The sequence below is a fragment of the Centropristis striata genome, chromosome 16 (genome assembly GCF_030273125.1).
Source record: "Centropristis striata isolate RG_2023a ecotype Rhode Island chromosome 16, C.striata_1.0, whole genome shotgun sequence".
Classification (NCBI taxonomy): Eukaryota; Metazoa; Chordata; class Actinopteri; order Perciformes; family Serranidae; genus Centropristis; species Centropristis striata.
Genome location: NC_081532.1, coordinates 9,833,963 through 9,955,717, shown reverse-complemented (window position 1 = coordinate 9,955,717; position 121,755 = coordinate 9,833,963). Strand labels below are relative to the sequence as shown.

The following is a 121,755-nucleotide window of genomic DNA, read 5'->3' as shown; positions in this document are numbered from 1 at the left end:
TGCCATACGTTATATAAATAAATTAAAAAATAAAGCCCTAAGGCTTATTTCCATTGTGGTCCCCATAGGACAGGAGACAGGGGCAAGTAACAGCATATCATACGTACATCAAACATGTATCATTCATACATACATACATACATACATACATAAGACACATAACATAAATTACAGTTTCAAATATACATGACAAATACAAATTGCCAACAGTCTAAGATTGGTGTCTAAACCAATCATCAAAATCATGATGTATCTTGAAATACTGATTAAGGTTCCTTCAAATAATGACTAATAAACTAAATAATAACTTTTCTGAAAGCAACAATAAAACTTTTCCTAAAAAAACTTTTCCATGGCTGATATTATTTAAATCGACATCTAAAGTGTTTCTTACTAGGGATTACCCTTTTCTGTTGGTTGATAATAATCTGCTTTGTTTGTAGGGTCTTTTTTTTTTTTTTTTTTACCAATTTGTTGAAAAAGAAAAACATCCTGGAAGTCGGTATAATGAGAAGAGATCAAAACAATGAGAGACTTTCTCAGGGATAATGACTATATAAAGAATTTAAAAAAGAGTTGGTAGTCTATCTCTTAATCAATTAGCATCTTAACTTTCTTAAAATATACTAACTTTTGAGATACTCATTTTATTTTTTAGAACATGTCATGCTTCCATTATTTTTTATGGTAGCATGGGGCATTCTCTTGAAAAAAAAATATCTGTTGTATCTCTAAAAATAATAAGTACCTCAAAATGAAATTGAGAAACTTTCATAAGATACATTTTTTTTAGAAAGTTTCTCATTATTTTGTAAGGAAGCGTAATGCGTTCACTTAAGCAAGCATTTTTAATGATATAATTATCTCATTAGATAATTAGAAATGTTTAGATGAAAAAAATCTGGTAGTTTTCTGAATTGATATAATTTATTTATATTTTAATTAATGAGATAATTGTAGAAACTTTCCTCAGTATTCTGAGATATTACTGGCAATTAAGAAAAATATAAAATATTTTTGTTTCAAGTGAATACATTATATTTCCATAATTTTGAGATAATATATTCTCAAAAACGTTTAAAGTATTTTGATATAATAAATCATTATTATGATATACAAACTCAATTTTTTGCAACATGAAGGCATTATTCCGAGAAAGTTTCTCATTACTTTGACTTATAGTATCTTTTTATTTTCATCAGAAGGTTAAGTTTTCATCATGTCTTTTTTTTTTACTTGTAGAAAAGGGCCTCCACAGATTTTTTTAAAAAAATGTTTAAGGGATAAATTATCACAGCTCCTCAGCTTTGTCAAACCTTGATTTATAGTGCTTTTCCTCGCCACTATGAAACAATAACATCTGAACGACAATGATAACAACACCAAATAAACATTTAAAACCAGGATCTTTATTAATATTTCTGTGTTAACATAAAAAAATATTTCATTCAAATTTAAAAAGCAGCAGGCGCTCGTTCAACATGAACTAAAAACAATCACAAAAGCAGCCTTGCATTCATGAAATAAACATGCAATCACTAGTAGTGGCGGTCAAAGGCAGTGTGTGAAAGTGCTGTACTAAAATTAAGACATTTTATTTTCTTCTTTTGAGTCTAAAAAACAAAACAAAAAAAATTACATTTTTCAGTCCAAGTGTTTCTTGACAAACTATGGCTCATCTTGTGGAAACTTACATTTAAAAACTGGGATGTTTTAATGAGTTAAGGTCTTCAGGGGGGTACATGTTACTCAGTCTTAGTCCTCAGCAGTTTGATGCTGACCCTTCTTCTGTGTTTGCCAAGTCTGTGCCATGGTCTTAAATCTTTCATCTACTGCACTAGTATTTCCCTTTGGACACAATCATCTACCAGTGTTGCTTGCAGGAAAGTTCAACAGATCTAAAGGTGTGAGATGTTGTGCTCCCATAGCTACTTCTGACTGGCAGGGCTCTCACCAGCACCTTAGCAAAAGAGCAGAGGGAATCATGAAAGGCCGCTGTCCCTTCACAGGCGGAGAACAAAAGTCTGAAGCTTGCCGAGTCTGTGCAGAGGCCGACTGAGGAACAGCTTTGATGGGTTGTGCAGTGGCAAATTCGAAAAATGGTCGAGAGCAAGAAGTCGTCCAGATCTGCCTTTCCTCCTGAGTAACACACTGACAGATGTGACAAAAACACTGAGGTGATAACAGGAAAGATGCTGTGGTGTTACTGTTGTCATGTAGCTCCCTCTACTGTCTGCTGTGACACCTGCAGCATATCCAAGTGGCTCTGCAACTCAGCCACAGGCAAGGGGGGTTTAAGACTCTCTGACTGCAGCTGGAAATTCTCTATCAGCTCCTGAAATGACATGGAAATTGAGAGAACAAAGTGAGCAAGAGGAAAGCGTCAAAGGGGTCAAATTGCTAGTTAAAAAAAAGGAAATTTTCAAAGAATACAAGATGACAAGAATGCAGTGAACCCTCACCGCTGGCAAGGCCAAGTTTGTTAACTTCTTCCAATGAGATGTGACCTCTTCCTCGCTCAAGACTCCTCTGTCAACCAGCTTTCTTACCAGGAACAGGTAGTTTTTCCACTAAAAAGACAAAGACAGGCATTACAAAAGCGATAGAAAAAAAATGTCAGAACATGTTTTGGAGAACTTTGGAGGTGAAATATTGGAGCGTGCTCAGGTCAGGGACCTTTGTTACATGTCCTCTCTTTCATCCCTCCTTTCCTGTCTGTCTCTATACTATCAGCTGTCCAACTGATGCAGAAAATTCTAACAAATCAAACAAACAGGGTTTATGTTTTAAAGAATATAAAATATATGTAATAGGAAATTAAAAATAATAATAAAAATCAAAGTGAGCAAAAGGCAAATTTGGAGTGCCATCTAGTGCTCAGTAGAAAAACATGAAAAAGACTCAGTAGAAAAAACCTTTAAAATAAAAATTAAAATAAATCCAGGAGATCATCCCATAACTATGTCAGATCACTTTGTAAAGAGTCCCAAATATCTGAGTAAAAGCATTCAAGATTCAAATATTATGCTTTGTAGTCAGATTAGATGATGGAGCCATTTTGGGTGTTTTGCTTTATTGTAAATCAAAACAGGATCGTAATGTATTTGAATGACGAAGACAATATATTTTATGTTAAAACGAATTGTTTTTGTAAAGACATGCTCCAAATTTGAAGCATTCTGTTTTATTAAATTAAAACTTTAAATCAGTTTCAGAGGCAGCTGAGTTGTTTAGCTAAATATTGTTTGTCGAGCAGCAACAGTGAAGTTTACAACAGCAGTGCCACAATATAAACTCATACATCTCTCTGCAAAAAACATCTAAACTGTCTATAAAATAAGCAGTGTTTCTGACATCACAATCCTGAGTGTAGTGTTTAAAGAATGAAGAGCACAGACATCAGTGGTGTCCTCTGTCCTCCTCCCTCTGCTGCTGCTGTGATTCACTGCCTGCAGGTACAGCAGGCAGAGGGAGGAGGGGCTGCTTTGTCTCAGCCAGCAGATAAGTTGACAAGAAATTTCCATATTTTAAGATATGTGGCAAACTAAGAAAAAATGTATATAGAAAAATTATGTAGACTACATACAGATAGCTTTCATTTTAGCTTGTTTATAGCAATGCTATATTATCTGAGTGTAACACGGAGCAGCAGTGGATGAGAGACGACAGACAGAGAAGATTCAAATATAATTTTACTACATGTTTCAATTTGAATGCTTGTTGAACAGGTGCAAAAGCATTGTTGAAGGACCTCAACATGCATGTAAATATACATATGTAAATATACAAGTGGTAATAAATAAATCACACCAGACTAGGGATGGTCGTTTGGAAGAAGCCTGCCAACTCGAGCATCTATAACGTTGATGATCAATTAATTGATTAATCGCTATGTTTTTTTACATACCTAAGTATGTATAAAAAAATGTAAAGGGGGAAAAGAGACTTCCTGTCAAACGTAAAAGCTAATTCAAGTGAGATTAAACTGTAAAGATAACGTCAAGGAGTTCAGTGTTTTATGTTTTAGCCCCTGAAGAGGCATGAGGTTAGTTTTCACAGTAATCTCACATATTTAAGTGTGTTTTGTGTTTCATTAAGTTTTGGATAAAATTAAACCTAGTAATTCATGCTAGCAAGGTTTGATAAAGTAAGCTAGTTTTGCTGAAATTTATTCTCCTGTATTTCTGTGTGTTTTATAATTGTTATTGCAACTTTCATTTTGCAAACTGTAGCTGTATCCAACTTAATTCTCAGCTCATTGGCTTATTCACGTACGGCTGTAGAACTGAACGCTCAGCCTTTTTTCGGTTCAGTGAGTAATGATACACAGTCATAGATGAAATAAGAATTATAAAATACACAGATCGATTGAAAATTCCACGTGATCGACCAAATTCTTAACGACCATTAATTGATCATCCAATAATTATTCCCATCCCATACGTCAGACAGTTTAAAAGCACAGATAAAAGAACAGGTAATGCCGGAGTCTATTAATCTTGCAGTATTTAATAGTATAGCTGTGAGGCCTTTTTAACACTGGGTTGCGGTAATCATTCCTACTACTACAACTGTTGCTTTAAGTCCCATAAAGGACCCTGCACATGCAGCAGGTAGAGAGGTATTTGAGGTGAATGTCCTCTAAAGACATAAAGCTAGATGTAGTTGCAGTGGCATTAAAAAACTTCTGTATCAGTCATAGCAGCAGTGGTAGGTGTACCTCTGTGTCGCTGGCCTTCAGCACAGCGGTGACAGTGAGCGGGGTGAAGAGCAGGTGGAGCGGGGCGGAGGAACAGCAGTCCTCTTCCCACAGCTCAGCAAGCTGCTCCAGCAGCGATCTGACAGGAGGCTCTGATCCTGAACCAGGACCCACAACCACCCCGTCACCTCTGCTGCACCCTGACAGAGGCAGTACCGGCAGCTCTGCAGACACTGAGGACACACACACACACACACACACACACACACACACACACACACACACACACTCAGGTATCTTATACATCAGCTAGACTTTGTTGCCATCAACAGGCTTACAGTAAAACAGTTCTGCATGTCATAAAGACATCCCAGTAAATAACTCTATTATTCACAGACTTTTCTTACCCAGTTTGCAGGCCAGCAGGACAGTAGAGTTCAGAATCATCTGCTCTGACACCACAGTTATGAACTAAGTGAAGAGAAAAGAAGAACAGAGAGTGATGAATACTGGTGAAACAACAGTAAATCCAGCACCAGAGTGGTTTTTGTTTTGTTGCACTCGTGTGTCTGACGTACCTTCCTGCAGGCCAGCGTGTCTCTGACTCTCTGCAGCAGCGTTTTGACCTGAGAGCCAGTCAGCAGCTCCTCGTCAGTCCTGGGGCCGACTGCAATGCTCAGCAGCTCCTTTATAAAAAACAAAGACAGACGCTTCACTTTTACTTCGATGAAAACCCCAAGCTCTAAACAGAACAAACAAAAGGGCTATTTTGGCAGAATTGCAACTTCCCCTGCATGTATTTGTGTTTGCTCTCATGCAGGCTTACCTTGAGCTCAATGAGGATGTCAGAGGGCAGTGAAGCAGTGTGGTTGCAGTGTGGAGGGCAGGATGTCACTCTCTCACTTCCTTGTTTCCTCTTGGGAGTGGTCGACTGCTCCGGGGTGACCAGCTCAAGCACAGCCCCCTCCACGTCCTTCGAGTTGGGAGCCACTGGGCTTCCCACAGCCTTCCTCACACGATCATACCGGCTCTTCCACTCTCGTCTTATCAGGGCTGATGGTGAGAAAACAGAAAGGAAATAGATGGTAATCTTAAATCAGAGCACTGATTTTTTTATTCTTTTCATCTACAATGGCAATAATGGGCTTAAATGTAGTATCATTGAGTATCATGTATCATATGCATAGTTTTAGTAAGCAGAAACACCAAAGTCCTTGTACATTTAATCAGTCCAGTACGATAAGAATAATGAATAAAAATAAATGCTATACTCAACATCATCAATGGCATTAATCAATTTTTTACTTTAGATAACAGAACACTTTGTAATGCCTTCATGGAGGCCAGTCGCTATCTTTCAATGTGGAATGAAAGTAAATTTGCCTTGATATCAACATAGGGATCCACTGATCTGATATGCCAGACCATATGCCCAAATATCAACTTTATTAATGCTGCATTCATCTAGTGTCACAAAAACCTGAAAAATTAGGTCCCAACTGGGAAAATTAACGTGAATAGCCCCTTGAGCAAAATAAGCTACATTCAGCCAGAGTTAATAATGAAAATTAGAACTTTAAAAAGTTATGGGACATTTTTTTTGCCTATTGTAATGTGAATGTATTGTGGAAAGGCAAATGTGCTGCTGTGGTTCCTGAAATATTATTCTACTCTGGGTTTGTATTTCCTTGTTTTCTTTTCCTTTTTTAGCAATTTTTTTTGGTTGGAAACTCACTTGTGACCAATCTAAGGGACATATTACTGTACTGTATAATACCAATGCTGTCTACTCTATTGTTGTTGGGTTTTTTTTTTTTTTACATGAAAACTAAGTAAAAGGTTGAATTACAAAAAAAGCTCCATTCATTCAGTTACTATGGGCCACCAACTCTGTTTTTAGTGTCGTAGCTTTCCCTGCCCTGAAAAGAATCAGTTTCATAGTATGTTTTGTATTGAAGCATTGAGTATTTACAAGCATGGTGCATTAAGAAGCTACCTGTGATGTTGGCAGAGAGCCAGCTGCAGGCTTTTTCTGTTGCAAGACGTTTGGTGATGTTTTCAGATGTGGTCAGGACCTGCAGAGGGAGTGAGATATAACATGAGGGAGCAACACACACGCACGCACGCATGCACGCACGCACGAACGCACGCGCGCACACACACACTTTTGCATGGTGATTTTAGCAGGACTTACAGCAGGAGAGGTCTCATCGGGGAGCAGAATTCGTATGGCTTCAGGACTCTTCTCAGAGCAAAATCTGCAAAAAAACACAATAAGTTTACCACACAGAAGGAAAACGCTAATGGTTTGTCACCAGAGGCCACACAATACAATACCTTTAGCATATAGTCTGTTAAAAAATGAACCTGGTACTAATACCATCTTAAATTTATGGACTTAAAGGAAGACAATTTCACTGGCTGCCTGTAAGAGAAGCTGTCGTACCTGGTGGCTCTTGCCAGCGCCTCCAATCCTGCGACACACAGCTGAGCACAGATGGAGTCATTCAGTTTTGAAGGATTTGCGTTGGACGACTTCAGCCCTTCCTGCAGCATCTTCTCACCTCGGTCCACCAGCTCACTCACTAATGTGGCCCTAAAAGATCCCGAAATAGACATGAAGACACGAACATGTACAAAGCCAAAAATCCCTTACATACTATAAAAACAGTTTTCTGATACACAGGGTGGTGAATTAACACCAGTGTTCGCCTAAGTGCTGGTAAATTTGGACTGCTGAGCTCTTTAGGAAGGCAACCAACCAAAGTTGCAGGTTGATCAACTCTTATTCTGAGAGCTGGTGAAAGTGAAATAAAGAAATGTGAAAGATGCAGTTAATTTACTGCTCCTGTGCAGAGCCAACCACCCCCCTGCTCTGTGATACTCACTTCATATGCTTGACGGCGTTGGAACCAACTCTCTCAGCTACAAACTCCACGGTGCGACGCAGCGACGGGGGCTGGTTATGAAAGAAGGCTTGCTCCAGGTCCACCTGCCACATTTAAGGGATTTGTTAAAATACTTACACAGAGGCAGTACAGTGATGTCATCCCACATTTCACTCCACCGCCTCTCTCGTCCACTCACCTGCAGTTTCTGCTGTGATCTGTTGGCAGCTGGCGTATCCCTGAGCTCAGCAGAAGTGGGGGTTATCTTGCGGATAATTCCTCCACTCTTGGCTGCGCTTCCAGACACAAAGGCAGCTAGGAGCTTACGGAACTCAGCTGGATCGATCAAAAAAAAAAAAAAAAAAGGCAGAATATTGACACTGCTTAAACAAGGGAATATTGGTTTGGGATCCATCTGTAGTGAAGTTATATAGTCCAGTTAGGCCTGTCATGGTAACATTTTTTAGGCCGATATATTTTCCTAGAAACTATCACGATAAAATCATTGTATCGATGTTGTTTTAGTTTATTTAACAATATTAGAGCACAATAAGTACATCCTTTCCCACAGCAATGAATTTAAATCTCAAGAATATTAAACATTAGAAATGAAATGTTGAAAATAAATATTAAAATATCCTAGATAAATAAAACATTAAAAAGTAAACTACAACCAAAACAAATAAAATAGACTTTCAGGCTCTGTTAACAAAACATTTCAAAGAGATAATCATTGTGTATTATATTATTTCATTATTAAAATAGCATATAAACAGCTGGAACAGCTGCTTGGGATATTATTTTTTTTGTCAATTCGTACTGCCTGTCAAACATTTGCAGCATTACTTTAAATGCAACACAAACAAGCACAAAAAGTATAGTAATTAGACAGGCCTAAGTCCAGTTGTGATTTAAGCTATCCATTTCCTGATTAATAGCCTTTTACCTCTTCTATAGAAAAAACTGCACTACACTCCTATAGAAAATACATTTAAAAATTCAAAAATGTGCTCTTACCCCTTGTAAATAACTTTTAAAAAGTTGCTCTGATGTTTTTATGAGAAAAATACATATTTTCTGTATATTTAATGCTAGGGATCATGTTTTTCACAATCTGGGATAAGTCAATGATAAGCAGCAACACTGATTTTGATAATACAGCAGCAATAACCAGGAAAATTGCATGTATAGGGCCAAAATGAAGAAAGCCAGAGCTCTAGACTAAAAGCCTGATATATTATAATGCATGATTTTATGCTGAAATGGCTATGGGATCAAAAATTGTGGTTTTAATTTAAATGGGGAGATTTTTGTCCTGGAGGGTCTGAGTGTTTGCATTTTGGATGAATTTCATTTTTACCGCTTTATTATTATTATAATTTATAATTAAGAAGTCAACAATCTTTCTAGTGCAGCATAAGGGTTATAAGATGTGTTTTTACTCACCAAGAAATGGACAACATGTATAAAGAAGCTGTTGATCCACCAGAGGAATGCAGTCCTATGAAATAACAAGACAAACTTCAGTATAAATGAAAAACCAGCAGTGGTCATTTTATGGACAAATGGCTACTTTTATTAATTAATATTTCACTTACAAGTCCTGCAGCAGTCGTGATGTCGTCCTCCAGCTTGGCCACCTCGGTGAATTCATTGGTGAAGAAAATGTCTTCAGGAATAACTGGGATCTAAGTTAAATACATCAAAAATGAATTGCATGTAACTGTGGTATAAAAAATCATTTGACTATCAGACAGAAAAACATGAGCTCTGTGGGGTTTTTGAGCTGCAAACAGTTGTGATTTACTACTCACTACTTACAAAAATAACAAATTTTAACAAGTGGTGTCTCACCTGGAAAAGCCACCCGAGCACAGAGACCATTAGCAGTTTATTCAGGTAACACATTTCTCCACATCTGCCCAGCAGCATTCTCCTACAAGCAAACAAAATCAAGATTTAACCTCATTTTTCAAAGAAGAGAAAAACTCATGTTAATTACATTTTTAAAAAAACATGGAAAATGGCTAGATATAAGCTCTTAAATGTAATAATTATTTTTGTTGTTATCATCTACCGGTTATATTATATTTTTTTCCATGACTGTATATTTGTATGTATTTATCAGATTTTTATATTTATTTTTAAATGATGTATAAATTGTTATTATCTTTATTCTATAATATTCATATTTGGTATTTCATTAAAATAATTTTGTTATATTGTATTCATATATTTTTATTTTTTATGTATGTATATTTCACAAATCTTGAATCTTATAAAATAATGGCATTAATGCTAATTAATAAAAAAAACGAATAAAAATTTAACACTTTTAAAAGAGAAGCTTACGCATAGAAAAGTACAAGTATAATTGGAGTTCAATTGTGAGTATATGAATTCTTAAACCACTAGAAGTGTTTTTATACGACATTTTTAAACAGTCTGTCCTTTATATAACAAATGTTTATGGAATAAATGTAAAGAAATGAAGACGGACCTGTACAGGAGAAGCAGCGTGCCTAAAGCAGTTCTGTAGCAGAGCAGCAGAGGGCCGATGAAGTCCAGCATGGAGAGGAACTCCACCAGCCAGGGCACGGTCAGGATGGTGCGCCTCCTTTTCATACTGTTGCTCAGCACGGCACACACATCCAGCACTGGAACACTCTAAGGGAGCAAGAGATTGCTTTATTAAATTATTTTTCCGTATATTTATCTGGACTAAAAAAGGAAGCATCTTTAAGTTTCCTTAGATCGACACAACACACCTGCTTAGAGGAAAATAGTTTGGCTTTTACTTGCTATGATTTAACAGCACAAGAACAAATTTATAAACATTGTTTTTCTATCCTCACCTTGCTGCGCATGGCGATAGCAGTCTCCTGTATCTCCCTGGAAGGCTTCTCAGATGTTTGATATGGCAGAAAGGAAATGAATCCCAGAAACTTAGCCAGGAGACGAGCGAGGAGCAGCACTGAGGTGAACCGCTGCTTCTCATCCTGATGAGGTGGAAGAAACAGAAGGACAGAGGTAATATTGAACTATTCATTAGAGGTGTGAATCACCAGAGGTCCAAGGATATGATTTTATCCCGATACTTGAGTCACAATACAATATTATTGCGATTTTAAGCATTTTTGCAATATGGTGAGTAACGCTATACAATATATTGCGATTTAACTGTTTAACTGCATTTTGTGTCCACAAAATGATATCAATCAAGAATTGTTTTGTCAAATAAGAGAAAATCCTCAGTCTATTCATCTCACTTTTTATCTTTATTCTTTTTATTTCACCACAATGAGTCAAACCCACAGACTGACCAACAACGTATTCAGTCAAACTGAACTAACTGATATCAAACATGTAAGAACGACAACAACTATTGCATCATTTTTTCAAACTTTCCTCAACTTTAAGCTTCACTGCTCTGAATTTTTTTGAATGAAACATATAAAAAGACTAACTTTGCAGCGTTATTTCGACAACTCCCTGACGCGCTAAATATCGATACTTGGTGGCCATGAATCGATATAAGTACTACACTATGCTGTACCTAACAGTACTATACCTCTACTGTTCATGCTAAAATATTTAGCCTACTGTAAAATTAGCTTGATACAAAATAAACAGGGCACTTAAAACATCCCTTTGACTCAGGTAGTTTACCTGCTGCTCCATGTCGCCATCTCCCTCCTCCTCCACCTCCCCGATGGGAGCAGGAGGACTCAGGATGGACACCTCGTCCAGCTGGAGGAGCTGCTGACACAGGCTGTCCTGCAGGTGCTGGTTCAGCTGGCAGCTGGGACACAGTATGTTAGAAATGTTAGATCACAGAGAGACACTAAACCTTATGCTTTAAAAATGCTTAATTAGGCTCAAAAAGGGCATGAAAAAAAAGTTCAGAAAGAAAGATTATCACTGTTATGAAAAATGAAATTGCTTTGATTATCATAATGAGGTGTTATCAAAATAATTTGGGTTCATTGTTAATTAGGGGATTAAAACATTTTAAAAACCAGCTACACCCTTCATGAAATGTGACCTTGGACATTGTCTTTTACTATATTTTTTTTATGATAAAGCACAGTGTGTGATATTTGCTTACCAGCTAGCTGTCTGCAGGAAATCCCTGAAGAACTCCTGGTGGCCAGGGAAGGATGGAGGAGGGCAGGGGCCGACGACTCCATCAGACTGAATGAGACGCTCCTCAAGACGCTTTAGACGCCCCAGACTGTCAGCTCCCAGCATGCCTAGCAGGTCGGCATCTGGAGTGTCCCCAGGAGAGCTGTTCACACGGGGTCCTTTACACATCTAGATATAAACACAGGTGGAGTTATTGTGCCAACTGTGTCAAATATGCCACACCCTGCCAGTGGGTTTCAAAGGCATGTTTTCTTTTAAAAATAGATTAGTAAAATCACCAAAATTACTCTATTACTCTACTTTCTATCATAGTTTAAAACTGTAAAAATAGAAACTATCACTAGATTTTCAAAAGTTTGATGGTTCAATCATGTGTGACGAACGCTTCAATAAAAAAAAAATCTTAGCTAGATAGATGTATTTTCTTCCATTTTTTATGACTTATCATTTATTATATTTTTATAGAATAAAAATAAAATGTTTGTTATATTATGAATTATGAATATATTTATAATTTTTTTATATTTTTTATTTTTAATATTTTATTTTTATCTCTTTTTATTCTAATATTTATTATAAAAGGTGCAGGACTTATATACTGTGCTAAAAAACGAGGCCACAGTGAATAAAATGTGACAGGAGCAAAAAGACATCCTGAAACAGTTTGGGATTTACAGGGTTAAAGGAGAAATATTACCAGTGTAGATAAAAGTAAGTTTGACATTTTAATGTAACATCTGTAGTGTGAGTGAGGAACGAGGTGCCACAGTCTACCTGAACAAGCTGCTTCAGGAAGAGGCGAGCAAAATGGGAATGGTTTCCTGCAGAGGTCAGCTGACTCATCATTCCTCTGAAAAAGAAGATGCAACAATGAAACGTAAATAGCAAAACTACATCAGGTATTTTTAATGTTTAAATTATACCTGACCCATAAACTAAATGCCAGACTTGCCTTATCCTGCTGCCGAGAGCAGTGTCAAAGTTCCACCCCGGTTCTTTGTGAAAGTCCTCCCATTCTCGTAACACCTCGTAAAAAATATCCCTGAGAAAAGAGCAAAAACATCAAATGCTAAAGTGATGAAGATGTCTAATTCAGGAGTTTCTTGAAGTTCAGAGGCTATACTTTATAATCACTATTGAACTCTCCGAGTCTAAAAGTTTCACACAATCTTCTGCAAATTTAAAATTTCACACAGGTTTTTACTGGGCATGTAGTGAGAGGACGGCTGTTCAGAAGAATAGAGAAGCTGTGATATACCTTTGTTTTTTAAAGGTGTGGAAGGCATGGTTACTGTTGAAGTTGGACCGGTTGTCTGTCGCCGGCTGGAATGGGACGGAGTGGATAAAAGTGGAAGCTGAAGGAGAGAGCTGGAGCAGGTGGAGGAAAATAACACATCAATTAAAATAATTGTAGGAAAGTATTGACAGATTCTGAACATTTTAGTGAGGACTTAAAACAAAAATTCTAATAAGTAAAAGTAGGTGGCATCTACGAAATGTTTATTAAACATTAAAAGGGCTGCAACTAACAATTATTTTTATTACTGATTAATCTACCAGTTATTTTCTCAATAAATCGACCAATCGTTTAGTTTACAAAGGGTCAGAAAAATAAACAAAATGCTTGTGAATGCCGGTGAAAGAGTTTTGTTGATATTCCGGACTGAGGGAACTTTACTACTGAATGATGTTGCATGTGTGTGGTTTTTACTCAATTTATTTTCTTAATTTTTATACTTATTTCTTTTTTTTTGTATGTTTGTTTTTTTGTTGTTGTTTTTTTAAGTATATATTGCTCTTAATTACCTTTCAATGTATGCACATATTGTCTCGCAAAATTGTTTCACTTTAACTATTTTTCAGTTTTGTTATCTGTATGATCTTACGTGTTGTGTCTGTTTTTGTTAAGTTGGGAAAAAAATAAAAATAAAAACTGCATGGTGTATTTGTATGAATATTTCATTATATTGACTTACCAATAAGGATAAATAAAGGGATAACAAAGCATTTATAGCAGTAGGATGCGTTACAAGTGTGTTACCTTGGCTGTGCTTCCGTCCTGGGCCTGAGTCAGACGGTCCCTGAGATCCAGAGAGAAAGACGCCACCCTCTCGTTCTCTGCCAGCAGACGCAAGGTACACTTGTCCAAATGAGCGAGCAGCCTGACAAGAATACTTAGTTAGAAATCAACTCTGGAAGAGCAACATCACTAAATTATGTAGCAGTGTGCTGATATATTCCTGTAAGTTAACGTAAGACAATTTAGGAAAGATGTAATTAAAAAAAAACTCACTGAAATTGATTCTCCAGAACCTTCACTGCAAAATACACACAGTTGTGTACTGGTCTCAGGTAGCAACGCTCCAGGACTTCTGAAAATGAGCGGAGGGAGAAAAAAAATCTCATATTCAATTTCAACTCAGACCAAAGTATGAAAAGTCCTAATATTCACTGAGTGTAAAAAGGAATTACACACCTGATTTGACTGAACACAAACTTTCTTCTTCATCATCTTCATGAGTGTGAGGAGACCGTGACGTTAGCAACTGCACCACAAAGAAAAGCTCCAGGAAAATGTTTGGAACAAGGTTTTCTGTAAGACATGATAACAGAAAAGTAATTTTCTTCAACTGTAGATATATATTTTTTTACTTCCTACATCATTTTGTCTACTTACTCGAAAAGCATGTTAACTGCAAACTTGAGGTCTGACATCGTTATTATTTACTTATACTTATTTTCACTTTGCCTTTTTTCGCTTAATTTAATTTATTTTTACATTTTTTATTGTCCTTTATTTATGGATTTCCTCCCTTTTTATATATAAACAAATAGACCAGGCGGGGTACAACAAAATAAAACACAGAAAAAGTGCACATATGCATGTTGATCTGTAAAAGGACTGAAATGTCCACAAGTGGGTTGAGGGTCAAAAATAGAGTCCATAGAACGAAGTCCAAGTGAGGTTGAGAAAGCGCCAAAACAAACGCGAGAAAAACTGAAATCCTGGCAGATCAAAGATCAGTTCAGTACAACTCTGATATAATTAGTTCCCTGGTTGACACCTCTCCCTCTAAATATGTTCAATACAGGGTGTGCAGATCTTTAAAAAATTGGGTTGGCACTGGACATAGTATAAGAAATATTTTCAAGGTATAAAAAAGAAACAATTTAATTTTGCCATTTTTAAAGCAAGGATTGCACTCTCTCTGGATAACCCTTTTTGCTGTGACCATACCAAACATTAAGGATTGTTGTAATGCTCAGTTGGAGCAACCCATACCAGAGAGACTGTCAGATTAGTTGTCTTTAAAAAAAAAAAAAAAAGACAAAAGACAAGACTTTCCTCCACCGTTTTGGCACATTAACACCACCTTGTGGTCACTTACCAGAAATGCAGGTACAGTACAGCTCTGCCAGGAGATCCAGTTCCAGGGAGAAGGTGACTTTGGATGGTTCAGGACAGGGAGTCTGCAGATCTGGTGTAACTTTAGATCCCGTCCTAAGCCCTGACTTGGTCGGGGTGCAAGGGTCCAAAGAGGACGGCAGAGGAGAACTGACCTGCTGAGCTCGCTTTGACCTAATAACAAAACATTTCTGATTATGAAACAGCGGAGATGAACAGCAAAAAACAGCAGAGGCTGGTATCAGATTTTGTGACTGGGGTTGTGCTTGATCAGTCAACAAAACTTCAGCACCAAAAATAATAGTCACTTAAAGGCATTGTTAAAATTATTGTTTTGTAACACATTTAAAACTACCTATTGACATAATGTAAACTAAAATTTAATGTCCCCCTTGTCAAATCAAAATGCTTTAGAAAAGCGAGCAACCTACTACTGTTAATAAACAAGGATGCTTCTTAACAATGTGATAGTTTAAATTGTGCTCAATGTTGACCGTTTTCTGAGTGTTTTCTTTCAGCAATTTGTCTAACTTCCGTTTCTAACTTCTGCTTAAGCATCTGGGAAATACGTGTAGAAATCTGTAAAATAATACCATCATCATTACAAGTCTGTAAAATATTAATTACAAAGTCTTGTTTACATTTCTACAAATCCCTATGGAATACAGCAAGACATAATCCATCTATAATGTAGAATAGCAACAACAGAAGGCATAAAGCAATGGCCAGGACAAAAGTATAAACAAATACATTTGTGTCACCTTTTCTTTCACTCCTCAAACTGTTACAGTAAAGAGTCAACTTTGTGTTAGAGTACGTATAATGATAATGCATGTGCACTTACTTTTCCATCTTTAGAAGCTCCCTCTCCTCCTGAAGGCTCAGAGGACTCGGCACTGTCGATAACCCCTCAGGCGCCTCAACAGCTAATGAAGGACTAGAGGATTCGCTGAATGGGGTGGAGGTGAAGCAAGTTTTTGGTTTGGAGTGCGGCAGCTCTGCACTGACTGGTGTTGGGTTTATTCTTCTAGATGGTTTGGATGCCCTGAAGGATAATGGAAGCGGTTAGAAAGAGCTATAAAAAACATACCAAAAAACCACACAAGGTTGACTTTAATTTAACTTGAAGGACTCACGCAGGTGAGATGGGCGATGACCCAACAGGAGGAAAGTCCTCCAAGTTGTTGAAGTTGAGCTGCCCAACAGATGGAGGCGAAACCTGCTCACTAATCCTACTGCTCCCTCCTCCTCTACCTGATCTCCTCCCTCCGCTTTCCCACCGTCCAATCTCATCACTGTGATGTCCTCCACGCCATCCTCCATGCTTCCCTTGCCCCCCCACTGCCACGCTGCCTCCACTTCTCCTGCGGCCCTTCTGTGACTGGAAGTTGGGGCTATTCTGGAGGTCAGGAGGAGAAAGAATGTAGTCCCCCAGATTCATCCTCTGGCTGGATCGTCGCTCAGAGCCTGAAGGCCTGGAGGCTGGGCTCCATCCTGTACTGAAGGATGGACTGCTGAAGGCACTCAGAGAGTGAGACCCTGCCTGACCAGCAGCATCCCAATCAGATGCAGGTGACACCGAGGGCGCAGGAGAAAACAGCTGGACCCGGCTGGCACTCCGAGGACCAGCTCCACCACCAGCAGACCTGCAGCCCCTCCTGTCTGTGAGGCCCTGCGTCTGTGTAGCAGGTATGTGGCGGCTGGGGGTCTTGGCCGGCGTGGCAGGGCCATGAGTTAGTGCTTGGCTGCTCTGCTCTCTCAGGAAATTTAAAAGAAATGGGACAAATTCTTGTTTGTGAACTGTGGCCGCAGGTTCACTGAATGCCAGCCTCTCACCCTCCTGTTGGACAAAAAAATACACAACCAATGGGAAAAAATACAGTGATAATACAAAATATATAAAGCTGAAATTATTCAGATGATTACCGCTATGATGAACCCAAGACAGAGAGTAAATAGGTAAATAAATGTTGGTCAGCTTCAGGACATTTATGCAGAAAATAGCTTGTTGACCGAGCTAACAATGCGCGGACTCACATCCGCTAAACTGCACAGCCCTCTTCAAATAAATACAATAATAATCATAGTTGCAGACAGCTGTAAAAAACTATGTTTTAACGCCATTTCATCTGAAAGACAAGTTGTCAACGTAGCGTCTCGCATGGAGTCCATCCCATCCTGGCTAAAGCTAACCTAGCCCGCTAACTTAGCTCTCCAGCTAAAAGTTTTGTTTACAATCAGTTGTGAGCTATGTCATCTCATAAAACACACTATACAAGGGCGAGTGTGTGTCAGATGTCACACTTAGTGGCTCGGAGTCACTTCGGACCTTACCTCATCCTTCTTTAACCAGTCCGATACCGTTTTAACGTCCACTTTCTTGAACAGAACAGATTCCAAAAGAGCCGCCATTCTGCTAAGGCTGGAGGACTGAGTGGAGGGGGCGGGGCTAGCGAGTGCGCATGCGCGAGATGCGTAGCCCCACCACGTGTGCAACTGATAGAAGTAGACTATATAAATAATATAATAATAATAATCGTCACACTGTTAAAATAATCGCCTAAATCATTTTTTGTCAAAAATTTTTTTTTTGCCTAAATCATCTCCTCATGACGCCGGCCACCTATGGTAAAATCGCCTACATCCTCAGTTGATTTTACCCCTTTAAGATCATCACTTCTTTGACAATTTGCCACATTCATAGGAAGATATCAGATAAGAACCCAGCAAAGAAGAGCTAGAGGTAGATTGTTTTGTTATCAGTTTAGTTTTTCAGTGTTTTATTGTTGACACTTATATTGGTAACACTTTACTCTAAGGTGTCTACATAAGAGTGACATGAGCGTGTCATAAACATGACATGGGATGTGTCATGAACATTAATGACATTTTGAAGCAACATTAATGCTCATGATACTTGTCATGTCATGTTTCTAACAGGCTTGTGTGACTCTTGTGTAGACACATTCAACATAAAGTGTTACCATATCTTGCTTAAGTCACAAAGGCATGTATATATATATATATATATATATATATATATATATATATATATATATATATATATATATATATATATATATATAACCTTTGTGTCCTCTCTCAATTGTCAAAATTCCAGGTTAAAGAAATGGAAACCTTTCACAAGATTCTGTCTGCATGCGGAATGAGTATTTTATTTATAACCAGTTTATAAAAATAAAATACAAAATAATTTTAAAACAAAAAAGAAAAAGAAACACTGTACAAGGCATTGATATGATACAAATGATAGAATAAACATAAATAATTACAGTTATATACAATGCAAAACTCCCACTTGTTACATTCTTTCCTTGAGACTGTACAGTAACATTTCAAAACCATGACGTACATTACAACACAAAAATATCAACCATTAAAAAATCCTGACAATTGAAGTCAAAATGATGGATGGGCAAATTAGCAAAAGTCACAATAAATAATTTCTGTCAAGTATTTATAAGTTACTAACAAGTAATCTGATGTTATGACATGAGAAGTGTACCAGTGCACACCAAAGCTTTCATTAGTTTCACCTTTCAAAATAAAATAAAAACAGCTGGGTTTGTTCTGTTGGCCTTTGGATATCTGTAACCACAAATACCCGGCAAGCTACTATAAATATGACACTTTCTATTAGCAGACCACTTTAAAAAGTGACAAAGGAAATCTCTTCTGGAAGGTAACACTAGTACTACAACTTCACACCACTCATGTGCAATAATACTTTAAAATAAACATGAGAAGAAATCTGATTATCTTTTAAAACCAGCAGCACTGTTTAGTGTCTATTCCTCCGTTTCACAGAAGCCTGTTAGCGTATAAGTTATGGTTTTACAATAATTATTTTATTTAAATAATTACTTTATATTTTACAGGTATATATTAAAAGTCTGCACAACAGCGTTCTGAACTCTGAAAGCTTGAAATCTGTGAGAGTCGAAAGAGGGAGGATTCAAAGATTGATTGCTGGCGACAGGTAGAAATTACACGTCGTTGTTTGAGAGCATACAGTCATCACACTAACAAACACACCTTTAATGCTGCAACCCTGATTTTTTTTTTCCATTTCCAGCAGTCGATCGATAAATGGGCCCACGCATTCTCACAGAAAAACAGGGACCTCTCTCTGGAAAAAGCACAGCTTTGTAAGCACAAGAGTCTGAGATTTCAGTGGTGATATATATTGACCACGCTGACAGGCATGGTAGCACATGCCGTTTACACACAAGAGATAAGTGACAGGAAGGCTTGGCTTGGCCCAAATAGTGGAATGATCTCCAGCACAGACAAGGCTCAGTCATCCCTCGCTATGCACAGAGGGGCAGAGAGGAGACATTAAGGCGACTGACTGACTGAACGCTGTCTGCCTTCAGGATGAGTCATCATAGCTGCTCTGTGAGGCTCGCGTAGGTATCTGCAAGATCTGCATGAAACAGCACACTTTATATATCTACAAAGCAATGTGCCCATTCAGTCTCTGCGCGCTCCCATGTTTGTTATCGCATCACAAATCAAACCACATCTGCAAAATCTATCAAAATATTTGGCAAAGTGATTTTTTTTCTTCGTTCATGTGTGCAGCTTTTTCGACTGAAGCCCTGAGAGGCAAGTAGGGGGAAAAAATGGAAAAGCGAAGCCAATGTTGAAGTGCCTTTAACCTGCATTCTTTGTTATGGCCAGCAGGGGGCGACTCCACTGGTTGCAAAAAGAAGTCTGTTTGTATGTATTGATTTATTATCTCAGTAAACATTTTCTTAATGAGTTTATGGTCACTAGTGTCAAGTGTTCTTCAATGATTTTCATTTGCATGATTTGCATTTTGTAAATTATAGACATATTTATAGTAAAATGGACATAAGCAGGGTATGCTTTAGGGTGCGGCTACCTTGTGATTAACAGGTCACTAACAGTGTACTGTGTGTTTTGGTCTTTTGGTCACTTAAAATGTCTTTTTCAATGTTCGTCTGGACTAAACGATACTAAAGAGTCAGTTTGTCGGATTGGATTGTCCCTTGCTAATCAAGCTAGCTAGCTAGCAGTAGTTTACCAATATGGCAACAGCTATAAACCAAGATGGCAAGTGACTATGTCCACTTTTTCCTTCAGTCTATGGGCGATCCATGTTTTTATGTCTGATCTAAATTATTTTCTCTCCAATGTGCCTGACTAGAACTGGTGAAAAGGAAACAGAATTATTTTTCATAAATCTTGCTAAATCATAATGTTTTAGTGTTTAAGATTTTTTTTTGAATGATTGATTTAAGACATTTTATACCAATTTAGGCCTTATTTTTCAATAAGTGAATTTAATACATTTTCAGACTTAAAGATCAACAAGAAACCTGAACTGTAAAACAAATTTCTTTGCTGCTAATCTTCTAACGACATGACACTTAACTAACTCAAAATAACTCAATACAAGCACCTTGATTTAGGAGTGCAAGGAGAAAAAAAATAAGCATAAGAATAAATGGTTTAAGTCCTATTCAGAAAATGTAGTAGAGGTGCACTTTCGACCTCATGTGGCCAAAATGAGTATTACAACAACAAACATTCACCTGACAAAACTTGATTTGCACCAAAACTGACAACCAAAAGTAAAAAGTAAAAATAAATTCAAACAGATGAAAAAAATGAGTTATTTCTATAATAATTATCATTCACTACTTTATGCATTTTACCTATTCTTAAGTCACAAACAGAGGAGAGAAAATATTTTAGATTAGTCTTAGAAAATGGATCACCAGAATTATTTTTCTCACTTGCATCTCAGGGCTTCTGTATATGTCTTATTAGAGGCCTGATGGCCATTTCTTTCAACTGATGTTTCCTATAATACAAGTGCTTAAAATGCAGCAAAGTCTATTCTCCTTTTTCGCTTTTGTGCATCATGTCAGCTAGTTGCACTAGTAAAAAATACAGTCTCTCATATTTCAGCAACACAATCATCCCAAGTCAGTGCATAAGCGCAGAAAAAACTCGCCATACATCAGGTGGGAAGAGGAATAGTGAAAGAATATCAAGATGGGTCGGAGAAAATATATAGATCAGAAAGGTAATGAAGTCACTGCTAGGTTAAAATCTTCACAAGATAGATGCCGTGTGATGGGAAGTGCTATGCAGCTTTTTACTCAGTAGTCGTGTTTTCTCTGTTGAGCATGCAAAGAGTAGCATTGGAAGGAAGCTGGAGTTATCTTACAGTATCTTACAAGCAGAGGAGTGGGAGGAGGAGGTTGTGGAGGAGATTTCAGTGAGGAATCCTAACTAAATCAAACACAAACAATACTCTGATTCCTTTCCCTTGTGCACAAACATACTGTATGTCGTTGTATAAAAGACATTCTCCGGAGCAGGAGGAGCAAAAAAAACCTAAACATTCTTGCACATGGAAGCATGGAACATCATTTTGGTGTGAGAAATATATTTACATATGGCCTCCATTTTTAATAACATTTGACAAAATGTTTTTTGAGGTCTGAAATTCACATTTTTTTCAATGTTTTATCTCCAACACTGACCTGGTTTACAGGGCAGTTAAGAAGGGTTTTACCTAGAAATAGGATGGGAATTGAGAACTTGCTCCAAATGATCTGATCCATCGGAATGGTATGGCTTTAATCTTAACATTTGTTTTTGTCAATGCAGGCATGTTTTTTTGGCAGTTGCACATTACAAAACAGTGACTTCACACTTGTGCATCTACACTGCATTTTTTTTCTTTGAATAAGAAAACCTAAATGATTTGGGGAATTAAATTCTTTAGAAGTTGTGTTTGGGGGTACTGGATGGAAATCATCCCTCATTAATAAATATTTAATTTTTATTAATTATTTTGTTGTGTAAAAAATTCACACAATAACTCCTCTCAATTTAAGTTTCCTTCGAAAATACATTGCAAAGCCAATACCTTTTGGAAAAAAAATAATTGCTACAAACCATAATGAGCACAAAATAAGATGAAATGGGGAAAAAAATGTACTCCAGTGAATTACATAGGGATTCCATATCATATGTATATTTCTGTTTCTTAATTTATCAGTAGTACTATTCTGATTATATGAATTACTGAAGGGATCCTAGTACTTTTATTTTGTCTCATTATTTATATATTTATATATTTTTTTGTCAAATTATCTCTCCTTTTCTTCTTTATTTTGAGCATTTACTGTCGTGTCTTCATATCGTTGTGTTATGTGTACTGTTTTTAATGGATAAAAACAAATGCTATCCAAATATTCATATTAATTTCATCCATTCATAGGTGAAGACAGGCAGATGTTGCTACACTGTGTTCAGACTTAGCTGCATTGACACTGAAAACCTGCGTAAGCCTTTTTTCCCTGCACAAAAAAGTGATCAGGGATCAATAAGGGATACGATAAAGAACCAAACCAATAAGCTGAATCAGTAACTACATTGGCATCAATAACATCTTCTCAATTCCCATCCCTAAATACTTCCATTTTGTTATTATAAATAAAAGCTACTCAAGTCAGCTGTTGCTCAAATTGTGTTTGATTTACAAACATCTGTGTTGCTACCTTTTCTAAAAGAATACTGGCGAAAAGGGTCGTCTTATAACCGCTGGCACAAGTCTGTTTTTGGCTCCTTGTTTTTTTTTGTCTAATTACAAACAAAGTGAATCCTCAAGCTGCCCAAAGTGCCAAGGCACACGCTGAGACAAACATCTGTGTCTGAACATTACTCGTCAGTAATGCACCTTGTGTTGCTTCCTATTACTGCTACTACTGAACAGCTACCACAACCTGTAATCCCTCCAGTCAGAGGGACGTTTTGATTCCCTCTTAACGGCAACACAGTAGGCACAAAAAGGTGTGTGTCCTCACGCACTTGACATGATTGATTGTATAAAAGGGTCACTTTGGAGCAATCCCTTCGATTTAAACATTTAAATATGAGAGACACAAAACCATACATCCACTATCACACAGAAGAAGAAGAGGAGTCGTAAGCGTCGCTAAGCATCAAAATAAATATCTCAATAAATACAACTGTACACAAATTCTGGCTTTATGCATTCACATATAGCATAAAGTAAATATCATACCCTGCCTGCAATCTCCGAATGCAGAGGAGATTAACTGAGGTCAACCCCAGGCCAATATTTAATAAAGTTGTGATCAGCTATACTGATATTCCATCAGTATAATCCAAGTGCATTATTACCAGGGATAAATAAGTTATATTATACTGTGGTGCAGGATGCATGAAGATGAGTAAACAGGATTTATTTATGTGCCCACTGGCCCAACTAACTATTGATTTAAATGTTTTAGGTCTGCCTGCAATGGGAAATCACTGTTTAATTTTGCAGCCAGGCTATTTTGCTCTACAACATGATACTATAAATAAAACGAGGACCCCGACATGTCAGTGTCGGTTGTCTAATACGTCTTAAAGGGGAACTCCAGAGATTTTACACACAAGGTTTGTATCTGCTGCATCAGACTGTGACCAGTGAGGACATTCCAATAGAAAACAATGCAACCAAACTGATATTGTTGCATCACATTCAGTTAGGACATGGTGTTATGCTATTGAGTTGCATTATGGGAATGAAGGAACCAGCTTTTTGGAGCCTAACCGACTAAAAGTCAGGATTCTGCTCACAGATTTTGATCATTCTTTCCTCAAATCTGTTGCTTACAAGTCTCCCAACTTTATGGAAAAAGCGTAACTCAATCGCTGGAGTACCTCTTTAAGGCTGGGCACATAAATAAACAAACCCTGTGTGCAAATATAGGGAGAGAAGAGAACATTGGGAAACAGCAAGACAAGTTCAAGGTTCAGACTTACAGCGAAAAAGGGGGAAACTTAAACAGGAAGACTCAGGCTTTTATCCTGACTGCGGTCTACCCTATCAGAATAAGAGTCTTCCCATCCTCTGCTGTGGCAGCCCAACCCGGTGGGCGACTATCTGCCCAGCTTGCTGGAGCACTTGCCCTCTCGGCTGCAGACTTTTCCCCTGGACAGGTGGAAAGGGCCCGTGCGAGCCTGGCGGCTGCAGCACGAATCCTGGTGGTGTGGGTAGAAGCGGCGTGGAGGTGGCGAGCCGGAGAAGCTGGGGGGCGAGCGGCTGCGGCCCAGGCAGCCCCCTCCCCCGCCGCCACGGTGCTCGTGGCGGGAGGGCGAGGAGCTGACGGAGCGCTGCAGGGAGGAGGAGCTGCGTGGGGAGGCGCTGGAGCTGCGGTGGTGGTGCGGAGAGCTCGTCAGGCTGCAGATGCCCATCCTGGAGCCCCCGTGCTGGGCGGAGGAGCGGTGGTGAAGGGGCGAGCCGCGGGAACCGTGCATCAGCTGAGCAAGGCAGGTCAGCAGGTCTGAGTCACTGTTGCTGCCAGCTCGGATGCGGTAACGCCGAAGCCTGAGTGGGTACAAAAAGCAGAGCGGGTTATGAATAATAACCAAATCATATATTTAAAACAAGACATTTTCTGTGCAGGGAGCAGAAACAGAAATTGAAATTAAAACTTGTTTTTGAGGTTCAGCTACAGTCAAAATGCATTGGTCATATGTATTCACCCAACCTGACTGCTTTAGTGTATTATTCCATGGTGTTAATAATTATTAAGGCAAAAGAACAACATTTGTGTCAATCAACATGTCAGCAAACATAACATAAACTTCACATACATCTCAAATTTCACTATAGTTGCAAGGAATATGATATTGCCTGTGATCTGTCTGCTGAGAACAGCCTCATGGAAGGGATATTTGACCATTTTTAATTATATAAATAAACAAAATTTGTAAAAGCAAGTAATTTGTTGTTTTCAAAGTCATCCTTTGGTTCCATATTATAGAGCACACACTTTATATCTTCATTGTTCAATCCTTTTAAGTATTTCCACACAAAGCTGGTTGCAGACATTGTGTTGTGTGATCCTAATTTACAATAGATGAATATAGCTGGCGAAAAGGCTAAATCATATTTAGCATACAGACATGAGGTATTAATCACAAAATCAATCAACAAAATCAGTTCAGGTGTATTTTACTTATTCCTGCTATCTTTTCATGCTGTTTATCATACGTTTGAGCACAATAATGGTTCGGTCAAATATAAACGTTTCCATTCATGAAAGCAACGATTCAGATCAACACATTACCTGCCCTCCGCTGTGGGGCGACAAGGTGGCTTTCCAGGAGGCGGGCGCGGCAGAAATTGGGCAGCCAGCTGCTCAGCAGAGGAAGCTGAATGAACGGGACGAGGGATCCGGCTCTTGCGCGACAGAGGGCTGGAGGAGGAGGAGAGAGAGGGAGCATCATCTCCCTGGCGGTCAGAACGGGAGCCCATTAGAGAGTCCTCTTCCTGAGAGCGATCAGAGGTGGAGGACAGAGGGTCCCTGGCGAGGGAGGCCACCATGGGGCCGCGGCGGTCAGAGAGGGACGGTGAGGCGGTGGGAGAGGGGACGGGGCCCTGGTGGTTAGCTTTCTTCTGCAGGAGTTTCTCCTTAGCAGACCCTGCAGGAGGGAGCTCCAGCAGGCTGGAGGGCTCTAGGACTGGGATGCGACTTTGCCTCCGGCTCGGGTCCTTACGGGAGGCAGCCGGAGAGGAGGCGGGTCTTTTAGTCTGATCTGGGTTCACTTCTCTGCTCCCCTCATCCCTTAGCTGAAGCTCTGTGGCACAGGGGGTCGAGCCAGAATCATTCTCAGGGTCTTTCAGCTTCGGGAAAGCTCCGTTATTGAAATCCCTTTGGCTGTTCACAGGAGGGGAGAGGTGGCCGTTGGTAAACAAAGGGCTGCGAGGGGAGTGGGGAGAGCGAGGAGAGCGTGGAGAGGAAGGCGAGCGCAGGGGAGGCGTGTGTGGAGAGCGGGGGGAGCGTGGGGAAGATGTACGGTGTGGCGTAGGGCTTTGAGCTCTGGTGTCTCCATTAAGCAGCATCTCAGCCAGAGGGTCTGTGGGTGTCCCTGCATGGGGGGGCTCATGGTCCTGGGGGGAGCTGATGTCCGCTGTGCGCTCCTGAGCCTGCTGAGCATCAGCTTCAGCTTCACCACGCCTCTCCAGCAGGAGGCACTGTGGAGCACTGTCTGATCCTGACTGGGAGGACAGCCCAGAGGGACGCTGAGCTGTCAACTGGAGGGGAGGGGGAGGTGGAGACACGGGAGGGAAGAGAAAAACACACAGGTGTTATTTAAGAAAATCAGCCGTACTAAAAATGGGAAAAATATTCTAATTGTCAAAGGCATGTTGCTGATAGACTACAACATGTCGAGTTGTGCTGTAGTTCTGTAGCAAGAGCCTGATGCAGATGTGTGAAAAGAGAAGAATTTATAATATGGGGTAATAAATGGTGATTAGTTTGGCAACAGCATGCAATACCATAGCTACCATTATCAGACCGAAACACACAAAGTGCTATGGCAGTGTCAGTCAAGCTGTGAGTACTAAACCAGCAAGTAGGACAGGAAACGTTCACGCAACTTCGCAGGGGGCTTCAGCGAAGAGAGGGTGAGGAACAAATACAGGGAGAGAGAGAGAAAGAGAAAGATAGAGAGGACAAAGACGATCTGAAACAAAAGAGACCATGCAACCTGTAGTCATGACTCGACATTCCAAACACACATGCCACAATCAGACAAACACACACCCCCTATTCAGATCACAAGGACACATGTCCAGACACAAGGACACATCTGACCCATGCTCTGTCTGGCCTGCACAATGCCCCTCATGGTTTCTGGAGAGAGCTGCCTGACAACAACACAATAAGCAAGCCAACTGAACAAAGAAGCCAAAAAAAGCAACTTAAACAAAAAAACGAAAAAAAAACAAGAACAAAAAGGCGGGGTTTGGTTTTTTAGAGGAAGCTGAATGGAGGGTTTTTTTTACGAGATTGTGATGGGATCATCACCTGCTGAAGCTGTGCACGAGTGATGCGTATGACAGAGGGAAACTTGGCGTTGGCAGCACCCGGCGGGATGGCCGGCAGTTTCCTGCGACTGGGTGAGCGGGTGCCGGGGGCGGGGTTTGTTGGTAGTGGAAGGGAGGCGTGGCAGGAGGAGGAAGAGGAGGGGCGCTCCTGCTGCTGCGGGTCGACGGACAGGCTGCGCCTCATGCCCGGCGGCTGGCGCAGGTGCAACGGGTCCGACAAGGTGGTCAGGAGTGTGTGAGGGCTGGGAGAGCGCAGAGGGATGGGGCTGGATGTCCGGATCACGACCTCCTCAGGCAGGGATGGAGGAGAGGTGGGGAGCTAAGAGAGGGGAAGGAGAGAAGCGGGAGGTGGAGAGAGGAGGGGTTGTGAGACGGTGAGGGAGTGAGAAGATGGAGGAGGTGTGGTGGAAGTGCTGTGAGGTCGGGATGTGTGCGCGATTTGTCAGGTGACCAAATCCCAACAAACCAAACGGGGGACAGAGAGGATGTTGCAACCGGGAAAAAGTGAAGCCAATGTGGAAGTGCCATAAACCTGCATTACTCCTGATGATCAGCAGGGGGCGACTCCACTGGTTGCAAAAAGAAGTCCAATTGCATAGAAGAATGGGAAACTTGAATTCTCACATGATTTATTACTTTAATATTTTCCTGATTAGTTTATGATCTCAATCTCTAGTTTCAAGTCATCTTCAATGCAGCATCATGTTCAATTTGCAAATTATGATCCCATTTAGAGGGAAATGGACAATAAAGCAGCGTTATGAGTGACAGGTTGCTACTACATCACACTGTGTTTTGGTTTTAGAGCTTTTATCCTTTCACAGTGTGCTTTCAGTTCATCAAAGTGAAATAGAACATTTCAGTGGCTTAAAATGTCTTCTAAGGACACTGTAAGGAGTCGGCTGTTCATTTTTAAGAACTATAGTCGCCAAGTTAGCTAAGTAGCGCTAGCATTTACTGATCAAGTAGCGTAATTTCAGCTCCCAACCCATTCTGCACATGCACTGGTTCCAAAAAAAATATGAATTTACATTTATATTTAGTCATTTAGCAGACGCTTTTAACCAAAGCGACTTACAGAAAAGCTAAACAATCAAATGCCGAACTTGAAGCTCCAAACCAGAGCCAAAAAAACAATGGGAGACTCCATCCACTATTTTTAGTCTATGGAGTGTTTGTGCGGGACAATGTGGGACATGCTATGAATGTGGAAAGGACATTTAAAATTTTGTATTTGTGTTTGAACTGGTAAAGGGACAGAAGGAATATAAAGATAAGGGGTTGAGCTAAGGTTAAGGAAGGAGGACAGAGGCGAGGTGGGTAGATTTTTGGGAAGGACGTGTACATTATCAACTTTTGGAGGCCACTGTTCTGGTCGTAGGAGAGAATGAGGCGACAGTTATTTCCTCTTGTAGTGAAAAGAAGCTGCTCAAAAATCATGTTAAATGTTGAACTTGTAGACTGAGCAGGATTTCTGTGGGTTGGTTGAAGAGTAAAAAAAAGTAAAGGAGCAAAATAGGAATTTAAACTGAAACCAAAGCATATTTTGCGAATAAATTACTAAATTTGTAAATGAAACCAAAACACATGGCAAATGTCTGCAAATAAGATAAAATTATGCATGATATCTACTGCAAATCAAAGAGCATCTCAAGGCCATCAGCTCTCTTCCCCCACCCCATGCTGTGATCTGATAAAAAGCTGTGACACAGATATCTTATTTTCTAACACATAAACACAAGCGAATAAGCAGGAAAACGTAAAGCAGTAACATTTAGCTTCAAACTACAGCAAGATGCAGCTGGTGGAAATCTGACTGTTGTATGATTTTAAAGCTAAAACTCTGACTCTGTACAGCTTTTTAACTTCGTAAAATGCTGACTACAGTCAGTATCATGTATGCCATGTTGTGAAATGGCCTTCAAATGAAAAGGGCTTACCTGAGTGAGAACTCCCTCAGCCAGGGCTTCAGCCGGGCTGGTAGGAGTGACGGGGGGCAGGGCCCCGGCAGGGCCCACGCTAAGCTCCAACTTGTTCACTTTTGCACTTCCCTTGGAGGAAGTCATGCTTTCTTGCTTAGCTTTGCCAGAGTTTGGGCTTGGGCAGCCCTTTCCCCATCCAGGAGACTGATCCTCCCCTGGCTGGAGCACCTCTGGCTCCTCCTCCTCCTCCGAGGGGCTGGTGGTAACCTTAGCTTCTGGAGAGCCACTGGGCCGCTCCACCATTACCCACTCCCTCGAGTCAACGTCCTGCCTCCCAGAGCTCAGATTGAGGGCCACAAAGCCCCCGCTGCTGGCTGCCCCCTCTCCATGCTCCAGAGATCCACAGGATGCCGGCTTAGGAGAACCACCACCAGACAAGAACTCCTCGTCGTAGTGCCAGACCCGATCAGGACGCTCCCCGGCAGGCTCAGCTTGACCCTGAGTGACTGGGATGATTGCAGCTCCGTCAGCCTCCTTCTCTTGCTGCTGGGAGCCGAGCTGCTGCTTCCCTGAGCTGAACAGACACAAGACAGATGCAAACAATCTACTCTTGGCTCTATTCTCACGGGAAAAAAGATGTTAAAGCACCTAAAAGGAGTTTTTAACTTGTTATTAAACTTTTTCTGGCATGCAAACCAGAAGAGACTATATATACACTATATTTACATTTTTTTCAAGCACGTTAGCTAGTTAAAAGGAAGCAGGAGGAGATTATTCTTAAGAGAATTATATTTTAAAAGTTATATTTTGTGGATATGGCTGAGCAAAGAGATAAAGACAATAGTTGACAGAACCCCTAACCCTAGCCCAACCAACTGTGGTCTCTGCATTTGTTTTTTTTAATGTGTTAATATTTTAAAATAATTGCTAAAAATGTTTTGACGGCACTGATATTGGATGTGGTAAATACATCCTGGGACGTGGTTCCACATCAATATATAGCTACATTGGTGACTTAAACAAAGTTTACTCTGTTTCTGTTTCATATCACAGTTATTAATCTCACATATTCATAAATAAATACATTTCATTATAGCTATGCATCCTGCAAACAGCTTTAAAAAAGTATAAAAAATAAGTTGCGTCTTTCCTTCATTCACTTCGCAACAAATGCACATGCTCGCCAGCTGGGGGTGAGCAAAATCAGCACAAAATGAAAGTTCCTTGCTTTAACATAGATGAATCTGTAACCTGACAGACATACCCGGTCTCCAGGAAGCGCTCTGGACTGGGCTTGGACTCCAGGCCGAGCCTCCTCTCCAGTTCAAAGCTATGAATGTTGCGGAGCTTCCTCAGCAGGGGGCCGTCACGGTCTGAAGCCGCCACCTCAGACTGCAGTTTAACTGGAGAACCCAGGCTCGGCCCAGCGTACGGGCTCTGGTGTCCGTGGTTGCCGTGGTTATTGCTGTGTTCCTCCTCTGTCGCTGCCTACAGAAACCAATTCATTTTTTGTTAGTGACTAAAATACAGGTGGATATCAACCCTACAGGTGAATAGCGTGAAAAATTAACGAAAAAATATTGCTGGGGTTTTCATATGCCTCGGCCCTGTACAACGATTGCATTCAAAAGGGTGTTTAGAAGGCTATCAGAATTATTAATAATTGTCATAAATAATCATTAATTATAATAAAGGATATGAATTGATTTACTCAAAGTAACCTCACACGAGGTACCATGAGTCCAACGTGCACAATACCTGTTAGTCCCGACAATATCACCATGAAACTTCCCCAGTTACATTAACACAATTATTTTTTGTTTTACAAGTTTCCAGAAATGTTATGTTAAAGTATGCATATTAGGCCCTTTCTTATTAAATATGTGATCAATTGCGCACATTTCTAGAACATAAATATGAACGCCAGATTCAAAATTCTGTTCTTTTGTTGACATATTGGAGTCAAAGGTTTTTACAAAGGAAATTTTGGATATCTGATTTTATGAAAAAAACAATAAAAAATAAACATTTTTTTCAATAAAATGCTCTATAAATCAGGCTACGAATGATGAACAAAAATGAACAAAATCTAAAAAAGCCCAGTGCATTACAAACAAAGTGTTTTGCCTGTAGAGGTATCAATTCTCTGAGGGTGCTTGAGGTGATAAAGCTGTGGTCTACCTTCCAGACTGCCGTCCTGATGCGGTTACGGTTGCGGTCCAGCTCCTCCCAGACGTCAGCCTCCTGGTTGCGGTGCGGGTGGAGGGGAGAGCCCGGCAGGCGGTCCGGAGCGGGGTTGTTCTCCACGTCGCTGAGCTGCTCGTCCTGCAGAACCTCATCTGTGTTTTCCCTCATCAGGTCGCCGGGGATCAGGGAGGCGTTCGCCATACTAGAACAACAGAAAGCACAAATACCAATGAGTGTCTGAGGCTATAAAAGAGTCATGTGTGGAATTCAAACCACTGCTATTTAATACAAGTAACTCCAGATTACCTCAACTAAAAGTGTTTTTCATTTCAATCAAACATACCCCATGTGTGCCGGAGTGAGGCGGGTGTGATGCTGCGGTGTCGTGGCACTGGCACTAATCGTTAAAGTGCCATCAGTGCCGGTCCGCTCCCAGTCATAAGGGTCATTCTCCACAACATTGTAGGTTTTCATGCTGTTGTCAAACACTGACATCAGCAGCTGTAACAACAAAAAAATACAAAATGTGACCTTTTTTGAAAGTTTTTATTCAGTAAGATTGCACAGAAATCCACAGAAAATAGATTTTTTTAACGCTTGCTTAAAGAAATGCAACTATTTTTATTTAGATTTATTCTATTTTTTTTCCCTAATATTTATGAATTATTATTATTGTTTTTCTATTTGTATTTAATTTTATAATTGTAATAATAATAATAATAATAATAACAATAATAATAATAATAATAATAATTATTATTATTATTATTGTTGTTGTTATTGTTATTGTTATTATTATTATTATTAGTATTATTATTATTATTATCTTCTAATATTTATATATTCATTTTATTTCTATGGCCCCATATTACTGGCAACTGAAACACATGAAACCAACTTTTACTATTGAAGATGTACATGCACTGAAAACAAAAAGCAGAAGAAAAAATATATGATCATTTGCTGAAAACAGTACTCCTATGTTTGCAGAAAAAACTTCACTCTGTATTAAAACTACATGGTGTCACCTGGTAGTCCGGCTTGGTGAAGTAGTCGAGGTTGGATATGTGTTCCAAGAAGACACCAAACTCTGCCGGCAGGTGTTTGAGCATCAGACGATGGTCGTAAGTATCCTTCAGCTTCCCCACATGTTCCTGGGAACAAACACACACACACTCCTGTCACATCTCATCACTCACAGCTGCCTGGATGCGGCTGTTTACTTTCCGTGAAGGACGACGATTACTGGTTATCCTTACCTTGTCCTTGATCTTCCTCCATGGCAACTGACCGACTAGAAACTCCACCAGCATGTAGAAGAGAGACCATAGATCATCGTGACGACCCATCTCCTGCAGGATTACACCACAGTTCAGTTAATATTACTCTGATAAATAATATCTGATAAATCATGAGTTATAGAACAGGGAAGACAGACGCTGACCTTATTCTTGTGTGCATTGACAGACGCATAGCGGACTGTTCCTCTGAACCCTGCTACTGGACGGGGCTGACAAAGAAAGACAGAAACAGACATGAAGTGTATATATAGTCACCAATTTTTCATCTAACCTCTATTAATCACTTACAATTGCAGGCAAGCAACACAATTTTGGCATAATATCACATCACATTACACTACTAAGGCCTGGACCATGTGTACACAGGTGTTTTTTGTGGTGAAAATAGTATTCAGATCCTTTACTTAAGTAAAAAATACTAACACCCCACTGCAGAATTACTCTACTACAAGTAAACGTCCCGCATTCAAAACTTACTGAAGTAAAAGTACAAAAGTATCAGCATCAAAATGTACTTAAAGTATCTAAATTATAAGTACTCGTTATGCAGAATGGACTCACTCAGATTGATTTATATATTCCAAATATATTATTAGATGTTTTGCATTGATGCATTTATGTAAGCAGCGTTTTTAATTTTGTTAAGATAGGGCTCATTTTAACTACTATATACTGTCATGAGGTTTAATTTAAAACCATGTGTAATCACTTTAAATGTATCATGTTTTTCATGTTAAATCTCCACCTGTAAAATAACTAGAGCTGTCAGCTAAATGTAGTGGAGTAAAGTGTAGTGGAGTAGAAGTAAAAAGTTACATAAAATGGAAATACTCATGTAATGTACACATACTTAAAAACTGTACAGGCCAGTGGGAAAGAGGAAAGCTACAGTGGAACAAGACACATTGGCTATCTGCCGTCTCATAATTATTCAAATATAACAGTCAGTAACAGAGGAGGGCACTTACAGGTCGGACTTCCTGGCAAGAGTTGGTGAACTGACGAGCTAAACCAAAGTCCAGCATGTAGCAGGTTCGACAGGTGCTCGGGAATCGGCCCATTGCGAAATTGGACTGAAGCAGAAAAACACGAGTCAATGGTTAAAAAAAACAATGAAATCAATCAAATGTGAATGCAATCATGAAGATATGAAATGTCTATTTTTATTCTTTTTGCCCTGCGGAGATACATGTGTTCCTATGGTGGAATAGGATTTAATACAGCAGCTCAGAGGACAGAAGATAATTTACATTCAGCTATATTTTGGGCGTTTAGCCAGCACTCATGGTGAGCCAGCTTACTGTAAGTGCAACAAAATACTGAATCAGCAACAACACATGCGGCCAAATATATACAAACATATTCTCATGTTTTCGGTAAAATATGGAGGCTATGTAATGAAATAAGCAGAAAATCTCCTCCGCTGCAGCCGGCTCACTGTGACTCACCGGTTTGATGTCACGATGCAGGAAGCCCACAGAGTGGATGCTCTCTATGGCCTCCAGGATCTGGCGCCCCAGACGCAGCGTGGTGCTGATGCTGAAGGTTCCCCGCGTCATACTCCTCCTCAGGTCGGCCAGGTTACGACCCTGAGAGAGCACATGTTGTCAAGATAATTCAGTCTGATAAAGATTACAGCAGACCTGTGTGTCTTAACCCTTTGATGCACAACATGGGTCTAAAGTGACCCGACAGTTTTTATGTTCTATATCTTTGCAATAATTCATCGTTCAGTATTCCAGGTTTTCCTCAATTAGTTTGTTTTTGATCATCATACATCCTAATTTTTATGTTTTCCTTTATTCATTTTTGAATAAAATCCCTTTTTCTGTCACTACTCTTCTAATACACAACATGGTTGAAAAATGAGCCATATCCATTTTTTAGCTAAGTAGCTTGTTAAGCTAACTTCTTTGCTAAGTATTTAGCTAAGTAGCTTGCTAAGCTAACTACTTAGCCAACTTCTTGGCTAAGTAGTTAGCTTAGCAAGCTACTTAGCCAAGTAGTTAGCTATGTTAGTTATAATACAAAAACTTTTTTTCTTCATAAATGATGAGAAGCAAAATGAAAATAATGATCTGTTGTTATCAAAAACAAGATATTTAAAGAATATTTAGAATGTTCAATCATAAAATAAGTTGATATGAAAAGAAAGCAAGCAATAAATAACATGGGAAATGAATGCGGGTCATTTTTGACCCATGTTGTGCATCAAAGGGTTAATAAAGCGTAACTTATTTATCTAGTTCTCTTTTGGAAGCAACACACAGAAACTGGAATAAATCAAAAAAAATATAGTCACTATTAAAAGTTTTACTAGCTGAAATGGTTGGCTGGTGACAACCAAATATTTTGAGTTGACAGAAAACAAGCCAACAGTGAAAAAACCGAGTCCATGATTAAACACATGGGAGTCGGTGCAGAACATGAAAATCGACCATTCCTGTGGGTGAATAAATCAAAACCAGACCGCTTTATAAAACCCTCACTGCTGAGATAAAATATATTTCTGTATTTGTGATCATGACTTTGGTATTACAGCCTCGTGTTCTGGATGCAGTGATGGAAACTAATTTGATGCCTCTGTAGATCACAGCAGGTGATACAATTTATGAACACTGCAGATTCTCTCTACATGGAGAGAATCATGTCAGCAGGACGTCAGTCTGTCCATCACTTCACTCCACACTGACATTTCTGAAACGTGGCTCACCATTTTTAAATTGCTTGTTTTGTAAGACCAACAGTCTAATATTGTAACAATAGCTGATTTTCTTTTCATATGATGCACAAATTCATGTAAAACTGCACGCTATGTGCTTGTTAACAAAGTAACGTAGGGAAAAAAAATACATTTGAAATGTTACATCTAAATGTTTAATGTTAAATCTAAAATATCTAAATTTAAATGATAAATCTAAATATTAAATCTAAATTTTAAATTTAATATTGATTTAAATGTAAATGTTAAAAATAAATGTTAAACATAAAAATAATGCATCTAAATGTAAAATTTAAAAAATCAATGTTACATCAAAATGTAAACGCTAAATCTTAATCAAAATCTTGAATCTAAATAAAAATAATACATCTAAATGTTGAAACAAAATAAAAAATATTCATAAATATAGATTTAAATTCAAAATGTAAATGTATAATCTAAATCTAAATGTATATCTGTTAAAAAAAAATTGTAACAGACCCCAAGTCTAAACCCCAGCACATGTTTAGCACTTTTTTAATTAATCGACCATCATAATGTTGTTGATCATTAATTTACTGATCCAGTTACTGCTTGTTTCACACCGGGTTAATAGAACCAGTTAAAAGTAAGTTCATATGAGTCTCATAAGTCTTCTGCATGTAGACCAACCTGAAGCTCCATCACCACGTAGTTAAAGCGGTCGTTGCGGCCACATCCCACAAAGCGACACACGTGGTCTTTACCTGAGAGATAAATAAGAAGAGAGTTTCAGAAGACGAGGTCACCTGACGTCAGCTGCATCCTTCCATGGTAAGATGCTGCGTGAATCATGATGATGTGTTCATATTCCCCTGCCCTCTACAGCTCACTGCCCTCCCAGAGTCCCTGTATGACGAGTCTGCTGATTTATAGGCCGCAGCGCATAACGCAGGGTCGACACATGTGCATGAAGTGCTTCGTGTGTTTGTGCATATGTGTGTGAATTTGCTCCGGCCTCAAAGGACATTGCTGCGCCAGCAGCTCGACTGCGGCCACACCTCAAACATCTCAGCACACAGTGGAAATAAACACTTACTGACCAAAGCTCCACGTTAAAAACACGACTTTTAGATTCAACAAATTCAAATAAAGGGTCAAAAAACAAAAAAAGCTGTTATTAGCTCCATATGACCCTTGATATGACTCAGTAGTAGGTTGATGTTTACTCTCCACAGCTGGGCGGGTCAGAAATGTTTGGGGGGGGGGGGCCGGCAGTTCAGCCCGTCTCAAGTTACATGCTGGCTCCCTCAGGAAGCAACAAACCCATGATGCCCGAGGCTGCAGCCATTAGACAGCAAACATGATCCCAGCCCATTGATTTTCCCCTCACAGAAAAAAAAGAGCATACTGGTCAAAAGGCAGGAAGGGAGAGGGGAGGAGAAGAGACATGGTTAAGAACAGAGAGAATAAGGAGGAAAACTATACAACCCCCTGAAGCTGCTCTCTGGTGTTGATCATGTGTCTCTGCTGTGAGACATCGGGAATGTCAGGACACACACACACACACACACACACATTCTTACTTCCTTCTTTGATCATTTTAGCTGTGTTATTGAATATGGCGTACATTCCGGCAGGGGTGTGAGTTTTTTTTTGTTTTGTTTTTTAAATTTAGTTCAACCTCAGCTCCCATGATGAGTCGATAATAAACCGTGTATCCAGAATACACACACTCAAAAATATCCCCATTGAAACCCATTAAATCCACAATTTTTGATCTAGCAATTACAGCAAAAAAACTATATTTTGTATCATGTCAGGGTTCTCTGGTTTCCACTAGAGGTTTTTGTGAGGTTTTTTTTATTTCTTAATTTAGAGGCAAGATAAGATGTGACTTTATTTATCCCGCAGTGGTAATTTTTTTTTTTTTTTTTTTAAAGCAGTGTTATTTTGTAAAAAAACTGGTCATTTAAAGTTTAAATTCTGAAAATTAATGAATATTTGGTAGTTATAATGTTGGTTAAAAAATTAAAAGTAGAAAAATAATGCTATAATTTAGTATTTTTATAGCAATTTTAGGAAGCGAATAAGTGGGACTTTGTTTTGTTTTTTTAATCTAACATAAATACACTTTTAAAAATGCATACTTCATATATTTATTTGGTTAAAAGATTTAACTAAGTAGAAAATAATTTGTATTATGTAGGTTAAACCAGGATTAAAACACAAGACATCAAATGAAGAATGATTTATCTGCTGGGTGACGATGTGTTTTGCACTGCAGAGACTGAACCGCGGGTCAGATTGTGTTTTCAGATGAGTCAGATGATCTATATCTCGCCTCAGAGGGAGAGTCTGTTAAACCCTGCTATCGATGCACAGAGGAGATCCCTGCACTTAGAAGCATGACATTTCCTGGATTGGTTTGCTTATTTGTTTTATCAAACCAGAAAAAAAACTGAAAATGTCTCTTGAGCTTCTGTTTTTCTCCCGATACACTCTGCGTCCTGTTTTCAATAGGTCACCGTGTGAGAGAATATCAATCGATTCCAGAAATGTAACCAAATCCACTGAATCCATTTCGACTCACCCTGGAGCTTCTTGAGCACGGCGACCTCCATCTTGAGCACCTGTTTGGGCTGCTGGGCTGACTCCACCTTCAGCGCCACGCTGACCCGGGTCAGCAGGTCCACCGCCTCGTAGATCTCCCCGAACCCGCCGCCCCCAATCTTTTTCGCCTGGAGGAAGATGATGACACATTATGAAAACATAAAAAAAAACCCACATACATCTCAATACATTAGAATATCACGGAAAAGTTAATTTCCATTAGTAAGTCAAATAGTCCCAACCAAGTATTGAGTCATATAGATTTATAACATTTCCATCTTAAACATATTTCTTAAAATTGGTCTTTAGTAATATTCAATTTTTTTTGAGACACTGAATTTTAGGGTCTTCATTAAAGATAAGCCATATTCATTATAATTAGAAGAACTTAAATAAATTAAGACATGAAATGTTTCATTCTGTGTGTTATTGATCTATATAATGTGTTGTTTCCACCTTTTTAATTGATTTACTGACATAAATAAACTTTTCTATGATATTCTAATTTATTGAGATGCACCTGTATATTGTCTGTTTCCACAGCAAATCAAACATAGTCCTTTTATCTGAATGTGGATAACTTTACTACCGTTTCATCCAGATTAAATTAAAAATGTCCAGATTGCTTTTTTTTAAACAATAACACAGTGAAATAGAAGAATATGGACAGATGTGATAGAATAGGTATAGGTTATAGGGTAAATGATTCAATGATCGATGAACCAAAGTTCTCTGCAAAGTGAAAATATCAATACAAAAGATCATCTTTAAGATATGCTTTTATTTTGAAAATCCTACTTTATATTTATTAAGTTTAGAACATCCTAGAAGGGAGCAGTGTTAAATATTTCTTACTACAGTACTGTAATTGTTTTGACTTTATCCAATGACACAACTTATTTTGAACTTTGGTGGTTATGACGTTCAATCGACTAATCGGTAATTAGCTCAGCTGTAAACCCTTAATGTTCGTAATGCTTATAGGATTATATTATTATAGGATTTGCACTGATGAAGGCCTATACAAGACCTCTTAAAACCACCTACCCACGAGTGGGTAAGGGCAGGGGTAGGGTTAGATAAAAAATATTCATATATATATTTTTCTTAACTGATTTAGTTTCGCTTGTGTTTGAGCCAAATGCTAAACAAGCACAATAGCAGGTCTGATCCTGCTAGTAAGTAAATAATAAATAAATATATAAATACATGTATGATATTAATATGCAAAGGAAATAAATAAACGAATGAATTTAAAAAATGTAAAAATCCTGAAAAACTTAAATAGAATAATAAATAAATAAAAATATATCAATGAGTCAACAAAGTTAAGTAAATAAATAAATAAAAATAGGTAAGTAGGTGAATAAATTGTTTTTACTTAACAAATGACCTTTTTTTATAAAGGAATGATTTTATTTTTTTCAGGGGACTTTGTAAATTAAATATCTATATTTACATGTATTTATAAATTGATTCCCATTCCTTATTATTCCTTATTTATATCTGTATTATTGACTTAAATTACATTCCATTTCATTTTTTCTACTCTTTCACTTGAAGTCACATCTTCAAGTTCTAGTGGAGCTTTAACTTCTACAACATGTCCTTCACTGTCCTTCATGCATACACACACACACACACATACATACACACACACACACACACACACACACACACACACACACACACACACACACACACACACACACACACACACACACACACACACAAACACACACACACACACACACACACGCACTCACAGAGTCTTGTGTCGCACTAGAAGCTAAAGTCGTGGGATTAGCTGCAGCGTTCTTATGTAACTCTGCTCCGTAGAAGACAGGAAGTGGTGCCTGGCTGCCAGTGAGGAATAACAGCCTCACATGGCACCCAGGCTGGCACAGCAGTGAGAGACATGGGGCCCTCGGGAAGCACTGCTGCTGCTGCCTATAGCACACTGCACTGCCAAAAATAGCTATACAGGCTATTTTTGGACCTCCTGTACTGCAGCAGCCCTACCTGGACAGAGAGACACGACCCCAAACTGTCCGAGCCACAGGTGAGATACTTCAGAGGAAAGCAGGAGAAAGCATTGTCTGATGAACAAAGAGTTGTTGTTTGTGGGACAGAGGGCGAGCCAGCCAGCGATGGGGCTGCACAAACACAGCGCCTATTGTCGCCCAATGACACGTCACTTACCACTTTCCATCGTTCCTTGACCAGGGAGAGCACGCTTAGGATGTCAGCTTGCTCCGCTCCCCCGCTCATCCCGTCTGTGGACCAGGGACGATGTCCTCGCTGCTTCCCCCTCGACCAGCTGCCTCAGACTGGGACGGGCATTTGGGCCTGATGGAGAACCCTATGGAAGCCCAAGAGACACAAAACTGTCAGAAACAGAGGAAGAAATCAACAGGAAATCAGTTGAATGCTGGTTATTTAGGCTTATCTACACTAAACTACTAATTTGAGCACTTAAAAAAAAAGGTTATTTGGTGTTTAACATTATGGACAGACAAAATTACACCATTAATCAGAGCAAGAAACTGTAAACACTGACGAACACTTCTGTCAGGACAAATAACAAAATTTAAGTTTTAAATAGCAATAATTAATCACAATCAGTTTATTCTACATGTCTAATTGAAATTTTTACCCAAAATAAAGCATTTGCACTAACCTACAACGGAGTATTAGGGCCACATTTAGAAAAAAAAAAATTTATTTACGGGATTGAAGTCGTAAATATTGAATTAATTACGAGAATAAAGTCGAAAATATTGAATTAATTACGAGAATAAAGTCGAAAATATTGAATTAATTACGAGAATAAAGTCATAAATATTTAATTAATTCGTACTAACCAGATCCTGATTAAAAAATAAAAATAATAATTTTGCGCTCCGTAGTGTGACTGGGAAGCCTTGAGTGACTCTGCTGAGACCAACAATCACCAAATATAAAGTGGGTGAAACTTCAGCTGAACTGCAGACTGTTTACACAGAGCTGAGAGGAGCGGTCAAGAGAAGCTGTTAGTAGAGGATGTAGAAATGTAATTAATTCAATAGCTATAGCATGTGAGGGGCCCAATTGTTTTTCTAACATTGATAACACTGGAAAATGTTATATAAATAGATTATTATCAAATATCAAATAAATTTAACTTCCATTTTTTCTTTTTTTTTTGTTTCCATAGAGGTGCAGGACTTGAAAAAATAGGCCACAGTGAAACGTGAAACGTGAAACTGCTTTGGGGTTCAGAGGGTTAACAAGAACGTTTCACAGGCCTGACTGACATTAGGCCTGTTAGAAAGTCTCCCCAGTTGTGAGACAAAGTTAAACCCCCGGCTTAATGACTCGAGCTTTTTGATACTCGACCGTCCCTGCAGCTGCCACACCTGCTGCCAGCAGCTGTCTTTCTAGAAAAACTTGCCCCACCAACTCACAGACAAAAGTCCTGCGTCTTACATTACAAAAAGGACTCACGTTTGTATCATTCGTCGCAGCAATTTATCTTCCGTGTATGACAGCCAAGTAGCAGGTCATCTTATAAATAAAGTCTGGTCAGATATAACAAGAGTCCTTAATCTGCCTCATTTTGAATGAACTCTGGTGTGTAATCTGGCAAAGTTTGCATCATGATAATAATGGGTTTTGTAAAAATTAATTTGCTTTAGACAGCATTCTGTAAGCAAGTTTTACTTTTATTCTTAATTCAAGCTACAGAAATGTTCAAATTCATCTGAATGCGATTATTTTGTGTCTTTTTGCACAAACATCTGATGAAGATGTAAATTGTTCTTGCTCAGGTATGCTCAACCCCCCTTATAAATGATTTATAAGCTGTTTTACTGACCTTATTCATTCATAAATATATTGCTATTACATTAAAAAATACTTGTGGGTCTCTAAGAAGCCATCAAATCGGCAGTTCTCTCCGTTTAGAAAATTGTAAATCAAACAATTTTATCCCAGATTTTCTGCAGGTTTTCCAAAGGATAAGAGCTTAAAAGACAACTGTCCTGTGGGAGGTTTTCTTTGTTACCTGGCAACCCAAAGTTATTGGTATTAATGGATTATAAAACATTGGAAAAGTGTTCATTATAGTGATTACTGCAAAAAAAGTTTGTTTTTTTAAAAACAAGATAACAACACTAAATCTGAGGGAAATTATCTTGCTGCATGGACAGATAATTTCAGATTTCTTGAATCAAGATTGTTAAATCTAGAAAAAAGCAATTTGAACACTTAAAATAAGAAATTAACTCTTATAAAAAAGATAAATTGTCTAACACTTCTAAATCTACGTTTGATTTGTTTTTATCTTGGTAAGAACCAAATAATTTGCAGTATTTGCAAAACCTCTGCAAAGGGTGACTTATCAATATATTTACTGCCATAAAGCAGGCTGTCTGAACAACAAGGATCAAAAGGAGTTTCCTGTAGAGGAGCTGTTAATCGACTCCTGTATTATACAACATGTATGTCACAGAGAAGCATTCCTCAGGAGAGCACACGCTGGAAACTTCCTTCAGTGTGGCTTCAAACAACCCGACTTTTCGATTCATCATTCTGCACACGGCGCGCAGGCGTCTACCGTTATGCAACCAGCCTTCAAAACACTCGTTGGCTACGGGGCATGATCCCGACATCAAGGAGGCAATCAATCCCATCATGCATCAGGATGAGGTTGAGAGATGGAAGAGGGCAAATCGTGGTTAGACTAGATAACAGTGAAATGACACGCATGAAATGTGACCCAGGGTTGAGAGTCAGGAGTAAGGTGGAGTGGAACACGCAGAGGACACGACTAAACAACATGTCTCGGGGTTATAAATCTCCTCTTGAGACAAACTATTACTCCAACAGCTTCTGAACTGGGTTCTTTTAGAATGAAGTCAATTTTTATTATCCTAAAGTCTGGATTCTGTGCATAACTATGAACACTGACAGTCCAAGAACACCATTTTTTAAATATAATTCAAATATATCCAGAGGTTATAGGTTAGAAGTGGATCAACTCATAAAGATCTTTTGTGCAGAATAACAGTTATAACTGCAGAAATCATTAAAAAAATTATAGATATTTTTTAATTGGAATACAATTGAATTTATATATACATTTTTCAAAGTCCCCACAAGAGTCATGAATGTAGTAAAAAAAAGATCTCCACATGCTATACATATTGAACTATTTGCATTTTTACAACCACTCCTGTCCTGTCCTGTCCTGTCCTCTCCTCTCGGCTCTGTGTAAGCAGCCTGCATCTCTGTCTGATTTTCAGTTCGCCTCAGCAGAATCAATCAATGAGGAGCACAGAATTTAATGTTGTTAGTATCTAGTTATTCCACGGATTATTTTTGGTGACGCTTTAAATTAGACATATAATAAGTAAAGTGATTTTGACAGAAATATAACAATTTTAAGCTTCATTTTGGTTTCTCTCATCTTGGTTTTTGGTCTCTTTCGTAAGCTATGATCATGATGAAGGACCATCAGAAAGTTTAAATATCCATGATAATGACTGTTTTTTTTTTAACATTTAGATTGACAAGTTTTAATGCATGGGAACAAACATCTGTTTCAGAGAAAGAGGCAAAACAAATGAAGTTGTTTAAGTTGTATGGTGAAGTTCGACTAACCCATCAACATCACAATCAAATGTGCAAATTGATAAAACAAAAGAACCAAAATAGGAATTTGTTAAGTCTTTAGAGGCAAAATATCCCAGCATCTTTGATTTGAATGGAAATTTGTGCTGCAAAGCATGTACACTTGAATAAGTGATACATCAGGTCAACTAGATGTCGTTTTCACAAGCACATTCTTGTTCTTTTATGTCACATTTTCATTGTTAAGCTGAAATATAACTGCATAGTATCTGAATTGTGACTAAAAATGGCAACCATATTTTCAGTTTTGGCAACCGAAAGCTGACACCTTTTAGTGTTGAGCCCTGCTTGTGGGACCCATGGAGGTTTGTACCATATTTCATAGCCATCCATACAATATTTGTGCAGATATTTCACTCAAAATCACATGGTGGTGCGAGAGGAAATGCCAGGGGATCTCTCTTTAAAGCCACACTGAACAAAGCTGAATAGAACTTCAATAAAAGTCTCTTTCTGGAAACAATTTAAGTCAACATCAAGCACTAAAAAACCTGTATTTCTTCATTCTAAAATCTAAAAACCAAGTGAGAGCCGACTTGTAAAAACACCTTGATATTATGCTAATCGGTGATGACAAAAAACCCAAAGCGTTCAGCATCAAAACCACAAAAGAAACACGTTTTATAAAACCCTTTTAAACCTCAGCGGGGTGAAAGAAGAGACTCGCTGATTAAATAACCTCTGCTGTGTGTCAGAACTTCAAGGTCACCTCACGTCCTCGTGTTTTCCTTCTTTTACGGGGAGAAACACTTCTGTCACATCCAAGCTGATTGTACATGAGACATTACGAGCATGGTAAGATGAGTGAGTGATTTGGGATAGAGGGCTGACATTCAACCCTTAGAAAAACATCACTTTTGACAGAAAAGTGGAAGATAGAGAAGAGAGAATGGATGTTTTAGTAGCTCTCTGCTACCTAAGTTAACCTTTACAACGTAACCTGTCCTTTTACATCAAGTCCAAGTCATCCTGTGCCTTTTATTTATCCCTCAAAACATGCCCGAGTGTGCAGAATAGCAGCAAAGATAGTACTTGCCAGTCAGCCCCATAGACTGCCACTTCTCCAGCACACATGCACACAAGCTCATACACACATTGCATAAGTGCACACACACCTATGCACAAGCCATCCTTGCCTCATGCTGTGACTAATCTAACACCTCACAGAGAGACACGGCTCTGCTCCTCCTCCCCCTCCTCCTCCACAGGAACCACCATCAATGAATAAAAAATGTTTGAAAAAAAAAAAAACAGCCCAGGAGGAGCTGACTTCGGGCCAGAAATTAAACCAATCTACGACATGAATCGCGCTTCCAGACCCCCTGCTTCTCCACACCGACGATGGTGCAGTGCCATTTTCATCTGCTGACTGCAGCTCGTCGTCGCCTCTGCCCTTTCGGTCTGCAAGTTTTTAACAGCTTCATAAAGCATCGTGAAATAATGTCAATGAGCGATCCGAGCCACAGAGGACTCCAGCTGCGCCTCCACTTAAATCCCACGGAGATGTTTTGACAGTAAATATTGACAAAAAGCAAATAAACTCTGACCCCTAAAAGCAGTCTGTGCATGCATGTGCATTAATAACTCATGGCCTCTGGTGAATGGGAATCTGCTAAATTTTCTGTCTAATCCCAGTGTGGCCTGGCTCAGTAGCAAGACACACAGACAGTGAGACTTGTCCTGCTGCTGCTGGATGAAATAAGTGTCTCGTCTGACAACTCTGAGTCCAGGACGAGCCCTGGAGAGGAGCCAGCGTGGGGAGGCCCTCCACATTCAAGTCACACAGGATGCAACTGATCAATGACTCCACAATTATGATATAATACTCTTTCTGTGTTTATTAATGTTTTTATCTTATTGTGTTTTGTTTTTAATGAATACTGTAAAGCACTTTGAGCTGCATTTTGTGTATGAAATGTGCTAAAATAATAGAAAAGTTATGATAATTATTATCATGGGCATATATGTTCAAGTAAAAGGTGTCTATACTGTATATATAGCTATTGAATTCAATTGAATTTCTTAGCATTTCTGTTGTGTTTATTTTTTATCATCACTCAAACTTTTTTCCATCATAACACTCTTTCTATCTTGTTATATTATTTTTTTTAGTTGTGTTTATAATGACACTGTAAAGCAGTTTCAGCTACATTTTATGTATGAATGGTGCCATGAACGTATATGTTTAAATTAAATGTGTTTATATTCTATATATAGCTATTTAATTTGATTCAAACATTTTTTTTACTTATTTATTTTGTATTTTTGTCTTGTTTCTTTTGACACCACATCTGCTTTTTATTTATTTATTTGTTTTACTCTTAAACTGCTACAAGTGATTCTCCCTGATGTGGGCTCAATAAAGTTTATCTTATCTTGACCCAGTCTGAATAAATGGTGAAGGATAAGTGTGTGTTCATTTGGCATAACGGCTCAATAAAGGCCTTCAAAGACAAGTATACCCTCACATAAAGAGCAGTATAGGTTGAAATGTTTACTTTAAATCAACTGTGCCATAAAAATCCTTCATTTTTATGCAAAATAAATGTAAAAAGACAAACCTCTGGTGAGTTGGTTTCTAATGGGATGTGATGGTAGCAAGCTGCAGCAATGTCCCCATGCATTTGTCAGGCCAGCTGTCATGCTGGTCTCCAAAAAAATTAACCTCCCTGCAGTGGACTGGCTGGCTGGCTTTGCTGTGGAGAGCTGTTGCATAGCGAGTAGGTTGCCACAGCAGATTTACTCAGGCGCGTCCACGCACATTGGCCGTCCACGCACACACATATATATACACAGGCCACGCAACCTCATCCTGCCTGGCGTGTAGGAGGTTATACTGTAAGCTCTGACAACATGCAGGACAACAACGCATGCAGCTGCACGAGAAAACGGGGTAGCGAAAAGCGAAAAGGAGAGGGAAAAGGAGAAGGAGAAGGAGAAGGAGGGGGAGCGTAGCACAGATCGGCCTCCGGGCTTCTGAATCCTTACCTCGGGTCTTTGCTGCCAATCCTTGATCCAGGGAAGAGCCGGGTGTGGTTACAAAAAATCCTCTACGTAAGGAGGCGGCGGGGACATCGAGCGGAATCCCATCGCGAGAGAAGCGTCCATGAAGAAGAGATGGCGGCGGTCGCGACGGTGGTTAGAAAATAAATAAAACGAGCTGATGCGTGGCTGAAATATGTCTGAATGAGATCGTCCCTTTTCTCCTTCTGCCTGTCACCTCAGCATCTCTATCGGTCGCTGCGGATCCGTGACGTGACGACTCTGTGATGATCATCAGCCTTCCTGCGCGCGCGGCCCCGATTCGATCGCCCCTCGCAACAAGCTCGGGAGCGCGCACCAGGGTCTTTAAAAAAAAAAAAAAAGCTCGTTCCTTACAGTCGAGGCGCGTGCACGCTTGTGCACAATCACCACAACCAAGTCACTTGATCTCTTGTCCACCTGTAAATACATATACAAATAATGTTATACATGTTTTGATTAAAATTATTAAGTTTGGTGTTTTTATGCAAAACGAAGGTGTCGAATATATATTATAATATTAACAAATATATTCCAATATAGTATTACATTAGAAGAGATAAGATAAGATAAGATAAGATAAGATATAACTTTATTTATCCCGCAATAGGGGTGTCACAGCAGCTCAAGATACAGACTCATAGATAAGAACCGAATAAGAATAAGAATATAAAAAGTAAGACATATACATACATTCTATACACATTATATACATTCATACATTTCTGATATTTGGCATTATTATTAATATATATTATTGTTTTCCTGAGAGTACAGATATTGCACATTGGAAAAAATATATTTTAGCATGTTAAATAGGTTGAATAAGTTGTTGCATGTAGTGGTATGAACATCAATGAATAAATATATTTAAATATATGCAGAGATATACACAGTATAGTATAAGTGGTATAAGTATATTATATTGTATATTATTATATTATATATATTATTGTATTTACAATTATTTTGCTCATGGCTCATTTTTATATGTACACAAGTTTTATATGTGTTTTAAGTTTCTGCCTATATATATGTATATATATGTATATATATATATATATATATATATATATATATAAACATCATTAAAGACCATTTATTTTAAATAAAATACTATTATTATTATTATTATTATTATTATTATTATTATTAATAATAATAATAATAATAATAATAATAATAATAATAATAATAATAATAATAATGTTGAGAATTTAGTTTTTTAAATTTATTTTTATTATTATCATTTTTCGTCTGCTCTTTGCTGTTTTAGCCAGGCATATATGTTTTAAGCCTGCTTAGAATAATTACTGTGTGTGTGTTTAACAATGTTTGCTATGTGTAGTTGTTTAATAAAGGTAATAAAAAACACCATCCATGTTTGTTCTTTTACAGCTTTTACATTTTACTGAATATAGCCTACTACATAAACGTCGTTTAATAAAAAAACACAAATGTTTAAGATATCAAATGAGACTTTAAAATTTAAAGAAGAATAGTCTTTGTGTTGTTTAAGGATACGGTCTAATATGTTTGGAACGCGGCCACAGAGGGAAAAATACAATTTTCTTAAAGACCACTAGGTGGCGACATTGAGTCAAAGATGGCGCATGTGTCTGATGGATCCACAGGGAAAAAACAACAATCCTACACTTGTGTACATTTTCTATTCCTCCGTCACTTTTAAATACTTTGTTACCTGCTTCTGTTTTGCACTAACCAACAAATAACTTATAACATCTGTTAAAAAATATTATGGCAAATATGTATTTTATTGTTGTTCAGCAATGGAATAAGTGCATTTACTCAGAAAGGGCCTATTGTACTAAAGTACAGTTTTAGGGTAGCCTACTTGTATTTTGAGTATTTCCATTATATGCAGTTTTATACTCCTAGTCCACTTTAATATACTTGTAACATAATTTTTTCACATTGTAGTTTTTCTACTTTCACTTTAGCAAAGAATATCTGAGTACTTCTTCCATCACTGGTGTTTAAAGTGTTTTCACTTGGTATGAACAAACAAACCACTTTCCATTTAGCACCAATACACTGACACTGAGATTTACAGTAATAGCTGAAATGTGTTCAAAACTACAATGTTTAGAAGATTTTTCTCTTAACCATTTAATAAAAAGACTGAATTTCAAACAACTGAGAGTTGGAGCAGACCTCAAGAACCCCCCAAAAAACAGTCTCCAATATTAGTAAAAGTCCTGCATTCAAAATGTTACTTAAGTTAAACTACAAAAGTATTATGAGCAAAGTGTACTTAAACTATGAAATATGACTCATAATGCAGAATGTTTATTTTAATAGTGTTAGCCTTTATTAATATACATAGTTTAAATAATTATATTCTGGTTTATCAATTATGTATGTAAGAGATTTCAATATTGTAGTTCCTCAAAGTGAAGCCAATTGGTTGCTTTGGAGTGGTGGATAAATAAGTAGTACAGTACAGCATCATATCATATTCCAAATAGGCTTGTATCAGATGTTTTGTGTGCGTGTGTGTGTGTGTGTGTGTGTGTGTGTGTTTTACTCAAGTAAAACACAAGTACCTAAACCAGGGATGGGCAATTTAAATGCTGGAGGGGGCCACAATTTTTCATGGACACTACCACAGGGCCACATATAGGACAGTGCACTTAACCAGATATGATTAAACTGCAATTTTAAATATGTTTATAGTGCAATAACTTAACATATTTCACGCTCAAATGCATGTATAACAGTATAAATAGGAATACAAAAGGTTTGAAGCAAATAAAAAATAACTCACTGTGATTTCTTTTTTTTTTCAGTGCAAGAACAGCAGACCAACATTAATTGCAAGAAGTAATTTTGTGCATTTTTACACAGCGCTTTTAAGATTTCATGCTCAAATGCATGTAGTGGTACTGAGGGCCACTTCAAGTGAGGGTGCGGGCCGTATTCGGCCCCTGGGCCTCCAGTTGCCCATCAGTACTTTTTTTTTTCAATGCTTTATTGAAAATTATAAAAATAAACATTTCTGGCACGTTTTTCACACTACATACCTTGCATAAGTGTAGAAAGAATGCTAGGTGAACATCAATCAACAGTAAAACTTATAATAACATCAATATTAGAGCAGTTGAAATAAAATAAAAATAAATAGAAAAATAAATAGACAAAAATAAAATACATATAAAACAGTCTAAATGTAGTTTTCAATAAGGGGTTTTCGAATTAGTTTTAACTGTTCATTGCAGTGGGGAAAAAAATTAAAGATATCATATAATTTTTGTGCCTTTCTTATTGTTAGAATTTCTTTTAGAGATTTTAAGTATAATTTGAATTCATCCATGAAGACAATACATTTGGGGATGATTTCATAACTCTATTCTTGGTGGATGAATATTTTTTTAAGTACAGTACTTAGTAGCCTACTTTTTCCACCGGTGGTTATTCCCGAAACTTCTCGCGATGACAGGTGCAGTCGTCTTGCGGTAATGTACCCGGAAAACTGTGTCAGAGTGAGCGCTCTTCCGCTACACACTGTCCCGGTGACGTCTACACATCCAACCGGTCAGCACTGTGCTGTGTTGATAGCTGGTAGGCAGCTAGCTGCGAGCTAACCTGCCGAGCTACCTCCTCCTCCTCCGCCTCTGAAGCCAGCTGAGCGGAGCCGTGAATGAACCCCGCGTCTCAATGCATCTCCCGTGGCCGCGATGGCAGCGACAGAAACGGTCTGAGCGTGAGATTTTAGCGATGTAGCTAAATGCTTGACAATATCTGTAGTTTAATGTTAGTGTGATTCGTGCCCTTAGCTAGCCTATTTCCACCAGTAGCTAGCTGTTTTTCTGTCCGGGACAGACGGCGGCAGCTAGCCCCCTCTCTCGCCACTACAGGAGGATGCTGAGGCTGTTCGGAGCGCTGGTTGTCCTCGGGCTGGCCCTGGCGTGCATCACCTCCTGGGTGCTGGACAGCTATGACACGGCTTGGCACCCGAAACGGAGCGTCCAGCACCAGGCTGCCGGGGATGGAGATGAATCCAAACCGGGGAGCTCTCCACCATTTCCCGGCGGCGAGTTGAGCAATATATTCTGGTTTATACAGGTGGGATTTATTCTGTCCTGCTAGCTAGCTTTGTTCGGTGTATTACCAGAAATAATGCTGTCAATCATTACCTCCATTTTTCATAATTTACATTTATAACATGAGGCTTTGCAGTGTTATCAAAGGAAGGCAGCTGTGGTGGTTCACCCACTGAACTCTCTCTGAAATGACTGACAGAAAGAGGTCACTGACCACAGAAGTGTGTCATTGTCAGGTAAAGAGATGGTTCAGCAACACAGTAAGTCATCACCCTGTTAGAATAATCGCCTAACTCATTTTTTCAAGTTTTGCAGGAAACACAAAAAAACTCACCAAAAGTGTAACATATGACATTTATTGATCATTTCACTCAAAAAGGATGTAACAAAGGATGGCTATTGGCATAGTAATAACACTGTGTGTAAATTATGTAACTTGAAATAAATGACCTAGGCATTTTTTGAGCATGCCTTTGTGACTTTAGCAAGATATGGTAACACTTTTGTTACCAATATTAGTGTCAACAATAAAACACTGATAAACTAAACTGATAACTAAACAATCTCCCTCTAGCTCTTCTTTGCTGGGTTCTTATCTGAAAAGAAAAAAATGACTTAGGCGATTATTTTAACAGTGTGATGATTTATAACATGAGGCTTTGCAGTTTTATCACAGGAAGGCAGCTGTGGTGGTTCACCACTGAACTCTCTCTGAAATGATTGACAGAAAGAGGTCATTGGCCACAGAAGTGTGTCATTGTCAGGTAAAGAGATGGTTCAGCAACACAGTAAGTTTTAGTCGGACTTTGTACCTTTTGTGTTTTACAACTCTGACCCTAATATGTTAAAAAAAGAAACTGTGCTGATGTGTAAATATGTGCTGAACTCTCACCTGACCCACACTGCCCCCTCTTAGTCGATTAGTCGACTGTCCTTTTAGTCTTAGTAGGCGAAGATTTCTTTCATCATTTCATCATGTAATTCTTTTATGCTTTTTTTCATGCTATGACATAAAGTGGGATTTAAGGGGTGTTCTTGCATGATTCTTTATGTAGAAACTTCTTAATTAACTCAACTAAAGGATTAATCTATATAATCATATGTGTTGTGTTAGTTAGCGAGGAATATCTTTAGCCAAGGAGAGCCTTGCAGTTGATATTAAGTGATTTTATTGGCAATTTACTTTACAACTGTTGACACCTCAACATAAAAATAATAATAATTATATACATATGTGTAGTAGGCTACATGCACGAGATTCTTGTTAGCATCTCTGTTTTTTTTTTTTACATCATTATGCATATACATTTGCTGCATTCCTTTTAGGGCCGCACCAGCTGATTTTTTAAATTATTATTATTTTGTACAATTATTTAGATTTTCTTGATTCATTGACTAATTGTTTGGGTCTTCAAAATGTCAGAAAATAGTGAAAAATGTCCGTCACAGTTTCTCAAAGTCCAAGAAGAGGAGAATTTTCTTATTATTATCTAATTTATATTGTGTGTTATATTGTAGTCCTTATTTGAACTATGAACTATTTTAGACTAGCTTGAACCAGTTTAGACAAAAGCCAGATTAAATACCCTTTTTAATCTTTCATTTTTTTATCCCTGTTTCTGGTTTTCTATGTCCGATTCAAGGTGTCCGACATACACATAAGCCGATTTCACGACCCAAGACGCATTCCAGATTTTGAAAAATTCTGCACTGACACAATTGAAGTGATCAAGCCTGCTCTGGTGCTTGCAACAGGTACAGTAATCCCACCAATGTGCAGTTTGTTGAGTCATGACAGTGTTTATGTATGCACTATGTTATCTTGTATTTTCTAGACAGCACAAGCAGATACTGTACGTAACCCAGACAGATTTCCTTCAGGACAATATAGTCTATCTTATCTTTAAGTTACCTGGGAAGTCTTGTAATGAGGCTGACTGGGTGTGGCAGTGTTTGTTTCTCACATGCATTCTGTCCGTCCCTCCACAGGGGATCTGACGGATGCTAAAACGGAGAGTAAAGTTGGTTCCCTGCAGCACGAGGTGGAGTGGCAGGCCTACCACAACATCCTGAAGAGGTCACGTGTGATGGAGCGCACGAGGTGGATAGACATCCGTGGAAATCATGGTAACCAACCGCAGCACTCTGTTATCGTAATGTTCTCTCCAGACTCGCTGCTTCAATGGAAACATCCCAGAGAACAATTAAGATTTTTTTTTTTTTTTGAAGAAGCCATTAACTGTGGTGCTTGTCCGACCTCCTCCTCTTCAATGCCACTCTCCCTTCTGTTATTGGATTGGGAGCTATTAGATGTGAAAGAAGATATCTTAACTGTCAAAAGAAAGAAAGCTAGTTATTGCATCTGGAGTTTCTCTGACAGCCATTCTGCTCTTATTGATTGCAGTTTTTTGATGTGTGTCCTGGCAGTTTATCTGTTAGTGGGTTCTATGGTAACAACAGATTTTGTTCAATATCTTCCTGTAACATGTGGAAATCTGACTCCGGCATTAAATGTGTTTTGTCCCATTGGGAATCTCTCCATTAGACATTTTGGTCCTTTGCTGTTGTCATATCCTTTTTTATAGTTTATATTCTGATAAATCTCACCATTATTTCATTTCTTCTGACAGATGCCTTCAATATTATGTCACTGGACAGCGCCAACAATTATTACCGGTCAGTATAAAATGCTTCACACTGGTTTACACCCAGTCTCAGTGTTCTCCTGCTTGTCTTACAGCAGCTGAGTATGAGTCGATCAGAGCGCATAGTAACTTCAATGAAACATGAGTAGTCGCAGACCTATTTATTGACAATAATCCAAGCTGTCTGAGCTTCCTGAGGACTAAAATAGAAGCTGAATCTGCACGAACAGAAACCGACTCGCTTCTCTTCTGACACAAATTATGTTTTATGTGGCATTGCTGCTTTCTGTTAATGCTGATTGATCTTTTATCTCCTTAATATTCTTAATGCTGTGGTCATTCTCTGCCAGACAAAGACTGTCTCCTCTGCACGCCTAATTTATATTTATTTAAAATGCATCAAATTATCTCAGGACACTCTGCTGCAGCTGCTGGCTCCAGCCCAGTCCACAGTATCTTGTTACTCACTTTGCTGATTTTTTTTTTCAACTTTCTCTAGGAAATACTCGGCTAATCAGAAAGTGGGCTCTTTTCACTATGTTCACAAAACTCCCTTTGGCAACTACTCCTTCGTCTGTGCAGATGCCACTCTGACTCCAGGACCCAAAAGGCCGTACAATTTCTTTGGTATTCTCAACCAGGTACAGCTGTCTGACTCCTTCTCTTAACTGAATGTGTGAGGGGAAATTTGAATTCTGCAAACACTCGTTCAGTTATTACAGTTTGAAATCAGAGGAGACTAAATTATTTAAAGGGATAGTTGGGATTTTATGACATACTTACTGATGATCAGTGTACAGGTGCATCTACATACATTAGAATATCATGGACATGTCAATTTCCAGTAGTTCAAGTCAAATAGCCCCAATCAAGTATAGAGTGCATATAGATGAACATACTTTTCAGAGGCCAACATTTCCATATTAAACATACTTTTTAAAATTGGTCTTGTAATATTAGCAGGAACTGAATTTAAGGTCTTCATTAAATGTAAGCCAGAATCATTATAATTAGAAGAAATTAAATAAATTAAGACATGAAATGTTTCAGTCTGTGTGTAATGGATCTATATAATGTGTTATTTCAACTTTTTGAATCAAATTACTGACTTTTCTATGATATTCTTATTCATAGAGATGCACCTGTATTACTTGCAGTAGATGGCAGTGGGCACACCTCCAGTTTGCAGCAGCAGGCAGAGTACTGCACTGTCATGGAAGCTAACCAATGTACTGCTGTGGTTGGGGTATTTTAACCAGTGTTGCAGGAATGATGTATTTTTGTAGGCCAAACAGGAAGTTAACATCACCCTGGTTCCATGGAAAGCAAGCCAATGGGATTTTTTAAATTGCAGTTTTGTGTTTTTGCAGAAAATAAACTCATAAAAGGTTATAGGAATCTAACCAAAACCAATTCTAAGAACCCGCTGACACAGACTCAGGAACTGAAAGTGCTAAAATGCTAATCAATTTCCTTGTTTTAGGACTCATTCCTGTAACACTCCAGGGGTCAACAAAGCTGTTATCTGTGCTATCTTCAAAGAATCTTTTTGAAAAAAACAGTAATTTTACCTTGTATAAACACTGGAATTGTCTGTCTAGCACTGCCTCGCTCAGTTAGTTTAATTGTGTTGTTGTGTGACTTTGCTGAATCCAAACCAACCCTTTAAAACACAGAAGTAACACAATAACACAAACTAAATAACTCATCAAGGCAGCGGTAGACCAGCAACTCCTCTATTCTGTCTTTTGACAATGCAGTCCGGTGGTTTTGAAGAGAGCAGAGATAATGGTTTCGGTTCTCAGTAAACTAAAACAAGGCTTCCCAACAGATTTAAAAAGAAGGGTGTTCTAAATATAAGTTAGACTTAAACTGATATTGATTGTTTGGTGTCTAAATACATTTTGCTGCTGGCCCAATAAACAGCAGTTCATTGTTTAGATTCTTTACCTGTACTCCTGCATGCTGTGAATGAATACCTCATACAACCCCCATCTAAAAGAAATTTGAACTATTCATTTAAGGTCGTATGCCTCGATAAGCTGGCCAATAAATAGTAAACAGAAGGTAAAAAAATGTTTATCTAAGAAATAAGCAATTAAAAAGGTTGTTTTTACACATTTAACATCACAGAACACACAGTATTACGGTCTTATTATAAGCAGGGAGAATCTGTTTTCAAATAAATAAATAAATAAATAAAACACTTATACATTGTAGATGAAAAATGTAACGGAAGATATAGTTATATTAAAATGTTTTTTTCTCTGTATATGACAGACTCAAATGGACTTGCTGGACACGTTCAGAGCTGAGAGTCTGAAAAGCAACCAGTCGATCTGGTTTGGCCACTACACCACCTCCACTGTCGTCTCCCCGTCTCCAGGAGTTCGGGACATGATGAGGTAGGGCCGCTGAAAGGCTGTGTGTAGTAGATAAACCAGTTATTTTTTAAACAAAGTGTGGAAGTACATATTGTCCCATTGTTTGCAAACATTCACCAGCCTGCTCTTTTGCCTTACAAGACTTTTATCAAACAACCTCAGAATGATGAGGCCATCAAAATGCATTTTCAGGAATGTTCAAAATATTTTTCAAGCAGTTGTTGTTGGCACACTCTGACAAGGTCATTCCAGTTCTTACATTTGGACTTCTTGTGTTTAGATCTGCAGTTGCATATCTTTGTGGCCACCTGCACACACTGGGCGGCCTGATGCCCGTCCTCCACAGCCGACATCCCCAAGGCACCCTGGAGCTGGAGCTGGGCGACTGGATGGACAACCGCAGGTACACTTCATCAAAATGGGCTAGTTTCAAAACCATCAGAGCTGTTGTAAACACACACTAGTACTTGCTACAGTACGCCACCAGACTAGAGAACAGCTTTTATACAAAGGCCATCACAGCATTAACCCATTTAACCAGGGAAAGCATTACCGCATTTCTACCATTAAAACCGGGAAAGCGGATACATCGTTTTGTACTATTTGTAGTTTTTTCCACCTATTTTCGGTCTCTTGGCCAATGAAATGCATCAGAATACATGTGGGAGTGTCGCAATGCAACATGGGACTTTTCCAGAACTCCTGAAATCATGGCGGAAAACGACTATAGCAGAGGGAGCTCAGATATAACCGGTATAAGCTCTCAAATACTTTTGATATTTGAATTTCATTTCTATCTGCTACAGAGGCTGAAAAATCAATTATTAAGTAGGCGTTGACACTTGAATTTTCAAAAAAACTTCAGGTTTTAGGGGGTTATTTTAAAATCGCCCAGAGGTTTTACAGGCATTTTTTTCCAGCCGTTTTAGACCTAAATGGGTTAAATGATCACATGAAATAACTCATGAAATGGTGTATGTATATGGACGTGGATGTATGCGATATTTTTTGTTGTTGTTGTTTTTAATTCTCCATGTTTTTTATCCCTTTTATCTGGTTTATTTATGTTTTATACTATGTGTTTTTACATAGTACATATTTGCAGTACTCCTACACTGAAGTATTGCACTTAATTTTTGTTATGCATTGCATAATGACAAATAAAGATATTCTATTCTATTCAGTAGCTATACAGCTCATCGACTCATAATGGGCAAGTGTCAGTTTTAGCAACAATTTAAATGCAACTTATGAAAATATTCATCATCACTGAATGTCCTGATTATTTTCGTGCTTAATCGATGAATCGTTTCTGACATTTCTTTGAAATTTCTGTGAAATGTCAGAAAAATGTCCATCCAGCTTTCTCAAACTCCAAGGTGATGCCTTTAAATGTCTTGTTTTGACAGTATGAGCACAAATATATTCAGTTTGATGTGATATAAAATAGAGAAATACAGAAAATATCTGTATTTGCATGAACTTCAGTTTAAATGATTACCGGTAATTGAAAATCAACTAACTGATTAGTCATCTAATCTTTGCAGCTCTAAATGAATTAATCATTTTTAATTACGTTGTCTGTCTGGGTCCAGGTTGCATAATTTAATTATCATATCAGTAAGAATTATTGTTATATCCTTTTGGAAAATTCTGTAAAATGTGTCATGATAATAATTATTTATAGGCCATATTGACCCTGGTTTTCCTTTGTATTATCATACTGTGGAACAGGTATTTAATTATACTCTATGTGGGATAAAAATGTCAAAGTCAAAGTGAAATTTATTTCTATAGCGCATTTACAGACGGCTGAGCCGCACCAAAGTGCTTCACATAAAAGTGCAAAAAGTGCAATAAAATACAGAATTGACAAAGGTAACAAAAAAACAAAAACAAAACAAAATTAAATTTAAAATAAATTAAAAGAAGATGGGATATTTTTAAAAGCACTGTGGGATTACTAGGGGACACTATTCCCTAGCACTTGCCGGAAAAAAAAAACCTTAATAGAAGGCAAGAGAAAAGAGGTGGGTTTTTAAGTGGGATTTAAAAACATTTAGGGACTGCGCTGCACAGATGTGGAGGGGGAGGCAGTTCCAGAGTCTGGGGGCTGCTACTGAGAAGGCCCTGTCTTCAGATATCTTAAGTTTAACTTGTTGAAGCCCGTAGAAACCTAGTCTTTCATCTGTCTCCAGATACAGAGTTCTGGCCTTCGACCACGACCTGCTGAGCTTCTCTGACCTGAGGTTCGAGCAGTGGCCTGCAGTGCTCATCACAAACCCCAAGGACGCACAGTACCTGCACCCCGGAGTGGAGCCGCTGGGTCGGATACGGAGATCAACGCACATCAGGTGTCTGTTCTTGTTGAACCAAAAACGCCTCACTGGCTTCACAACACACATTTTTGCAGAGCACCTGCTCCGGTCGCGTACTATTCCCAGCTCACAATGTGGGTTATTACATCACCGTCAAATAAGCTGCAGTCACTTCTGCCTGGGAGGTCATGTTTTTGGTTTTATTTGGGTCTAATTGCTTCTAGCAGTGAAGTGTACACTGTGCACTGATAATAACATTTTTAACCTTGTTAACATGTCCATTTAAAAAAAAATAAGCAGTCAGGGCCGTGGCTGAGCATTTCCACCTTGGAGCTGCAGCGTACTAATGACAGACTCAAAATTCCGGTTTCAGACAGCCAGGGTTTCATTCCTAAGAAAACAATCCCGTCAGTTTAAGGCATGGGGCCGAAGAAGCCAGGGGTGGCTTTGTATCAGTATTTTCAAATCATCAAATTCAGAATTGAGTATATATATTTATTTTATATTCAAGTGTATATATATAATTATAAAAAACAAATAGTGTTAGATATCTTGTCTTTGTACCTAATTAATTTGAATGTAGGTCGTAAAAGGATTTGCAAACCATTTCATCCTGTTTTATCACGTTTTTTCAGAATGTGCCAACATTTTTGGAATCAGGTTGTAGACCAGATGCCAAAAATACCTCACAGATTGCGAGACATGCACGGAGCTCACTTTTGTGGGAAAACTATGTTAAACAAAATATTAATCACAGCAGAATAGTTCTACATATTGGAAGAGGTCACATTTGCTGACAAGGCACTCAACATTTTGGCTGTTTCTCATGAACTAGTGCACTTATTTATATGAAATTTTACAAGCATATACAGTAATGAAAAAAAATATTAGACCACCCTTTTTTTTTCCTTCAGGTTTTTGTTCATTTCAATGCCTGGTACAACTAAAGGTACATTTGTTCGGACAAATACTATGATAACAACAAAAATAGCTCATAAGAGTTTAATTTTAGAGCTGATATCTAGCCATTTTCCATGGTTTTCTTGATAACGATTTTGGTTATTATCAAGAAAACCTTGGAAAATGGCTAGATATCAGCTCTAAAATTAAACTCTTCTGAGCTATTTTTGTTGTTATCATAATATTTGTCCAAAAAAATGCCCCTTTAGCTGTACCAGGCATTAAAGTGAACAAGAAATTGAAGAAATCAATGGTCTAATAATTTATTCCATGACTGTATGCCTTATAAATCAGTCAGTCAGTCATTTTCTGTATCACAGTGAAAATCTGGATGTAGATTTTAAGAAACAAATGTTTGCCACAATGGCAAAGGTTCATCATTAAGTGATTTTTCCACTGGGCACAATAGCCTTTTACCGAATTAAAAAAATAAATAATAAATCGTTCATTTTCTCAATAGGATCTTGGCCTTCTCAGAGGCCCAAATCACTTCGGTGCATGTGAGCGTAGACGGGGAACCCCTGGGGGACTGCCACGCTGCTGGAGGTCCTCTCTACGTTCTGCTGTGGGATCCGTCTCTCTACCTCACTGGACTGCACACCATCAGAGTTAAAGTGGAGGTCACTACATCATTTATTTGTTCTCCACTCCAAGTGTTCGTGCACTATTAAATGTTTTATAATCTTTATTACATTTGCTGGATCTGTTTCCTTGAGTTCAGTTATGATTCAGTTGATGTAGATCTGCTGTCTGGGGACGGCAGCCTTTAATGTGCTTTCTCTACAGAATTAACAGTGTAGTTCTTTCTCATCTTTCTGTGTGGCTCAGGACTCGGCGGGCCGGTCGTCAGTGCGGGAGCAGCACTTTACTCTGGAGGACGACTTGACTCCCAGCTTTGGTTTCGTGCAGTCCTTCATCCTCCTCACGGACCACTACATCCTGGGCCGAGTGGCCTTCATCTTCATGATGCTGCTGAATGTCGGGGTGCTGCTGGCCTTCAGGTTCCTGCGTGTTCCCTCTGGGAGAGGTGAGCTGTCTCTGAAAACCATTCAAATAAACACATCATAATAACTTTGTTTTGATTACAGGCAACTGAAGTGCAATTAACCCCATGAGGGGGTTGAAAAAGCATGTTTTCTTTTGGAAAAAAATCACCCAAATTACACCTTTTAATCATGGACAGGAACTCTAAAGACAGAAATGATGATTGGATTTTTTAAGTCCTTGAACAAATTAAGTGAGAGAAATATTTTCATGAGGAGAAAGAACCAAATCTAAGCTTAGAATATATATTTAATCAAAATCTTTATTCTACGTATCTCATTTAAATGTTTGCTTAAAATCTGCCCTTTGCACTCAGCAGATCCTGTAAAAAACATGAAATTCTGCACTCCTCACATCAACCATCAGCCATGAATGACTCGGCAGAAACCAACATACACAGATCCCTTTTTTTTCAAATTTCTTGTAAAAGAAATGATCAAAGAATTAGACTAATTCAATCTTCTTCTCTTGATTTATGGCATTTAACTCCCCACTTCTGTCCATGATTGTACTGTTTCCATAGAGATGCAGGACTAACTTTGTATATTACAGTGAAAAAAGAGATCACAGTGAGTAAAATGCCACAGTAGCACAAAAAAAAACTCGGGTTCAGAGGGTTAACTGATGTCCACAATCAGACTCTAATGTTAACACATTTTATCATGTTAATACATATAGGCTTAATTCATTATTCAAATAATATGTTTCTGTTTTTTAATATTTACCCAATCCTTTTGTTTATCATCTGCAGGTTTGACCTCTCAAGCATGTATGTCGCTGCAGCTGGTCAGCACTACGGACACCTTCTACTACTCTCTGCTGCTGTTCAACCTGTGTACAGCGTTAGGTGTGTCAACTGACAACTCTGTTTCCCTCTTTGTTTGGTGCTTCAGTGCTTCTGGCTTTTTACATTTTTTTGTTGTCACAAATCTGCATAATATCAAAGAAAATAAAAAATCTTTTATGTGACATAGTTCTGTAGCTTCATAGCTTCGTTTTACAATATTTCCTTGTAATCTTGCATCTGTTGGATTATGAATAGCTCCTATGCTGTTTCCGGCTCTCTTCCTTCAGGTCCGTGGTTCATAGGAGAGCTGATAGATGGTCATAGTGGAGCGTGCTTCGCCTTTGGGGTGTTCATCGACGGGCACTTCCTGGAAGGCAGTCTCACTTATGTTGTCGGAGTCGTTCAAGTAAGACAATAAATGATACCGAGCACATCTACAGATGCATCCCAATGAATTAGAATATCATAGAAAAGTTTATTTATGTCAGTAATTAAATTCAAAAAGTGGAAATAACACATTATATAGATCCATTACACACTTAATGAAACATGTCATGTCTTGATTTATTTAGTTTCTTCTAATTATAATGATTATGGCTTACATTTAATGAAGACCCTGAAATTCAATGTCTCAAAATATTTGAATATTACAAAAGACCAATTTTAAAAAGTATGTTTAATAGTATGAATAGTATGTCTATCTATATGCACTTTATACTTGGTTGGGGCTATATGACTTGAACTACTGGAAATTGACTTTTCAATGATATTCTAATTTATTGAGATGCACCTGTACATCTCAGCAAGGCCGCAAAAAGAAATAAATGGGTCAGAAGATAAATTGGAGAAGGAAAGGAAACATTTGTTGTAAAACAATCTCTATATTTCTGAATAGTTTAAACTCTTCAGCCTATAAAAATCCTTCCAATGAAACTATCTGACAGGAAAAAAACACAGTTTGTTGAGTCTTATTCGCTGTAACCGGTAATGAGATGTCACCGGTAAACATTCACACACTTCCATTCATAAATCTGTATTTAACAGATTATCCATTATTCTTGTCCTGATAGTGATAATCAAGGACTAATCACATCTAACCGGGGTTATTTCCTCTCTGCCAGCTGCTGTTCTTCAACATGCCCCTCACCTGTTATCTCTGCTGGAGCCTCCACCACCGTTGCCGCGGCAACACCTTCCGATCCCACTTCCTGCGGCCGGGTTGCCGCTGGCGGACTCTGGCCGTTCACCTCTTCATGCTGCTGCTGCTCACCTGGCAGGCCCACTCCTGCTACTTCCTGCTGGAGACCTACGGCCCCATGGCCTTTTTCCTGTCTCCGGTCCGCACGTGGGCACTAATGCTCAGTCTGCTATTGGTCTACCGCGCCTGGACAGGCCCCGCCCCTCTCCTTCGCGACCACAGCAAGAGCGTCTCTCCCTCTTGACAGTAATTGCACTGTGCCACCACCATTACCCTCGAGCCTGACTCACAGATATATTTTGCTGTCACTTTCCACCCTGAAAGCCTCAATTTCCCCCACAGCAGCCCCCACCCCTCCTTTCCTTTCTTTCTCTCTCTCCTCCTTCCAGAAGCCACTTCACAGAACATCATTCACTATCCTGTTTATAGATAGTATTGTTTACTTAATATGCATGTTGTTGTAAAGCACCGGTGAGCACATTTCTGGCCATATTCATAGCAATGTGTACAGTGTAAAAAAAACAAAAAAACACAGTGGATACATTGGGAAATAGCCAACTTGAGCTATGTGAGGACTAGTCCAATGTATACCACCAACGTGATCTCCTGGGAAGGTGCATCAATAACACTCCACTTTTAAGGACTTTTCATGTGTCACGTCTACATATTTTCAGCTTTATGCGTGTCATTTAATGCCCTGTTGGGTTAACGTAAGTTTGTTATATAAATTAAAGGAATGCCTCTCCCTTAAAATGACCATTTTTATATGAATTGTTCACCATGTGTTACTTTAAATTCATGAAGAAACTTTTTTCCTTGCATGCCTTCATTGTAAATGGAAGGACAGGTTTACAACAGCAAAGCAAACTCTCACACAACTCGTACAGTACAGGTGTATCTCAATAAATTAGAATATCATAGAAAGTCAGTCATTCAACTCAAAAAGTGGAAATAACACATTATATAGATCGTTACACACAGAATGAAACATTTCATGTCTTAATTTAATTTCTTCTAATTATAATGATTATGGCTTACATTTAATGAAGACCTTAAATTCAGTGTCTCAAAAAAATTTAATATTACAAAAGACCAATTTTAAAAAGTATGTTTAATATGGAAATGTTGTCTTCTGAAAAGTATGTCCATCTATATGTACTCAATACTTGGTTGGGGCTATTTTACTTGAACTACTGGAAATGGACTTTTCCATCATATTCTAATTTATTGAGATGCACCTGTATAGTCCAAGTCTCATTTATCCAGTCATGTGCTAAAATCTTAATATTTATAACATCCCCGCCACGTCTCATTCTTGCGCTGGCCCACTACTCGTCCAGACTGGGACGGACTTGCGGATTCGGTCACTTAATGGTCAGATTTTAGCATAAATGGATGCGTTTAGGAAGTAATGAGCATATGACTGGATAAATGAGACTTTGACTAGACTGCACGAGTTGTGTGAGAGTTTGTAAGTGGATGCTCTTGTTAAAGCTGGTTTCTATTAACTTCAATTCATTATTCATTTACTAGATTCTTGGCTGTTTCACCAGATTCTCTGTTCATTGTGAAGGCATGCTAGGAAAAACCTAATCAACCTAAATTCAGGCTAACATGAGGTGAGTAATTGTTGAAGAAATTGACATTTTAGGGGTGAAATATTCAAGTTACATACGTGAGTTAAGTAGTGAATGTCAGTAACTCAACGTTCTGCCGTTTGGTTTTACGTCGGACATGAAGAGTCTGGTTTATCCATCCACCCTGTCCTCCTTCCTCCGCGGACTTTCTCACTCTTTATATTACATCACCTGACTTCTGGAGCACTTGCTGAGTCAGTGTCTAATACTGCCGTGGTGTGAAATGACATGCAAAAAGCAAAAAATGCATAGTGATAACACAAGAAATGACCTAAAGAATTGGCGTGTTATTCATACGCCATTTTGGTGATGCCAGGCTGGTGCCGCAGTTGACAGTATATTCTGCTGTGGTTTAAGCTGACTCATTTACTTGAGCTTTAGCACTTTTTTGGAAGTGTTGCCTTGGCCCCAAAAGCCACTTCACCACTGCCAGAGGATGAATAAGAAAGAGTTCACCTTTTATTCTTCTCTCTGAAAATAATTTTTCGTTCACTAACGAAGGCTGGACGTGCCAAACCGATCCTTGTTTTTACTTTCAGACCATAGACTGTATGTAAAGTTGGATGGCCTGACAGTTCTCCACCAAAAGTGAAGCCAAAACATCTTGATCGCCCCCAGGTGGCGGGCTGCAGTATAGGCCATAAACCCCGCCCCCTCCATGTTGGTGGATGGGACATGAGCCAAGCTAAAAACACATCAAATTAATAGTTTCTGTCATTTAAGGTAATTCTTATCACAATAATGTGTCACGATTGGCAGCTCGCATTGTGCTCTGATTTGGTCAGCTGGTGTTTTGGGCGGGAACTTGATACCAAGGCTCACTACTGCTCAAACTCTGGCTCCAAATTATGTCACCAGGGCGAGATGACAGCCGCTTTATCTGGGATATTTTGGCTTCACTTAAGTAGAGCAGGAGGAAGTGGAGACATGTCATCCATTCTTTATACAGAAAGCTTCATATTGTATGCTGTAAACTTTCCTGACTCCCCGTGGCTGACAGAGCGTGTTGGTTACAGTAACTCTGCTGAAGATGACACAGGTAATGCAACCTAGACGATCATATATTCTAGGGCTGTCCTCGACTAAAGAAAATCTTAGTTGACTAATTGATTAGTTGATTTTATCGACAGATCTGTAAAACCGAGTTCCTCCACAAAGAATCATGCAATAGCACCACTTTAATTCTTCTGTTTACCAGAAATGTGCACATACCGTTATGGAAAAAAAATATTAGACCACCCTTATTTTCTTCAATTTCTTGTTCATTTAATGCCTGGTACAACTAAAGGTACATTTGTTTAGCCATGTTTTTGATAATAGCCAAAATCATTATCAAGAAAACCATGGAAAATGGCTAGATATCAACTCTTAAATTAAACTCTTATGAGCTATTTTTGTTGTTACCATTATATCTGTCCAAAGAAATGCAGCTTTAGTTGTACAAGGCATTAAATGAACAAGAAATTGAAGAAAACAATGGTCTTTTGTTTTCCATGACTGTAGGTTTGTGGGAAACACATCATTTAGCATGGAAAAAAACATAAAAATTGACTAAAGAAATCTTAGTCGCCTCAGACCAAAACCACTGATTAGTCACCTAAGTGGCTTAGAGGGGTCAGCCCTAATATTCATTGTTTATTCTACTCATGTTAACAGGAAATCAAAAGGAAGGAAATCAATCAAATACTGTAGTTGTTCTATTTACAAGTAGTTAATCATTGAAAGTGTTTTAATGAGTTCCATTGCACACAACTGCCACTTAAAAAAACGTCTCAATATTCGCACTGAATAGTCATATCAAAAACTTTAGTGCCGTTTTTTCCCCCCACTAAAACACGACAACGAGCCGGCCTGACTCTTCATGCTCCTTCAAAACGTGACTACAGAAAGCAGCTGTTTGTTTCTCAGGAATGTGAGCACTTGAACAATAGGCTGGTCCCACTTAGTATTTCAGGACAATGTTTTTATACTCCATAGTAGCTCAGTGAACTTCAACAAACCATGTTAAACAATCGATGTGTGGTGGCGAAAACAAAAAAACAAACTGAATGTGTTATAGATGTGGTGAAATGAAATGAGCCAGTACTATGCTGTTTTTATTTATTATTTCTGATTGTATTGAGTGGTTTTTTTTTTTCCTTTTCATGTTAAATATCTGCACTGGTAATGGGCATTCCCTGCGTTGGAAGTTAATTTGACAGCTTTTTGTGTGAAAATTATGTTTGTCTGCATTTTTACAAATATTATTTTCTTTTTCTTTGTTTATGTGAAGGTGTGAGAGCTGTAAACTGTCTGTTGCATTCTAATTCAATCCTTTCTAGTCAGTAGTAGCAGGTGCCTGGATACAAAACAAAAGGGTGAAGACCACATTTATCAAGTCTTTTAATAAAAGCAATGCTCCCATGTTTTTATTTTTTAAACCATAAACAGCATGAGTGCAGAATAATTGATCAGTGCTGTGATAAGATGTGCAGTTTAGTATTATTAACAGCTGCTAGACACTGAGAAAATTAAATTATGTGCACTCTTGCTGGTAGTGGTTTAATAACTTCTTTTTCCCCCCTTCCCGGCTTTTTGCACGGGAGCACTACCAAGTGTATAATTCCAGCATAAAGACAGATATTAAAAATGTATGAAGATTTGTTATTGGAGACCTCTTCTCTAATGATGTTCAGTACTTCTCACAAGCTATGTTGTCATCTGTCCACAAGGAGGCGCTATTGTTTTCTATTCTACATCCACCCTAGAAATTATGCATGGAACTGTTTTTTTTATTTATTTCATTTGCAAAAAAGCACCAAAACCATATCTTTATAAGACATTTTTGATAGGTTATAATGCTCACTGATTATGTTTAGCTGTTAATCTGGTTGTGAATGTTCTGTACTGTACACTGATTTGACTGTTTTAACAAGAAAAACAGACACCGACCCCACCGCCACTGCATCTCAGAGTGGGAATGTGCTCTAAGTGATGTTACTGGTGTTCACATATTGACTTATTCTGCATCCCCTCCTGTGTTCAAACACGAAAGTATATGACTGAAGAGATGACGATTTTACACCTGCCACATATTTTTCTTGTGACAACTGAAATAGGAGCCAACCACAATTTTATTTTATTAATGGTTTATAGTGCTGTGGAATAAAATGTTCATTACAGTAAATCATACTCTGTGTTTGTATTCACTCCATTGTCACATGCTATTACATTGGAATGAACATGGTAACATGTAGACTGTAAAACTATATCATTTAATAAAAAAATGTGATCATGTCACTTTAATTATATTGTTTGTTAAATAGTTGAAATGGCGTGTAAAAAATATTTAAATTTCTCCTTTATACTTAATCAGCTGCAGTTTTCACCCCCTATTTGTCTGATCTTTGTACACATTTAATTATTCATCCACATCCAACATTTTGCATAATCCTGCTGCTTATAATAATGAGATTAGCATTGGTGGAAAATAAATATACTGACCCCCGGCCTTTACAGTTATAGCTCCTCCAAACAAAACCAACTAGTACATGTAATATTTATCATTTATACTGCTGTAGCACCCCGCATCAGCGTTTTAAGTTAAGTATTATCCAGTTAAACTCAGTTGACCTCTTTCCTGATCTTAACCTGTATGAAGATGGCAGTTTCTATTTCTGATTTCTTTTACATTACATTACATTACATTACATGTCATTTAGCAGACGCTTTTGTCCAAAGCGACTTACAATAAGTGCATTCAACCTGATGGTACTAGACATAGACCATAGGAATCGAGTAAGTACATAACTTTAAGAGCTAACTGTCATTGCTAATGAGTGCTATATGTTAAAGAAGAAAAGAAGAGAAAAGAAGAAGAAATTTTTTTTTTTTTTTTTTTTTTTTTTTTAATATATATATATCTGTTAGGTGACCATGACTTAACCGAGGTATTGTTGGAAGAGATAGGTCTTCAGCCTGCGGCGGAAGATGTACAGGCTGTCTGAGGTCCTGATGTCGGTGGGGAGCTCGTTCCACCATTTGGGAGCCAAGACAGAGAAAAGTCTGGAAGAGGTTTTGAGGCGAGTTGACCCACGCAAGGTGGGAGTCGCTAGCTGTTTGGCTGATGCAGAGCGGAGAGGACGGGCAGGGGTGTAGAGTTTGACAAGGTCCTGGATGTAAGTAGGACCTGAACCGTTAGCAGCAGAGTACGCCAGAGCTAGAGTCTTGAAGCGTATCCGCGCAGCCACTGGTAGCCAGTGGAGGGAGCGGAGGAGAGGTGTTGTGTGTGAAAATTTGGGAAGATTGAAGACCAATCGAGCAGCTGCATTCTGGATGAGTTGTAGAGGTCGGATGGCTTTGGCAGGCAGACCTGCCATGAGGGAGTTGCAGTAGTCCAGGCGTGAGATGACCAGTGCCTGGACCAGGACCTGAGCTGCCTTCTGGGTGAGAAACGGGCGGATTCTCCTGATGTTATGCAGCAAGAATCTGCAAGATCTGGTGGTGGCGGTGATGTTTGTTGAGAGGGACAGTTGGTTGTCAAGAGTTACGCCAAGGTTTTTGGCGGTTTCTGTGGAGGCAACCACTGTGTCCTGGACAGTGATGTGGAAGTCAGTGGTGGGAGAGCCTTTCCCTGGGAGGTAAAGTAGCTCAGTCTTTCCCAGGTTGAGTTTGAGGTGGTGCGAGGACATCCACTGGGAGATGTCGGCCAGACATGCAGAGATACGTGCTGCTGCACGTGTTTCAGACTGGGGAAATGAGAAGATTAGCTGGGTGTCGTCGGCATAGCTATGATAGGAGAAGCCATGCGAGTGGATGAGGGAGCCAAGGGAGTTGGTGTAAATCGAGAAGAGGAGCAGACCAAGGACCGAGCCTTGAGGGACCCCGGTGGTGAGTAGACAGGGTTCTGAAACAGAACCCCTCCAAGTTACACGGAAGGTGCGGTCCTTGAGATAGGATTTGAGCAGAGAGAGGGCGGAGCCAGATACTCCCAGGTGATGAAGGGTGGAGATGAGGATCTGGTGATCCACAGTGTCAAAAGCTGCAGAAAGGTCCAGTAGAACCACAACAGATGAGAGAGAGGCCGCCTTCGCCTTGTGAAGCTGTTCAGTCACAGCGAGAAGGGCAGTCTCTGTTGAGTGGCCCTTCTTGAAACCAGACTGGTGAGGGTCAAGGAGGTTGTTCCCATGCAGATAGGAGGACAGCTGATTGAAGATAGCCCGTTCCAGAGTTTTGGAGAGGAACGGCAGGAGAGAGACGGGTCTGTAATTGTCCACTAAGGATGGGTCGAGGGTGGATCTCTTTAGGAGAGGATTCACCCTCGCTTCCTTCAGAGAGTTAGGAAAGCAGCCAGTAGTCAAGGAAGTGTTGACAAGATGGGAGAGGAACGGGAGGAGATCAGGAGCAATAGACTGAAACAGGTGGGAGGGAATAGGATCCAGCTGACAAGTGGTAGGACGGGCAGAGGTTACAAGGCTGAGCACTTGAGGAGGAGACAGTGGAGTGAATGCTGAGAGGGAGGGAGACACTGATGGGGAGGGAGGAGAGGCAGGTTGTGAGACTGGATGGGTAAATGACGAGCGTATGTCCTCAATCTTCTTCAGGAAATGGTTGACAAAGTGGGTTGGTAGGAGGGAGGAGGTAGGAGGGGGAGTTGGAGGGACCAGGAGGTTTGTAAAGATGGAGTAGAGCTTCTTGGGGTTGGAGAATGAGGATTGGATTCTTCAACCTAATAATATTTGTCCACCTTTTTATTGGCTTTTGTTATCTTACACCTATCTAACATTTAATTGTATCACGAATATACAGTGGTGGAAAAAGTATTCAGATCCCTTACTTACAATTATGTGGTATTAGTACCACAGTGTGGTACTAATACCACACTGTGAAATTACCCCAATACAAGTAAAAGTTGCGCATTCACAACTTACTGAAGTAAAAGTACAAACATTTTATTATAATTGGCAATAGCTTGCTAGCCTCTTGCTACTGTTTAAAGTCTTTAACCAGTGATGCTAAAGTACATTTCAATACCAAAGGTTAGCTTGGGCTAGGTCGCTAGTAAATTGATACGGCTGGTTATTTGTGTGTTAAGATAGCAGTGTTTTCAGTTAAGGTAACTAGCCACATTTTTCTCATTTGCCCAATCGTTTTTCCCCTCAAATTAGATATTCTTTTGGAGGCAAAATGGAAAGCAATACCTGAAAAGCTATATATGTCTTTTAAAGCTCAGTTAAAATAATTATATTAACAGTAAGTTTTCTTTAACCTTTAGTGTTTTTTGTCAGTTTTTGGGACTCCATATGTCTGCTGATGTGCCATTATGATTTTATTTCACACTGAAAGATTTTAAAACCGTGGCTATTGCCATTTAGAAGAAAATACGATGAGGCAGTATTGCAGTTTTGTACTCAACATTTATTAAACAGCAGCATCTATTTCCAAAAGTCAATAAGACTTCATTTACACTTCACATTTCATTTATCTTTCTCTCAAACACAATTTAAAAGAACATTGTGTGATTTCTCTGTCATGGTTTGTAATTGTAATTAACTAACGTCAGCTGATGAATGCATTATGTTTCTAGAGTTTAATGAGTTAGTGTTAATGGCAGTGATCGGAAGGCAAACTGCAGTTTGATTTCTCAAGGCGTCTGTCCGATGAGAGCAGCTACAGTGATTTTCTTCACTCCGATATCTTTACAACTTGCTTGCCAATGTTTCCTCCTTTCATCATAGAGCAAAATGCATCTGAAAGAAAACAATTTTTCTTTTAAATTTCTGCAAAGTTAACAGAAAAGTCACACAGTAAGAAAACATGAAGGAATAAATTCTACATACCTCCCATGTTTTCAATGCCATTTGCCACAGTTTCCAGCACCTGCAGAGAAAAAGCCAAAATATGAATGAATGACGTGAAGAGAGACAGGGAAGAGGCACACACACACACACACACACACACACACACACACACAGACATCATCATTCACTCCTTACTTTGACTTGGCCTGATACAACTAGCTCGCAGAGTTCAGTGATGGTAGCCTCCAATTTGCTCATGTGGTCGAGCACAATAAACCGCTCCCGGGTGATGTTCTTCTTTTGCAGGGCTTCCTGTGTCTCTGCGCTCAGGGGTGGAGGATACGGCACATCCTTGTTGTACTGTGAGATCTGCCCACACAGGACCACATGGCTGTCGTTGTTCATCTGGAGGTAGGAAGTGCGAGAGAAAATTTATGAGCCTTAAAAAAAACTCACTGTTGACAATCAGGAGAAAGCATTTAGAATCCATAGTCAACACTTCTAATTTTGCACAATCCATGTAATTTCAAGCCAAATGAAAGTACAACATATATTACATTACACTCAAAAAAAAAATGAAGCATTACCTGCTGGATTACAGTGTCACTGATGGCACCGCCCACGTTGTCAAAGTAAACATCTATTCCTTTAGGGCAGTGCTCCTTGAGCTTTGCAGAGACGTCCTCTTGGCGGTAGTTGATGGCCGCAGAGAAGCCCAGGTCATCCACTAAAGCTTTGCACTTCTCATCAGAGCCGCAAATCCCAACTACTTTTACGCAACCATCCACCTTGCCAATCTGGAAAAATAAGAACAGGGTCAAATGGAGGAATTTATTTGTAATCTTGTCTCTTTTCATGTTTGCATCTGTGGTTGGAAGAGATCAATTAAAAGCTAGTTTAATTAATTTAAACTCAATAAAATCTAATATTATATCTCACTCTCAAAAAAACTCAGGATACAAGGGAGTAAACATGTTACACTACAATTTTAATAATGCTTTTTTTTAATGCATTTAATCAGTATCTCAGATAGCTACAGATTTCAAAACCTAGTTGGATCCAAATCTGAAAATTTTGGTAGTTACCTGTCCAGCTATGGAGCCACAGGCCCCAGCCGCTCCGCTCACCACCATGGTCTGATTGCCGTCTTTGGTCACATTACCCATCTCCCTCATGCCCAACAGTGCAGTGGCGCCTGTCATACCAAATGCACCCAGATAGTAGGAGAGGTGCCCATCGACCAATGTTGGATCAAGCTGCAAAGCACATAATATGTATCACATGTGGTGTTAATGTCATATATTTATATCAGGCTTATTTGTCATAAGCAGGTAACTTTTATTCACAGCATTGACACTCAGAAATATGCCGCACCTTCTCTAAGACACTTCCTTGCAGAACAACGTGGGTCTGCCAAGGCCAGCTGAAGTGAGCAGCAATATCTCCTACACTGTAAGTACTGCAGCTGCTGGCCTCAACCACGCCGACACCTCCACCTTCAGCACTCTCAGACAGCTGCCACGGAGTCAGGTATTCAGCACCGGTGTCTTCATTCATTCTGCATCGCTGAGAGGCAAAAACAGAAAGAGAATTAGGAGTGATGGAGATGAAGACGATTTGCATGTAGAGTAGGAAGATGATCTAAGTGCATTTATCTTTTATTTAGATGACGCTTGGTCTTTCCACACATCAGGCCTTCATTAAGGTCTGAAATAATATTGATCATAAAGAAGGCCAGAGGTCCAGTTTGGCCTGATTTTGCCTGAGAGCCGACCTGTCCAAACATTAAAAAAAATGCTGATCTTAAAGAAAGCCAGAGGGCTGGTTTGAGGTGGATTGCATTATAGATCAAGATCAACATCATTGTTGATGATGAACATGAACAACATCAAGATCAACATCATTGTTGATCTTAAATAAAGCCCGAGGGACTATTTCCCTGAGGGCCAAACTGTCTTCCAAATAAAAGAGAAATACATATGAAGCCAGAGGGTGCAACACATTTTCCTACTTTCAAGTCTGTTTCCAGTGAACAGCACTTCAATACAACCCTTGGTGTGCTTTACTTTTCTACTTATATACGAGTATTGCCTTAAACTTTCTGACACAGGCGGAATAGTTGACTGTATGATACATTTTTGGCTGTCTTTGAAGCGTTTAAGTGTGGAAAATTAATGCAAAAGAAGTTACAATAACTTAAAATGTATTATCCTTACCATGTAAGGGTCGACGGAAAGCCAAAGTGTCCGAAGTAGGACCTCCCCATCTTTCAGGTCAGCTGCCAAAGTGGTCTCCTCCAGTCGGAAATTTTCAGGAACTGGCTCTCCATCGTTACCTTTATGTGTGGAGAGGAATCATGTAAGGAAACATTAGCCATACGGGCGAAGTGTTGTAGCACAGGACACAAGAAAATAGGTTGTGAAAAGTTTCCTTACCTGGTCTTGAGTTGAGAACGATTTTCTTCACCTGCATCTTCGAAAAGGAAAGTTAGTCTTGATATCGACGCCGAGAGGTACCTGTCCCAGATCTGGCAACAAAAGTCAGGCTTTTAGTTACGTGCGCTAAGGTCACAGTGTTAAAAGCTGCTTGCTCCTGCACCAGAAAGTGACTAACTAACTCCAGAACCTGACTTAAATACTTGTCTTGTGTTTACGTTAAGTCCCTTCTGTTATCTGGAGGCTAACAGTAAACATGAGACCGTTTCAGCCCAAAGCAAGAGGCTTCTCTGTAAGCAACTTCCGTCTTTGTTTGAATTCCGTTACAGTTAGATCTGGATCTTTCTAAGCCAGGAGTCAACCAGCGCCTCATATTTGATTCTGTATCATCTTAAAAACGTGTTTTATTAATAAGTTAGCTGGTGACAGCACCGACTGACATCCACTGTCGATATGACTTTAAATAATTATTATTTTAATATTTAGGAGGCAGCCGTTACAATCAGCGCATGCGTATTATGACATCTGTCAAGACATTCTGAAGAATTAGCCATCCAACATCCAATATTTTTTTAATTTTTGCCTGAAAAAATAAAGAGTTATTGATTGTTACCAGTGTCTAACTATAAAACATGACTATTGTACTGTATTTACATTACAACATTCTGTTGTTTGGAGGCTAGCAGGGGGTAAACGTGACCGTTTTCGCCTAAAGCAAGTCCTCCCACTGTCAATTTATCTTTACATTATATGTTTGTTTATTTGTTTAGAGGGCAGTCATTTCATTTTAACCCATAAGAACCCATGGTGACACCCATGTAACAAACACTTCAGCTTTATGCTTCACCTTAACTCATTAAATCCCTAAGCGACGTATATTCAACACCCTGGTGTGGTGGTTAAGTGACTTCTTCAAAATGTGGCTGTGACTGGAAACAGAAATGTGAAAAAGTAGCTAATTTCAAAAAGCTTATTTTTTTGTGACTAGGCTAAGTTTAAACCCATTTAACAATTCTAATCCGTTAATGTCCTGTATTACATTTGACAAACTTGTTCTGGCCATATTTCCTGAACACATTAAAAGTCACAATTTTGATATATGTTATGGAGATGCAAACAAAAAGGCAAATGGTTATTTGTTTTTATTTATTATTGATGTATTATAATTTTGTTTTGTTACTTAAAAACAAATCTGAAAAAATAATTTGTTAAACAGCACTATTAATGTCACAGTTTTGATTAATGTTGTGCAAAGAAAAAGGCAAAATTCTGTTTCTGTAAGCAGAAAAGGTTTCTATTTTTTTATTTTAAAATAAGAAATATCCTAAACATAAATACCATAAACGGCCATTGTAACGTTTATATCACATTACAGATATTTGACATTTAGGGCGAGTATTTAAAAAAAACAAAACAAAAAAAACATAAATGTGTTCTATGTGGTCAACTTGTTCTGTGGTATATCCCCCATAATTTTCCTTTAAGGATAACTAAGGTTCTTATGGGTTAAATGTAAAATGGCTCTATCAACCATTAGCGAATAATAATTTGCGTTTAGATTATTAATATGTGTCAGCAATTATGTTAAGAATCTAAACACAAATTTTCAGTTGTTTGTGCGATTCCGGTGAAATGGGGGTTTACTATCTTGTCGCCCATAGCTGCTGGTGTCAGTTGAGCCGTTAAGGCAGCTAAATCAGAAACGGTACCAGCCCTCAGCAACGTCTTTCATTAATCTAGCTCAGCGACACTTGTGCAGCCGGTTGAACTGTGCTCAGCAGTGTCATTTCTACGTTTAGCGGCGATGTTGCCAATGCAGCCGATCCGTTTCTGATCAAAGATGTGTAAGCGCGTTAAGTCCCGTAGACACTAGTATGTATCTATGGATACTAGGCTGCAGCATCGACAGCTAGCTTCAAGTGAATCAAACTGGGAAGTGACGCTTTGTGGAGGAATCTGAAAAAAATAATAAAAAGTTTACGGGGCTTGATGACTAAATCGCTGTTGTTACACTAGCCTACCGCCAACTTTAGCTGCAGCAGAGCGCCGTCAAAGCAGGGAAATGAAGGCGTATGTGCCATGGAGGGACTGAGTTTAATGTAAGTACTGTAAGGCTAATGCATGCCCAACTCTGTGCTAGATGTTCTGTTTCATGGTGGTGTAGTTCACTGTTGTTAATGTGTTGATCTTAGACAGCTAGCCTCTAGATTGAAGCTAGCTTCACACCTGACCTGATCCTCCCATCACACACACACAGAAAATCCTAGAAAGTTCCAGAGGGAAAACACTCAGCGTGGCATTTATAGTACCTCACCTGTAGCTAAAGTTGGCACTATATATCTCTGGTCTGTGCCGTGCAAAAAAAACCCCAATCTCCTACAAAAAATGTGCCCTAAACACGATGAGCGGAATATATATCGTCACCCTGGTAAAATAATCGCCTAACTCTTTCTTTCAAGTTTTGCAGGAAGCACAAAAAACTTCACCAAAAGTGTAACATATGACATTTATTGATCATTTCACTCAAAAGGGATGTAACAAAGGATGTCTATTGGCATAGTAATAACACTGTGTGTAAATTATGTAATTTAAGAGAAATAAATGACTTAGGCAATTTTTTGAACATGCCTTTGTGACTTATACAAGACTTGGTTATACTTTATTTTGAAGGTGTCTACATAAGAGTCACACAAGCCTGTCAGAAACATGACATGACAAGTATCATGAGCATTAATGTTACTTCAAAGTGTCATTAATGTTCATGACACATCCCATGTCATGTTTATGACATGCTCATGTTACTCTTATGTAGACACCTTCAAAATAAAGTGTTACCATATCATGCTAAAGGCATATTGAAAAAATTGCCTAAGTCACATTTAATTTTTACTTAGGCATAATAAATCTGCTTAAGTCACACACTTGACATAGGCCACTATCTTAAAGGGGTAAAATCACATGATCTGATCAACTGAGGATGAAGGCTATTTTACCATAGGTGGCTGGCGTCATGAGGAGATGATTTAGGCAAAAAAAAAGCAATTTTGACTATATATATATATATATATATATATATATATATATATATATATATATGATCTTAGCACCAGTATTGTTGAAGTCGGCTGTTATTTTACTCTTAATCTAGAGTAACTTCTTTTTAAATATATTTCAATATGAGTGGTGGGAAATCAGGATGTTTTTATCTTGGGCTGCAGCTTTTGATTAGTATTTTATTATTTTTCTTTTTAATCTGCCAGATAATTTCTCCATTAACGATTTGGACTATAAATTGTCAGAAAATAAGAAAAATATCCCTTAGCATTTCCTTCAAATTTCTTGTTTTGTCTAAACCAAAAACAAATATATTACTTTTCACAATTAAATAAACTTTACTTTTAACATGCTGCAACTGTCAAATATTTGGCATTTTTGACTGGAAAATAAAGAGTCTGTCAGTTGAGTTAAGTATCAACAATGCTGGTAGCTTAAAAAGACATCGGTGCAGCCAAAAAAGTTTTTTGGCACACAGACACACATGGTGACACCACACTTCCCAGAGCAGTGACAGTGTCATCGGTGGCAGAGATGTCAGCCTGACTCGACTTCTTGTCAACAGCATCTGTGAATGTTTTCAGGCTTTGCACGTTATTTTAAGGGTCAGAGAGAAGAGAGAGAGGCTGGTGGAGAGACTGCAGCCCTGCAGAGTCTGACTGGCACATGTCTGATCATGTCCAGTGCCAATATATTGCAACATTTTCCCATTATAAAAGCTCTTTTTCACAGCAGACATTTTGCTGTGTCATAGTAGGAAAAGCAAATGTGTCACTTATACCAGTAACAATGGTTTGGTTCTGTTCAAGTTTCTCAGTAAGCTGTAACAGGGAGCCAGCTTGTACAACACCAGGAACCTGACACTGAAACAGCTAAATGGAATTCAGCCATCATTCATTTTATTATTGACACCTGTGCTTTTCCTTTTGTGACTTGCCAAAATGTCTACTGTGGAAAAAGACCTACACAGTCTAATGATAATCACAGATATTAAAGGGACAGTTCATCCCAAAAGAAAATATACATACTTCTCCTCTTACCTGTAGTGCTTAGCCTGGCTAACACCAGACCAAATCTCATTGGAGATTAGGTCTGGACACCTACAATGTATTTCTCCGTAGAGGAGGTGTGGTTTACGATCCTCCGGAGCCGTTTATTGGGCGCTTAGAATGTCTATCAAAGCGTCTGTAGGTAGCTCTTAGCCAATCAGATCAGTTATACCAGATGACGTAGTAGAGCAACAGAGATGGATGTTTGTTGTGTGTGTGTCTGTGAGAGAGTGTTGCTGCTGCTTTGCTTCTCCAGTTCTCGCTTTCTGCAAGATTATTTATTTTCACGCTTTATTCCCCCTCATGTCATTCAGCCACACACATCCACTGATTTTATGGGCAATAAACAAGCTGCTGCGGGTCTCTGGGGGCTCCGCTGTCCCCCGGCTCGGAGCCAGATCACCCGCGGTGACCGGCGGTCTCACCGGCTCGGCGCAACGAGCCGCAGAAACCGCCCGTGCGGCGCTAATAGTCCCGCTACCGGTGATCTCGCTACGAGCCGGGGGACAGCGGAGCTGCCGAGAGACCTTTCGCCTTTCAACTTTCGCTCTAAACTATTTAAAACACCATCTACAGCTAAAGAGAGTTTCGCGTCCGCAGCAGCCATGTTGGATCCGGAAAGCTTCCAAGTGCCGAGTAGTACGCGTCATCGTCTCACCGTCCCTCCCCGCTCTGTGATTGGATCCCTAAAACAGGGCTAAGATAATCGCTTGGTTTCCAGACGGCCTGGAGGTTCGAAATCAAATTCGAGCGCGCAAGGCAGTCTGGGTATACCCAGGCTATGTAGTGCTATTTATCCAGCTAGATTATTTTTGTGTGAGTTGCAGATTGTTGGAAATATCAGCTGCTGAGATATCTGCCTGCTCAGGAAATTAATTGAACTAGTAGGGCTGGGCAATATATTGATATATTTTTAAATGTGATATGGAATTAGACCATATCGCATATATCGATATAGGTCAAATTTTATTTCATTCTTTATTATAAACGCTGCCCTTATTAGGGTTTGTCATATTTAGTTCTTTTGTAATGTTTGTTATTCTTTTCTCATATAAATATATTTATTTCAGAAAAAGATTGGCCTATTTGATGTCATAGGCTATTTTAATTTAAGATTTTTATTTAAATGTGCACTTAATGGAGCTTTGAGTTTTTTAAAAGGTATTTCTGTTGTTATACAGTATTTATGTTTACTTAAATAAACGGTTTCAATAAAACTACTTGTGATAAGTCATATTGGGCTTTGACTTTGACTGAACATTTGCTCTCACTTTGCGATAAAAATATCGGGATATATATCGTTTATCGATATTCAGCCATCGGGATATGACTTTTGGTCCATATCGCCCAGCCCTAGGAACTAGATGGCACTTTGCTTGTGGAAAAGTGCCAAAAAATACATTTTAAAAAAGCTCGACAGCAATGTCTCTTTATAGAAATCATGACCCAGTTACTCAAGATAAGATCTTGTTGTGAGCAGTTTCATTAAGGAACTATACTAGAAAGGAAATGCATGATACTGCTCACAACAAAGTCTGCGGATTATCTTGATTAGAGTCCGACCAATATATCAGTATATTGATCTATCACGGATATATTGGTGTCAGCATATGTGTTGTCCAATATGTGCTGATATAAAAACTTTTTATACGGAATGTAATGCAGAAAATTAAGCTTGTCATATCGAAATGGTGTCATTACATAGTTTGTCCAGCAGAGTGCGCTCTGACTTACCATCCAGTGAGGCAGCAAGAATGAGAGACAGAATAACTGCTCTCAGTGATGTCAGCACTATGATGTCATTAACACAGGGGTTAAAACTATAAAGCAACATAAAAATAATAATTATCACCAGAATATTGCAATCAGACACATTAAAAACACTGACAAAAACTAAAGTAAAATGCATGGGACATAAAGCAGCAAACTTAAACTATTACCCATTTTACCTTCAAGTTACAACATAAATACAATTGTAACTGTATAGTTATGTGTATATATACAAGAATATCAGCTGATATATTATTATCAGTTAAAAAAAAATCCAGTATTGGTTTTGTGCTAATCTTGACTAATAAATAATATATATTTATATAATAACAAATAAAATAATGTAAAAAGGTTGTTTTTATCGCAAGGGGAAAAAACAGAAGCCAGACTGAGTTAACACTAATTTTTTTTTACATAATTTTGGACCACACTTTAACCTTGCACTTGGAGGCAAAGCAGGACTGAACCATGTATGACTGTGGAGTATTCACAAATAGGCTGCACGATGTGCTTATTTCATATGGACAATTTACTTATTGAATCACGAAAAAATATGCTATATTGTGATTTATATCAATACTGATATATGAGATATCAGGATAGAAGATTTTTGCTTTATTGCCAAACTCTACTTTTAATTCAGGATCTGTCCATGTGTGATAGATAGCTGCATTTCCCTGTTTTAGACTTATCTTCAATTACTTGGAAAATATAATTTCATACTGAAAGTATCTCCAGCAGCTCTAACATAAACAGACATGTATTTCTTTTTTTCTGTTTTCCACACCATCATGGGGACTTTCTGCAGCTTGTGTTTTCTGTGGTGTGCATAAACCACGCGTGCATCTCAGGAGGAAATTCCTCTGAAAGAAGAAGAAGAAGAAGAAGTGTACTGTAACTGTAGAAAGAAAAGTGAATGTAAAACTTGGTGTATCCGGGTGCGTCGTTTCCCCCTCCATCCCCGCGGTCCTCCCATGTGTGTTGGAATTTCCCGCATGGACTGAGAGGGATCTTGCTCCGTAAATTACAGCGCCTTGCATGTCAGAGGAAGACCTTATATGGGCATGGAAGTAGGTGTGGCCAGCGAGCTGGTGGTGGTGGAGGTAGGTGGTGGGGGGAAATCACAAGACAAGCAGAGACACGGAGAGAGTCGATGTACTGCAAAAGGCCGCATTGCCAGCGTGAGTTTTTTGTGCAATCCTAGTGCAATAATGTGCAACAGACAGCGGCGGGAGTGCGCCCGCGTTTCTGCAGATTAGCGACCGGGAAGGACTCTGTTTACGCATCGACCCCGTTTCCTCTTGACTTTCTAGCGAGAGAGAGAGAGAGAGAGGAGGGGAAGGGAAGGGAAGGGAAGGGGGTGAGGGAAAAAGTACCAGTGAGTGAGGTCAGCAGCATAGCATGAGTCAACCTTGGGGATGTATGCAGTCATCATCGCAGGTCTGTATTGTGCGGGCCTGCTGCTGCCGCTGCTGCTGCTGGCCGCACAGAGCTGCCAGTGTGCGATCCTGCGGGCTGAGCTGCCGCTAGTAGCAGCTTTCATGACAAACACAGTAAGTATCGGGACAAGACAGTGGCTGGAGACGCGGTGTCGATGACTGTGGCGTTGTTGTTGTTGTGGTCGACAGTGCATGTTGTTGTTGCCACAGCCTTGCTGACAAAGTTTTGTTTACCTCGAGATTGATCGAGCCTCCATACGGCGCTCATCGCTCGTCCGTGGGGTGTTTTTTAACGTCTCAATCAGAGACTGCACAGAAAGAGAGACATGTGACGTATTGGCCTTGTTGACAACTTGAATCGATCCACGGTGTCTGTTTGTTTGCCACACTTTTCTCATGCAGGCTGCATTGTTGGCTCGGTTTGTTGCAACGGGACATGGCATTAGTGGCTGGATAATCCGTTTTCTGCAACAAAGGGTTTCTCGTAAATAGCGCTGAGCTGGCTGGCCACAGAAAAGTGATGTGGAGGGAGGGCAACAGGAAGAGTCCTGTCGTGGGAGGAATCAGCATGTTTTTCCTCTCATGTTGTCTTTTATTTGTCGTTTCATGCACGCTTGCAGGCCTATAGCATGCCCCGCTTGTGTGCGGGCTGTGCCACACGATCTGATTTAAATTAGGAAACGGCAATGGATTAGGGCGGCTAATGATGCTTGACATGTTTTTTAAGCCAATTTAACGTGTTACTTTGTGTATTGGGCTAAACCCCAGGCTTGTGTAAGGTTGCACTTGTGATGCGTCACGATGATCCCTCACCTCAGATGGGAGTCTGTTTTAATGCACAGAGACTGCTCACACAGCATGGTCGCTCAGTAAGCTGTGTTTTGTTTGCTCATTCTGCAAGATAATTGTGATTTATTTATGTGCACTTTCTTCATAGAGGATGTTTTGTAGGGATTCACAACATGGTGTAAGATCACATGGCATTGATCGTGCACACACACTGTTTGTTAGCCACATAGCATGGTCATTCAGCTTCTCCAGTCAGTTCAGTGGTGCCCCTGAGCCAGTGCAGGATCTGAACAGCTGCAGCTGTCTATTTTAAGAAGCGTGTGTTTTACTAGGCCACCAGAGTAAAGGGTGACAATTATCAGTCACTTCCTAGGTTGTCAGACATGTCCGTGTTGCAGAGATTCTGGTATTAATTCATGTAATCAGAAGGACAAATTGTTTTTTGTCCTGCAAGATGAAATTTTTTTCTGCTTGACTGCTGCACAAGATTTTTGTCTTATACAGATGGAGCAAGGATGGAGATTTTAACAGAAACAGTCAGGATCTGTGCGCTTCTTGGAATTTGGCAGAATGCACTGTGTCAAAAATCTGCTCCAAAACCTTGCCATGATATTATTTTTTTATTTTTTTCTGATAATCACCACGGGTTACCATGGCAATTGTCAAGATCCCCTATAAGCTATCAAAGCCTGCAAGGCCATTTGGACTTTCTTTTTTTTCCCTCGCAGAGATCGTTCATTCATTGTGACTCATGCTTGCTCACTTTCAGTTGCCCTTCCTTTTTGAGTCTGCAGCCACAGTTCAAAGGCCATGGCTTCCCTCTTTTAAGATCAGATGAGTCACACGGTTGTAAACAGAGGTTTCTATCACATTTAACTTGCTGTCTGTTCTGTAGTTTGGCGGGAAAGGGGGCTTCTGTTACAGGTCAGTTCATGAGGGGGGTTTTGGATTTCAACAATTTGATTTTTTTCCCCTCCAGTGCTGATGCCATGGCTCATCTTTAAACATGGTGCAGTAATATTTTGTAATGGCATTTACAGGAACTATTGATTGAGCTATGTCTTGCAACGACCGGCATACGTGTTTGCCTGCATGCAGGACCTTATCCCTGTCATGTGAGCTCTAACAAATAATGACAACCCCTCACCCTTCTCTATTCTCACACCGGATACCTTTCAGTGGAGATCTATTGTTGAAAAAGCAAACAGCAGGTTTTTACATGGCTGAGGCGGGGTGATAATGAGACCCCCCCTGTGGGGACCCCTTTAGTCTGATGGCTCAATGCTTGACCTCTCTCTCATTTTCTCTATACAGGGTGTTGCCCATGAATGAGAAAAACACGCGGACTTCTTCAGATCTGCTCACCCCAGGCCGACGACCTCTGAGTGGGTCACAAAGCACTTCAGAGGGGAAGAGAAGATTATCTTGGTTGACCTTACGACTGCTGACTCAGATGTCAATGTAGTTCTGCAGCTTTGTTTTTTTTGGATTGATATATTCAAGTGATCCAGTGGAAAATTAACATCTGGTTTGGTTGAAAACATTCACCTGGCTCGGCTTCTTCATGCCCGTCATGAGTGTACCAGCTCAGCAGAAACCAAGCGCCAAAAGAACAGGCAAACGCATCACGTTTTTCAACGAACAAAGCATAGCAATGAAGGAGACGTCTCAACACCCCGAGGGGTCCTACTATGTCCCTGGCGGCACTGCCTCAGACCCCGGACAGAGCGAAGCTGCAAGTACTGTGACTTCCAATCCAGAGGCCCCTCACATGTACCTGAACTCTGTTATTTTCAGCCCGGATAAGGGTGACCAGAGCAGGGGTCATTATCAGCAGACCGTGCCTATGAAATGGGCCCACCAGGAGCCCAATCAGCAGCAGCCATCTCTGGCCCAGCAGCAAAGAGCTGCCTCCTGGAATACCATGCCTAACTGGGGACAAAACTTTGCCAATTACATCGGAGGTGTTAATGTAACAGACTCAAGGACACAGAATGCATTCGTGAAGTCGATGCATGAGACTTCTGGCTTACAGCCACATCAACAGCCCCCTAACAGAGCTGCAGATAAGCCAAACCCTGCAGCAGAAGCATACAGGGATGCTGTTAAGGCTCGGGGACTGGATTGGGAGCAGCAGCAGTCCCAGGCCTTTCAGGAGACTTTGAAACCCGGGGCACTAAACACCCAACAGCACAGCACATCTCACCCAGGTGGGAGTTCAGTGTTGCAGCCCTTCCAGTTGGCCTTCGGTCAGCCCAAGCAGCACCTGCCGGCATACTACCAGACCTTTCAAGGCAACAGGACGACCCTACCTAACCCACCTAACTACTCAACACAAGCCAAACCACCACACCAGTTGCAGCAGCTGCAGAAGCAAGAGCAAATCCAACGTCAGCAGCAGCAGCAACATCACATAATCCAGCAGCAAATTCAGCAGCAGCACCAACAACAAATGCAGCAGCAACAGATCATTCAGCATCAACAGCATGTACAGCAGCAGCTTCAACAGCAGCAACAAATACAGCACGAGCAGCAGCAACAAAAGATACAGCAACAACAGCAGCAGCAGCAGCAACAGCTCCAAATTCAGCAGCAAATGCAACATCAGCAGTTGCAACAACAAAACCCTCATGTGCTTGACTATTACCCGGGTGCACAAAATGCACACCCTCACCCGCATCCACAGCCTGCGGTGGTACACTCCCAGGAGCCCTCTGCTCCAGCTCCCCCAAAGATCCAGGAACCAATTATCCAGGACATCACCCCAGAACCCCAGCAGCCTTCAGATCCGCTGCCGCCCATCCTCCAGCCCGAGACCCTGTCCCAGTCACAACTGCAGACACAATCCCAGACGCAGCTTCGCAGGTCACGGCGGCTCTCGAAGGAAGGCGGGGCGCCGTCAGACAACCCTTTTCTCTCCGCCTCTTCGGATCAGGCAGCCCCGGGGCCGCAGGGCTCCCAGAACGGGGCCCGCGACATCCAGGCAGCACCGACAGGCGTCATCCAGAGCACACGGAGGAAACGCAGGGTGTCCCAGGAGGTCAACCTGGAGACCCTTGCTCAGAAGGCCTCGGAAATGGAGTCTCTACCCTCACAAGTTCTAAAGGTAGGTGCTCGGTTCCATTATGAGACTGTCAACATGTCCAGCCATTCTTTATGTCTTTGTTTTGGTTTTTTACTTTTTATAACTCTGCACTGGAGACACACATAGCCAGGAGGCGTTATGTTTTTGTGTCCATCCATTCTTGTTAATGAAATTGGAGGAACACCTTGTGGAAAAGAATGATTTGATTTAGATTTTGGTGGTCAAAGGTCACTGTGACTTGTTTTTGAAGTCATAAGGTGCTTATTATGCTGAAATTTCACACAAATGTCAAATAGGATAAAGTGAAATGATGACAATTTAAATCCAAGTAGTCCACTTCACTGGGACAACATACTTTTGTGAAAAAACACTTTAATGGCCATTAGTCTGCGCCATGACTCAGGAACAAAACTGGGGTTTGTGACCATATTTGACATTTGGTTGGATACTGAATTGGTGACACTGATCTTTGGCACCCACCTTGAAAACTTTGTGATTGTATAGATCTTCTGTTCTGCCGGGTTGAAGATGTCTGTGAAGCAATCCGTGTTTAGATTTTATTTTTCAACATCCATATTTGAAGCATTGTCTACTTTTATGGCTACAACTTTGTGTTCTATCAGAATCGGCAGAACAAGAACAACAAAGTCAAGCGGATTCTATTTTAGTTGTTTATCCTCATATCAAATATCACAAAACTTGCCTTAAGGGGCTTCCAAATCTCTATCCTTAAACCCTCGACTAGAGTGAGAAACATCTCCCAGGCTTTAATCTTCTTCTTCATCCTTCCCTCTGCAGTGAGTTGCCCTTCTCTTCCAGCTTGTTGTGGAGAGGGTTTGAAGGATGTTTGTCCCTTCTCCTGATCAGCTCGCTGGACTAAAAGCTTGTAGACAGCTGAACTCCAAGCCATGATGCAAACCAACGAGCAAAGAATTGAGCACTGCTTGATAAAAGATCTGCAGGAGCCTGTTGATCGGGATTAGCATCGTTTGAATTTGATCCCGATATCAACTGCTTATTGATATTCATACTTGTCTTTAAAATAAAGACATGAAAAGATTATTAGTTAAGTGAACCCACACTCACTCTGTTGGCAGCTTTGTTAGAAGTCACTTAGGCATTTATCTGTTGCACTCATCTGAGTCTTTTCAGATAAAACAGTCAGCTCTTTCTCTTTCTAATGAGGGTTCCAGTGTTGTGAGTCCAGTCCAGTGTTTATTGGTATGGATCCATAGGTACTTGTTCCACCCTCTTCACTTCCTGTCCCTGGATGAGAACCTGTTCCTCTGGAACTCCACCACCAGCTCTTTGGTTTTGCAGATATTAAGTTTCAGCTTCCTATCAGTCCTCTGTAAGAATAGTCTCTGAGTGAATGTTTATCACTGGGAAGTATTAACTAGAATCATGCATGTCAATGTAGTGATAACTTCCACTTGAAACCTTTTATTAAATCCCCTTTTCACTACATACAGTATATGATATGAATCTGGACTGACATGGATGTAATATGCAGCTTGTCTAGTTGGCGGAATCTTACAACCGCAAGGCAGTAATTCTAGTTTCTTTCCTTTTCTGCTTTCCTCGTTCTTTTGCTCACTCATGTGTTTCTCAGCTGTTTGCTCTCAAGCGATATAACCTTTTAAAGAAGAGGACTGAGTGTTCTGAATTCCTATGATTGCATTATCGGGGTAATATCTAATCTCGTGGCTGCCAGCTATGAGCCTTAATTGTGAATCTCAGCGAGAGCTAAAGATCTATTTTTCTAGTGTTATCCCAGGGTATAATTGCAGTGGGACTTGAGCTCCCTGTACAAGAGCGGGGAACTGGAACAAACGGGCGATCGCAACTGCCAGGAACGCCGTGCCAAAACTTGTGTTGTTTGTGATTAACGTGTTGCTGGAAGAGATGCTGGATGTGATCAATGCCCGGCGAAGTTTACACCACAGAACTGGGCTGTTCAGCTCCGCCTTGTGAGGAAAATCCGCAGCTGAAACAAGACATTGTGAATATTGTCGCAGGGTAAATATACACTTCACAAATATGTGCTTTGCAGCTCCCTCTAAGTCATACACTTATCCGTGTTTATGTGCTGAATGTCGCGATTGTGCAACAGGTTCTGTTGCCAAACAGCGCTCAGTCAGTATGTCTGTAGTGCAGCATGGCTGTGCCCTGGATTGGCCTCATGCTCATCATACAGACAGTGTGTTTGGTTACATGCCTGCACACCTCCCCCCATCCCATCAAAGGAGAGAAACTCCAGCCTGGCCTCGACTGCCCTCCCCCCCCTCTCTATACAGGGAGGGGTGCAGGGTTGTCCTGCCTGCCGTGCTCAGCAGAATATCTCTCCACCGCTCTGGTGTAAGGGCTGGAGTTTTCCACCAGCAAATAATGAGCAGGGATCCAGCGTAGCCACACTGCTGCATGCCTCCCTGCCCATGAAGATGCAGCGTGCAGTGACAGAATGCATCTGTCTTCAATGATGTGGTGGTTCACAGGGCTTTGAAGTCGCTGCAGAGTTGCTCCAAAGCACACAGACTGCTCATGCCCACTCATTATGGTTTCTCAAAGCAAAAAATGTGGAGAATGCTTTTGGGGACTGTTCCTTTTGACGTGCATCTAACGCTTGTCACTTGAGTGCTGCACGTACCGTACCAAGGTGCAAACATTTCCAAGATATGGTCATATTTAAATGTTTCTATCGTCTCTCTTATATGGTGTTTTTCCACAGCAGTTGTGGTTAGATTCTGTTCATTAGAAATACACTTCAGGCTTTTGTAACGCTTTATTGGGCCATCTGTTAACACTCAATTTGAGTATTGACATGATTTTCTCTTTGATTTGTGTTTTTGTGTGATGTAAGGCACAAGGTTTCAGAGTTCACCATTTACTCTATTGATTATAATTTGGCAGCCTGCCTGGTTGAATTAGCAGCCACCCAGCCACACAGGTACATTCTGGTTTGAGATTTATTGTGTTGTGGTTTGCTAAGCTGGAACCGTAAACAACAATTACTTAAGTTGTTAGAGGTTGGAAGTATTTGTACCTGTTGCACACCTGAAAGTCTTAATGTGATCAACTTCTTTAGTGTTGCAAGCAAAACAATTATGAAATTGTCCTTTTTTTTGTTGCTTCTAATGAATCTTTTAACACGGCAGCCACGCTTGATAAGCCCCCACCACCTTGAGGTGCTTTACCTCCAAAATGATGTAATATAGACTTTTATTGTAGGGCTGCACCTAACCATAGTTTTTGATCTATGAATCTGACTTTACAACCTGATTGAATCTTTGCTCGCATTATAATTCCCTCAAGGCCAAGTTAACCTATTCAAACAGCTTGTTTTGTCTATCGACTAAATTGAACAATTTAAACTGTCTTTATTTCACACGTTTGCATTGTGCAAGCAATGTATTCACATATCCTCTTGATGCTTGACTTATTGTTTATTTGAATGTATTTAAATTTTTCTGGTACTGGATATACATCCTCCATACATGACTCTCCAGCTAAATGATACAAACCACACAACAAGACAATGATACAATATACAATACAATATTCATGATCAAGGTTCAATATTTGCACAAAACAACACAAAGCAGTGTTAAAGTTATATAAAATATCTTTAATTGACCCGAATTTGTCCAATCTATTTTTAAAAGAGTTTATGAAGGAGCCCATACTGCCTTTCTCTTGTGAAGAAGCAAGTTTCAGAGCAACACATTAATGGAAATCATTTAAAGAAATCACTCTTAAATCATATTTTTTATTCCAGAAAATGAATGACCAGCTCCACTGTGATATTCTATGAACCAGCTTCAATCTTGCCTCCTCTATGTCTCTTAAATGCCTGAAAGTGTTAATAATTATATTTATATTAAGGAGTAATCCATTATTAGGGTTGTCACGATACTAAAATTTTCAACTCGATACCGATACTCGGGAAAATATTCGGTACTCGATACCATTTTCGATACCACCAGTATAAAAAACAAAGACCTCAAAATTTAACAGAAATATTTTTATCAACAAGAAAAATGCAACATGTAAAAATTAACAGAACTACAGGTTAAGTATTTATAATAAAAAACAGTTGCGCAAAAAGAAACTGCAACTATGATAACAAACTTCAGATACTTGATACTTTTGAAAATGAGTATCGTATCCGGATACAACGTTTTAGTATCGATACTTTTTTGAGTATCGATACTTTTGACAACCCTACAATGTATTAGATGCAATGTAACACTTCATCCATCGTCTTCATCAGGAGCCCCACCGGCCGTGGAGTCCCACTGAAACAGGCGGTCTGAGCACCAAGCGGCCCAGAGACGACAGCCTCCTCCCACTCGTCATCCCCGTGTCTGTTCCAGTGCGAAGGCAGGAAGCCTCCTCTCCCGACAGAGATGAAGCAGCCCTGGCCTCCAACTGGCCCCCCAGGCCTTCAAACCCCCAGGACCCCAACCGTCCCGACCACAAGCCCTCGGTCATCGTCACCCGGAGACGATCTCTCAGGAACTCCTTGTCAGAGAGCTCAGAGCAGGTACATATTAATCTGTCGATGCTTTTTTTTAATCTTGTGTTTCTGCAACATTTTTTATACATTTTGCATAATTTTCTGGTGAAACTGTTGGAATTGACTTACAGATAATGGGAAGGTTGTAGGTTGGTGCTTCCTCTCGTCTCGTCTGTTGTCAGTCTGTCTGAACTCCAGCTATTAAGTCCACCAACACACACTCCCTTCCCCCCATCATGCTCCGTGTCTCCCCTGCCCCCATTTCAGTCCTCCACACTTTTCTCCCTTTCCCTGTTTTATTTAGGGGGGGTGGGTTGGTGAACCGGTTGCCCTGTCCCAGATCAGGCAGATTATCAGGGTTTAGCACTGCTATACTGTACATAATGTACCTTACAGCTGAGGGTCGGGATGCCTTGTTCTTTAATTCTAGGATTTCTCAAGATAAATGTACGAAAAGCCAACTGTATGACCATGCATATGTGTCTTCAAGGCTTTTTTTATGTGTGCGTTCTTATGAAATGTAATATGAAAGTAAAAATTATCTTTTACAGAATAAATTCTGTTCTAACATGTAACATTTAAAAAAAATATGCATCAGATACTATTCAGATTTTTTTCAGTACCTTTTCTACATCCATATGAACAGCTCTGTCTTTATATTGCCATAGATTAGGTTTCACTTCACAGCACTTGAGTTCGATATACAGCTATGTTACGTTATAATAATTCTCTCAATATTTATTTTATTTTCATTCATTTCTCTCAATATTAATTCTATTTCTATATATTTCTAGTTTTTTTTATTTTACATTTTATATATGTATTTATATACTTTTTTCTATTTTTATTTGTTTTTATTTAACAGATTTTTCAGACATTTTAATGACTTAATTTCCCACCAAAAAATAATTTAACTTATAATTATTACATAATACATGATAATTAAATAAAAACAAAAATATGTCACAAATTCGATTTTTATCGTTTTAGGTGAAATGTGTGTAATGTTCATGGATTTTATGTTTCTGAAGGAACTGCACAACAATTTCCCTTTTATTTGACATACAATGACAATAAATACTTTCATTCATTCATTTAATCATTTATAGCTGGACAAACACCAGGGTTTGTTTTAACCAAACAGGTTAGGTGGAGTCCAGCATAGTGCTCAGTCTAACAGCATCACTGTGATAAATCCACCTCTTTTTCCTCGCCAGAATGGAAGAACAGAAGGGGAGAAAGACGATGACGGCAAAAAGTCTAAACGGCGCCCCCGGCCCGAGCCCCTTTTCATCCCACCGCCTAAACCTGGTTTATTCATCGTCCCTCCTGTCTACTCCAGCATCACACCCTACCAGAGCCACCTGCGTTCCCCCGTCCGCCTCGCCGAAAACCCCCTCACCATTCCCCCTTACACGCCTCCGCCAATCCTCAGCCCCGTCCGCGAGGGCTCCGGCCTCTACTTCTCCACTTTCCTTTCCTCTGCTGCAGCCAGCGGGACGGCCCTGCCGCCTCCTGCCACGCCCAAGTCAGCAACACGCAGCCTGTTGCGCTCCAGTAAGTAAAAAAATTAAGTTCATAATGCGTCCCTGAATTATTCAAAGTATAATAGCATACAGGTGCATCTCAATAAATTAGAATATCATAGAAAAGTTTATTTATGTCACTAATTCAATTCAAAAAGTGGAAATGACTGACACATTATATAGATCCATTATACACAGAATGAAACATTTCATGTCTTAATTCATTTAATTTCTTCTAATTTTTATGATTATAAGAGCAATTTCAAAAAGTATGTTTAATATGGAAATGTTGTCCTCTGAAAAGTATGTCCATCTATATGCACTCACTATTGGTTGGGGCTATTTGACTTGAACTACTGGAAATGGACTTTTCCATAATATTCTAATTTGTTGAGATGCACCTGTATCAAAATACAGATCATGTGATTACAGCTAAAACTGATCACCTATTTCCTTGTCTGAACCCTTTCAGACAGCTGCGACATCACACCACCGGTTCTGTCTTCTATGAACGAGGCCACTCCAGTCAGCATAGAGCCGTGAGTATTTCCCTTCCAGAATCCCCCAAAAATGATCATCTTCCATTGTGGAAAGGTTTGGGGTTTTTTTTTTAGGGAAGGTGGGGTCATTTTCAGAGGAATTGTATTGGCACTCAGAGCAGAGCATGCATTACCATAGCTGGAGTAGTAGCTCTGCAATCAATTATTCAAACCATAACACAGGGCTGAATCACGAAATGTCTTGAAAGAGAAAACAGACTTTTGAAACACTAAGCCCATCCTTTTAAAGCCGCTCCGCCACTGTTACCACTGGAATCTTCCCCCCTCTCATCCACAGCTAGCATTACAGCCTTCTGATCTAACTCTGCAGCAGTCTAATGTCTCCCGCAGTAAAAGTTCATCCTTTTACGACAGCATCGATATTAACTGTCAAATGAAAGCATTTTGAAAACAAACGGCTCTGCGCTCTACATGCACAGAGAATCTAGTTCTGCTTATAAATCTGCAGCAAGTATCCAGAGTTTAACAGTGTATCATGTGTGGTTTTTTTCCTGGCGTCAATGTTGCAATCCCTGAAGATCAGTCCCACTTGATTTAGGGACACCTGCGGTTTTCAACAGCAACTGGTGTTTCTGTTTACTGTTTACTGTGCAGCCAAACAGACCTGCGTTGTCTTAATTAAGTAGGAGAAGTAGTTATAGTAATAGTAGCATTTGGCAAAGCAGGCTGGGGTACTGAGACAGAAGCTGATCTCTGCACTGCTGTGGATGGGGGCAGCAGCAAATTGTATTTAACCCCTTAGCGTTCCTGCAAATGAACCTTAAGACGCCAAAAGAAAAAATGTAAAATGTAAATCGAAAGCTGTTCTTGAATAGATTAAATCTGTGGTCACATTTGAAAGGTAACACTCTGGAGTTTATTCTAAAAGAGTCAGAATAACTGTTACTGCTGCTGTTATTGAGTGATGGAAGCTGAAACACAGTGAAAAATAGTTTATTTTTTATTGTCCGCCTGAATATTTTTGGTAAATACAACCCTGCAGATCATTATAGCTGGAACTTTTTAGCTGGAAAACACAATGGGGTCTAAAGTATAAATATCTATATCTAATATCTAATATCTATAAATATATAAATCTAGAGTATAAAGTATTACCTACTCCCAGTTCAAATTTGACGTCTAAAATTTGATGTCTAAAAAAAAAAACTATTTTCCACAGGTTTTTATAACTAACATATAATAATTATGACTATGTATTCATGGAGAATCCAATAGTATCATTAGTAACCATGGTAACATACCAAATGTCCAGACATTTTGAACCCTGCAACCTACAGTCATAGTTATGGGCTCTAATAAAAGGTGACATTTTGCTGTTGTGGTTGCATCTTAAAATGTTAAAATATGGTTTTAATCAATAGAATCAAAATAATCTTAGCTTTTCAATTATATGTAGCATGACTATCAACTCAAACACAGTGTTACATAAGCATAACAGTGTAGTAACACCCCTTATGTCCCATATATGGGTCAAGGAACAAGGTTAAGCCACCTGAATCAGTTTAACTTTATGCTTTATTTACAATATTTTCATCGCTTTACCTTGCTGTTAGGCAGCTCTTTCCAATAGGGAACTAAGCTGTTAACTTTGCTCCCTTCAAAGCCACCAGACTCCTTTGATAAAAACCAGTTATTTAACAACTAAACAGAGGTAATTACTTATGTAAACACATGAAATGGATCTCATGAAAATCTTTAAAGTCCCCCTTCACTCAAAAATGTGCTTTTCTTTTAGGTGCATGTCCCCTAAGATGTCTGGCCTTGACTATACTGACTTGTATCTGTCCAAAGTTTGTCACTGCAGATGTGTTTTCACATTCCTCCACTGAAGGGAGAGATGTTTGTGCACTTCCTTTAAAATCTGAGATTTAAACGTACATCTGGAAAGCTAGATTAGGTATGTCACAACTTGGAAAGCCAGTCAAAAGCCTCCAGCACAGAGCGGACTTGTCGCTACAGAGAGCAAAGACGCTGTAACATCGTAGCAGATATTATTAAATGTAGAGCCTGACTGATTTTTGAGACTGATAGATTAATTTTTATAGGGTAATAAGTCACAGATAACTTAATTTTCTAGCTTTCTATTTTTTGAAAGCTTTTCATGTCGAGAAAACCATGTTGTACAACATATTATTTTACATTTTGACATACTTCAAAACTAGCCGGAAGAGGACTTTAAGGATTATAAATTAATAATTAATTTAAACTTAACGCAGGGCATCAACAGTGCATGTTAACAACCTGAACCAAAGACCTTCAGTAGAACTCGGCCAGCAGCCAAGTTACTCCACACATGTAAACACAGCCATGGATAGCTTGGATGTTTATGAAAATTAGAGCAACAGTAAAAAGGAGCAGTAGGGACACACTGACTCCATTCGGTTTAACCCTTAAATTATCAGTCAGGGATTATATTTTGTAGTTTTTCTTTGTCTTCACATCAACAGTGAGGTGCAGTTTATCGGAGTGCGGTGTGCAAGCTGTTCCCCCAACCGGTGCCAGCTGCTCAGCAGTTAGTCAGAGACGAGCCAGCGAGGCTGCCCATAAATCATGCTTTCAGCTGGGCCTGGTGTACTCCCAAACACACCAGAGCCATCACAGTTCAACTTTTAGCAGCCCACCTTCCCTGAGGGAGGCTGCCAGAACACACACACACACACTGGAAATACTGCAGGCCTACTGGAAATGCAGGGGAGGGAGGGTGCATGCTGGAACAGGATTGTTTGTTAATGTAACACAGCATAATTTTCACAAGTGTAGCACTGAGCTATCTGGTTTTAGTTGTAAGCCTGTAAAGAAACATGCATTTATTGTTTTTTCTCGAACCTTTGTCCCACACCAGGGCGTTCTATAGATTTACTTTTGGTTCAGTGAATTCGAGACGTGCACTCTGTTCAAAATCCAAATTGTGATAGGAATTTGCATTTTATTCGTTAAGCTGAGAGGACAAAAGAGAGCTGTATAACAAGCTGGTATTCAAAACAGTGCAAGGATTGTGCTGCTCCGAGCCCGAGTGCCTCAACAATCTCCCTGCGACTATTTAAAGAACACGGCAGAAAGAAAAGCCAAGAAATCAAAAACATGATCTCAGAAATAAAACAAGAGCATTACTCTGAAATCTGATACAATATATGATGTACTGACTGAAATATTTCAAAGTCAATAAATACCTGAGCACAGAAAAATGCCCTTGATGAATTTTGAATAGATCAAATTCAAAAGGCTCACACTGATGTCCTGTTCCCAGACGGATAAATATTGGATCACGGTACCAGGCCGAGGTGCCAGAGCTGAGGCAGCGGTCAGCTGTCGAGCTGGATCATCATCGAGCGGAGCTGGTCTGGGCTCCGCTGAATGAACTGGAGGAAAAACCTGACTTCCAGCAGAAAGGTAAGGAAAGTACCAAACACAACAGTTGTCACATCACCTAAAACTGAAAGTATAAATATTGGGAGACATTTGAAGTTGCTAACAAGTAGGAGCCCATTATTTATGATCTTTTTTGTATATAAATCACCAGGAAAAGATGGGTTTTCCTTTTTTATTTTTAAAACTTGAAGTACTTCCACCAAGCAGGGTAATTTTAAATAATTTTGTGGGTTTTTGTTTTGTAAACCTCCTGTCTCCTGTACTGCAGTACCACTTTCCGCCTGAACTGTTATTGATGGCAGGTGGGGGCGCTGTTTCACCAAAATTCAAATTTCACTGAAACCAATGGTGGAAAAATGGTAAAACCATAATTTTATGATGCCATGTAAGAACAAAGGTTGCACAAGGTCAGTAAGTGCATTGTCACTTCCTTCTTTGTGAAATACAGAAGTAGCTTTCTGTTATCACTTGGATTGGAGAGTGTTGAATAACTTCTTATCAAGCTGTCGCAATATACAGTGTCTCCATTTCAAATTATTTCTTCATTTTTAATTTAGACAACTGCATTTTCAGTGAGATAAAGGAAAAGGAATATCAAGTGTGATAATAAATGTAAAAGTAATAATTGTAATAATACTGTTAGATATTTGAATAAATTATCTTCTAGTTACAGGTTTTTGATGTTAATCCTCTCCTTTTATAGTGTTTAGAAAATATTCTCACCACTGCATTCTAAATGATAATGTTAAAAAGACTTGTTTTTTTCCTGTTTTTCTTTCAGTGGAAGACCTTATGCACCTCGCCTGCTCCAGCGTTTTGTGTGGTGGAGGCACCAACCAGGAGTTAGCCCACCATTGTCTGTACGAGTGCAAAGGGGACATAATGGTGAGCACAGCAGAACAATCCATGTTGACTGACGAGGCCGGCACTACCATAAGTAATAGAATGAAATAGAAAAATGATCAGCAGCTGCAACAAGCAGATTAACTCAGTTTTTGAGCTGGTAAAGTGCTTCATATATAATGCATAAAGATGTTTTTATATAGTGATTAATATTAAATGTTATAGAGAGGGAGTTAGGGATTTCAGAAGAATTGGGCGAACGAAAATGGGAAGCCTCGTGCAGTTGGTTATATTCATTGTTTCCAATATAGCTGGGGTCAGTTTTGTTTTTTGGCATCAATGGACTAAAATTTCCATCGAGACTTTTCAGCATATTGTAATTCAAGTAGGTGGAAACTAGACTTGTGCACCTCCTGTTGGTTCAGTTTTCAGGCTTTAGGGAATCTAGTCCGTAACCTGAGACTTTGGGCATCATTCCAGAGAGAGGATGTTCCTATTGGCTGTTTTGCAAATGCTGATGCATGTGCATGGCACGTCCCTTCAGATGGTGAAAGTCTGACACAGTGGCAGAAAATCCTGCTGCGGCTAGTTCAACTTCATGTCTATGTAGCAAGCTAGAACCACAAATCAGTCCGTCACCCCAGATGCACAGATTTGCAAAAAATCTGGGGTTTGGGATTAATAACACCTAAAACTAAACATATTATATTTTATAATATCGGGGTTAAAAGGTTTTAATACGCGTGCAAATGCTCCAAGATGCTGCTGTTGTGATAATAGAGAGGCTGGATGAAGGAAAATATCAATATTCATAGCAAAATAATGCAAACCAAAGCTAAAATCAGGACAGAAATGTGTCAAAGTGTAGCTTCATATCTCACCTATTCACAAAAAGTTTGTTAAAAAAACAGAAACATAGCAGGTCGAAGAGTAGAATCCTAATTACTGACCAGCTGCATAAACACGAGGTTTGAAGTAATCCAGTTGTTGCAGTGCATGAATATATTTATCCTCCAACTTCCTGTTTTGACCTGATACCTTCCACTAACCTGGTTTCTTGTGTGCATGTAAATGTGGTAATTGAACGTGTTCATTTGAGATGTCAATGATTACTGAGCGGAAGTGACTGATCTGTAGACTTTCAGTATGTACTGAAAGTGGTGCGGCGGCCTGAGATGACTGAGATAGTGAAACGGTTCGGTTGTTTGGCCAAGCGTATGAAGTGATGCCACATGCTGCCAGAGAGGTGTGATGTACAGGGGGAACTGCAGAGCTGAGACCATTAGTAGAGTAATCAATAGACAGAAAATGAAACGGCAACGGTTTTGACACTCAATTTATAGTTTAGGTCATTTTTCACTCTCTGATTTTCTTTGTTTAACGAGATAATAATCTGACCATCTTTGAGGTTTTGGATTGATTGTCAGACAAAACAAGACCTTGGGTGATGTCACCCCATGCTTTATGAAACTGTGATGCTATTTTTTACATTTCAAACACCAAAGGATGAGTCAATAAATCAGAAAAATAACCAGCAGATTAATTAATAATGAAAATAATCATTATTTTCACTTAGTGAAGTGTTAGTGTTGTAACCTTGTTTTTTTTCCAGAGCTGAGATGTGAAGCATTATACAGAATATAGCCCTTAATTAATTAAAAAAATAAAATTGCATGTTCTCCCCATGTCAGCGTGGGTTCTCACCAGGTGCTCCGGTATCCTCCTACAGTCCAAAAACATGCACTTAGGTTTAATTGGTGACTCTAAATTGCCCGTAGGTGTGAATGAGAGCGTCGTTGTCTGTCTCTATGGCTACGGTCAGACTGCAGCCTGAAGTGACCCAAATCCGATTTTTTCGCCCCTATTCGACCTGCATCTTTTAATGACAGTCTGAACGACACAGATCCGATTTTTTCAAATGCAATCCAGGCCACTTGGATATGTGGTCCTAAAACCGATACATATCTGATCTTTTGACATCCGACTCCAGTCTGAACGGCCAGGTCGCATTCATCATACATAGGCTTACTGCACGCGGCCATGTTTTCCGCTACTTCTGTAAACACTGAGCATGCTCGCTGCGTGTGACGTCGTGTCCTCCAATGCGCATGCGGGACACTTTTGGTACGTTTAAAATTCACACTGGAGATCACATACAAGTCGCATTTAATTGGAAATGTAAACGACCTTGCAAAATAATCGGATTCCACAAAAAAATCCGAATTGAGCATTAAGCCCTGATTTCTGAACGTAGCCTATGTGTCAGCCCCGTGATAGTCTGGCGACCTGTCCAGGGTGTACCCCGCCTCTCGCCCAATGCCAGCTGGGATCGCCCCCCCCACGATGATGATAAGCGGTTGAGGATATTATATACATGCACATATTTCTTAGCTGTACTTGTAAACAACCTCAGAAACAAGACAACACATCCAAGTCCAAAATATGCCAGAGGAAAAATGTTTTCAAGCCTGCACTCAGTCATAGTGTCACAGAGAGACCTGATTGGTCAGATGGGTGCTCCACCTATACTGCAGCAGTGATGCATCCTGTGTCTCATGCCTATTGCTTCACTGTCAGACCACTAATTACATCAGAGCTCATCATCGGGGCATCGAGTGCAGCTCACAGTGCAGACAACCGCTGTGCATCCTTGACCTCTGTGTTACAACAGATATTTGAAGCAGGTTGAAATACTAAAATAAAACGGGAATAAATCTGCCCAAGTGGCTCTTCCATGGTCACGTGACCCTTTTTGAAACACCACCTGAAGAGGATACAATCACATTTAACATTATTATTATTATTAGACAGAAGCAGAGGGAGGCTGGGAAACTTAATACTTCATGATTGATTATGACGTAGTTTATCATCTATCTGTTGTTCTTTTTTTTTTTTTTTTTTTTAATTAATTAATTCATTCATTCATTCATCGTTTGGTGTTTAAAGAGTGAAAGTACCAGTTATAATTTCCTAGAGCTCAAGGAGATAACTTCAACTATCTTGTTTCATCTGATCAACATTCAGAAGTGATTTATTCAATGTTTTATAATATTACAGGCTCTGAACAACCACAAAGGTTATTTTTTAGTCCGAGCTCACCTTTAACTCGAGCAGTGGTCTGAACAGCCCGAATGAATTACAACCTTTGTATGGGTGTTCAGAGTCTTTAAGATAAGATGAAGAAGAAAATTGAAAAAAATAATAATTAAAATATTATTTTAAAAATTAGTATTGACCATATAAAACATCTTTTACGCATGATGATTGAGGCATTTTACCAGTCAAAAACTTTTTTTTGTTATATTCGATTTTTCTTGAACAAATGAAACATTGACCTGAACACAGAAAGCACAAAACAAACAAAATAAAAGAGTGATAGTTTTCTACTGATGCTCTCTTTTAACTAACATGAGTAGAATATCTCAGTCTTTGGTGCATAATGCTCAAAACGTCACCATGGTGGTAAAATAAATAGCACATGTTCATAGCAGCATGATCTCACGTGCAGACTTCATGTCTTTGTCGTCTGCATGTTTGTTCTATCCAACACGTAGTATCTAATGCATGATGTGCCTGCTTTTGTATACTTTTTTTTGCATTTATCGTGCAAGTTCACAAGACATTGCAATGACCAAAAAGAAGATATTTTTGTGCATCTATATTTGCACAATTTTATATAAGACAAATTGTCTTTTGTGTAGAAGACCTGTTTTATAAAACTAAGTTATAGTAGGTCTGATAGATCAAGACAGAAAGACTCTTATCTAATGAACAAAAACAAACCTGTTCATTATTTTTTTCTTCACTGTGATCCTCAATCAATACTTCTGTTATTAAAGATGAACGAGCCGGAGTTTACTCTCAGAGTAGCTGCCGAGCTGTCAGAGTGCTTTGTGGTAGTACTGGTTGAGATTACACTGGTCCAACGTTGTCAAGGAAACTACGAGTGGGGGGGGGGTGTCAAAGCGCCCACTCTCTGCAGCAGTCCGACTCACACTGCTGTCTTTCAACATGCATGCACAGTCGAGACTTTTTTTCTCCTCAAAGAGCACAAAGTTCATTCTTATTTTGCCATTCTTATTATTCTCATGATATAATGCACACAGGTACCTGATCCTTGCAGGAGAAATGAGAGCGATTATTATCTCGCTCCCTAGTTACCTGTAAGCAACCGGCTCATTGTTTGTTTGGCTCTGTGTGTTTTTATGGGTTTATAAAGCACAACTGGAGCGCCTCACGGAGCCAAGAGTGGGTTCGTTTGGCAGCAGTGACCTGCCGTATAAAGCCTCATAACAATCATCGCTGTGCAGCTAATGTTTGCCCACTTCCAAGAATTGTCTAAATGTTGTTTGTTTCTCAGGCCGCTCTGTCGCTGCTTATGCTGAGGAATCCAGTTTTCAACAAGTCTCATCATCTGGCCAACTACCACTACTCAGGTAAGTCGTATGAAGATTGCATTTATTCTCAAGTCTACTTTATTGTCAATGTGCAAGACACATAGAGACTAAAATGTTATTCCACAGTCCCACGGTGTATAAGGAAAGAAAAGAAAGATTAAAAACAGTGTGTGAGAAACCCGACCCAGCTGGTGTTCAGATGCTGAAAGGAAACACTCAAACTAAGTGGAAAATCCCAATTTCAACCAAACTGAATTCCAACTGGGGCTGGGTGATATATCGATCTAAAAAATATATTGATATATTTTAAAATTTATTTTAGACCATATCGCATATATCAACATAGTTCACTTTTTTTCTCCTTTCTTTATATATAAATGCTGCCCTTACTAGGGTTTGTCATATTTAGTTATTTTGTAATGTTCATTATTATTTATCATAGAAATATATTTATTTCAGAAAAAAGATTGGCCTATTTTATTTCATGGGCTACTTTTATTTAAGATATTTTTTATCTCCTGTTGTTCTACAGTATTTATGTTCACTTAAATATACGGTTTCAATAAAACTACCTGTGGCATGTAATATTGGCTTTGACTTTGACTGAACAACTTTGACTCTCACTTTGCAATAAAAATATTGGGATATATATCATATAATGATATTCAGCCTAAATTTACCGGGATATGACTTTTGGTTCATATCGCCCAGTCCTAATTCAAACTAAGTTTGTGTTTTGGTTCATAATAATAATAATGGATTAATAATAATGGATGTGTCACCAGCCAATCTCCTGCCCTGGTTCTTTTAACCATCAAACAGTGACTTTCTCAGCCTTTCCTCAAAGCGATGGCAGCTGCGGCAGCGAGAGTGTCGGGGTTTGGGTGTGTGGGTGGGGGTAGTGGGTGACTGTGGAGGATTGTCAGGGTCAATGCGATGAGGGGAAGGAGGGGAGCAGGGAGGGGGAGCGGGGGTGTACAGCATGTGGTTAATCCCAAGCAGAAGACAGGAGGGCCATTGTTTATCCAGTGATTTCAGTGAGTGTGTGTGTGGTTTTAAGTGTGGGGGGTGGGATTGAACTTGTCAGGCTCTGCACACATTCAGAATATAGTCTGTTGGATGTTTTTTAAACCGCTGCATCCCTTTTTTTAAATGTCTCTCCCTCAGGATCAGACAGCTGGACCACAGCTGAGAGACGCCAGTTCAACAAAGGCATCACCACGTTCAAGAAGGACTTCTTCATGGTGCAGAAACAGGTATGTTGTGGTTTCAAACAGGACCATAAAAAGTCTTCTCTCCAGTCCAGGCTGCAAAGTGCAGTTGCTGTCGGCTGATAAACCAAAAAAAAACAAGTGTGCACACAATATTTTCCCTGACAATGGGTGGGCGGGGAGAAGGGAAATCCAGTCACTCTTGAACAATGTTTCCTTCTTGTTTAATTATTTGCAGTGTCGCAGTCGATTATTGCTTTTCTACAAGACTGCAGACTGTTTAATTTTCTTTACTGCTCTTTAGCGATCAAGAAAGAAACCAAATTGCATCAGTTTTAGTGTTTTTTGGTGTTGATTGGCCAAACCACCAGAGTAAAGGCTTAAAAATTAGATTTTTGAATGTGCTTTAGGCTTTTGTTGTTATTGACGCCGTCTTTCCAGTAGCAAGTAGCTGCAATGAAGCTTTTAAAAGCAAATCTATTTTTTTGTGTTATCTAAAGAAGACATTTATTTTGTAGGGGTAAAACAAACAAGAAAGCATTGCAACATATACACAATTACACCACACATTGCATAAAAAGCTGAACATTATCTTCCTTCCACAGAAGCTCAGGACTGCTTTTTTTCTACTTAGCTGCTCCAAAATGCCCCGAAACATGACCTTATGTGCTCAGTGACATTTAACAAAAAGAGAGAGAAATTTGAAATGCCAATAAAATGGTGTGAATGTGTGTGTTCGCGTGTGTGTGCGGTTGACAGGTGACCACAAAGTCGGTGGCGCAGTGTGTGGAGTTTTACTACACGTACAAGAAACACGTCAAGATCGGCCGCAACGGGTTGCTGATCTACGGCGAGCTGGAGCCTCTGGAGGGCAAGAACGCCGAGGAGGAGACGGAACAGAAGGTCAGTAACGGGTTTGGGATCTGTACTGCAGAAACACACGAAGTCAGGAAAAAAGAGAGAGAGAAAGCAGAAAATGGATGGATGGATGGATTGATAGATAGATGGTAACAATGATTAAACCACCCTTGTTTTCTTCGATTTCTTGTTCATTTTAATGCCTGGTACAACTAAAGGTACATTCGTTTGGACAAATACAATTATAACAACAAAAATAGCTCAAAAGAGTTTAATTTAAGAGCTGATATCTAGCCATTTTCCATGGTTTTCTTGATAATAACCAAAATCATTATCAAGAAAACCATTGAAAATGGATAGATATCAGCTCTAAATTATATAAATTAAACATTTGCACAAATGACCAGGAAAATAGTGCAAAACAGATAATTAAATTGTCTAATGCCAGACGGGGCAAGATCCACTGAGATATGACCTGCACCATCACATTTAAACCCTAATGTCTGAAACCAATTTGAGTTTCAAAGATTGCATTTAAATAAAGAGTTTGACATGGCTGAAGCCGCATGCAAACTTGTCATGGACAAGTATCTCATGTAGTAATACAACCAACATGAGTCAACACATCCGTTATCACTACAACTGTTATGGATCCATAAACTGACATTTATATTAAAGGCATTCTAACAGAGCTGACTATAGACCATATATACTAGCTAGAAACAGACTTGGTGAAGCTGGCAGAAGAATACAAGTGCGAACACGTCTGTTTTTCAGAATAATGTGTTTTATAATTAATTATTTAAGATTTATTTAATATATAAATACGGTGGAATACATCATGAATGTACCTAAAAGCGATTAAATGTGTTCCAAAGAAGTATAACATATTTTTGCCTGTGTCCCTTTTTTAAGTTAAAAAGAAACTAAAATGCATTACAATATTTTTGTAAAGGTTTTTTTGCTGGGAGTTCAAAAGATGAGGATATCTCTGGCTGCATACATTCTAAAAATCAAACATTTTTACTGCATCAGTTTAGTGATTTTTCCAAAATAAAAGTTTCTAGAAATGTATCATTTAACTTAGACTCACAATAAGTCATAACATTGAATTGCAATACTTAAAAATCGCAATCCATCTGAATTAGGAGATGAGTATCTTGTCACAGCTTGAATAGTCGTGACCTAAAATGTCATTTTAAGTCACCAAGACCCGACATTAAGAGTGTGTCTGTGCCCCAGAAAGAACCATAGGACACAAAATATTGATTGTGAATGAAAATTTACTGAAAACAAAAGTTTGACTTAACCAACATAAATATACCGAATGACTGCAGGACGATCTGATTAGACATGAAAGAGTTTTATTTAGATATGAAGCTGCAGAGTGTCGTAACGCTGCTCAGAATATCTTCATTGACCACTTGAGTGTTAAACTGGACGGTGTGGTTATAGAGACTGTGCACACTTTAACACTTGTATAGTTGTCTGCATTGAGTGCATGTCATCCAGTAACTTCAAACTAATGTTTAGGAGATTCAGTTTAACAGTAAAACTCCACTACAGAGCTCTCTAAAGATGCATCCGGCTGTAATTTCCCTCTGTGTGTCTTACACTCCTCTTCCTCGGGCCAGCAGGGATCTCACAGACTGGAGCCTCAGAGGGAGGAGGACAGCAGGAAGTGGGAAGGGTCAGCTGACAGGAAACAGGATGCCGGCCCCACCAGAGTGACACACACGCTGCCGCCCGCTGAGAATGTGAGTGTGAAATTAATAATCAGCTCCGCATGGGAAAGGAAGGGAAATAACACGTGTAGATAAGGAGCTTGAATGGTCATCCTGCATGATAGGAGTCTGGAGAATTATGATTTCATTCTGGAGATCATAACAACAAGTGTCATGGGAAGATTTTCTATTTTTCTATATTTTATGTGGTTGTGTTTTAGAGGTGGGGCAGAAAATCGATACAGCATAGTATCATGATATTTTGCATGGCGATATATCGATTCATGGCCGCCAAGTATCGATATTTAATGCTGGGGGCTGTAGCAGGTTCACTTTTAGGAATATACTGGAGATACTGGTATCATATGAAACTAGAAGATCTAATGAATCTATAGGCATCATGCATCAGGATATCGTGTCTGGAAGTTGTTGAAATAAGCTGCAAAGTTTTAAAAAAAATGTATGTTTCATTCAAAAAATTTCAGAGCAGTGAAGCATAAAGTTGAGGAAAGTTTGATAAAATGCTGCAGTTGTTGTCGTTCATACATGTTTGATATCACTTCAGTTCAGTTTGACTGAATACTTTGTTGGTCAGTCTGTGGGTTTGACTCTCATTATGGAGAAATAAAAGACTGAAGTGAGATGAACAGACTGATAATTGTCTCTTATTTTACAAAATTATTTTTGATTGATTAAATTTTGTGGACACAAAATGCAGTTAAATCACAATATATTGTATCGCAATACTCAACATATCGCAAAAATGCTTAAAATAGAAAAAATGTCGTATCGTGACTCAAGTATCGGGATACAATCATATAGTGGAGCCGATACGCTGATTCACACCGCTATTGTTTTTGTCTGTGATATGCTTCCCAATTTGCTTCTTGAATTTACAGTGAAGGAAGTGTCTCCTAAGGTTTTTGTTTTATTTTTTATTATAAATATTATTTCTATAATGATGAAATTTCCTTGTCTCCATGTTTGGTTGTTGGGGTTGGCCTGTAGGGGTGTAACGGTACACAAAGATCATGGTTTGTTTCGTATCCCAGTTTAGGAGTTAAAGAACCAATTTAATAAAGATAAAAAACAAGTTTCTTTATTTCATTTATTCTGAACAGTAGAACAAAGACAGATGAAAAGCCTCCTGCTAGGGACTTAGGTAGCATTTTACTCACTACCAACATTGCTATTTTTTGCAAAATTAAAATAAACATTTAAAAAATTTCTGTATATCACTGTACAAACACTAAACATACACTTTAGAAGAAGGCAGCAGGTCACAATAAGCTATATTTATTCATATATAAGAAAATTATTTAAAATCTTGTATATGCATGATGTCAAATCCCCCCCAAAAAATCTTAATAATGATGAGAAAAACTATACAATCATGCAAAATTCATGACAAGCCACAGAAGTAGGTCAATGCTCCAGAGGGATTACTGTCATTGCTGTATTTGTTAAGTTAATTAATACTTTGGTTACTATATTCTCATTATTACACTGTGAGTTGTCTCCGATTCATGCAAAAGTCTAATTTCTCAAAGCAATGAAAGAAATTTGCTCAAAGGAATTATCTCCTTTCATTCTAATAATCTTTATTTGTTTGTAATGTTGCACATTAACCGTTATAACTGATATGCACACAGACATACAGAGACTCTCACACCTACCTAATCTCAGATATGCATGAAGGGAACAAAGGCCTGTGCAGCCGATGTAGGAACCTAAAAGCTAATACAGGAACATCCGCTGCATGTTCCTGCGTTAGAAACCTCAGCTCGCCTCATCAGACTTTGACACATTTGTCCTTTTGAACTCTTCCTGTCTCCTCCGGGGGGCCGGCTGCTGGATCTGCTGCCCCCTGCTGGATGTTTCAGAGGAGACAGCTTGGCTGCTGTCCACCTCTCTGGATTGTGTAACCCCATTATGTCTGTCAGCAAACAATGACTCGACAAGAAAACCTCTATCAGCGTTGCATTTCACCATTTAGCACACATATTAAGTATATAAAAGTGCCAGACTGTGTGTGTTTCTGTTGTTTTTTTTTAGCTGTGTCCACATGTGTGTTTACTAGCATGCTTTGTAATACAATCCTTCATAAAAATGGCTCCTTAAGAAGCTCAAAGCTCATTACTTTCTTCCCTAATTGTATATACTGTATAACAGGAGTACCTTTTTTTTTAATCAAAACTCCTATGAAATAAAATAGGCCAGTCTTTTTCTGAAATAAATATATTTATATGAGAAAAGAATAACAAACATTACAAAAGAACTAACCAAGCGCAGCTTTTATATATAAAGAAAGACAAAAAAAATTTGAACATATCAATATATGCAATATGGTCTAATTCCATATCACATTTGAAAATATATTGATATATTTTTTGTATTGATACATTGCCCAGCCCTAGTAGTTAGCCTATCATTGTTTGATATTTTCACTTTCTTACTGTCTCCTAATTTCTCTCACTTAAATGTTAACAACACCTCTCTCTCTTTTACTGCAGCCGGGAACCGTCCTGATCATGAAGGGCCAGGAGGACGCGGGGACGAGGGAGCAGCCGCTGGCCTGGGTCACCCACCCCCCTCAGCCGCCCCCTCCCGCCTCCAAACCCCGCTACGAGAGCAACGCGCGCAAGACGAGCCCTTCGACGGGCAACAAAGGCTCAGCCGGTCCGGAGGGAGAGTTCCCCTGCAAGAAATGTGGCAGGTCAGTGATCAGAAATATCCCGTCAGTCAGCGCTGTTGCGTTGGAGACGTTGGCTCTGTTTACTTATGCAAAGCCGACAGCAGCGGTTACATAAGTGGCCTCACACTGAACTAGCTGCGTATAAAATACCAAATTTCTGCAGGAAATATTGCTGCTGTTATTGCCCACTTGGAAGTAGTATTAGTAAACAGAGGCAAGTGTCTCATAATGTTTGAAAGAATCAAACCATGCCGTCGTGCTTTGATTAAATATCAGCGCGTCCTCTGGCAACACCGGGACTGTTATTGCCAACTGTGTCCTAGCAACTGAGACACACACACACACACACACACACACACACACACACACACACAGCAGGTACAGCACATCGCGCCTCTCGTCAAAGCAACTCTACCCAGCAACTTGACAAGAGCTTCACTCGCTCTTTAAATACTCGCGCTGCTCAAAGCGTTATAGATAATCTGCCACTTCAGAGCCTGATAGTGTATGTTTACAGGGAATCCATTCAGGCTAATTAGCAGTTTTACAGTCTTTGTATCACATGGATGCACATTTCATGCAGCGACAGACCCTCCGCTGTGTCTCATGCTGTGATGCTCATTGTTCTGATGTGGACTACTACTACTCAGCTTTTATTACCATAAATCCTACTGAACTTTAGACTGAAGAGAGACCAAGAGAGTAACAACTATTATTATAAAGTACTGACTTTAGAAATTAATTTAAATGTTGAACAATTCCCCTGGAGAGGAGTCTGTTTCCCCTGGCCCCTGTTGGCCACGACACCTGTGCCACAGCACCTGTGTATGATGGCTGATAGATTTAATTTATGTTAAGTTTAGATCAGGGGTCATAGACTGCATTTATCCAAGGGCCAGAATTTTTCTAAGCAGTCATTGTGGATGCGGGACTTTCAAATGAAGAAAATATAATGTAGTTAGTAGGGCTGGGCGATACCGACCAAAAGTCAATATTAAGATTATTTTCACCGTCTATTCTTGCTGAAAATTCAATGCAAGCGGTTCTGCACATGCTCAGATGAACAGTGTAGCCCGATGGCGTTGAAGGTTACATAAAAATGTGGGTTTATTTATCTCCGATCGTGCCTAATGTCAGTGGATCAGAACATATAAGATATTAAATGATTCTGCAGATTCTCGTTTATTTTTTTGCGTTCACTGTTGTCCTTCCACAGTCTGGCTGATGAATAATGTTGCATCTGTATTCTCAGAATTTGCAGAAGGTCACAAACTCCATGAACTAAGAATAATGATTAACTTTTTTCCTCCATACACTGCTCTTTTCCTCTCGCAGACATATGCACCTCATTATATAAACACTATGACAATTTTATTTATTTATTTTAAGTCGATTTGTGTCTCATCAAGCAACCAAGTATCAAATTGAATTAAAAGCCATCAGATTAACGGGCAAAGCAGCACAAGATTAAATATACGAAGAGATTTTAAGTGCACATCCTATTTTTCGAGAAATAGAGCTCTGTAATAAATATATCACTTAATTATCTTCTTTACACAAATAAAGTCAGTTTTATAAACAGACTGTGGACTGGCCAACTTGATCAAAAATGTTATCTTTGTGTGCGGGTCAAATAAAAGCTTATAATATATTATATTATATTATGGGGAAAGCTTCCTGCACACCCACAGTGGTCGTTAATTAATTATTAATTTCCCCAACGGCTTCAGAGTCCATCATCACGTTTCATCCTTGGTGTTGTTACTTTTTAACTCAGCTCTGGTGCTGTTTCCTCTGGTGCATCAGGTGACTAATGTAGTTTGAGCGCCGTGGCTCAGACAAATACGTCTGGATGACAAAAAAAGCCCCGACTTGACAAAAAAAGGCCTTAAAAAGTATTGAATTTTGTTAACAAAGGTCACAATGCGGTTTGTGCCAAAAATCTTATGTATAGACTCCATGAAATGCATCTTGCGTGCTCCAGAAGCACGACAAAGCACTGCGGCGTCTGCCAGCGATACGGAAGAAATCACATTGTCCTTCATGCAGCTTGTGAAGCTCACTGTGGCTCTGACTCTTCAGCCAGAGCTGGTCAATAATACCTTACTCATACTCATACGTTGGCATTTAATTTAATTCCACAAGATTCGTATAAAGTTGCTGAATTCGAACAGTTATGTTGTCAAGTTTAGAAATATGCTTGAATTTAACTCCACTCCTTGAAAAGTGCTTGATTTTCTGTTGTTTCATCTCCACAATCACTCATGTACACCAAAAATCTTTTAATATTTGAATTATTTGAATTTTTTTTTTTTGTCTCTTGGCGTCTCACAACAGCCTTAAATCCTTACTTTGATTGCATATTTACATCGTGATTGTTTATTTTAGTAGCTGTTCCTCTTAACTTTGATAATTAGCAGCCATTAAATAAGAGTGTCAATATATAGTCATGGAAATAATTATTAGACCACCCTTGTTTTCTTTGATTTATTGTTCATTTTAATGCCTGGTACAACTAAAGGTACTTTTGTTTGAACAAATATAAAAATAGCCTAAAATAGTTTAATGTAAGAGTTGATATCTATCCATTTTCCAAGAAAACCATGAAAAATGTCTAGATATCAGCCCTTAAATTTAACTCTTATGAGCTATTTTTGTTTTTATCATAATATTTGTCCAAACATATGTACCTTTAGTTCTACCAGGCATTAAGATGAATAAGAAAACAAGTGGTATAGGAAATCTGTAAACACATTTTTCCAATATTAGTGTAAGGTACCTTTAAAAGTGCTTGAATGTTACTCTTTTAAAAGGCTCTATAAACCCTGATGATGAGTATTAAAAGGTCTCAGAGGCCCTGTGTCATGGAGGAGCCTGGGAGCCTCGTTGTGTGTTCGGTGGACTTTAACAATATGCTCTTCCCTCTTTTCCTCCAGGATTTTCTACAAGGTGAAGAGCCGCAGCGCCCACATGAAGAGCCACGCCGAGCAGGAGAAGAAGGCGGCGGCTCTGCGGCAGAAAGAGGCGGAGGAACGAGCGGCCGCAAAAGCCGCAGCCGAGGCGGCCGCCGTCCTCGCCGCGCGACAGCAGAACGGGACGCGGCAGATGGGCGGAGACAGCACCAACGACGACACGTCAGACGCGGAGGACGAGGACGACGAGGACTGGCAGTGAGACAGAAGGGCGGCACACACACACTGACTGCACGTCGCAGCGTGGCTTCACTCTCTGGGACGGGGGGAGAGATTTAATTATTTTTAAAAATAAGAATCTCTCCTTTTGTGTATATTTTGTGGAACAAGAAGACTTCCGTTGCTTGGCACATTCAGGGATGGATTTACTCCCGTGTATGTGTTTGTGAATGTGTGGATTGAGTGTGTGTGTGTGTGTGTGTGTGTGTGTGTGTGTGTGTGAGTAATGATGAGTGTGAATGTGCTTTTTCTTCAAATCGCCCCCTTTACTCTGCTTGAAAAGCTTTTCAAGAGTTACCTCTCTTGGTCACAGGGCTCGGTCAAATCAAAGCCATGCCGCATCTCTCGGCGCTCTCCTGCTTCAACGCCAGGGCGCGGCCTTCCTCAGCACTTCGAGTCTCGCCCCGCTTTTCTCTCCGCTGGCGAGGAACTTGTTGGACCTTTTTCTTTTTTTCTGTTTTGTTTTCTCTTGATGAGCCATGCACGCGCTTGCTTTCGGCGATGTGAAGACTGAACCCTGACAGCCGGGGCTGTGTGGAGAGGCGAGGGTCGAGCTGTTGGTTTCTCTTCTGAGACGGACAAATAGACAGATAGATGGATGGACGGACGGATGGATGGATGGATGGATGGCATGTGCAAACTGTTGCCTTTTGTTTTTCGCCGCTCTTCTGCACTCAAGGCTGCCAAAAGCTTTCTCAGACGCATGATGTGCACCAGATGGGTTCTCCTCTCGTTCATTTGGGCTTCAGTTCTGTGAATCCCCCCCGCCCGCCCCCCCTTCAGCCCCCCGTCGTCACTTTTTTATAGTTCCCCCGTTTGTTCCTCACTGTTGATGCCTTGGATGTTTTGATGCTTTTTATCTTGAAATGACAATCAATTTTACACTGTTGTTGTTGTTTTTTTTTATATATATATGAATATATACAGGTAAACGTTACTTTTTTCTGCCTGTGTCGCTATATATGGTTATTGTTGTTGTTTTTGTGAATATTCTTGTTGATGATTATTATTAATATTATTATTATTATTATATCTTGGTTTTGGCTGCAATTTAATTGAGCGCTTTTCCGTACTTGTTCATAGCTTTTTTTTTTCCTTTTTTTTTTCTTTTCTTTTCTTTTCTTTTTTATTTAAACATAAAACAAAAATAATGCTACTTGCTGCCTGTTTATAACTGTGAGATTTTTTTGGAAGCCAGAAATGAAGAAAAGGCAGAAACGTATGTGCAATAGAACAAGTTGACCCCCCCCCCCCGTTACCAGAGCGTCCGAGCCCTCTCCCTCTCCCCGCCCTCTCATGCTCACGGCTGGCTGCTCTGGATGCCTCACTGTCAACCCTGTAACTGATAGGAGCTACTGACTCAGACTGTTTAAAACCGCAGGTCGCCATAGATACACATAACCGAGTGGGAAAGAAAAACAAACAAATTCAAGGCATGTTTTTTGAAACAGATATCAACGTTTATGACATGCTCACCACCCTGAAATTGTAGTAATAATTTGCTGATATAAACATGCATAACGAGACACAGAAGCATGTTTTTAACCAAACTGAACCCAGAATTTGCAGGTTTTAACATAAAACTTCAATCGTTTTTTTTATTGCTTTTTAAAACCAGATATAAAATATGATTTCTACTGTCATCAACAAATGTGTTAAAAGAGGCAGAAACTTTCTTCACTGTTAACCAAATTTAACCCAGATTTTGCAGGTTTTAAAAGGACATTTTCAATGCATAAGACATTGAAGATGTGCTTTTTAGCACCAAATATCAACCGTAAAATATCTTTTAATTATTTACTGTCATTAGCAAACAGACTGATAAGAGAGGCAGGTGTTACTGTACACCAAACTTAACCCAGATTTTGATGGTTTTACCAGGAGATTTTGAATGCAGCGCGTTCTCTTTGCTTTTTAGAATCGGATATAAGATGTCACCAGATTATTTACTGTCAATAACAAACAGGAATTAAAAGAGAAATACATTATTTATTGTAAACCCAGATTTTGAATGCAGAATCTTTAAATTTTTAAAACTGATATTAACATATAAAGGTGCTCCATTTAGACATTTCAGCTTCACTGCTCACTGTCCCACTCACTCTAAATATGTCAGTAAATTATTGACTTACAGGCATTAAGAGAAGAGGAAGAATTCTTTACTGTAAACCAAACTTAACCCAGATTTCAAAGGTTTAAACAGACTTTGAATGCCGACATATTTATAATGCATGCATTATACATCTATAATATATGTTCTCTCCTTAAACATTTCAGTTTGACTTGTTTACACTTTTCCATAGACTGTAAACATGTCAGTTTATTATTTATTGTCATCGTACATTGAGAGAGGCAGATGAATTATTTATTGTGAATCATACTTATTTCAAATTTTGCAGGTTTTTACAGGAGAGTTTGAATTTTCTATTTGTAGATATCAATATCTATTATATGTGCTGTCTACCTATACATTTCAGCCCGTTTACAACAAACAGGCAACAAAAGCGTCCTTTTATTTTAAACCAAACTTCACCCAAAATTTGCAGGTTTTACCAGGAGAGTTTGAATACAGTCACAAGACATACATCTATAATATATGATCTCTGTACTCAAGCATTTCAGCTTGACTTGTTTACACTTTTAACATATCAATTAGTTATTTACTGCCATCTAAAGATATGCATTGAGAGGCAGAAGCATTCTTTCTGCAAACCATACTTAATTCAAATTTTGCAGGTTTTTACAGCCGGTCCTGAGCACTGTTACAAGACTTATATTTTCACACTAAAATCCATGTTTGCTGATATTTTGGTGACTCTAAATTAAAAACCTGCTGTGCAAGAAGGTTTTGGAGAATGAATAACTTTCTCTTGTGATTCAAACTGTGTTCAGATCGCTGACACTAACACACTCCGTTGAAACCTCGACTATGTGGGTCAGCAGTTTACTCAAGGTCAGTGTGACACAGTTTACAGGCACACTGGGGAAACTATTGAATAATTCAATGGAAAAAAATGTGCAAATATATTAAAATTTTAAAGCAGATAGTGGGGAAATTACATCAGCTCAATATTTCAAGTGTTTAATGTGTATCTATGGTTGGCTTTATTCCTGTTTACCTTGTTGCTGATAGCAGGCACTGCATTGGACGTTGGAAACGGCATGTTTTGATCCGTGTATCTCGACATATCTCGACGTTAAGCCCTTCGGCCCGGAGCCAGCTTCTGTTGCCGTTGCAACAAATGGGTTAAAGGGTTATTTTCCTTTAAAGGACAAACCGCAGTGGGGAAGTTGGGGGAGAAACGGCTCCAATTACCAGTTACTCCACAAGTTAAACCTGGGTCTATGCACAGACTGTGTGTGTGTGTGTGTGTGTGTGTGTGTGTGTGTGGACATACTGTTACAAGTGTGTGTGAGAGAGAAGTCAAATGTTAAACTGTACGCCAGTCAATGAAAAAAAAAAAAAAGGTTTTGCAGACTGTTCACGTTTGGTATGTTAATTTATATTTCCTTTTTATTTGGGCTTGTCTTGAGGTTCTCCGGGGGGAAAGTTGTTGTCACGAAAAAGGTTTTCAAGCTGTTTTAATTAAAAAAAGAAAGAAAAAAGAAACAGAATTATGGATGAAATTGAGCCGTCGACACAAACAACACAGCTGTAAACTTTCCTCATTTCATCCAGTCTGTTAAGGGAATTTTAAGGGGACAAAATGTTTATTTAGCTAAAGATTAGAAGAATATATATGAATGAAATTCTATGTTTGCATACTTTCTATGCTATTTTCATATACGGGGTTCACACTAATGATGATAAACGGAAAGGAATCTCAAGTGCTTTTTACTACAGTGTAACTTATTTGTTTCGATTTGATTTTTACCACCTGTGTTTTTAGTAATGATTTACGAAGCACTGTATATTAAAGTTTTAAAGTATTCATGAAGCTTTTCAGTGTGTCCATTTGTTTTTTATTTATTTATTTCTCTTAGCTAACATTACACCTAAACCTCTTGCACCATCATCTTTAAACTATATGCCATTTTTGTAAGTCTAAACATAACCAAAAACCAAATGTTTACCTTTGGTCTATTTTTAGATCCAATTTATAGGATAACTTGTTGCAATGTAGAGACCAGTGTTAACAGTTTTGGTTAAAGTGTGTTATTAAATTGCAACCTGTAAAGCAGTGAGTTGTGCTAACAATTTTACTAAAGGTGCATTAAAAAAAAGACACAAAATAATCTGTACTCACTCTGTGTCAAACTTAGCTGAAGTGCTGGAGCTGTAGTCTATAAAATTCATTTATAAGAGCATCTGCACACCCAAATATGTGCTGTTTAATTTGCACACTTGCAATCAAAGACCTTCAAGGAAAGAACTGGTGACCTAAATGTGTTAAAAATGGAAAAAAAACTCAGTGAAAAGCAGATAATGTGCATTCAGTTAAATAAATTGGCTACAAGTGTTAATGGTTTCAGAGGTTTTTCTTTAAGAATGACTGTTTAAGCCAGGGATGGGCAACTGGAGGCCTGGGGCCCGCATACGGCCCGCACCCTCACTTGAACTGGCCCTCAGTACAACTACATGCATTTGAGCATGAAATCTTAAAAGTGCAGTGTAAAAAAAATGCACAAAATTACTTCTTGCAATCAATAGTCTACTGTTCTTGCAATGAAAAAAAAAAGAAATCACAGTAAGTGGTTATTTTTTATTTGCTTCAAACCTTTTGTATTCCTATTTATACTGTTATACATGCATTTGAGCATGAAATATGTCAAGTTACTGCACTGAAACATATTTAAAATTGCAGTTTCATCATATCTGGTTAAGTGCACGGTCCTATATGTGGCCCTGTGGTAGTGTTAATGAAAAATTGTGGCCCCCTCCAGCATTCAGGTTGCCCATCCCTGGTTTAAGCATTCAAAAAGAAACCCTCTAAAATCTAGTTGTTGTTGTTGGTGATGGTGCTGTTTCAGAGAAGAAGCTGCACAAGGGGGCAGCATTGTTTCAACAGCTGAAGCACTGAAGTACCTGCAGAGAGCAGAGGGGGGCGCTATTGCGACACCAGCTAGGAACAGCAATAATGTTCGTGGTTCAATTTGATATGATCGTTCAATTTTAATTACCCAAAAGTGTCAGAAACTAAAAAAATCCCAATAAATATTGTTTATATTTCATCATTAACTCAATTACTAACCATTTCAATCAATATTTTGTGCAATGGTGTTCATAACCTCTCACTGATCATGGTTCAATGATGATAATTCACTCTTTTTTTCATAAAAACTGCATGTTAAAACTTTTTTAATGTACATTGGAAATACCTACATATAAAATACAATGGCTTTACATGAAACTGGGTTTTTTCCCATTAATTTACATTTCATTTTTTTTCTTTTCATGAAAAAATACTTTTAGCTATTAGATTTTTAACTTTGAAATGGGTCAATTTGACCCGCAACATAACAGGAGGTTTAACAAATGTTTCTAACAAATGTGTTTGTGTTTTTTTGCCCTAAAGAATATCTGGCATTCAGAACATATAGATGTAAGCTTTTTATTATTATTTCTCATGTTATCATTAAGCAGTTTTTACTTGAGATAGTTTTTGTCTTAGTGTTAATGAGTTAAGTCTGATTAAATGCAGGTCATTGCACTGGACACCAAGCTTTTGATTTGCCATAATGTGGTTTTAATAAAAGTTTGGAGATTGTTATTAGTAAATATTATTATTAGGGCCCGAGCAGGCAACGACCTGCGAGGTCCCTATTGTATTTTGAATTATTTTTTTTTTCTTCTTCCCAAATGATCGCATTTTTCACTGCCTGAACATACCCCAAAACTCATGAAACTTTAAATATAAGTCACACTTGGCAAAATTTTTTATAATCTATTGTCATCCTGAATTTCCACCACTAGGTGGCGCTATAATAAAGGAAAGTGTGTTTTGGCTAATAACTCCCACATACTTTATCGCACATTCAAAAACCTTATATCCACGTGATATAGGCCACGCCCATTTTCGGCTAGAGCTTTTTTCCCGCAAATTTGCAAAATGTCGTAAACATACTTTTTCGAACTCCTCCTAGGCAGTTTCATCGTTTTGCACCAAACTTTGCACACAGCATCTATGCACCCTCATAACAAAAAATGATTAAAAATAATTTTGATAACCCAAAGAATACTCAAGTTATTAAATAACAACTTCCTGCAGGTGGCGCTATTTTAAACACAAAACACAAAGTGTTGCATATCTCCACATTGGTGTGTCTGAATGACATGAAACTCAAGATCCTACTTCCCCATGAGCCCCTGAGGCTCTGTGCAAAATTTTGGCCGATGACCACTAGGTGGCGTTCTATAGTTAAAATGAGCGGAGTGGAGTCATTTCACAGTGTGGTATTAGTACTTTTACTGGATCTGTCTTTTTTACTTCTTTACTTTTTTTTTAAACTTTTTTTTTACATTTATTTTATTTTCTTTATTTTATTTTCTTTATTTATTTTTTATTTATTTAAAAAAAAAATTAAATTTTTTTTTTAATATATATTTTTTATATTTTGTTATTATTATTATTTTTTTTTCTTTTCTGCGTTTCTGCGCATGCGCGGCCTTTCCGGCTTCTGCGCATGCGCGGGCCCGCTGCACTTCTGCGCATGCGCGTCTTTTCCGGCGCTTCTGCGCATGCGCAGATTTTTTCCGTTTCTGCGCATGCGGGGCTTTTCCCCGCTTCTGCGCATGCGCGGCTTTTTCCCCGCTTCTGCGCATGCGCGGCTTTTTCCCCGCTTCTGCGCATGCGCGGCTTTTTCCCCGCTTCTGCGCATGCGCAGAAGCGCAGAAAAATTATAATAAAAAAAATAAAAATAATAAAAATAATAATAAAAATTAAAAAATTTAAAAAATTTAAAAAGAAAATAAAATAAAGAAAAATAAATAAATGTAAAAAAAAGTTTTAAAAAAAGTAAAGAAGTAAAAAAGACAGATCCTTTACTTCAGTAAAAGTACTAATACCACACTGTGAAATGACTCCACTCCACTCATTTTAATTACCTAATAAACTTTTAAATGGTTTTATTTATAAAAATTGGTAATCATTTTAGATGTGTCATGTTTTTCATTTAAAATCTTGACCTGAAAAGTAAGTAAAGCTGTCAGCTAAATGTAGAGGAATAAAAAGTACAATATATGTCTCAAAATGTAGTGGAGTAGAAGTATAAAGTTACATAAAATGTACATAAAAGTACCTCAAAATTTTACTTTAAGTCCAGTACTTGAGTAAATGTACATAGTTACTTTCCACCATTGCTACCTGCCTCTTCTAACTTATACATATCAGTTAAGAGTCCTCCTTCAGAAACTGTATGAGGATTAAAGGGATAATTGTGCATTATTATACAAAACTTGGTACAATTATTGTCAATGCCCTCCTGAGGATAACCCTTTAAGGTTTTATTGATTGGCCCCTAGGTGGCACTGTGGTGGCAGTCTAATTTCATATTTGGTACCGTGGCCACACTATAACACTTAAGGCAATGAAAATCATAGGGGTGGTATAGACTGGCCCCTGTAACGCACACACCCCGACGGCAGCATGCCCCGACATGCGTGTACTGCGAGGGCCCGTTCAGTACTGCTTGCAGTTCTAGTTAATGATGTAACCCTATAATGCTTTCAATGACATTGCCCATAGAATGGGAAATATAATATTAAGATTTCCTTTATTAGTCCCACAATGGAGAAATTTCAAGAGTGCAGCAAAGTGGATAGCAAAAAAATTAAAAATAAAATAAGTAGTAAACAGTAGTATAAACTAGAAATATAAGCAAATGAACAAGTAAAAAAATATAAAAAGTAATAACAACTTACAATATGAACAAGGAGAAATATAAAAAGTAATAAAAATAATATAAAATAAAAAACAATATTTCAACTTTATAAATTAAATTAAACCGAATAAATTCTGTTGAGATTACAAAATCTATTTTCCAGGATATTATAAAGTCTGTTACACTTGTCCTCTATTCACAACTTGGTGTCCTTTAAAGCATTAATCATTAAGTTGATATCCGAGTCAGTCAAGATAGACATGAAACACAACATGATGCTGCATTCTTACTGCAAGATTATTCAGTGCAATTCTTATTTCTTTCTGCCTGGTGTGTTTTTTCCTCCTTGAAGAAACAGTGAAAATCTCACAAAAATGGGTTTTCTATAACTTTCATGTCTGTGTGTGTCTGACTATGACCGTGTAGGATGGTTAGGAGATAACTGTAGTGCAGCAGGATCTGACAGTGGAGATGAAATGATGAGGGGAGCTGCCAACTCCCACCAGCACCGGGGCGAGCAGCAGGGCAATCTGGGAAAGGCAAACAAGAACAGCATGCGGCTCAGATGTGTCCTCGCGTTTTCTTTTCCTGCTTGTTCCTAAAACCGTGGGAGGAGGAGGAGGATATGAAGAGGAGGAAGACAAATAGGAGGGATGGGAGTTAGAGGAAGGCAGGAGAGAGACCCTTAAGTGCAAGAACACAACTTTATCTGACTTATCGTGCAGCTGGAGAAAGTTAGACATCAGAGCGAGGTCTTAGAGGATTTCAGTGGGAAACACTGAATCACAAAATTGTATGAAAGCTCATTCACATCCGTCTCTCAGCGTCGTTTGAGTTTGAGCTAAATGAGATGGGAGAGAGGAGGGAGGGAGGAGATGATAAAACAAAGGAGGCGGAGTGATGATGGGAGGGCAAAGGAATTAATCAAGGAGTGACAGGAGCAGGGATTGTGAACGGAGGGAGTATCTGAGACAGCCATGCATATTCAGTTACAGAAATGAGGACCAGATTGTGCTCAGTACCCACCACGACTCTCTGACTGGTCACCTGCCACGAATAAAAACTCTCCACTGGAGCCTCTGGATTGATACGTTCAGCCAGACTCCAACATCTCGCTTGGGGATGCTTCGCAGCAGCTGAAGTCGCTTCCTGAGTTACTGTTAAGTGTATTTCACGCAGTGGCTTCCCACACTTGAAAAGGAAGGACCAGTCAGACCATGGATTTCACTCGTTCTTAGTTTATTTGCCAATGACCAAGGAACGAGTGAAATCCATGGTCTGACTGGTCCTTCCTTTTCAAGTGTGGGAAGCCACTGCGTGAAATACACTTAACAGTGAAAAACCGGTAGCCCTTTTGATTTGAGTCCTTTTCCCAATGCGTTCTGAGTTTTGTGAAGTGAGTTTACTTATTTTCCTTTGTCTCTTTGTCTCTGCCGTCCTTTTCCTCTGCCGTCCTCCTCCTGCCAACTGACATGTGTGTCTCTGGCGTGTGTGACTCCGGTGTGTGCCGCTGATTGCGCTAATTGTGCCCACCTGGTGAGGTGCGCCGCAGCAGCGTGCACAGAGCGCGCCCACCGACACGTACAGGCAGCAGCATGCACACAGACGCTCCTTACCCAGATCGCCGCAACACCTCCCACTCGATCTTTGCGTGGTGCTTCCCGGAAAGATCGCACCTCTCAGGCGAGTGGGTCTTCCTTGGATTGTTCCTCCACCGGGACGAGGATGACGAGGCGCCGGACATCACGATGCAATATGGTACCCTGGAAATCATTTTCCTTTAACCTGGGTTCTTTGGCAGCAGAATTTGGAGACTTCACCTGAACACACCCGCTCTGAGAGACTTTTACGTGGACATCTCGGACAATGCCTTTGGAATCTGCATTCACACTGACAACTCTTGCTAGCTTGAACTGCCCCCTTAGTGCATTTTGATCGCAGAGCCAAACTACGTCTCCAATGGCAACATTCCTTTTAGCAGTGTGCCACTTGCTGTGGATGAACAGGTTTGGACCTGCAAGTTGGCTCCAGGACTTCCAAAAGTAGTTAACTTGAGTTTGTATCTCTTGCAGCCTCTTGAATGGGTAGGTGGTGTACTCAAATGCTTTGAAATCTCCACTCTGTGTAGCTCGACCAAGCAGCAGGGTGTTCGGAGTTATGTACTGGATGCGGTCTTCACGGCTCTGGACTCTAGCGTCGATGGGTCTTTCGTTGGCAAGGTTGGCAGCTAGTTTGAGCACCATCAGAAACGCACTAAAGGTAAGGCCTTCCCCTCTACCAAGACTTTGGAGAGCTCTTTTGGTGACCTTGACAGCAGCTTCGGCAGCACCGTTTCTGTGAGGTGAATCGGCTGGAAGGATTCTCCACGTCCAGGCAGTCCCATTTTTGGCAGCATATTCTTCAAGTGACTCTTTGCTTTGTTGTTCCAGGTAAGTATACATCTCTTCCAGGACAGGTTTTGCACCAATAAAGTTCGTGCCCGGATCGGACCAGATCTTCTCAGAATGGCCTCGGACAGAAGTGAACCTCTGGTATGCAAGTAGAAAGCTCTCTGTTGTTAGAGTGTTTGCCAGTTCGCCATGGATGGCTCGGCTAGACATACAGCAGAAGATAACGCCCCACACTTTCATGCTCACTCTCCTCTTGACATCATCTTTCACCTGGTACGGTCCGAACAGGTCGACAGATGTGAACTGAAATGGTGCAGCCGGACTCGACCTCTCTTCAGGCAAGTTTCCCATTATTTGCTGACAGGTTTTGCTTTTGCCTTCTTGCAAATGACACACTTGTCAACAACTTTTTGGGCAATAATCCTTCCTTTGACAACCCATGCTTTCCTTCCGATCCGCAGCAAAGTTCCTGCCACTCCGTCATGTCCCTCCCTGTGCGCTTCTCGGGCTAGGAGGGTGGAGAGCCAGGCCTGGAAAGGCAGCAGGGGAACAGCTTTGCGGTCCTCTCTGTAGGTCTGGATCCTGCCACCACACATCAGGAGCCCACTTGTTGGATCTCTGTAGACAACCAGTCTGTCAGTTGTCGTACTCGGAAAGTGTACGCCCTCTTGTGCTGCCAGGCATAGGTCTCGGAACACATCTTCTCTCTCGTTGACTGTGATTACACCAGATGAAGATACTGCCTCCCACTTTTCCTTATCTCTAATTTTGAGACGCAGGAACTTCTTTGCTGCTCTCCAAGTCCATGCTATTGTCCCGACCAGCCGTCTTAGATCGCTGAAGCGCCTTTCATCCAACAGATTTTGGACTGCTGCTACTGGTAGTCTTTTGAACTTGGGCTCTGTCTTCTGGACTGGATCTTGCGCTCTCTGATGACTTCGAGTAAGTGCTGCGGCAAACGTTTTCTTCTGTATCTTTCTGATATTATCTCTTGCTTGTGCAGCGACGTCTTTGGCTGACTTCTTCGGCCAAAGACGTCGCTGCACTGCACGCTGTTAGTTTATTTGCCAATGTCCAAGGAACGAGTGAAATCCATGGTCTGACTGGTCCTTCCTTTTCAAGTGTGGGAAGCCACTGCGTGAAATACACTTAACAGTGAAAAACCGGTAGCCCTTTTGATTTGAGTCCTTTTCCCAATGCGTTCTGAGTTTTGTGAAGTGAGTTTACTTATTTTCCTTTGTCTCTTTGTCTCTGCCGTCCTTTTCCTCTGCCGTCCTCCTCCTGCCAACCGACATGTGTGTCTCTGGTGTGTGTGACTCCGGTGTGTGCCGCTGATTGCGCTAATTGTGCCCACCTGGTGAGGTGCGCCGAAGCAGCGCGCCGCTGAAGCGCGCACAGAGCGCAACCGCCGACACGTACAGGCAGCAGCATGCACACAGACTCTCCTTACCCAGATCGCCGCAACAGTTACCATTTCTCAAGACAAGAGGTCGTGCAGGGACATCTTTAAATTCAGTCTCACACACTGGATTTTATTTGGCCTTAAGAAGAATAGTTTTTATTGTCATTGCATAGGAGTACAGCGATATTTAAAAAGAGTAGCTTTCGTTAAGTGCAAACAAATAATAATTAAAACATACATAATAAAAAATATAAACCATATGAAACGCAGAAGAAGAAGAAATAAGGGCAAAGGGCAGCAGAATGGGAGATATTCAACATAAATAAATATATGAATATATTGCACTGTTGTTCCACACTCTTGAAAAGTTTATTGTTTACTGTTTTTTTTTTTTTTTATAGGATGGTCTAGTCCAGTTGTGTGCATGTCGCTGCAGCAGAGGCAGGGAGAAACATGACCTTTGTGTTAATTATTGTTACAGTGTTCGAAAGAAATCCTGATACCACTTTTATGAGTTGGATCTGTAAAGAAACTCTCATGTCTGTATGCTAATGCTGCATTTGCATCTTGCTTAGATAACTCCATTTTCCATGTTAGAAGTTGTTCTGCTGACTTTGGCTGTGTTCATGAGCTTTAAACCGTTATGTGGATGCTACAAAGCAAATATGTATTGCTGATAGTGTTTAAACACGTTCATTACCTAAAACCACAAAAACATTGCCTTACCTGACTTGTTTTCAGGGTTAATGCCAATAAATAAAATTTCAAACTAATCTAGGTCAATCTATGTGGAAAGCAGGTTAAAACCTAATACATTTTTATAAAAAACATGCAAGTAAAACTGACATGCAATACTTTAATTCACTAAAAATCAATTGAACATTTATTTAAGTCAGTTCATTTTATTGTGTAATATGATGTCAACTCAGCAACATTTTTTTTTTAAAAGGCAGAAAATTCTTAAAAAATGAACAAAATATTTCATGTAGAAAAATATGTTTTTGGTTCTGATCCTTTAAATATATAAATTGCAGTTTTGCCCGTCATTGCATTTTAAATTAACACTTCAACAACCTTGTAAAAATTCTTAAACCTTGATAGTGATGTGAAAAACAACTGACATTTGCACCAACAGTTAGTAATAATTGTTTTTTAAAGGATAGTCTTTTAAGTGTGTGAAAAGTATATGGTGGATTTCCTGTTCACATCTTTTTTTAACACTCTGAAATCACATTAACAGGTTTTTTTGGGGGAGTGGAAACTCTTAGTGTGGACCACATGTGCACATAGTGTGTGAATGTAAAGATTATTTTCACAAATAAACTTTATTATTTTAAGTGGTCTACTCAAGAAAGTTCAATC

General features: G+C 39.3%; 5 protein-coding genes across 9 annotated transcripts; 2 read left to right on the top strand and 3 right to left on the bottom strand.

Annotated features, from left to right (window-relative positions):
* Positions 1 to 1,393: 1,393 nt before the first annotated feature.
* Positions 1,394 to 17,557, bottom strand: cdan1 (codanin 1). The gene is made up of 28 exons (XM_059353856.1): positions 17,474 to 17,557; positions 16,276 to 16,979; positions 15,984 to 16,184; positions 15,123 to 15,313; positions 14,210 to 14,326; positions 14,027 to 14,105; positions 13,775 to 13,895; positions 12,992 to 13,101; positions 12,686 to 12,775; positions 12,508 to 12,583; positions 11,696 to 11,901; positions 11,257 to 11,389; positions 10,443 to 10,586; positions 10,088 to 10,254; positions 9,442 to 9,523; positions 9,186 to 9,275; positions 9,034 to 9,088; positions 7,787 to 7,923; positions 7,588 to 7,691; positions 7,146 to 7,295; positions 6,894 to 6,957; positions 6,696 to 6,774; positions 5,526 to 5,752; positions 5,278 to 5,385; positions 5,107 to 5,170; positions 4,721 to 4,932; positions 2,463 to 2,570; positions 1,394 to 2,335 (listed from the first exon to the last, which is right to left on the bottom strand). Exons 1-28 carry the CDS (start codon positions 17,549 to 17,551, stop codon positions 2,213 to 2,215), a joined length of 4,020 nt encoding a protein of 1,339 aa, XP_059209839.1. The 5' UTR covers positions 17,552 to 17,557; the 3' UTR covers positions 1,394 to 2,212.
* A 796-nt stretch (positions 17,558 to 18,353) lies between these two features.
* On the bottom strand, positions 18,354 to 46,739 carry ttbk2a (tau tubulin kinase 2a). The gene is made up of 16 exons (XM_059353248.1): positions 46,421 to 46,739; positions 39,962 to 40,121; positions 37,740 to 37,887; positions 35,840 to 35,913; positions 33,915 to 34,055; positions 33,435 to 33,539; positions 32,610 to 32,675; positions 32,425 to 32,517; positions 32,194 to 32,319; positions 31,509 to 31,666; positions 31,160 to 31,367; positions 30,243 to 30,466; positions 28,997 to 29,552; positions 27,037 to 27,375; positions 25,291 to 26,258; positions 18,354 to 24,545 (listed from the first exon to the last, which is right to left on the bottom strand). The coding sequence occupies exons 2-16, from the start codon at positions 40,028 to 40,030 to the stop codon at positions 24,098 to 24,100; spliced, it is 3,723 nt and encodes a 1,240-aa protein (XP_059209231.1). The 5' UTR covers positions 40,031 to 40,121; positions 46,421 to 46,739; the 3' UTR covers positions 18,354 to 24,097.
* A 3,256-nt stretch (positions 46,740 to 49,995) lies between these two features.
* Positions 49,996 to 64,238, top strand: tmem62 (transmembrane protein 62). The gene is made up of 13 exons (XM_059353143.1): positions 49,996 to 50,539; positions 52,161 to 52,272; positions 52,507 to 52,644; positions 53,148 to 53,193; positions 53,662 to 53,803; positions 55,443 to 55,567; positions 55,827 to 55,949; positions 57,745 to 57,900; positions 59,285 to 59,444; positions 59,653 to 59,851; positions 60,620 to 60,715; positions 60,943 to 61,061; positions 61,777 to 64,238. The coding sequence occupies exons 1-13, from the start codon at positions 50,336 to 50,338 to the stop codon at positions 62,095 to 62,097; spliced, it is 1,941 nt and encodes a 646-aa protein (XP_059209126.1). The 5' UTR covers positions 49,996 to 50,335; the 3' UTR covers positions 62,098 to 64,238.
* Positions 64,239 to 69,871: 5,633 nt separating this feature from the next.
* ptgr2 (prostaglandin reductase 2) lies at positions 69,872 to 73,011 on the bottom strand. Its single transcript, XM_059353487.1, has 8 exons — positions 72,705 to 73,011; positions 72,486 to 72,604; positions 71,644 to 71,835; positions 71,355 to 71,525; positions 70,857 to 71,066; positions 70,465 to 70,674; positions 70,309 to 70,348; positions 69,872 to 70,218 (listed from the first exon to the last, which is right to left on the bottom strand). The coding sequence occupies exons 1-8, from the start codon at positions 72,739 to 72,741 to the stop codon at positions 70,154 to 70,156; spliced, it is 1,044 nt and encodes a 347-aa protein (XP_059209470.1). The 5' UTR covers positions 72,742 to 73,011; the 3' UTR covers positions 69,872 to 70,153.
* A 1,330-nt stretch (positions 73,012 to 74,341) lies between these two features.
* On the top strand, positions 74,342 to 112,718 carry mideasb (mitotic deacetylase associated SANT domain protein b). 5 transcript variants are annotated; one of them, XM_059353121.1, is made up of 13 exons: positions 74,342 to 74,803; positions 82,120 to 83,911; positions 88,161 to 88,433; positions 89,624 to 89,963; positions 90,405 to 90,471; positions 93,740 to 93,882; positions 94,643 to 94,746; positions 99,065 to 99,140; positions 100,269 to 100,357; positions 101,072 to 101,215; positions 102,805 to 102,927; positions 105,408 to 105,610; positions 108,526 to 112,718. In XM_059353121.1, exons 2-13 carry the CDS (start codon positions 82,370 to 82,372, stop codon positions 108,761 to 108,763), a joined length of 3,342 nt encoding a protein of 1,113 aa, XP_059209104.1. In that variant the 5' UTR covers positions 74,342 to 74,803; positions 82,120 to 82,369; the 3' UTR covers positions 108,764 to 112,718. The 5 variants fall into 5 exon arrangements, with proteins under 5 accessions (XP_059209104.1, XP_059209103.1, XP_059209106.1 ...); XM_059353120.1 differs by lacking the exon at positions 74,342 to 74,803 and adding an exon at positions 79,703 to 79,758; XM_059353123.1 differs by lacking the exon at positions 74,342 to 74,803 and adding an exon at positions 79,766 to 80,130 and having other exon boundaries at positions 102,808 to 102,927.
* The last annotated feature ends 9,037 nt before the right edge of the window (positions 112,719 to 121,755 follow it).

Excerpts from the sequence above, each read along its gene's own strand:
- cdan1 (XM_059353856.1), bottom strand. The coding sequence starts at position 17,551 with ATGGCGGCTCTTTTGGAATCTGTTCTGTTCAAGAAAGTGGACGTTAAA. Across the intron at positions 7,924-9,033 it reads TACATGTTGTCCATTTCTTG|CTGAGTTCCGTAAGCTCCTA; the intron begins GTGAGTAAAAAC and ends TGATCGATCCAG. Across the intron at positions 7,296-7,587 it reads AACGCCGTCAAGCATATGAA|GGCCACATTAGTGAGTGAGC; the intron begins GTGAGTATCACA and ends GGGATCTTTTAG.
- ttbk2a (XM_059353248.1), bottom strand. The coding sequence starts at position 40,030 with ATGAGCGGGGGAGCGGAGCAAGCTGACATCCTAAGCGTGCTCTCCCTG. Across the intron at positions 33,540-33,914 it reads TGCATCGTGACATCAAACCG|TCCAATTTCGCAATGGGCCG; the intron begins GTGAGTCACAGT and ends TTTCTGCTTCAG. Across the intron at positions 27,376-28,996 it reads CTGAGGGAGTTCTCACTCAG|CTCCCCACCTCTCCTCCATC; the intron begins GTAAGCCCTTTT and ends CCCCTCTCTTAG.
- tmem62 (XM_059353143.1), top strand. The coding sequence starts at position 50,336 with ATGCTGAGGCTGTTCGGAGCGCTGGTTGTCCTCGGGCTGGCCCTGGCG. Across the intron at positions 53,194-53,661 it reads AGCGCCAACAATTATTACCG|GAAATACTCGGCTAATCAGA; the intron begins GTCAGTATAAAA and ends AACTTTCTCTAG. Across the intron at positions 55,568-55,826 it reads GGAGTTCGGGACATGATGAG|ATCTGCAGTTGCATATCTTT; the intron begins GTAGGGCCGCTG and ends TCTTGTGTTTAG.
- ptgr2 (XM_059353487.1), bottom strand. The coding sequence starts at position 72,741 with ATGCAGGTGAAGAAAATCGTTCTCAACTCAAGACCAG. Across the intron at positions 71,526-71,643 it reads AAGGAAGTGTCTTAGAGAAG|CTTGATCCAACATTGGTCGA; the intron begins GTGCGGCATATT and ends TGTGCTTTGCAG. Across the intron at positions 70,675-70,856 it reads GTGACACTGTAATCCAGCAG|ATGAACAACGACAGCCATGT; the intron begins GTAATGCTTCAT and ends TCCTACCTCCAG.
- mideasb (XM_059353121.1), top strand. The coding sequence starts at position 82,370 with ATGCCCGTCATGAGTGTACCAGCTCAGCAGAAACCAAGCGCCAAAAGA. Across the intron at positions 90,472-93,739 it reads ACTCCAGTCAGCATAGAGCC|ACGGATAAATATTGGATCAC; the intron begins GTGAGTATTTCC and ends TCCTGTTCCCAG. Across the intron at positions 102,928-105,407 it reads CGCTGCCGCCCGCTGAGAAT|CCGGGAACCGTCCTGATCAT; the intron begins GTGAGTGTGAAA and ends CTTTTACTGCAG.